This window comes from Tetrao urogallus, assembly GCF_951394365.1.
Source record: "Tetrao urogallus genome assembly, chromosome: 4".
Classification (NCBI taxonomy): Eukaryota; Metazoa; Chordata; class Aves; order Galliformes; family Phasianidae; genus Tetrao; species Tetrao urogallus.
Genome location: NC_136817.1, coordinates 19,622,463 through 19,766,641, shown reverse-complemented (window position 1 = coordinate 19,766,641; position 144,179 = coordinate 19,622,463). Strand labels below are relative to the sequence as shown.

At 41.0% G+C, this 144,179-nt stretch overlaps 4 protein-coding genes across 7 annotated transcripts in view; 1 reads left to right on the top strand and 3 right to left on the bottom strand.

The window, feature by feature from the left end:
- The window catches only part of CFAP97 (cilia and flagella associated protein 97), a gene marked incomplete at both ends in the record, with an annotated part of 15,139 nt that extends 105 nt beyond the window's left edge, over positions 1–15,034 (bottom strand). The window contains 5 exons of the mRNA XM_079534841.1: positions 1–23; positions 578–728; positions 6,669–7,054; positions 14,070–14,135; positions 14,362–15,034. The exon at positions 1–23 is cut by the window's left edge and continues 105 nt beyond it. Of these exons, the coding sequence (XP_079390967.1) occupies positions 1–23; positions 578–728; positions 6,669–7,054; positions 14,070–14,135; positions 14,362–15,034 (1,299 nt within the window). The remainder of the gene's footprint in view (positions 24–577; positions 729–6,668; positions 7,055–14,069; positions 14,136–14,361) is intronic.
- Positions 15,035–27,262: 12,228 nt separating this feature from the next.
- Positions 27,263–91,649, top strand: SNX25 (sorting nexin 25; the record flags this gene model as incomplete). Its single annotated transcript, XM_079534859.1, has 19 exons — positions 27,263–27,685; positions 35,953–36,037; positions 41,739–41,955; positions 47,938–48,110; positions 48,977–49,163; positions 54,833–54,903; positions 70,540–70,730; positions 74,158–74,289; positions 74,906–75,181; positions 78,967–79,122; positions 80,727–80,858; positions 82,257–82,397; positions 82,970–83,083; positions 85,218–85,382; positions 87,793–87,910; positions 89,031–89,097; positions 89,683–89,864; positions 90,999–91,099; positions 91,575–91,649. 19 exons carry the CDS (start codon positions 27,263–27,265, stop codon positions 91,647–91,649), a joined length of 3,006 nt encoding a protein of 1,001 aa, XP_079390985.1.
- A 1,956-nt stretch (positions 91,650–93,605) lies between these two features.
- Positions 93,606–100,272, bottom strand: LRP2BP (LRP2 binding protein; the record flags this gene model as incomplete). The annotated part of the gene is made up of 7 exons (XM_079534293.1): positions 100,249–100,272; positions 98,476–98,589; positions 97,319–97,461; positions 97,131–97,236; positions 96,399–96,622; positions 95,384–95,549; positions 93,606–93,671 (listed from the first exon to the last, which is right to left on the bottom strand). The coding sequence occupies exons 2-7, from the start codon at positions 98,509–98,511 to the stop codon at positions 93,606–93,608; spliced, it is 741 nt and encodes a 246-aa protein (XP_079390419.1). The 5' UTR covers positions 98,512–98,589; positions 100,249–100,272.
- A 2,035-nt stretch (positions 100,273–102,307) lies between these two features.
- On the bottom strand, positions 102,308–112,834 carry UFSP2 (UFM1 specific peptidase 2; the record flags this gene model as incomplete). 4 transcript variants are annotated; one of them, XM_079534369.1, is made up of 12 exons in its annotated part: positions 102,308–102,394; positions 103,011–103,135; positions 103,767–103,843; positions 105,732–105,856; positions 107,463–107,627; positions 108,107–108,253; positions 109,778–109,970; positions 110,468–110,625; positions 110,903–110,969; positions 111,055–111,235; positions 112,328–112,406; positions 112,757–112,834. In XM_079534369.1, 12 exons carry the CDS (start codon positions 112,832–112,834, stop codon positions 102,308–102,310), a joined length of 1,482 nt encoding a protein of 493 aa, XP_079390495.1. The 4 variants fall into 4 exon arrangements, with proteins under 4 accessions (XP_079390495.1, XP_079390496.1, XP_079390498.1 ...); XM_079534370.1 differs by having other exon boundaries at positions 112,793–112,834; XM_079534372.1 differs by having other exon boundaries at positions 110,468–110,619; positions 112,793–112,834.
- Between the last annotated feature and the right edge of the window lie 31,345 nt (positions 112,835–144,179).

The following is a 144,179-nucleotide window of genomic DNA, read 5'->3' as shown; positions in this document are numbered from 1 at the left end:
AGTGCATGTTCTTGAAGGGACTCCTGTTAACACATACACAAAGAGGTATTAATGCTAATGCTAGGTATGTCAGAAAGCTTAATGCTACATTACTATATTCATTATCATAATTTCCCAAACAAAACAAAAAAATCCACACAATCATTCTAAATTGAATACAGAACTAAAACATTGTGAGTCACTTATACACAGTCAGAACAAAAAATATTGAGTATATGCCACAGTGCAATGGTTCTCTGTACATGGATCACTGGAGATAAATGACCCACTTCCAAATATTACACATACTACTTCCAGAGAAACAAAGCTACCACTAGTAGATTAACACTTTCTAAAAAAAGAGCTAGAGCTTCCTCCCCCTGCTTAGTCCTTTCTATAGGAAGTACTGACAAATTGAAAAATATTTATGATTTATTTTTTTTTTTTAAAACCTTCTTGGCAAAGATTCTTAACAAAACCATTTATTAGAAATTTAGGAAGGTAAATAAACAATTCAGAGGTTGACCATACTTTCGGCATGCTTAACAAATTCAGTTTAGTGATCAAACGCAAGAACCTGCAGTTACAGAGTACTCACGAGACAGGCCATGCTGCCTGGAAAGAGAACTTTCTTCTCTTGCAGACGGTGAAGCACTTGCATAGCTCACATAGCGCTGATAGTCCCACAGTTGTTCGGAACGCTTCATTCCAGGTGTTGGCTTCACTGCTGTCAGTCTCTTCAGTAAAGCCTTGATATCAAAGAAAAATACCAAGAAAGAGAAAGAATGAACAAGAAACTATAAAACAAGTATTCAGAGACTTCTATCTATTTTAAATGGAAAAAAATAAACCCACCAATGTTTGGTATTTTCCAACATGAACAACTTTACTGCTGACTAGTACATACTATCCCAAACAGATGGCAGCAGAGGGACACTCTGACAGAATGGTCTGTTGACAGGGAAGCATGGATGAAGCAAAGGTGTATCATTGAATTCCTCCTCCATGCAGAAAAAAAATGGCACCTGGGGACATTCATCAATACTGGCTAAACATTGCTAGAGACCAAATAGTGGATGTAAGCACAGCGAGGACGTGGGTGGTGCATTTCAGCAACAGAGACAGTACCTTTGCTGGTTAAGATTGCTGTTTGTGCAGCATGCATCAGCAATGAACAAAAGCCTGCAAATACGGAGCTAGTGGTGGTGACTGTGGTGAAAACGTGTTCTGTAGCCGAGAACAGGCTCTATTAAATCATTTACTGTGCTCTTGGTATCTGCTGCTGTTCCCGAGGAAACAAGTAGGTGTTACTTTCAGAGCAGCCCTCATAGATGCAGCCCTAGACAATCCCTCGTCACTCAATGAGGCCCAGGGAAGCCACAAGGCCAGACACCTACACTCCAGTATTCCTAGAGAGAACTACTGACCTCAATTCTGTGAAACTAAAAAGGAAAGCACAATGCTGGATTTTTATTTTTTTCTTCACTTTGGCCTTCATGAATGTCTTGCCCATAACACTTTTAACGATAATTTCAACTATGATCTCTTATAGACATTATTTCCATTATTTCCTCTTACTGAGATCAACCCTGACAATTACATAGCAAGCATTACATCACAACAGCTACCTACATAATATTTCTAAAGATATATCCATTTTCCTCAAACTTCATTATCACTTTTGCTTGAAATTCTTAAACCAATGCATCCCACTTTCCACCATCTTTCTAAGAAAAGAACCTTACAGTATGACAAATTTGGAAGGACTCTGCTACATACAACTTCCAATTAACAAGTTCACATTTTTAATATATTTAGCTTCCAATGCCTGCTTTTAAAAGATTATTTAAAAGATCATTTGCATTCTCTGCTAACTAATTTAATTTGTGACAACACCATTGGTCAGAGTTATAACACATCCTATCAATGAGAAACAACGCAAACTGCAATTGCACAAATCTCCAAAGGACAAATGATACCACCATTAATAAAGGATGTATTATCTAAATGCTTACTGACACAGGAGACATCAAGAACCCACATAGCTATTAAACTGCACTCTATATGAAGTGATTGTCTCCTCCCACTGCTCCCCTCTTTTCTCCCACCATCTACTCATAGGTTCTGTTTAGGGCTTGGTTACTGTTGGTGTTTTTTTTTTTTTGTTTGCTTATTTCTGTTTTGTTAAAATGGTATTTTCATTGCTTTAGAAGAAAAAAGTCACAGAAAGCAATTTGGGAAACTGCATGATATTCATGTGATGTTAGCTGCCACTGACCAGCTGTAATGGGAATGTACAAACTACCAAGAGTTTATACACAGGACTGGAAACCTGCACAGTGTGCAGGAGAGAAAGGACAAGCCATTTTGGCTCAGGCATAATATGTCACAAGTTCCTGCATCAAGTGCCAGCCAGTTCACTCTCAAGTGGAAATACCTAAGTAAGCAGAAGTCAAAGAAAGGACTCCAGCTAGAAATAGCCCTTCACTAAAGCCCATTACAGAAACAAAATGGTAGACTTCTCTAAATGTTACATCCAACATTTTACATGCAAGTTCACCATCTTTTAACACAACTACATGCATATGGGTTTGCAAAGAACACTTATCTTCTATATTATAAATGGATGCTCTCATTATAAATAGGTAAATAGTAAAAGCAACTTTCTCTTCCCTGTGAAAGTCATTTCAAGTCTGCACTCTACCCCTTACAGCCTCAGAATCTGCATATATTAACACTGCAATAATTTCAAGCTTGATTCTGAACACATGAATTTGAATACACCCGCTTAATCACAGTTTAAATACAATTCTGCTTTTACTATTAGGTCTGTATTTTAAAAAGCATCTAAGCCCACATTACTAAAAGCAAAGACAGACTACTCCCAGTATGAAAAGATTGTTTTTTGAAGAGGTTAAGACTGGACATCATATAATCCTTACCTACAGAAAGAGCAGATTGTGTAGTGCTTGAGTGACTCCATCTCTGTTTTAAGAAAAGCTTCCGTAGAGCTAGAAAATAGCTCTCGTGGTATCCCTACCCTCTGGTGAGCACTGTACCAAGGACACGTAACTTACATGCTACTTGTGGTCTTGAATCCTGCAGTTTGACACAGCCTTCTTCATACAGATGTGCACTCATCAACACACTAAACTGTCAGACTTGATCTGGTTATGTATGTCATATATCTAATCCAATTCTTATGTTTTTCTACTAACAAGCCTATTGTCTTGTGTACCAGGGAACTACCTTCTACAAATAATGTTCTTTTTCAATTACCCATTTAAACCTGCTAATTCTTCCCCTACATTCTCCTTAAAAGAACATTTTCAGAAATGGATTAAAGAACATTGGCACTTTCCTTGTTCTGAAGTGCTAAATCTCTGTAGTCTTAATCCTGAACTACTGAAGTAATAGAAATTGTCACTGACCTTAAGAAGCAAAGAATCAAATCACACTAAGTAAAATCCAGGTGCTTAGAGATAGACATGTTCCTGATGGGATTTACAGAGAAAACTGAATAACAAACATAAATGCAGCAATCTATCAGTTGCTCTTAATAGTAGCTGCTCAGAGCATCTGATTCAAGCTCAGTAAGATTGCACAACCATTCAGAAAGTCAACTATTTTCACTACTGTTTTCTCCTCTGTCATGAAAAGGGATCTAACAACGTCACTGACAACTTCCTAGCTTGGAGAAAAGCCTTCCAAGGTAAAAGATGCTACTTTTTCCTGTTTTACTTAGCTTTTTAAACATATGAAGGCTTCAGTTTTCACCACCTTTGAATTGTAGCCAGCTGACTAGTGTGCCTTGACAGCTGTTCAGATTTATTTATATTATGCCTCCTCTAATGTCACTCACTAGCAAACATACTGTCCCTATGCAGAGCCCAGGTGGGGGAGGGCGAAGCAGATATAACAGTGCATTCAGGGACAGCTTCTTGTTCTTGACAAAAGGATTTGTAAGTTCCTGCAACTGCCAGGTACATTTCCTAGCTCTAACTTCACTAACTTTTAACATCAGAAACCTCTTAAAGTTCTTCAGTCTACAGAAGAGTACTTTTAACTGAAATGCCATGTTGATCTGGAGCTGGCATCCACAGAAAGCAAGCTAGGAGAATACAAAAGATGGGAAAAAACCACCAAACTGAGCAGTGTGCTAAATAACCAAACCAACCCGGTAATTAGGGAGTCTTTATCTTACCCAGACCTGAGATAGAGGCCTGGGTAAGGAATCAGCACGAAGAGCCTACAGCCTCAGAACACAGAGTTGCACTACATGTACACTCTACAGCAGTCTATTTTAGCCAGGTGCATCTGCATACCAATCTCACATCTGAATAGCTTCTGTATTCCAGTATTTCTGACCTCTTAAGAGGATGGCTTCCTACAGCTCTTCCAGAAAGAGACCAGTAATGCAAAGGCAAAGCAACCTCAAAATTCTTCCTACAATCACATTAAGTATGTGACATCTGAGGTGTGGTGCTCTCAGATATGAAAATGGTCCCTGGGGAAGGGATGGAAAGAAGGCACAAGCAGCACAGAATTCATGAGGAAGGCATGAAGTGCCTGGGCACAACCAGTGTGTGCTCATGTCCTCCTAGTCTCGTTTCCACACCAAGAAGTGGTATCCTCTGCAGCATGATGTGGACATCACAGGAACTGCAGTGCAGCACCAGACTAAAGGCTGTGGCCCAAACTAAACTTATTCTGTGTTCTTTGCATGTGGTGACAGCCAGAGACACTCACTCCCCTGCCCATTCTCCCCCTCTGAATATCTCAACCCATCAGCACTCTTGAATCAACTGGAGATAAATGCACATATTACGGCCACTGCAAAGCGTTTTTTTCCTCTTCCAGGGAAGCTCAGATTAGCCAGCAAGACAAAAGCAGCTCTAGGTGCAGGAGAAAAGAAGCAGTTTGGCTGGAGGATTTGTGCACTGGTAGAGGCCATGATGCCCAGACAAAATAGGAGGTAAAAACTCTAGTGACACCTGCAGCATCGGGGTCTGCGGAGCCAAGCATATGGAAAAGGAAGCCAGCCCCTACAGGGAAACATGGTAAGCTAGTTTTCTGTGTGGGAGGCTGACTATACTAGAGCTGGATCAGTTATACTAGATCAGCTGTATCCGGTGGGACACAGAGTACATTTCAGGAGAGTACAACATAAGCAAATGAATGACACTGACTGTTACGTGCAGTGAGGTGTAACAGCATGGGTCAGAAGAATTCACAGGGATGCACAGAAAGGCCAAATGCCACAGCAAAAGAGAACATCCTCACTGCCCTTGATCTAGGGCTGGGAATTGCCATCCCAGACCTGCTAAGATTTTCCACTCAGTTTCCACTGAAACCCCATAGGTCACCTGCCTACAAGGAACTTGGATGAACAAAGATGACCTAAGTGAGCTAACCTGCTAGCACGCTTAAATCCTAGTCTGAGAAACAAACCAACTATTCAACAACAACAAAAAAAAAAGCAGATACAAATTACTCACATCTAAGTTTAGATAAAGCAATGGAGGAATTATGTATGGGAACTGTTGAACAGCCCGAACCTCTGATTGATCACCTGAGACAAGAAATGAGTCAGCCATGGGATCAAAGGTGAAGACAATTCACCTGTGTGACTGGAAGGGGTGGAGCCTGGCTGCACCTCTCCTAAACCCCATTTAAAAGGTGACTGCCATTAGAAAGGATCTCTCCCTGGAGATTGCTCCTCTTGGGAGTCTTTTTCTGCGAGCCCAGGACACAAGTAAGCTTTTCCATTCATTTCCAATTAGCCCTCTCTAACATCATGTTTCCAGCTATATGCTCTCTAAAGACCTGCCTAACTTCTCTGTATACCTGTCAATTATACACCTGTATACTCACTGATTATACAGGTGTAGTGGCTGAAAATCTGACCTTAAAAGGCCTATAAATATTTACATTGATATACTATACAGATTGCATACCACACAGACCACTAAAAGTCAAAACAGGACATGTAGTTTTCAGCCTGTGAAGCTCAGTTTTACACTTTTACTGGCAGAAATTGAGATAAGCATATAACAGTGGAGAGACCAAGCAGACATGGGAAAAGAGTAACCCATCAGTCACACTTCAATCCATTTCCATTCGAGTGAAGCACTGACCATACCTTCGGAAAAGACAACAGTTTGCTTAATCAACAGCGTCATCTACTGGTGAAAGCCAGTACGAGCTGCCCTCCTGTACATACACACAGAGAAAAGCAGAGAGCTACAAATATGGAAAGCAATGGATGGATAGTTATGATTCAGAAAAGAGTGGCTGTATCCTGTTTCAAATGTAAAGGGTTTGATGCTGTCATACCCATTGCTTTATATTTTGCAAGCTTGTTCCTGAAAAAAAAAAAAAATCAGTAATTGTAATGCATAAAGTAGGACAAACATTTTGACTGCTATGCAAAATTGTGACTATGGAAAAGAAAATTACCCTTAAATTGAATAGCATTAAAAAGTAGGGCACACTAAGTAAAATGTATTTTCATCTGAAAATAAAGCATAATTTACAATTATACAAACAGCATAGTTGTGGAAATTCATTGCAGACTTAGTGCAGTGAAATCTGAAGTGCTGCCTAATCAGTTTTTAAGTATTTAGCAGTGATTCGTTAATAATAAACAGTCCTTAATTTACCGATCCAAAGCAGTCCTCAAAACTCACCAGGTTTTCTTTTTCAATCCTCTGCTGCTCTTTTTGCCTGTTGATGGCACTGTGGTACACTTGAAGAGACGGAGAAGCCGACTTCTTCAGCACATTGGTTCTGCTTCCCGGTGTCGCACACAGCCGGGCCAGTTCATGGAGCAGCCTCTGGTTTTCCTGATCAATTCGTCTAACTTCTTCATTTGTGAAAGAATAATTTTTCCTTGTTCCTCTAGATGGACGAATGATGCCCAGTTTTTGTTGCCGTTTATCCCTCAACTCCAGAGTGGTTTTTAAATCAGAGCAATACTTAACTTCTTCATTGGCGGAAAGCTTCTCCCTTGTTCTTCCAGATGTATGACCTACAGTTAGTTTTTGCCGCTCTTCATTCTTCAACCGCAGAGCAGCTTTAAAATGGCAGAAATAAAAGTAGATTTTTTTTAAAAAAAGGATGAATGCAAATGTTACATTCTGTTAGGGTTTGTTTTTTTTTTTTTTATACAGGCATGAAACACTAAAGTACCTTTTTCCTCCCCCATCTGAATTTCAGATCCATGTATTTTGCAATTTTTCTGGACTGAATGCTTTCTTCTGTACATTAATATTAGACAAGATTCACTGCAAAAATCAAGTCCAAGGTTGGCTCGATACATCCTTCTCACTAGGCACCTCCTCCTCATTTACAGGAGCTGGATGGATACAACGAGCAACCAAACACACTGCAATAGGATCAGCAACATTCACATGTTGTACAGTGACTGAGTCAGACATAGTTGCCATTTAGGAATAAAGATGTCAATCAGCTTACTGTGCATGAGCATTTCTTCTAAATGGCCAGTACTCCTGATACCCCTTTCAATGTGATCACCTCAATCTCTACCTTCACCATCATGCATTGATGCAACGCACACAAAATTCTATCCTCAGATATTTACTGAGTTCAACAGGACCAGCCATCAGCAGAGGCATTTATCTATACATGCTAATGGGCTACTGGTACAAAGCACTGAAGTAACAATGCATGCAATCATAATCACCATAGAGGTTATCATTTATCTTATGCTGGTATTGGTAGCACAAGACAAAAAAAACATTGAAATATTTCAACTGATTATATTCCAGAACTGATGCAAGCAAGTACTGCCACTTTTAAAGAAAGAGTTAGAATTCTAAATTGAAGTAGTTCATGAATTCTGGAATCTGGAAATCAGCGACTTTGCTCCATCAGCATGCAGGCTAATGTATGCAAAAACTGCCCTTAGGCAACTGTAACCACAAGGCCATTTGCAATAGCAAATGTTGCTTTATTAGTTTGTCAAGGAAGATGCAAATCACTTCAAAGCCAAAAGAATGCAAAACAGTGCAGATCACGTGTGCCAACCAACAGGTTAATAAAGCATGTCTCTTGATAAGCACTTGTACAATTTAGCAAGTTATTCTCAAGAGCAAACTAGTGCTCCTATCAAAGCCATTTAGGAGACAAACCTGGGATAAGAATCACATCTGGATTAGCCTACAAAGGATAGAAAGAAATGCATGGAAAATAACTAGTAGCACACTGTTCACAGGGTAACATCAAGCCATCATATACTTAAGGATGTATTTCATTCCTTTTTTCCTATGAGAACACAAAACTAGCACTGCAGAACATAGCTGGAAAAAGTAACTTGTAATAAATAACTCTGGACAGTTGTACATTTCACATGGATCCACATGGAGAGTATAATTTTATCATGAAGCTGTGAGACATAGTATCACCTTTTGCCTTATAGCCATTGCATCTCATGAGTTGATGAAGACCACACACCATAAGCGAGTGGAAGGCAGGCTGTGGCAAAGAAGAGTTCTCTCAACTGTTTAGCTCAAGTCCTGACCTGGTTTTGTGCCCCTAATGCTACTGAATCATATAATGGTCTGGGTTGAAAAACATCACAAGGATCACTTAGTTTCAACCCCCCTGCTCTATGTGCAGGGTCACCAACCACCAGACCAGGCTGCCCAGAGCCACATCCAGCCTGGCCTTGAATGCCTCCAGGGATGGGGCATCCCCATTGCTTGGGCAACCTGTTCCAGTGCATCACCACCCTGTGTTGAAGAACTTCCTCCTAACATCTAACCTAAGCCCCCCCTGTCTCAGTTTGAAATCATTCCCTCTTGTCCTGTCACTACCCACCGTTATAAGCAGGAAGGCTGTTTATATGCTCCCTTCAAGTACTGGAAGGCTGCAATGAGGTTTCCCCAGAGCCTTCTCTTCTCCAAGCTAAACAATCCCTGTCTATCTATTGGTTATGCAGTCTTTTGCATTTATGCCTCTAAATAACATCCAGTGAAAATCACAAAGAGTGACCATATCATATGCCACAACTCAAAAGAAACAAATGAAAATGAACTACTACAACCACCACCAAAGCTCTGCTGTGAAATTGCTTGATGACATCTGAGCAGATGGCTGCCAAAACCCAATAAACTCTTGGTAAGTCATTGGGTTACAGAAGACTCACATATTTCCTACCTGAATTTCAGACACATACAACAGCAAGTTTTCCTCAAGAGGACATGGCACAGAGATTAATCTCAAAGTCTCAAAGAGCTCCTCTCTACTTCCTTCAGTTCCTCAACAGATTTTTGTATTACTAACCTTCCGAGGAAGAGAAGCAACAGAATGCATAACTTCCTGAGAGAGAATCACAAGTATTACAGGGCAAATGCTTGTTCCTATCAAAACAAGGAAAATACCGAGGACATCCATAAAGCCACTGCTTCTTGAACCACAGTCAAATAAGTCATAGCAGCAATCTAAGAAAGTAGCAGGAAAAAAAAAAGCACATAAGACTCGCCAAAATAGTAGGTGACACAGCTTCTGTGGTCAGTCACTATCACCACTTCTAGCAGCAGTACTCAAGCTATGACAGCAATGAGGCTTCCAACCCTGTACCTTCTAATCCACAGCAATGGCTTATTCCCAAAGCTACCCAGCTGAAAACCTGTTCAAGCTGCACTACTATAAAATACTATTTACACTGCCAAATGTCCTTTTTCCCTCCAGTTACTGTGACACAAAATTATACAACAGCAGGTATGCATACCCAAATGTATTAAACATGCTCCCAATTTCATGGCAATGAACTTTCACACTTTCACAGTAAAGGTGGCAGGTGCCCAAGCAAAGTCTACACAAACCAACAGAAGCACAGACAATTCATCATCAATAAAAAAAAGTGTCATGATTCCACAAAAGTAGTAAACGTGTTTACTCTAAATGCTCTGAAGTACTTCAGGTACAGTTACTGTTATTTGAGTTTCAAAGTTATTTGAACAATTTAGAATCAAGCACTCCAAGTTAGAAGGGATCTTAATTACGCATGGAGTCATAGAATCATAGTTTGGGTTGGAAGGGACCAAGGATGAAGTTCCAATCCCCTGCCATGGGAGAGTCCAACCATTTTGTTGATAATTAATCCCAACACCTAAGTATTTTTGTAATCTGACTGTTTCTGCAGTGGCCAGTGACAACATGAGGCAAGTGAAGTTTCAAGCTATTTGAAGTTGTGAAGAGTTTGTGATTCGTCCTTTCCCTTAAATCTTGGAACTGTTCATCTGTGCCTTCATGCTCTACCAATGAATAATGTAATTTAAACAGATCCCTACTCAGTACTTCACTGCTTCTGAACCATAAATCAATTATTTGGGAGAGAGAAAAAAAACAAACAGTAGCATTTTGCATAAAGCATGGAGTTCTACTTCTCAATTACAGGTAAACAGTAAAAAAGAAACTTCCCTGTGGTATTCATGGGATTTCTAGAAAAGCTGGTTTCCATGGAGACACCTGACTCCCTTTCAAGCAATAAACAAGCTGTTTACTGCTTTCAATTTGTGAGCATTTAAATGACCTTGAAGATTAAAACCAGCCAAACCTTACATAAAATTCAAATGATAATTAGCAAGTCAAATGCATTAGGACAGGATGATACAGCTGCCAGAGTGGCACTGAGGCTGAACTTAAACCATGCACATTTCACTCCTGCAGATCCAGAGGGAAAAGTGCAGTAAGTTGCTTCAGTGCTTAAATCACCAGGCAAACTCAGGAGTGTTTTATGCTGCTCTGCCATCACAAATGGCAAATCTGAAAAACACAAAAGGATTAAATCAATTCCTCAGAAGTGTCTGTTCATCCAAATCTTGTAGCACTCCTATACTATACTTCCTTGAATATCCACTATTTTATGCTAGATTTTTTTTAAAGGATTTTACAGAATGCCTCGTTTGTTATTTGAAGAAAAGGAAAAAGTGATTTTTTTGAGTATAAATTTTCCTCTTTAAAGCTGTATGCTTTAAACTAAAGAGGTATTTTTTAATGTCATAAGGAAGATAAAAGATACTGTGCAGGAACAATTTTAATTTTTTCCAAAATTACACATTTGTGATGTTAGCATAGACTGGACTGCTTCACAATCATTAACATCTTCAGCAGGTTTTGAAGCTCTAAATATAAGAAGCCAATATTTGCTTTTCTCAATACAAGTAGGTAGATGTGTGTATACATGCATACTATTTTATATTCACAGTTCAAATTAAGAACATACAAAAACTTAGTGAGAAAGCTATTTATGTTTAGCCCAGCCATAAACTTCAGGGGTTGATGTATAATTTAAGTACTTCAGACATTGTTCAACACATTGTACAAATGCATAAGCTCAGCACGAATGAGCAAATGGGAACGACATCCCTGAGAAAATTTCAGTTATTAACAAAATATTTGCCTAATTGACAAATTATAGCTAAAAAGTTAAAGCAGTTCAGTTGAAACTTCTGTTTAATTTTCTACAATAACTTTATTCAGAAACACAGGGCTTTTATTTTCATAGTAATGATACTGACATGACAGTGGTTTTCACCAAGTGATTTGCTATGCTTTTATATGACAAAATCTGAGGCAGAGAAAAGGCCAAAAAGGTTCACCACAGAGCATACAAGTCAGAGAGAGCATCAAGCAGTTCAAGTCCTCAGTCTGCAGCTCAATGTCCTACTTAAACCAACACACCACTCCCTCAGGTTAATAATAGCTAATACCATGGATTTACAGACTAATTCACACAGACACTTCTGTGAAATAAGCAGGTATCAACCTCATTTTACAGAGAAGGAAATACAAACTACTAAATTCTTTAGTGCTCTGAATACCCTGGGCAATCCCAATCCCACTATTATCAGATTCACAGTCAACCTAAATTCAGATAAGGTGATACATAACATTTTTGGCACACCATTGAATTCTGAACCATGGAAACCAAAGGTTTGTCTAAAACCAGGGATTAAGTCCTCAGCATAATGGAATAAAAGTGGAAGGATATTTAGGGTTTTTTTTTTTTGCCTAACCCAGCTCATCAACTGCATAACCTCAAGTCCTTAGAATAACACAGGACATTGGATCAAGAAACAGAACCTAATAAAACAATAGCAGGAAAATCTTCAAATTTCTATTCCTATCTTTTTAACATGTAGCTTCCAGTAAGCATTTCCAGCAACAAGTTTTTGCTAATTTTTGCATTGTCATATTTCATTCCCTCCTTCCATGTTCAGGTTGCACAGAAGCCCAAAGAGACAAATAGAATTGTTATCAGTTCTGAAAGAAAAAGCCCCAAAAAACTATTCCAGCACATTTTTAATTAAATTACTTTTCTAAAATACCTCAAATGAATTATATTTCACATTTTATGAACTACCTCCCTGCTTACTAACCTGACTGCTGTTCTAAAGCAAGACTTGCCATTAGGACATGGTGCACCTTTAACAGATTACTACCCTTTCTTTGTTCTTACAAGTCTTCTCTAGAAGAGGAGATTCAGATCTTCCAAGTGCTCATGTTACCAATGCGTAGAGTTCTATGAAATAAATTGCTGCATACTCCTAGACACAATGCAGTAACAGATTACATTGAAGTCCTGCAAATTTCAGGGACCTTGAGAAATGAGACTCATGATGCTACAAATGCTTAGGCCCAGCTGTAATTCGACAAAAAATGAACTAAATTGTTTTATCAGTGTACACCACTGAATTTTATACTTTAAAAACAAGAAATCCTGATGATCATTGAAATACTGATTCAGGGACACAGAATTGGCTGACACAGTTGTCACTTGAAACAATGCCCATGTCTTTTCAGTTCTGATGAACATCTCATGAAGACAGTCGGAAGAGGGGGAAGTGATTCCTATTTGTCAAGAAAATACCTGGAAATAATAGTGAAGAATAAGATCAGCTCCTAACTTCCCAGACTAGTTACTTTCCACCATCAATAAACTTGCCCCATTTAAAGTCCAAACTACCTAAGCTAATTAACCTACAGCATGCTCACCAAGGTAGCAAGGCACAGCACTTGGGAGCAATACGCATCTTAATCAAGAAATTAACTGCCAGATTATATAAATCATTTATAAATTGCAGGGGTTGGAAGGGACTTCCAGAGATAACCCATCTGCTAATGCAGATGGCCACGCAGGTAGGCATCCAGATAGGTCTTGAATATCTCCAAGGAAGATACCATAACCCTGTGAGCAGCCTGTTCCAGTACTCCATGACCCTCACCGTAAAGAAGATCTTCCACACATTAGCACGTAACTTCCCATGTTTTTGTTTTTGGTCACCGCTCCTTATCCTGTCACTACACACTACAGACAACAGTCTGGCTTCATTCAGCTGCCTCATGCACTTTAGATATTTATAAACATCATCAGATCCCCTCTCGGTCTTCTCTGTAGAATCACAGAACTCTACTACTCATTACTCAATCTTTACTGTTGTTATTTACAACTTGTTTATGTTCTGGAAAAACTCTCCCCTCCTCCAAAAAGCAATTCATCTCTGAAAATACTTTAAGCCAATAACAACCATTTATTTCAGGCATGTGATGAATCCTTCCATAATCATCAGTTGTTAAGCAGTTTCTTCATATCAGGGAATAAATAAAGATGCAGGACATTGTAACTTTAATTGCCTAGCAACGTGATGTTTCAGCAAGTTGGAGCTTTTCCTACCAGGAAGGAGTTCTTGTAACACAAGGACTGTCAAATGTTAAGAAATCTCTACCACAGTTTTCATGGCTAGCTTTGTTTTTCTTACAATCAGAAGAATTTTCATGGAAGTGAAAACTTCACTCCTATTCACAGGAAAGTTAAATGATGCATATAACATATTTTGAAATCTTCCTTACTATAGGCTCAGCGTAGCAAGGCATAAAGTAAGGAAACAATATACAGCTGTAATCACACCAGCTCTACCCCACTATAGCAAACCAGGGTTGAAATTATCTGGCTCAAAAAAAACCCCCTAATCTTCTCTTCCATTAAATGCATTTCTATATTGTTCTCAACAACATACAAACACTATACATTTTTTAAACAGGTAAGTACATTTAAAAGTCACCTTTCAAATGCTGATTCAGATCCATACCATCATGTAAGCCACTGCTGCTGAAATCAGACTTGGATTCTAAATGAAAAAAAAATACATTAAAATAATTTATTTGCAAAACCGTATTTTGAAGCCTTAGAGAATTCAAGCATTTCAAGTACTGAAATTCTTCAAAATATACATATAATTCTTGTCTCACATTGTCTTTTCTTTTTTCCTCTTATTTTCTTAAGATTTGAAGCTGCAAATTCAAAAGACTGAGTGGAATTTCTGCCTGGAATTGACAGGGATGTTATATTAGTACCTGCATCTTCAGATTCCTCTGCATGGTCTCCAAGCTTTGGTTTTCCTTCTGGTAATTTTATTGCTGATGCAAATTTTTCTTTGGGAGATGGAAGAGCCACACTACAAGCATTTCTCTTGGAGGAAGAATGCAATGAATCTGATACAGAGCTATCAGAATCTGTACCTGAGCTTGAGGATGAGGAAGAGGAGCTGGTAGTACTGTATGTTCTTCTAGCCCCTCCTACATTGTAGGACTGCTTAGCTGACTCTGGTCTAATCTGTTTTCTGCTATCATCACTACTATCTTCTTCATCTGTGTAATAATTTATTTCAGGGATTCCAGCAGGAACATTTTCCTGCATTCCCCTGCTTGCTGCAGATGTCGCTCCAGATGTGCCTGCATTCTCATGAACTGGAGGAAGTAAAAAAGATGAAGCATCCCCAGGATTGTCCTTGCTATCTTCTAGGAACCGACTCTTCTGCAAATCTTCCTGCTTCTCTTCATTTTCCTCCTCACAACAGTTTGCATCCTTTGAATTAGCAATCAAGTCAGGGTCAGAATGAGCTACCTTTGTACTTCCTTTCTCTATATATTCACCATTTGCTTCAGTTTTCTTCTCCTCCTCTCCAAAATCACTCTCATAGAAAGTGTGATCCACTTCACCATCTGATGAATCTTCAAATCGGTCCATACTGAAGTGCTTCCTGCAACCACCAGAAAAGGTTTCCAGAAGTCAGCATAACATCAAATGCAAGTATACTTTTAACGTAATAGTTTTATTCCTCATTCTTTTAGCTCTAGTAATTTGTAATTCTTTAGTTAATTATGTTACACAGCAAGGGAAAACTCCATAGTTTAATTTTATAGTGAGTAGAAGTATGTAGTGCCATACTTCTTGCAGAAACAAGGTGTTAGCTCCTATGTCAATCACACATGGTAGAAGAGAGATGAGTTTCCACTCCTTACTGGAAGATATATAAAAAACTACGCAAGGTAGGAGAACCAGAATATCTTAGGACATGGATGGTCTCTTAAAAAAAAAATAGACAATTGTATAATCAAAGAATATTAGGATGTTATAATCACAAAATAAACACGAGAGTTAGGCAAAGCAGACTATGATAACGAAAGGAGAATAGATAGAAAGCTTACCTCTATCCTGGGCTCACTCACAAAACACCAGCAAAGCAGATCTCCAGAAGAGATCCTTCCCCACTGGTAGCCAGCTCTTAAATGGGTCTAGGAGGGGTGCAGCCAGGCTCCACCCCTTCCTGCAGCACAGGTGAATTGCCTTCAGCTGTGCTCCTCTGGCTGACTCATGGCTTGTTGTATGGGAACTGCTGAGTCACAGCCTGAACCTCTGATCACCTGAGGTGAGCAGAGGTTAACTTAGATGTCATAAGAGAAACTTCTTAAAGCACCTAATAAAACATTTTGGTACTCTCAGCTAGAAGAAATATTACATGGACTTCAGCAATATTTCATATATACAACTTCCCGTGATCCCTGTCTTCAAAAAACCTCAAGTAGCCTTCAATGTCCAACTGTCATATGAATTCCTGGATGCCTTCTTACAATCATTTCCTAAGAGGATAATGTACTTTAATATAACCAAAAGTACACAAAATAAATCAGAGTAACACTACAGTATTTATTATGACAGATAGCTATGTGTGGCATACTTCATTTGTCTCAAGCACATATATTTGATCTGTTGTTAACACTGTTGAACATATAGGAATGAGAAGGAATAAAGCAAAAACAGGTTTGCAGGTGGAAGTATAACTGAAATACAACTTCCTGTTGAGAAACCTATTTTTTGTCTCTCTACTGCTGTCCAATTCAGCAACAGAAGTTAAACAAAGAGTACCTCACTGATTATAAAGCCATTAAGTGTCTGTACCAAGACTTATTAGATGTTTCTTTGCTGAACACAAATCCCTTCCTCATTTAAGAGATTAAGTCACAACAGTGGCTAGAGGGCAGAGGGCCCCCACACACTCCTCACCATCAGCACCAACCAAGGAACGCTCATCTTCCCATTCCACATGACTACAAGTAGATGAATCACCGGTTTTCCACTGAGACTGAGCCAGCTGATTAACAGCCAGCATCCACTACTACCAGAATAAATGCAATTTAGAAGTTGTAATGTGCCTACAGAGCAGCAGCCATAACATCAACCAGTTCACTATCAAATGCTCCTTCCACCTTCCTGGCACAACCCACAACTATTTCAGCCTCCTTCTTAATAGAAAACAGATGTGCTACACTGGTCCATTCCTTTCACTCAAATTTTAATTTTACAGTTTCCATCAAAAAACAAATAAGAGAAAACAGATGAAGAGATGGTATGTTTTGTTTCTATGCCTGTCACACAGCTTGGAGGTCTCTAAGGGACTTTTTTTTTTTTTGCTATTTAGAGCAACACAGCAAATGAAAGCACATGACCACAAGAGAGATTAGATGACTGCAGGGCAAAAGCCTCTAAGTTAACGTACAAGCAGTAAAATAAAAGACCAAAAGATAGCAATCTCCTGTACAACAGAAAGCCAAAATACAAAACTAGTAAACAGAAAAAAACAGCTTACATAGGTTTACACTGATACATGCCTATTCCTTACCTCAGAACATGCGTAGAGGTCAAATCAGGTAAAATCCCTAAAAATTGTGACTTGAACATCAGCTGAGATTATAGGATGGCAAATGCCTCCACCAAGAAAGGCAGGACTTGTTTTAGACTGCTACCATCTTGGCTAAACATAAGACCAAGAAAGAAAAACTTTCAAAGGCAGCTCTGGTGGAAATACTGTCATACATCTGTTATCATAGTCTTCCTATCACCCATAAATTTGAGAAGATAGCTAGGTCCATTTAGAAGCTGGTTCATTTTGAGACTCTGTGTTCCAGGTATGTTACACTGCCATACAGCTCCTGATCAAATAGTCCTGTAGATGTTCCAGTCATCTGTGCCACCAAAGGCTGTATGCCATCCAACCTGCAACTGACTGAAAGCATCCCTGAAGAAGACACCAGTACATATTGCTGGGTCAAGCCTCAAAAGGGACCAGCCAACTTCCCTTCCAAAACCTCAATGTGCAGTTCTGATAGCTCTCTAAACGCACAGAAATCTTATGCAGAAGCAAAGAACCTCCAAGCAACCTTTTAAGCACAGGCAAACAAAACCAAACTGAAGTAAAAACCCCAGTAGGTTAATAAGAGGTCCCTAAAAATAATAATAATAATGTCCCTGAATACCTCACTGTCTACTTTCCCCTACTCTTCATTTCACACCATTGCAAGAAGCATCTAGGCTAAGAAATTATAAAGACACAACATATACATGACAAAACAACTGGTGGGAGATGTTTGAAGCATTCCAAACCCGACTCTGAAGTTTCAGAGCCTGATTATTTTACCAAGCGTTTCTTAAGCTAGCAAATTTATTAACTTTCCAGCAATGACAACATCACTTAAGCCCTCAGATTCTATGAAGCATTACGCTATTTCTTCTTAACTGCCATGATAAGTACCAAGCAGCTTCCTAACCAGGAGAAAGAAGCTTTGCAAACACCGCAAGTCTCAAATACATCACTAACAAACATCCAAGCATACAAAAGCAAACACTAAACATGCCTTGCACGGTTCATGGCAGGAAGGAACAAACACACACATTCGCACACCATAACAAAAACAACTTCTGAAGAAGCGCGTTCCACAGGTCCCCGAGGGACCACCTTCAGCAAGGCTTCATTCCCACCCACCACGAGAGGAGCGCGGCGGCTCAGCCCCAGCAGAAGCCCTCCGCTCACCCGTACGTGTCACTCAGGCAGCGAAACCCCGACTAATGACACTAACGAACGCGTTTCCCGCCTCAGTGAAGCTGGTACTGGCAGGCAGATGGAAGAGCCGGTTACCACCCCCCCCACCGTTTCCAATCAGGCCACAGCCCCTTCCCAACTACCTTCCACGGCGGACTCACCACCGCCAGGCCGGCAGCCCAGCTGCGTTCTGGGAACGGCGCAGCGGCCACGGTAACGGCTCAGCCACGTCACAGCCGCATCCCACCAGCAGGCGGAGCCTCTTATCCCTCCCTCGCCGGGCGGGGACTGATGGCGGCGTGGGCGGGCGGGAAGACATAAGAGAGCCGAGCGGGACTCTGCTCGCTCCAAGCATCCTGTTAGGCTTCTTATCTGCGGTTGTCAGTTCCGCATGAGGGAGCTGTGAGAGCGGCTGTGGAGTTTGTTTCTTCGTACTGAGGTGACGGTATCCTGCACTGAAATGGGGGTAATCAGGCTGAAGCAATGGAGGTGAGGTGATGGGGCTCTTATGAGTCTCAGCTTCAGGTGGTGGAGGGGTCCTAGCTGAGGTGCTGGTACTCCAGGTTGGAGTGATGAGGTCTAATGCAATGGTACCCTGTGTTGAAAAAGGCATGATTCATGGACTCATTAAGGTTAGAAAAGGCCTCTTAAAGTCACCTAGTCCAGCTATCTACTACCAATATTGCCCACTAATCCACATCCCTCCAGTGCTGTGTCTATAAATTTCTTAGATGCATCCAGGTGTGTGACTCTACTGCTTTCCTGGGCAGCCTGTTCCCATGTCTTACCATTCTTTTGGAGGATAAACCAACCTGAACCTCTCCTGCCACAACTTGATGTTATGCCTACTGCTGTTACCTGGGAGAAGAGGCTAACCCCTGCATCACTACAGCCTTCTTTGAGGTAGCTGTAGAGAGCAATAAGGTCTCTCCTGAGCCTCCACCAGACTAAACAATCCTAGCTCTCTCAGCCCTTCCCCATAAGGCTTGTGCTCCAGACCCTGGACACACTCCGGGGACTCAGAGTCTTGAGAAGAGATACAGTACCTGTTTCTATTAGAAGTTTCTATTAGAATGCTCTCCTTCCTCAAGACTGAGCCTGACCTCTGTATCCTTAAGTCTCAGGATAATTATTGCGGAAACATACATGAAAACTTCAGGCAGAGTTTCATTACTTCCAGCACTGATTATGGCAGCTGTGATAATAATCTTCCAGTGTAAGAAGTAGCGTACTATGTAGAGTGGGAAAGATTGCAGTCACCATCCCTGAACATGTTTAAGAACCATTTGGATGTGGTCCTCGGGGACATGATTTATTGGAGGGTTGTTAGGATAGTTTGGTTAGGTCAAGTTTGGACTTGATGATCTTTAAGGTCTTCTCCAACCTGAGTGATTCTATGATTTGAAGTAGCAATAGTGGGCCTTGGCATTTCTCTAGTAGTAGTAATGGGGCTTTTTAATAAGAAGGAAATAACTCCATGAATAGGAAGATGACTGGTTTATAGATTCAGTAATTCAAAACCAGAAAATTAAACTGTTCTTTGGCCTATTATTCATTACAACAAATGTGTAATGACATGATCTTTTTTTTTGAGCGTGCTGAACTATGAACTGAAACAGGTGAAGACAACTGTTGTGTATATGGTCCTATTTCATTTGGCACAAAGACACGTAGAGGCACGTATGAGTGCATATATATATATATATATATACACATATATTTTTAAATGCATACAGTGAACGTGGCGGAATACTACAAGAGAAGGAAATAAAGTACAAACGAACAGCCTTATGTTAACCAGATTCTAATTCTACTTAAGCAACAGAGCATTTAATGGAGATTCTTCAACTTATCTAAGCTAACTTTTTGTATTTGATGTGGCACTTATGGCATTTGAGGTCCCTTTCAACCCAAATCATTCTATTGTTCTATTTCATTCTAGTTTCTCTTGAATTTTACTATTGAAATGTTGAATAATCACAACTGCAATTGAAATCAGTGGAAGCTGCATTTGGAAAACGGTGCTACAAAACACTAAGCATTCAAGAGACTATCTCAGGTACCTCACATTGTATTAAATAGGTACTTTTGTTTTTCAGATGCATCAGGTTTCCATCTGCAAATTGGCAAAATGTCATTGCCTCAAAAAGGGAGAGAATAAATCGATTCATTTTGTAAAGTACTGAGCCTAACTGACTTATTCTGCAGAAATACAAGCAAGAAAAATAATGGTTTGTGGGAGAGTAGTTCAATTCATTTTCAGTAAAGGATGAATGGAGTCTCAAGGAAAGATAGTACACAGTAATAATAAATTGTGCACCTTTATAGCAACATGATCTAAGCCAGAAGGGCTCACAAAGCAAAAAGTAAATTTGAAAAAAGGCTTCATGAAAGTAATATGCAGCTGGTATAAATATACTGAAGGTGCAAATCATGCAGTACTTTGAAAGTGAAAGATGCAAGATCATCACTTAAGGACAGATAGAAGATTACATTCGTAATGCTGAGGCTCAGTTTAGGGTATGTCAGATAAAAGTTATTGCATTCCTTGCTCAGAGTTTAAAGTGAAGATGCTGAGTCTTCCCCAAAATCAGGCATCATTTCTATTTGAAAATGATCTTGAAAAAGCCTTTTATTTGTAGGAAAGATATTTATCATAGAATCATAGAATCATAGAATCACTAAGGTTGGAAAAGACCTAAAAGATCACCCAGTCCAACCGTTCACCTATTCCCAATAGCTCCTACTAAACCATGTCCCTCAACGCAACATCCAGTCTTTCCTTGAACACCCCCAGGGTCGGTGATTCCACCACCTCCCTGGGCAGTCCATTCCAGTGCCTGACCACCCTTTCTGAAAAGTAATACTTCCTCATGTCCAGCCTGAATTTCCCCTGGCGTAGCTTGAAACCATTCCCCCTGGTCCTATCACTAATGACACGAGAGAAGAGGCCGACCCCCAGCTCACTACAACCTCCCTTCAGGAAGTTATAGAGAGCAATAAGGTCTCCCCTGAGCCTCCTCTTCTCCAGGCTGAACATTCCCAGCTCCTTCAGCCTCTCCTCATATGGCCTGTGCTCCAGACCCCTCACCAGCTTCGTTGCCCTTCTTTGAACACGTTCCAGGGCCTCAATATCTTTCTTGCAGTGAGGGGCCCAAAACTGGACACAGTACTCGAGGTGCGGCCTCACTAGTGCTGAATATAGGGGAACAATCACCTCTCTGCTCCTGCTTGCAACACTGTTTCTGATGCAAGCCAGGATGCCATTGGCCTTCTTGGCCACCTGGGCACACTGTCGGCTCATGTTCAGCCGAGCATCAATCAATACCCCCAGGTCCATTTCCTCTACGCAGTCCTCCAGCCACACCGCCCCAAGCCTGTAGCGTCGCCTGGGGTTGTTGTGGCCGAAGTGCAGGACCCGGCATTTGGCCTTGTTGAAACTCATCCCATTGGCTCCAGCCCAGCTCTCCAGCCTGTCCAGATCCCTCTGTAGGGCGTCGCTACCCCCAGGCAGATCCACGCTTCCAGCCAATTTGGTGTCATCTGCGAATTTACTGAGGGTGCACTCGATGCCCTCATCGAGGTCATCTATAAAGATATTGAAGAGGACAGGCCCCAGCACCGACCCCTGCGGAACACCACTCACGACCGGTCGCCAGCTGGATTTGACTCCATTCACCACCACTCTCTGCGCCCGGCCCTCCAGCCAGCTCCTTACCCAGCCAAGAGTGTACCCATCCAAGCCTCTGACTGCCAGCTTCTGCAGGAGAATGCTGTGGGAGACAGTGTCAAAGGCTTTGCTGAAGTCTAGGTAGACCACATCAACAGCCTTTCCTTCATCCACCAGATGGGTCACTAGATCATAGAAGGAGATCAGGTTGGTCAAACAGGACCTGCCCTTCACGAACCCATGCTGGCTAGGCCTGATCCCCCGGTCACCCTGCACATGCCGCATGATCTCCCTCAAGACGATCTGCTCCATAACCTTCCCTGGCACCGAGGTCAGGCTGACAGGCCTGTAGTTCCCCGGATCCTCCTTACGACCTTTCTTATAAATGGGAGTCACATTGGCAAGCCTCCAGTCATCTGGGACCTCACCAGTCAACAAGGAGCGCTGACAGATGATGGAAAGCGGCTCGGCTATCACCTCCGCCAGTTCCCTCAGCACTCTCGGGTGGATCTCATCTGGCCCCATCGACTTGTGACAGTCCAGCTGGAGCAGTAGGTCTCTGACTGTTTCTTTCAGAATCGCAGGGGGGTTAGTGTGCTCCCCGGCCGAGATTACCAGGTCAGAGAGAGGGGTATCCTGAGGATAACTGGTCTGACTTTTAAAGACAGACGTAAAGAAGGCATTCAGAACCTCCGCCTTTTCCTTATCCTCAGTGGTCACATTCCCAGCCTCATCCAGCAAAGAGTGGATATTCTCCTTTGTCCTCCTCTTACTGTTAATGTATTTATAAAAGAGTTTCTTATTCCTTTTCACACCAGCAGCTAGGTTAAATTCAAGCTGGGCTTTTGCCTTTCTGATTTCACCTCTACACATCCTAACAACTTCCCTGTATTCATTTTGAGTGGCCTGTCCCTCTTTCCACAGGCGGTAGATTCTCTTTTTCTCCCGGAGCCTCAGGAATAGCTCCCTATTCATCCACGCCGGTCTTCTTCCCCGCCGGCTCATTTTGCAGCTCAGGGGGACTGCCTGCTCCTGCGCCCTTAAGACTTCCTTTTTGAAGAGCAACCAGCTCTCTTGGACCCCTTTGCTTGCTAGGACTGAATGCCAGGGGACTCCCCCTATTAGTCCCCTGAACAATTCAAAGTCCGCCCTCCTGAAGTCCAAGGTAGCAGTATTACTATTCCCCCTCCAGGCTCCACCGTGAATCACGAAGTCTATCATTTCATGATCACTCTGTCCAAGACAGCCTCCAACCTCCACATCTCCCACCAAACCTTCCCTGTTTGTGAACAGCAGGTCTAGTGGGGCAGTTCCTCTCGTGGGCTCTCCGACCAGCTGTATCAGGAAGTTGTCCTCTACGCATTCCAGAAACCTCCTAGACTGCTTCCTCTGTGCTGTGCTGTACTCCCAGCATACGTCAGGGAAGTTAAAGTCCCCCATGAGGACAAGGGCAGGCGACTGTGCAGCTCGTGCCAGCTGCTTATAGAATACCTCGTCTGTTTCTTCATCTTGATTTGGGGGTCTATAACAGACGCCCACCAGGGTGCCTGTCTTGTCAGCCCTTCCTCTGATCTTTACCCATAGGGATTCAACATTATCATCCCCAGTCATAATCTCAGTAGCGTAAAAGCATTCCCTAACATAGAGAGCTACACCTCCACCCCGCCTTCCTTGCCTATCTTTCCTGAAGAGTTTATAGCCATCCATTGCAGCACTCCAATCGTGGGAGCAATCCCACCACGTTTCCGTTATGGCTACTAGGTCATAGTTTGCCTGCTGCACAATGGCTTCCAACTCTTCTTGTTTGTTGCCCATGCTGCGTGCATTAGTGTAGACGCACCTCAGCTGAGCCCCTCGCCTCTCACCTAATCCCACTACCACTTCCCCAGGCTGCTCTCTAGTAGGCCTGGCTTTATCCCCCTCCCCCTTCCTATCTAGTTTAAAGCCCTCTCTACAAGTCCCGCCAGCTCCTGGGCAAGTATCCGTCTCCCTTTTGGAGACAAGCAATTCCCATCAGTAGACCTCAGGCCAGATGCCGAGTAGACCACCCCATGATCAAAGAATCCAAAATTTTTACGCTTGCACCAGCCTCTCAGCCATGCATTTATAAGATGGCTTTTCCTGGTCATCTCAGCGTTCATCCCTGTCACCAAGGGAATGCTGGCAAACACTGCTTGTATGCCCGCTCCATCAACTAACTTCCCCAGTCTCCTAAAATCATTTTTTATAATCCTCAGGCTTCTAACAGGGATCTCATCACTGCCGGCCTGAACTATCAATAGAGGATAATAATCAGAGGGGCGGATAAGGCTGGGGAGTTTTCTAGAAATATCCCTGACCCGGGCTGCAGGAAGGCAGCACACCTCCCTACGGGTAGGGTCAGGACGACATATTGGACCCTCTGTTCCTCTCAGAAGAGAGTCACCTACAACTACCACTCTCCTTTCTTTCTTGGAGGAGGCAGTCTTTAAACGCGGAGCTGACCGCCTCACCTTAGGCAAGCTTGGCGGCAGTGCTCCCACATTATCATCAGTCACCTCTCCCTCTGGCTTCAGGGTTTCATACCTATTACAGAGAGGGATCAGGGGAACCGAGGTAGGTCGAGAACTTGGGGGTTGCCTGCGACGCCGGGATGAGACCAGCTGCCATTCCTCATCTTCACTCAAGCTGTCCCTCCCTGTTTGACTACAATGAGAGAGAGGGTCCATTGTTCTCTCCGTCTGGGTAGTGCAATCTCTGCGCCTTTCTCGCAGAGAGTCACTCCACCAGTCAATCTCTCGCTCGCACTCTCTGATGGTCCGCAGTCTACCCACCTCCTCCCTAAGCTCCACCACCAGGCTGAGCAGCTCATCCAGCTGCTCACACCGCACACAAGTGGCATCCTTCCCATCCTCCCCCGGCAGCAGCAGGCCGAGGCACTCCCGGCAGCCAGAGACCTGAACCGCCACATTATTAAGCAGACCCTCTGTCTGGGTTGCCACAGTCTTCGCATGGGAAGCACGTTTCCTGGTGAGGACCATGACTGAAGGGGGGGTGTCAGTGTAAACAGGAGAGCCAGTCACCTGAGAAAAAGACAAGAGCACCCACCCTTGCTGACACAAGACACAGCCTCTGCTCCTCACTGCTGCCTTAATGAATGGGCAATGAAGTGCTAGTGGCCCTCACACACTTTATTATTTATTACATTATTTGCTGTAATGCTTCAATAAGATAGAGTTCTAATAGCTGAACTCAAAATAATTCCACGATGGAGGAAATAATTACAGAAAGATAATGGTCCTGATCCAAAAACTTCACTTCTGAAGTTGTTTTGTATTGTGCAGGAAAGTTGTTGGTTTTTTTTCAAGTGCAAAAGGGGAAATTCAAATAACAGTGAGATAAACTTGAAAATTGCTATTGACTTTAGTGAAGGTAGGATGTCATCTGAAATACTACGAATTGTATCCTGGGTTGGAAAGGCAAAGAATCTTGTTAAAAGCTAAAAGAAAAGCAATCAAAGCTCCCCCTAGCTGCATGGATATATACACCTGAGTTAATTTAGGTATATCTGATTCAGGGTATGATGTGTGAAGCTTAACTAAAATTGGTGGGATTACTCATTCAGACAAAAATTGTTTTTGTGCGTAAGCACTGTAGGACTAAACCTCCATCGTAGGTAGGTTTATTTTTTATCTTCCTCTCCAATTCTGAGAGTTAACACTTCAATGAGAAAATAATTTCTCTTTACGCACAACTAACAATGTTACATGCTCTGCTTCAGGTTAATTTAAAAATTCAGTTCCCTTCAGTAGTTCTGACAGAGGCCTGGACTGTTTCCTGAGCACATTCGTGGCAGAAGGCCTCTGCATGCTCTGTCTTCTTGCTTGTGTGGCTCATTCTGAAGATAGCAGAAGACGTGCTGATCTCTGCCCAGAGCCTTGTATTTTCTGAACTCTGAAGAATTAAATGTGTGCTGGGAGTTGGATCTCTGCTGTTTTCTGCCTGATGAGAATAAAATAACGTTACAGAAAAATTCCTTGTACTTTGGGCTTTCTTTAAAAGCTCTTGGATTCTGCAAGAATCTCTCTGTTGGTCTTAATGATTGGGTGCACTGTAAGAGCTGTGTACCCCAAGCCCTTGGATGTAGCATTGGGGTGTTTGGGCACAGGATGGTTTGCACAGGAAAGAACTGTCAACACATCCGCATTCTCACTTTGTGTGTGTGATGATTTTTACCATTAATCATGTTAGGCACATTACTTAAATAATCAATTCTGGCTGCTGTGGATGGCCTGAGCCAGTGATTAAAAGGTCTTCGTGCAATTTAATATCCACTAAATAGAATGAACTGTGTAGTAAAACTATTTAAGCCACTGTAAAGGACTTTGGATCATGTTAAGGAGCACAGGCTCTTTTGGCTGATGACTAAAGGGGAAGCTGAAATCTCTTCAACGCTACTTTAGTATTTTGAGAGGAAATAGTTCTGTGCTGTGAACTTGCCCCCAAAGCATCTCCAGGGTGCACTACTGGAGCTGTAGCTATAGCGTTTTCACACCCATTCTATCCATGCTTATGGCCTTGGCTTGCTTAACATCTCAGATGCTCTGGGAAGTTCAGGCTTTGGTTTTTATGCACTCTTGAAATTTTACAGAAATCTGTGAAACCGCAGCCTTGGTGTTCATCTCTTTTCTTCACACAAACGGTATAATTAATCTTACAGCAACAACTACTGAATTTGAATAAATGAAGATGTCCCCGAGCTCAGCAGTGATAGCAGTTGTTTAAAAAGTAGATGTAGAGCTCTTTGACGCATTGAGCCTGTCCACAGTGCCAATCTGAACCAGAACGTGTTTTCCAGCAGCCTCAGTGCTCCAGCATACAATTTTCTCAATGGGATGTCGCCCCGCAAGCGAAGCCCGAGAGTAAAGGAAGTCCCTCTGGCCGAGCCCGGCTTCCTGAGGGAGGAAATACAGCAAAGCTCGTGCCGTGCTGCGAAGCGTTTTCCGTTCCGGCCGCAGCGCCTCGAGGAGCTACGGAACGGCAGGGCACAGGGAGGGAAGCGGCGCCAGGGCAGCCCTTCCACAGCGGAGGCGCTGCCGGCCGCTTTCCGCGGGCCCCGCCTCCGCAGCGGGACCGGCCGCGGCCGAGCAGCTCTTCCCCGCCTCCCGCTTGGCGCCGCCTCCGCTCCTCCCCTGCCGGACCCGCCAGGCGCGGCGGGGCCTCCCCACCCGCTGCCGCCGCGGCGCCGGCCTCCCGGCGCCCACCTGCGGGCAGCGCCGCCGCCTGGAAGCGGCCGGGCCGCCGGGCATGAGAGCCGGCTCCCCCGGCGGCTGCAGCGGTGCCAGTGGCGGCAGCGGCGAGAGGCGGAGGGAGACCTCGGCGACGGCGACCTTCGCGGGGGGCTGCCGCGGAGGGAGATGCGCTGGCTGCCCGCGGCGCCGCCAGCAGCATGCTCCCCGCGGCCGACAGCGCTAGCGGCAAAGCCGGGCAGCCCGAGGCGGCGGGGGGCGGCGCCGCGGGCTCGCACGGCCCCGGCGGCGAAACCGGCGGTCGCGGCGCCCCGGCGGCCGCCGGCGAGGAGGGGGCGGCGGAAGACGAGGAGGACGACGACCCCCGCGCGTCCCGCTTCGCTCTGGCGGCGGGGCTGGGGCTGCTGGCCGCCTCCGTCGCCCTGCTGGGACGGGAGCTCTCCGGGCCGGGGAGCGGCGGTTGGCCCGGCTGGGCCCTGCTGCCGCCGCTCCGCCTTGCCCTGTACGCGGGCTGTGCCGCCGCCGCCGCCTCGCTGGGCGCGCTGCTCGGCCTGCTGTGGCGCGGCCGCCGCCTGCCGCCACCGAGCTTCCCCGCCGCCGCCGCTGACGTGCCGCTGCCGCCGGTAAGTGCCTCCGCGCCCGGCCGCGCTCTGCCCCGCGCGTTCGGGCTGGGGGGAGGGAGGAGCGGGGCTTTGCTCCGCGGGGAGGCTGCGATCGTGAGGGGGACGTGTGAGAGCCGGCGCTGCGCTGCGTACGGCCGCGCTGTGAAGCGGGGCAGCGCGAGCGGAGCACCCGTAGCGGGCGTTTTTGTGCCTCTTCTGACGCGCACCGATCCGTTCTTACGAGCTCCTTGTAGCTTTCTTTAGGAGCGTTTTCCAGTTCCTTTTGAGCGGTTCAGGGGAAGGTCGGAGTTGAAGGAAAACAAAACCCGACGCATCGCTCTTTCTCTTTCTTTTCTTGCCCCCCCCCCTGCTTTGTGGAAACCGTAATGCGTAAGCCCCCCGAATAGGGTTGGAAGTGCCGACGTCAAGAAGGGGGGCGATCGTTTCGGTCGCTGTGCCCGATGTGCTTTCTGTGCCTGTTTCTCTACATGGTCCCGCATCTGTACCCATCCAGTAGTGTTTTACACGCTCGCTGTTACACGGTGCTGTTAACACGGTGCTGTAGTCCTACGCTATGTGCTGTTACTCCGGAACCGGACTAAAGGCTGGGTTTTTAAAGTCGCTTCTAAAGCAGCAGTGCCTGCCTACTACAGCCCTCTTTCTGGAATTGATTTCTTTTTTTTTTTAACCTTCTCTGTGATTTAATTGAGATTTTGTTTGTCTCCCCTCCCCGCGCTACTCTCAGAATGTGACCTGGTTGGAAGGAGGGGCTGTCCCTAAAGGAGAGCTGTGTTTTGCCCTGGCATTGATTCCAGGTGTCACTTGCTTGGTTTTCTCATATTTTCGATGTACTGTTTTGCTGATGTGTGTGCAGATCATGTATATTTGATGCAAAAATGGCTCATGATCCCTGAGCTGCTTGAAGTACTCCCCCTGAAGATGATTTTGTGTATGTTGTGCAGTTTTCCTGACTGCTGGTTCAGCACAGTGTGGGCAGATGAAGCAATAATGCCTGTCTTAGCAGCATATAGGCATGTTGGCCATCTGTAGAGATTTTTATTCCCAAGTGTCTTTTGTATGTTTAGCTTGGGTAAAAATGTGAAGTTACTTTTCTTATTGTATGTTCCAACCATGCCTGTGCTCCTTCTACCATTTGGTTGTTACCTTCCTGTGTTTGTGGAGTCTTATGGTGCTGTGTTGCCTCTTTTGGGAACCAGTGGCAGGAAGACAGTAAAGCCAGAATGCTTTCAGTGTTTTCACGTCTTTTGTCCTTCAAGAGTAGGAAGAATAGGAAAGAACCGTCTCTTGGCCTAATATATCATATTTGTGGAGGAAATGGGTCCTACAGATCTAATTTTCTTTTCCATTTCTTAAGTCTATGAACATGCAGGATAATGTTTATTTTTCTTTCTTTGATTTTTCACACTGGGGTTAGCATAAGAGGAAACAGAAAGCATATGGCAATAAATATTTATTCTAGTGGGAGTCAGACTTAGCTCTTGGGAAGTGAGTGGGAGTACTCAGTCAACTTCAAAGGGGCTTGGATTGAGCTCTTCATGCTGTGCTGGAAAAACTGAACTTTTTGTGAGTTCTCCAATTCTGCAAGCACTTACAGCAGGAGTTTAGTGCTGCTGATTTTCATGAATCTGTTTGTGCAAGTGAATAACTCAGTTGAGAAAGTGCAGTACTCTACGCTCGTATTTCAGAAATGCCAAGTGTATGCCTTTTTCTTTTTGCCTGGGATGGATCCTGGAGAAGTTGTCCTCCCAGATGTGAAGCTTTGCTTTTGTCCTAAATGCTGCTTGTACCCTCTGGAACTTGGGCTTCTGTTAGGTATCTCAGTAAGAGCGTTTGAAGCTCACTGAGAAAGTCTGTGTTGCCATGAAGAAGCGCCTTTCTCTGTCTGCATGTGAGAGCTCTGACCACAAGCTTCAGTTTCTTCTCTCTGTTCTTTTATAATTCTTAAAAAGAGAAGGAGAGATGTATAGACAAATGATAATATCTTGCAGGAATTAGTAGTAAATAGTTTCCATTCATATTTGAATAGTGGGAATTGAATGACACTGAAAGCATGTGACATCATTATCAGATATTTTTCAGCTGTTTCCAGGAGCAGGTTTAGGACCAGATTGTTTGTGGCAGAGGAGGGCAGCAACATGCAAGACAGCAAAAAGGCACCAGCTGAACTCCAGTTAAAATGTGTAAGTCCCAGAGGACTTCTTGCTTCGGTGTGGGCAGCCTTGCTAATGCCAGCAATAGCCCTGGGAAGGACTTGTTAGATGTGTCACCTTTTAAAATTCTGACTTGTTCCCTGTGTCACTGCTAGCTTGCATAGTAGTAGGAGGGATGGCTTTGACTCATGTGAAGGATCATGTTAACCAGGGAGGTGGGAAGGAGAACACCTTTTTTTCCCACATTTCCAGTGTGAGTTGTACTTTTGCCAAAACAAAACTGGCAGGACAGTTTTCTTTGCAGAGTAGTATTTTGACTCTGATTCAAAGCAACAACTCTGAATAAGGTGGTTGGTTTATCTGCATTTAAGCGATGCAAAACCCGAAGATTTGTTTATGAAATTCAAGTGCTGCTACAAATGCAGATAAAATGAATGATGCTCTGTATTAAGAACAACCTACCTGGTCTGCCTCGCAGCAGTAACAAAAGCGATAAATGTGAGCTTGGTTTTTCTTCAGCCAGGACATGCTGATTTTGCTGTCCTGCTTTTCAGTTTCCTGTGATTTCCAGGGCTCCCAGTGTTTCTTTAAAACTTGGCTCCTGACTGCTCGATTGCTCTTGTTTGCTTCTGCTTAACAGCTCTCCATTCCTAGAAATATTTCTCTCTCAATTTAGAGAAACTTTTGTGACAGTGTCATACATTCCTAAAGTGCTGGTCTTGAACGTGAGGTTTTTGTGGAATTTGTCACTAAAGTGAAGGTAAAGCTTTTCTCCTTGGATTGGGTAGTGACTGAAACCTCTGCATTCTGGAAGATGGCACTCATATATATATATCTGCCATGAGTTCACAGACATAGCAATATATTTAAATATATTTTGGAAGATAGGACACTTTTGTATCATAGAGGGATGAATAATGAAATTATTGGAAGTTATTTGCATGTAATCTGTGCTTTTCAAGGCAGATAAGGAAGGCAAAGGACATGCAGTTTCAGCCTGCTTCACTGTTGGATGCTTGCCATCAGACAGGGCTTCTGAAGGTGAGCTAGCAGGAGCCCCAGAAGCTGCAGGAAGCAGATTTGCCATCTGTGGGCCTTGATTTTCAGGCTTTTTGCAGGGCAGCACTTGAGGTAATGAGAAGTTTTGAGCAGCTGTGAGGGAGAGGGAAAACTGCCTTCTTCCTTCCTGACTTCTTCTTTACACCTTAATAAGTCTTCAGATGTATTTATGGTTTGTTGTTGCTTATTTATTTGTTTAACATCTGCCTTAAACCAAGCGTGTCTTCCAGTCTGTCTCATTTTCTGCCCCATAAGGGAATACCATGAAAGCTTTGCTGCTGCAGCATTTTGCTGGTCTTTCTCTTAGTCCTTGCAGCTTCTGCTCATCACTGCTCTGTTACACTGGTTTTAGTTCCTCTTGACTTACAGCCAAATATGCTGGTTAGTGATTGTGCTTCTAGTTTATGAATCCTTTTTGCTCTGAAAGGAGAGTATATGTTACACTTCTATTTATTTTCAACAAAACAGAGGGTACGATACTTTTGTTCTTTGTGATATCTCTTACATAGGCAGGTTAGCAGTTTGTTTTTGATGACGCAGGTAAATCTTCTACCGTGCAAGTCCTGAAATTAAAATAATGAAAAGATAGCATAGCATTGCCTATCAATTTCAGGAATATTTTAAAATGTTGAGTATAAGTTGCATAAGCCTCAAGTAGTGAGCTGCGGTTCTATGAATTGCACTTTGGGGCCTGCAGCTTGAATGGTTTTGCTCCAGAAATGCCCCTTGTCCATAGGAATTTGTAAGCTGGTTGAGAATGGAATTCCTGCCAGGATGACAACTACCTGCATATGTAACTATGAAGCAAAAATTTTATTCTTACAGGAGACCAATCTCAGGAAATGAAATGCTTTTCAGACTCTAATTTACTTGTCCCATAACCACTTAGCATCTTTGTTCATTTTTGTTCATTTGTGCATATTTTGGGATGGCACTGTGTCATGCTTAACATTTACTTATCTCAACATTGCGTTAGATTGGAATTTCATATTTTGCTGCAAATCTGGCAGGTTGTACCTTTGTGAGGGCTGCTTCTTACTTGAAAAGTACTTTGAGCAACGGAAAACAACATCGGAAGAGAGCTGGGTAGTTTCTTCTGCTACTTGAGTTGTGCTGAGTGGGTCAGTAAGAGCAGCACTGGGCTCAGTGCCCAAATCTCTGGCACTGGAGTCCCAAAGGTAGAACCAGAAACTCTGTCATAAGGTCAGAAGTGCAAGTGTCTTGCATGCGAGGTATGCTTTGGGATTGAAAATGCCATACCCTGTAACAAACTCCAAAAATGAAATCTGATTGACCTCCTGCTTTTGCCAGGTCTTAATTTCTTGTGTTCTGCAGAGGAGAGCAGCAAAACTTCCATAAGGAAAAGGCAGTTATGTAAGAAGGTGGTGGCCTGGGAAAGGACATCATATTCTACATGATGAAAAACGATTAGTTGAACAGCCCTAAGAGAAACGAATTGATGTTATGTCCGTGCAGGGTTTGTGTAGTCACTCTGTCCCATGATTTCTTTTTTCTGCAGTTGAGCTTGCATCATGGAATAGAACAACGTTAATAAAATGAATGGGTCAGTTTCTTCTGCAGTGTTCTGATTCTGTATTAAAAAGTCAGAACACAGCTCTTTCATGGGATGAAAAACCGTGGGAGGGAGGGGTAGGAATGGGCACATGGGGTTGTCAGGCAGGGGCTGCCATGGAGGTTTCTTTGGCTCCCTGGCATGATTTCCATAGCACACGGCTGTTCTGGCCTCAATGTCAAGGCTGTGGCTTCTCACCATCTTAATCAAGGACAGACTGTGATGTTGCTCCATAGACTGGGACTGTATACATTTCCCAAGAATTCACGGAAGCCTTCTGTGATATTAGATCAAGCTAGCCTGGATGTCTGGCTCATTGCCGGCCAGCTTTGGGTTGGTTTTTGCTGGTTTTTTTTCTTTCCTGGGCTTTTCAGACTGTTGTTGTCTGCATCGGAAATCATTCTCAAAACTGTTGAACAATGAATGTTGTTCAGAAGTCTCTGGGAAAAGTTTGCGTCCTTTATTTTTTCATCCAGGCTGTAAACAAAGACAAGTTCAAGGAAAACGTAAGCAGTTCCAGGAAGCAGCCGTCTCCATTTGTTAGCAACCTCATTCTTTGCACAAGTTATGCTTCCCACAACTTGTAAGTCATTTTGTCAAATCTTACTTAAGTTTCAGTCCGGTTTCTCTCATTCCTCTTTGGCAGTAAATTCTGTTGGAGTGGAGCCCATTGTGGGGCTGCAAGTCAGGACCGACTGGAACATTCTGAGTATGAGAGCATCTAAGTGAGAGCTTTGAGCTAAGCTAAGCCATTTGCAGGCATCTTTGTCTCAGGGTGATGCCAACAGTTTCATGAAACGTAGCATAGTTTTCTTGTAGATGAGCAGCATAAACTGTGGAAACACTCAAGTAATGGTTTTCTAGTTGAACCTGTTCTCTGTGAGGTAAGACATCTGCATACATCCATCTGACTTGAGATAGGTGGGAAGATGATCTGCCGGATCTGCTGGATTTCGCATTCTCTCAGTTGATAACTCTGAGTTTGGAGTGTGAATTTTTGGAAGATCTTCTGTTATCACAGGTGCTGTGAGCCTGTGTTAGCAAGTTGTCACTGTTGTTTTGAAGGTGGCTGTTGCCACATGTCATCCAGCTTGGGGGTGCCTATTTATTCAGTTGATTCATCATTATTGTCACAGAAACAGATTTATTATTTTTTTTAAATAAAAAGCAAGGGAATAGATTTTGCTAAATGCAAGTTCGTAAGACTGAAAGGAAAAAGGAGTTTGTTCAGCTGTTTCATTGCTCAATTTAAGATCTGGTCCATTTTCAGCTGCTAAATAAAGTATGCAGATCTCTGAAAGATCATCAGGAATGATAGAACAGTTCAGGTTGGAAGGCATGTCAGGAAGTTGTCTACTCCAACCACCTGCTCAGAGTGGGCATGGCTTGGTCAGGTCATTTAGTACCAGGGATGGAGGTTCGGCAGTCTCTCAGGCCTGCTGTTCTGCTATTTGACCAGCCTCATTATTAAAGTAATTTTGCTTTATATCTGATCAGAATTCCTTGTGTTTCAGTCTGTGTCCTCTGCCCCTCATGCTACACAGCCGCAAGAAATAATGGCACCTTCTCTTTACTCTCTCATTAGGTAGCTGAAGACAATAGTTATCTCTCCCCTGTGTTCTAACCCTCCAATGCATCAAATGTTTGTGTTTATTCACATATTAGATTCTCATTAGTCCTTGAAAATCACTTTTTAAACAAAGTGGAAGGTAGGTTTCTTGCTTGGTCTGTGCCTTTCTCTCAGGCTGTTTGTCACTGTATGTATGCCTGTTTTGATACGGAAGATTCCTCAGAAAATCCAACATGCCACGCATCTTATTTTTTCCTTCAATAATTACACATGTGCAGGTACAAAATCACCATTGCTAATGTTAATAATCATTTCTCCCTGTTTAAAGTTCTCTTTGATCGCTTGTCCCGAACTTTCTAATTGTAAACATTGCTGTTACCAGGTTCTCATTACAAAAATAAATTGGTGCATTTTAGAAGTCAGATGTTATCAGCCTTAGAAAACTTAGTTCTTGCAAACTAAAACGTGAGGTTACATCTCAGTGAAGTTCCTTGAATGTTTGTAGTGGAAATGCTAAGTCATGGCTTGAACTGGTGATTGAGCACCTGGTGGAAGGCAGGGCCAACTGTGGGGAGCTCAGGTGCATGAAATGTACCTGAGTGACCAGATGGGGTGGGGCTGGGATCTACCCCTTCCCAGACCTCATTTAAGGGTTGGCATTAGAAGCAAAAGTCAGGAGGTCCTTGTACAACTGAGGCTTTCTGAAGGTAAGCAGCTTCTTTCCTTTATTTCTGTGCCCATGGCTGTTGCATTTGAGCAGATCCTCATTTGCTGCAGCTTGGGATCTTTATTGCTCTGCTGTCATTACTGCATTTTTCATCACGTTACAATGTTCAAGGTTGAAATGTGGAAGTATCCAATGGTGTAAGGAGCCAGTTTACATCCTGAAAATATGTGCATTGCATCATGCAGTTACAGTGTGGAGCCATGTTGCGATTGTGAGTTCTCCCTTACGGCATTTGTTTTGTGTTCTTTCCTCTACTGTAGAAAGGTCCTGAATTAAGAGGCAGGCAAGAAGACACAAGGAGAGCTCAGTATTTATAATTTTCTTATGTCAGCTGGAGTTAAGCTAATTTTGAAGTGAGCAATTTGGTTAGTGCCAGTATGAGTCTGTGTGCACGTATCTGTAGTAGGTGGATAACGTTACACCGAAATACACCAGGCATTAGCCTGCAGATTGCCTGAAAAGATGGTATAATACTTTTTAAAACCCTGAAGGGTGTTTCTACTGAAATTCTCCTTGAAGTTTATACTGCTTTCGTGTTCTTTGTTGGTGTATGGTTCAGTCACTGGGGGCATGTGTGGGAAGTGCTGTCTTCTCAAATGCAGCTGTGCTCTTTTTTTAGTGGATAGGTGCCGCTGCTTCTCCCCTTGTAAGTCATCTGCCATCACTTTAGTTACTTCATTTTTATTTGCATCTATATGAGCATCTATATGAGTTACTTGCATCTATATGAGTCTGAATTCCCAAGAAGAGAACTGAAGTAAGCAAAGTGGCAATGGGGACAGTTTCTATTTCTGATTTTAATTATACTCGTGTCTATATGGGGATGGTGTGAATCACAGAATGCTCTCTGCCAACTGAAAAATTTTTCTTCATCCACCCACCTGTTTGCACAGTAATGCTTCAAAATAGACCAATGTTGGTATTGTCCAGCAGCTTAAAATGCAATGGCCAGAAATCTTTTCTGAAGGAAGAAACCTGAAAGAATGTGAACTGAAATTACCGTAAGAGAGCTAATGGCTTCAGTTTTATTTTAGTTGTATTTTATGAGGCTAAATGAAGGCTGGTACACTGCAAAGGTTACACGTGCGCAGATACAGATGAGAGTATGATCACCTTGAACTCCAGTTCTAGTTGTCATTTAAAGAGAAAAAACTATTTCTTCTTATGAATGTTCTCTTTGAATTTCAGAGTAATTGGACTGGGAGCTCCCACGATGCAGTTCAGATAAGGAGGGTGGTCATTTCTCACAATATGGATAAGGCACTGAAAGAAGGTGAGTCTTAATTTGGATAAGGAGCATCAGATCCTTTATGTATCTCTTGTCCTGTTGTCAAACTGTAACTGTACAATATGTCTAGATTTTGAAATGGCCCTGGTTTCTTCCTCCTTGATAGAAAAGATAAAGTCTTGGTCTTCCCAAGAGATCAGCTGCAGTGAGTAATGTGAAGTTGTGTTTGCAGTTGAACTGTCATCTTGTTATTTTAACTACTGTTTTGTATGTAAATATCTGGAAAATATGTGAAAATTGAGTCCTTTGTAACTGAAGGTTTAAAAAAAAAAAAAAAAAAAAAAAAGCCTAACATTTCAAAGACTCATTTGGACTTATCTGATAAAATCTAGGCTCTTGCAGTAGGTCTTTCCATTTGGTCAAATTTTTGCAATGAAGACTGAATCTGAAGTGGTGATTTGTACTTTTGACTGCTGCAATATATGAAGTCTGTGGGTCACCAGTGCAGTCTGTGGTTTGTGTGAAGACTGTGAACTGTTTCCCATTATCAGCATGGAATTGGAGGTAGAGGGGCTATTTGAAGAGAGAAGAGCTGTTGTGGATTACTGGGTGGAAAATGTTTTTTTGCTCTTCCATCCTGCTGTATGCATATGGGAGAAGCTTGTGTCTTTAAAAACATGGCAGTATCTTTGTTTGAAGTAATTTTTCTGCAGATTGGATTGATAAGTCCATCCTTACCCAGTCAGGCTGAAAGTTAGTTAAGAATATTCTTAAGTGATTCATTTCTCAGAGTTGAGGACTTAGTGCCATGACAACTTTCTTTATTGCCATTTCTTTTCAGAACAATTTTTACTTTCCATTCACACTCTTGAATTTTGGAGAGCAAACTTGTCAGATGGGTTGTACTTCTTCCAGGCCTAGCTAAGTGACTAACAAAGCCAGCTTGTCCTCTGTTATGCAGTTAACAAGGATGAGACTTCTCACACTACCGCATGTAAATTAAAGCAAGTCTTTTTATCTCCCAAAGGTGTTGGAGACAGTTTGAATTTGAGATGCTGAATGAGTTGCAAAATGAGACATTTTACTTTTTTATTAGAGTAAAACAGTCAGACTCTGAAAATGGACATGGTATACTCCTTGCCCCTGTAGATACACTTTCACAGGTTCATATTCTGGTTTCTTCAGCTTTTCTTCATTATCCATGTAATTAAATTTGCCCAAGTTTTACAGTACGTTGCTAACTATCTTGCGTCCATCCAGAATTACCTGTCAACTTTTGCTTTTACGCTGCATTTTTCCTGGTGTTACTGCCAGTCTGCGTGAACTTTTCTCTTTACTTAGAACAGCTCCCCATTACCGCATGGTTTGCTGAGGTTTTGTGGTGTCTCTCTCTCATGATAAGCTGTCACGTGCTTTATTGCATTTTGTTTTTGTTCTCATGACCTGTTAAGGTAGTGGGGAGAATAGTCATCATTGATTATCCTTACTTTTAATTAAAGGAGTTACTGATGTTTCCATTTCAGCTATCAGTGTTACTTTATTAAACTAATAAATACTGTGGTTTTCCCGTCAACCAGCTGACAACAGGTGCCCTCCTGTGGAACAGCTTCTCTTTCTGAAGTTAGTACAACAGAAGTATAGGGAATTGACATTCAACAATGTCAGTCACTTTCTGCACCAGGAAGGTTTACGTCTGTATACAGCTCGGTTAGCAACTTCTATCTCCCACTGACAAGCAAGTAGTGCTAAAGGACGAAGCTTCACAATGTTTCTTTCCCTTTAATTGTAGCATCTTTGCATAAGCTGCAGGTGCAAGGTGAGAGAAAGCTTTGAATTAACCCTGCTACCCTGTGATGTGTTGCATTAAAGTGTGCAAAATCAGAACAAATATAATATTATGTGAAGATTTTTAAGTTTCTGAATACAGCAGAAAGAAAACCTTTTCATTTTAAACCCGAGTCCTTTTTTCAGCCAGCTAGGTGATTAACACTGAAATGTTTTTCCAGAAAATTTCATGCTTTGTTTCGCTAGATTGATATGATTCTTGTTGGCACTTCATTTTTTGTGCAAAGAAAAGATGACCCAGTTTTACAAACACTTTTGGCCTTTCCTTCTTTGTGTTCTGGGCTATTTCTTGCTTGGGAGCCTCATGCTTTCATCCCGTATCATTGGGCAGCTCACGGATGCCTCTTAGGAAAGGCCGTGCTCAGGCAGACCCAGCTACTGTTGCACAGTGTGCTGTCGCGGCTAAAGGCTGCAGCTGTCACTAGGCTGCTCTGCCACCAGGGTAGCTGATCTCCTGGGAACTCAATTTCATCTTCTAAATGCCTGATATCTTTTATCATTTTTCATGGCCAGTCTTCGTCTCCATGTTACTTACCCACTTTTCTGGATCATTTATGAATAAGTGAAACAGCATGGATCAAAGTACAAATCGGAACTCCGCTTGTGAAATTATTCTGCTGTGGACATTGGCTATTTGGTGATGCCCTCTGTTTCTTGGCCCTGAAAATGTTTCATGCCAGGGAATGCCACCTCTTCCTCCATAGCTGCTTAGTTTCCTTGGGTCCTGTGCTGAGTCTGACTTGATGAAAAGATTTTGGGTGTTTGATAAGATTTTACTTGTAGACCAGATCTTGCCTATCTGCATTCTTGTTGACCCTGTAGAAGGACTCTGCTAGGTTTGTGCATCAGGACTTCCCTTTAAAAATGAAATATTTTCACAGTCCATCTAATTTCCCAATTGAGGATCCGCATGTTGACTTTTAGGGAAAAAAATGCAATGCCTTCTGCCACTCTGTTTGAACAGCTGTATTTTTTTTTTTTTTTTTTCCCCCCACAGCTCTCAAAAAGCTGTTTGGGTCCAGAATTTGAGCAAGGCCTGATTTGAATTCATGTTCTCTCTGCCATTGGGATTCAAACACTTGGATCTGAAAAACTCTCTTGGCAGAGAGTACATGGGTAAAGTCATTTGTACAGAAACTTCTCTGATACTTTACAAATGCCCAGGAGACACATTAAAAATGTTTTTTTTCTTCTATTGTTTATATATTTGGTGTTTCCTGTGTCGTCTTTTCTATGCGTCTATTGTAATTATTCAGCAAATGTGAAAAAAAAATTAAAGAAGTTAATAACACAAACAGTATGAAATGGGAAATTGTATGGGCATGATCTTTTTTTTTTTTTTTTTTTGCATAGGAGCAGTGATAACATCTAACCTATAAAAGGAATATGTCAGTTTCATCAAGGCTGAATGGTGTAAAATGCAGTTGAACTATGAAGTGCTGGTACTTTTCCCAGTACAAACTTGAAGAACAGAACTTGGATCTTAACATCACTGTTACTGATGTCTGGGGCTGGTTCCCAGTCCTGAAGTCTGGTAGTTCAGACAGCTTTTTACCAGCCTGTAGCATCGTGGCCTAAATACAGGTTTAATGAGCATGAGGAACTTAAGGAAATTAAGATAATGTTAAGTATAAGGCTTCATCATCTTGATCTGTATTGTGTACCTAAAACCTAATAAAGTCTGAAAGACGTTAGGTAAGTAATGACCCTTTAACTCTTTACCCCTTTAATCTCTTTAGCTTTGAAAATAGATGTTTTGGAAATGATCAATTCAGATCATTAGTTATCAGTTTTTAGGAACTCTAAGAGAGAAGCTTTAGTATTTTAGCTTGTTCTTTGAAGATGAAGATAAGAGTATTTTGTTTAACTGAACTGGCTTTGGGCACTGGGCAAAGCCAGTTCACCTGGTGTTAGCTAGCGACTAACAAGTACCAAAGCATTCAACTTTTATTTCTGTGGGTCAGTTCTTTGCCAGGTACTTATATGGTATAGTCTTTTATAGTCATCTTTTGCTAGATTTTTTATTTAATGCTTTTTTTTTTTTTTCCTACAGAAGCAGCTTATGATAACTGTGTCATGTATGTTAAATCTAGCTTTGTAGTAACACAGTATGCAACAGCCTAACAGAATTAATCTTCATATTGCACTTAGATTTCACTGATTGTGATTCTTCCTGTTCTGGAATAGCACAAGCAAGTGTTGTAGCTGTACGTTCTTTTCTGTTGCTGATACAGTCACAGAAGAGTTTTGAAGTTGCTTGTAATGAGACTGTTCTGGTCTCTCCTTTCAGGAAAGAATATTCACTTTTTCTTTGGTACTCGAAGGCAATGCCTGCATTTTCGTAAAGACAGTATTTCAGATCTGTGTTGTGAGAAGACTAAGGCTTGGTTGGAATAGAGGTATTCTAGAAGAGAAGATAGCCTAAGAGATTGAGATGCAAGTTGTACTCCTGTTTTGTAGAGATCTGGCCAGCGCAGATAAGGAGCCACTGCATAACTTTGCTTTTCAGGCAAGGGGCATTTAGGAATTCTACTAGTGTAGAATCTTTGAAACTTCTATTTACTTATTTTGTTTTTCTTTGTTTTTCCTGGATAAGTCATTTGGAAGCCTTGAAATGTCTTAGTAAATGCCATCTAACTTCAGCTCAGTAAAGTGACTTGGTTTCTTTATAAACCCAGGAATTAGATTTCTAAAACATTTGACTGCAAACTTCTATCAATTTTCAGTATTTTCTTTTGAAATGACTTTGGTACAGTGAGTTAGGATGTAGCCTGCTAGTGTTTCAGGGAGGCAAAATTAGTCAGTGTAAGTTGTTATGCTATTAGTACATTATTAATTTCACTGTCATGGTGCCAGGGAGCTTTTTATAGTTTATTAAGCTGGCAAAAAAACCCAGCAATTTCTATCGAAGTGGAAACTAAGGAATAGTGGAGTGGCATGATTGCATTAAACAATGGGCTTACAATGACAAGTGGGGTATATTTTTTGTTTAAAACAACAGTGACAAAAAAAAAAAAAAAAAAAGCAAACAAAAAACCAAACAACAGCACAATTCTGAAATCAGGATGTCTGATAGAGAGCCTGCTCAGACTCACAGGCATGTGACGTTTTTGCTCCCCTTTCTTTTCCAGTTACCCCTTTGGTTGTTCTAAACTGTTTTCATCCCATTCACAACCCCTCCACTGCCAACTTTTCTCCCACCTTGTTGGCAGCACTGGATGTAGCTTGAACACCTCCTACAACTGCGGAGGCACCTGATAGTTATGCATCAGTGAAGCTGGAGAGGCACAAAGCTCAAAAAAATCAAGAAAGTAGATGGAACTTGATTTACAGTAATCCTTTTACTTTTAGGTACGGTTGGGACTGTTACCTTATCTTTCAAGTTCATGCTGTCTTGCTAATCTGCTTGTTCACTTATCCCTGTATCTTCTGATCCTTTGGTACCTTCTATAACATTGTATATGCCTTTTCAAATACAAAAGTCTTAGCGCCTCCTCTTTTAACTGTAACTTTGGAGTGGACACAATGTTAAGTTTGTATCTGAAGAAGGTTGGTTTCAGTCTGCAGTCAAGCCAGTACACAGCCAGCTTATAAGGTAGATCGTATGATCAAATCCACTGTTGAGGCACAGATATTAGCTTGAGGTTAGTGTTTAGCTAGTAGCCTGACTGTCTGAGCAAATCCACTTATGGACTTTGCTCTGCAAAATGACCTCCAGTAACCTACTAGGTGCAAATTTCTGTAACTTTGCCAACATCATGCTCTGGTGAGAAATTAAAACCCGGTGGAGAAGTTGTGAAACCTGTTACCCATTTAATGGTGTGGAGGACTAAGTTTCTGCTATCCTAGTGTGCCTTCACTTTGCAGATTTTGCTATTTATTGTTGTACTTTTCCTTTCAGTGTTTGACTACATCTACAGAGATTACATCCTGTCCTGGTATGGGCAGCTCAGCAGAGATGAAGGGCAGCTGTACCAGCTGCTGTCAGAAGACTTCTGGGAGATTGCCAAGCAGCTGCGACTGAGGCTGAGTCACATTGATGTAGTTAAAGTCGTCTGCAATGATGTAGTGAAAGCTTTACTCACGCACTTCTGTGACCTTAAAGGAGCCAGTGCTAGGTAAAACTCAAACTGTATTTAATTGGAGTTTTGCTTGTCTCTCTACTTTTAGATTTGCTATATCAAAGTAATGAATAATGTAATATTTCCTTGTGTATTTGATAAAACCTTTCAGGTTTCTTACCAGATACAGGGACCTAACAGGCATCTGTGCCAGGCATCGTGGCATCTGTGACACCCAGGGGAGACAACATTTATCCTTTTCCTCAGAGTTCAGATTCACTGAGATTTTCATTTGATCTTTGAATCCTTTGCTCACAGTAGGAGATGAACTGCACAAGTAGTGCAAACCTGCAAGGAAAAGGAGAGAGAGACTGTCAGAGCAGCCAGTGAAGAAGAAACGTAGTTAGTTGCACTTTTTCTGCAATAGCACAAGGGGTAATTCCATTCAGTTTTTCATTTGTGCCAGCCCCAGGAGGGGAAGGCCCTGTAGTTTCTGTAAGTGATCCGTTCTGCAGTAACTAGGTTTTTCTGCTGAAAGATTATTGGCTGGATTTTCTTTCTCTTTTTAGGTTATCTTGTGGATTTCTTTTTGGCAGTGTTCTCTTTGTCCACTTAAAAGGGCGACTGTCTCCTAAATACTGTAGGTGCAGCCAAATGGTAATTGCATGTGTGAACTCACACACCTGTGCAGTTTGCTAACCTGAGTGAACGATTTGTGTAATTGAGAATGGAATTGGGGCTTATGTATGCACTTACCTGCGGTTACCCTAACTGCAGTATGCTTTGGTCATTCAGATTTGTGCCACACATTTTATACTGTGAAATTGTTTTGCCTATTCATGTACTTCTTAGCCCCCTTCTAGAGGAAAAACACTGCACTGTTTTTGGTCAGAGACCAGTCTCTGTGTTGCCATTTGCACTACTTTCTGTTCCACAGCAGATGATGAGGTTAATGTATTTTAATGTATTTATGGTACGTCCCAGCTATATGCGATCTAATATGTAGGATGTAAAGTGAAAGGAAACTAAAGAGTGATTACATTTCTACCCCCTCCCCCCCCCCCCCCCCCCCCCCCCCCACCCAACTAGAGTGGGTGCTGCCTAGACAACTGCTTTCTCAGTTTTCTTCTCATAAGACAACAGATAACTCCACTAAAGTGTGTGAAAGAAACCATCTGTCCCTAGAGGGACAGAGGTGTCAATTTCTTCAGTGCAAAACTCATATTTTGTCACTTGGTTCGCTTCAGCCATAGAAATTCCTTTGCTTTTCTACTTCCTCTGACTGTCTGAGTGAAGCCTATGATGCCTGATAAATCAGGATGAAATACGCTGCAGTCCTTCAGACTAAGACAGGTGGAAAGAGGCTACATTCTTCTCTGTGCTCCTGCTTTCCCTCTGGCTTACTTTAATCATTGCAATGCTCCACTTGATAACAAAAAGCTCAAGGTAAATGACCACTAGAGGCAAACAGATAAGAAAAAAATGCACTTGAATGAAGGAGAGTATGAGAAGAAGAGGCCACTTCCATGCTGGCTGGTGGGAGACAGGAAATGGGGAGGAAGGTCTGTTTCCTTTTTCTTTCCTGTCTTTGGTTACTTTAAAGGAGAATGTCTTTCCTGCTAGAAACAAAGTAAAAGAAGGGTGGTGATGCTCCTCTAGCTGTAGATAAGACTGTCTGGCATGACAACCATTAGAATGGTAGACAAGGCAACTCATACGTTTTTCATCTTGCATAAATCGTTGGGGATTACCCTGATGTCCAGCTGCTTTTCTTTTTAGGAAGGTAACTGTGATGTGTATAAATAATATAGGTACTAAGACAGGAAATGTTGGATAATTCTTTTATTAATCTTTCTGATCTTGATAAAAATGATTTTGGAAATGAAAGGTTGGCTTTGTCCTTGTTTGCAGTGCTTTTGTTGGCTTGCTTTTGGAGTTTTTCTTTTAGCAAGTACTTTTTTCAGGTGTGCTTACGATTCTGGCTTTTGAAAGTCAAAGGTAAAAAGCAGTAAATGGAACCAGAACATTAACTCTTTAACTCCCACTGGTCCACATGATGTTCTGATGTGGAATATTGACAGAAAAATTACAGCCACAACAATCTCTGAGTGTGCTGTGCAAAGCTTGAGTTCTGTCTGCTGCTGTAGAATCGCTGAAATCACTTGGATCTCTGTTCTCCTATGTATGTCTCTATTCTTTATTGTTTGGGAGGACACAAATGAATAAAGCTGCTACTTTCATTGCCTGTTGCCTAACACAGATGAAACGAGCCTGGGCCTAGTCTATGGGCTTCTGGAACTCTTAACTGCAGTGCTGTATTTATATCAGTTGACTGCATACAGCTACGCTAGGAACTTACGGATAATTGACCAGACTTTCAGATCTTTATCTGTAAATATCTACACGCATTTTAGGATAAGGATTTTTATAAGGATTATTAAATATCTGCTTGTTTGGAAACTCCAAACAGTTGTAATAGCACGTTTAAAACTGGATAGGGGGAGAAGTAATGCTTCTATTTCTATTTGAGATACCGTTAAAACTATTAAGTTATATTAAGTGTTGGGGAGATGGAGTAGCTTTGCTTTTTGTTAGTTTCTGCTCTACCTGCTGGTCACTGCAAAATGAATATTGTCTTTCTTTACTCTTGGTAAGATTCCTCCCAGAGGTAAGATCCTGAACATTAAGATTATGTCATCAAGCCATCCTAGCTACTGCTCCAGGACAGATGACAGCAGTGGCGCTTGTTTTTCCTTCTGTGATCTCTTATTGCTCAGATATTTCACTGGTAGGTGTGAAAGAGAAGCCTGAGTCAGAAGGGATGCTGCTTTCTGGGCAGATATTTAATCGATGAATAGTATATTTTCCTTACAAGCTGATGTTTATATTAAAGCAAATAGAAGGAAAGTAACTGAAAGAACCTCCTTTGCAGAGAGTCATATCCTCATAGGTAATGGAGAATTTGCCAGAAAACAAAGGAAACTTTAAATGGCCTGTCAGCTGCAGTGCATGCAGCTCCCTTTCCCCCTCATAGTCCCTCAGGCAAAAATGCGTTAGTTGAGTTAAAGAAACAAGAACCAGAGATTTGCCATTCTGCTTGTTTATTCTGTGTAGTTTTCTGTTTGTTCTGTTCACTGTAGCAGAGAAGTCCTGGCAGGGGTCTAACTCAGCCTATCTGCATGTACTGGCTGTTGGCAGGGAATAAATGTGTACAACAGGAAGGCAAAGATGATGAGAAATGACTTCTGCATGCATGATGGTATAGGTGCAGTAAATACTCCAGGGTGTTGGCAGTCCCAAACAGACCTGACATTCCTTGGGATATTGATGCTGCATGTGGATGTGTTTAGAAAGATACTGATGGCGAAAGGGACTTTAATCTCGATTTGGTGAAATACTATGTGCATAACAGCTGGCCTTCATGCTTTGCACATGCTTGATCTAGTAACTGTGCGCTGTGTCCCACAAATTAGGTAAGTTTGTCCGGGAAGGTAGGGCTGTGTGTTAGTGTGTGCTCCCAGCTGGCGGAACAGTTGCCGCTTGTTTTTAGTTCAGGTTCTCTATCATTGTTCTAAATACCAGGAACTGCTTGTTAGGAATGGGTCTGCTGCCAGCTAGCAGACGCTGAGTGGATGTCACCTGTTCCCTGGCATTTAGCTCCTGCTTCTGGCGGTGTTTTGAAGTGGCTGATGGGGTGGCTCAACCTGTCCAGAGGAGGAAGACCTGGCTTCCCTGAGAGGTGGCTGCACAGAAATGGCCCAGACTTTCTGTCTGCCTGGGATGTATCCGATTTTGGATAAATAATGAATGCCTTTAGGGACAGCATGTGATGTGGTGGCTGATGTGTTGTTAAGGAGGCAGTAGGTTGTATCTGGAGGATGCAAGAGCAATGGAAATGTGCTGAGGAAAATAGCCAGGTATTCAGTTGCCGGAGAGAAGAGATCCTACCAGAACGAGATTAACAGCTTTTGGAGCTACATCAGCTGCACCACCTGTGCTAGTTAGTAATGAAATCTGCACATCTCATACACTGCTTCTCTGAAGAGCAAACAGTATTCACATCCAAGCTGTTCCAAGGGACTTGTTCTGAAATTAGTCTTACTTGTAGAATTGAAACCCTCTCCATTATCCATATTTGAATACAAAACATTTGATTTGGGACTGAATAAATAAGCTTCAGTCAAATTGAAAGCAAGTGACATTTTCACATTCTCCTTCTTCTGAATATGAATTTAAGAACCTGATTTGGCCACCTTGAAACAAATGACTTGTGCTATTACAGCAGTGTTACTGTTGCAGCAGATTTGCTCCTTTGTGGACTCGCTAGCGAAGACCAGTTGTGCAGTGCTGTCTGTCACTGGTAGCCATGCACTGATGCACAAGCAGAAATTTCTGGTTTGGCAGCATACAGTTCTTTTTCACTTTTCCCACACTAAGGCTATAGGCTTGGAGCAGCTCTGTGAGCCTCAGTTGGTTGATGCTAAGCAGGGCAGCAGCCTCCAGCTCTGAGAGGGAAGCGGACATATGGAGGATGGGACATGTAGCACCTGAGGGCCTTCTGCTGAGGCTCTGGGCCTCTGGGATGATGCTGTGTCTGTCTCCTTGTAATCACTGATTTGATCACCATGCTGTTTAACTATATATGTGTGGTTGGGCTGCCCCAGGCATGTGGATGTGAGAGGACTGCTAGAGCGCCTTGTCTGTGCTTCTAGAATCATTTTGATACAAAAGGAAATGTACCATCATGACCTCCATTATGAAGTTAGCATGGCACATCCAGTCAGAGGAATACTGAAAAGCCCAGGAAGCCATTGGCATCTGCAAGGAGGTGGACTGGTCATTGCTGGCTGTGCAGTCAAGGTGTGTGAGGTTTGCACCCTTACAGTGTTATGCTTCCCATTTTCACACTGGATATACTGCACTGACTGTTAACCATGTGCTCAGTTCTGATTTGCAGAACTGCTGATGTCACTTGTTTGGTGTTTGTTTCCCAGCTCTGTGGGAGTCACTTCTTCTATTTGCCATCCTTACTGAATACTTCTAAATTTATTTTATTTTTTGCTGTTGTTAATCCTCCTCTAAATCTGTTGCTTGTTTACAGTGTACATGAGTGATAATACCAGGTCTGTTACTATAGGTGTCTTGCTCAGAGCAGTGTGATGTAGTCTGGAGGTGACAGGCTGAAAACTGATGTTTTAGGAAAGCTAGGTCAAACATATGATATTGTCTGTTTGCCAGTTATGAAGGAAAGAACATACCTTCATTATTTAGCAGTTAGACCTGTTTCTCAAACCAGAAATGATCCCAAGTACTCTGCTTATGCAGTGGCTTCACACTGGCGGGCAGCTAAACTCTGTGGCTGCTTTCTCGCTGACCCTCCTCAAAGGAGGAGAGGGATAAAATACGATGGAAAAGAGCTCGAGGGTTGAGGTAAAGACGGGGAGTTCAGTCACCGGTTACCATGTGAGTAAAACAGACTCACTATAGGGTCATGAATGTAACTTATTGCCATCTATTAACAAGACTGGAGACTGAGAACCAAAAGCAAACTAAAAATACCTTTCCCCCATCCACCTTCTTCTACCTCCTGCCCCTGAGAAGTGTAGAGAAATGGGGGCTCCTTTATGGTTATTCTGTGCTCTTGGTCTTTTTTCCTTCCAGGTGTTGGACTGTTCTACTGTTTCTATTTGATGCAGCATTTCTGTTTTGGTGGGTGAAAACACCAGCAGAGCAAAGGAATTCGAAAATGTGTCATAGTAGGCTATAAATAAATAATAAAAAACAAACAAAAAACAAAAACAAAACAAAAAAGCAAAACAAGAAAACAAAAAAAACATAAAACAAAAACCCATTTAAAAATACACGAGAGTCAAAGTGTTTATTTACTGAAGTTTTTCTTTAACCTGATAATGAATTTTTCATGTTTTTAATATTTTAAAAAATTGTGAATAATCATAATAGAAGTGGTATGCAAGTTATGTCTCTCTCCTTCTTTCTCTTCCTTTTTTTTTTGTTTCTTTTTCACCTTTCTTTTCTTAGGCAGGAAGATCCACCAAGACCTTTTTTGTTGCACCCATGCTTGAGGAATTCTGATGAAGAAGTAAGGTTCCTGCAAAAATGTTCTCAAATTCTGGTGTGTTGTCTTCTACCCTCAAAGGATGTCCAGTCTGTCAGCTTGCGCATAGTCCTTGCAGAAATACTTGCAACAAAAGGTAGATGAAAGATCAGAGTTAATTAAACATGTACACATGTACGGTATTAATAATTACAGACATCTTTATGTATGTCTTGATGCTATGCTTTTAAGTACTGATATTTTATTTTCGGTGATGGCCAATTAGGCACTTTATGTTTTTCAAATTAAGCATGTACTTACTTGACTGTCCGGACTTGTTGCCAAGTTTCCTTACACCTTTCAGGATAAAATTCATTTTGTCTATTCCTTCTATCTTTTTTTTCCATAGGGGAACCCTTTTGCAGTCTTCAGTGGCACTAATTTTAGTGACTGCATGAGTAATTTTGACGTGTTGAGCTTCATTCAGATGCACAGAATCCATAGATGTGATTATGATTGAATTATGATACCAGACTTGATTTGTTTTAGACTTTCAATTATCCAGTTTTTTAATGAAGGTTTTCTATTATGCTTTTCATTTTATCAGATACGCTTTAATTAGATTATGAATATGCTTGCCGTTTTTTAATATCATTGAATTCAAACTCTGAAGTTATGAAGCTGTGAGAGCATTATGCAATTCAGTTCACTATACAGCCATTACAAATGAAAATTTAATGTTATAGTTTCCAAGACGCACAACAAAAGGAAAAATATGCTTGAAATTTCCCAAACGAGACTCAGCTTCATCAGTGTACATTAGTTTGGGTAATGGCACAAACAGTTTTATTATGAAGAGATATGCATGAGGTCTCAAATGTACTTTATAGTCCTGGAGACTGGTTTGAAATTCTTATTGATTTTTTTGCATCTATTCTTGCCTTTTGTCTGTAGTATTCTCGTGAAGTACAACAGTTACTCCTCAACATAAGGATTTTGTTTTAAAATATTTTTCCTCTCCAGTACTGAAACCAGTGGTGGAACTGCTGGGTGATCCAGATTATATCAACCAAATGCTACTCAGCCAGCTGGAGTACAGAGAACAGATGAATGAGCATCAGAAGAAAGACTACACATATGCTCCTTCGTATGAGGAGTTCATCAAGCTGATTAGCAGCAACACCGATGTTGAATTCCTGAAACAATTGAGGTACTTGATACTTCACTATAGCTTATTTGAAACTAAATATGCTGCTTTTGCTAGCCAGTTACTGAGATTTGAATGAAGTGTATTTTCAATTCAATTTTTTTTCTTTTGGTGAAGCAGAGACAGTAAAGATGACAAGCTACGGTATTCATTAATCTGTAATATAGTCAGCTTCTCAGTTTCATGGTAGAAAATGTTAAAAAATTCCACTTAGCTGGAACTCAGCACAGTTTGCAGTGTGTGATTTTCTGACATAGAAAGGTTTGAGTTCCAGCACACTTTACCAGTGACATAGAGGTGTTTCTGGACTGTTGCAGGGAGTTGTTTCCCAGTTGCATCCTTAAACATTTTGATGAACTGTGAAAAGTACCTTAAAGACGTTAAGAAAACCCTGTTTCCTACATATTCAATGTGCTGCTTGTTGCTGTTTCCCAGTAAAATAATATGTACACCCTTTTGTACTTATTTTCCATTCCTTTCAAAAAATCTCAGTTGCCACCTAATTTTCCTTCCAACTTCCATCATAACATACCCACATGCATCTTGAACCTGTTTGCTCAAGCGTGAGATGATCTTTATACTGGCTTTATATTTACAGCTGTGCTGTTTCTCCTGTGATTTCTGATGCAAGAGAAAGGATAAAGAGCAAGTGAAGCCTGGGGAGCAGGCCAGAGGGGTAATATCCAGATAGAATTTTTGTATTATTTTGGTTTTGTTGAGCATACTAAAGCTTTAGAAAGCTGTTGAACCCGTTTTCAGAGTACGGGTCCTAATCTGTCACCACTAGCCAGAACTGTTATTTTTCCTTTTCCCTTGCTCACTTTAATTACTGCCACAAGTCAGCTTTCTTCCTAAATGGCTGCAGCAACATCTGAAAGACACAAGCACATCGATTCCATTTGGAGCACTCTGGGGCATGTGTTGTGACCCAAACCTTTTGTTAGACTCAGCTTGATCAGGCCAAGTGATGGGTGTACCAAGATGGAATATTGTGGGCAGCATAAATACTTTCTGTTGTTCTTTTCCCTGGTTCTGAAACCACTTGCATTTCTGAGACAGGAAAATGCATTTAGGTGATGGTGAAATGATCTTGTTGCTTGGCTACTTACTGCTCATCTGCTGTAAAATTTGCTCTTTACTCTGGGCCAGTGTGCCTTTACTGAGAGCAGAAATTAGTCTCTATTAGACTCCATCTAAAACCTAATTGACGTCATATTTAGAAGCATAATCACACTAATGGATCTGCTTGTTTCAAAAGAAACCCAACTCTTCTGTTGTTTTTCTTCTGGCATATTAATGCACTCATTGTGCTCTCTTTTTAGCAGATAGGTCATCCTAAACTGTGTTCTCTAATATTGGGTAGTGAATTTGCTTCATGGAATTATATGGTTTTGGCTGCAATGAGGTTTTTTCTTTTCTGCCCTGTGGAGTCTGACAACCATCATTTTATGATATGTTCTGCACCCCATGTAATATTGATCAGTATTTAAATGGAAAATATTCAAGAAAATCTAATTTAATTTTAAAGAGAAAAATAGTGTTTGATTTTGAGGACTGTGCTCTTTCTTCTGCTGTGCAGAGCCTGTCCCTAATGGAAACATCCATGGAAAGCATTCCTCTGTGGGAAAAGAGATTCCTCTTCTTTTTGGTCTCCAGCACTTAAAGAGAAATGGGCCTACCTGTAGTCCTCTCCAAGTTAGATAGTATATTTTGTAAAGCTTTCACGATATGCCAAAGAGAATTTGCAGATTTATGTCAAGGAAACCAAACAGCGGTCTCTATATGGATGAGCAAAACAAATGATACTTGAGATGAACACACTAAGTAGTATTTCAGGTTGTATTTCCCATCCGCAAACCACGGGAGAAACTTATAAAGAAGAAATTAAAGAGTATTAGTGAATCACTGAATATCCTGAGTTGGAAGGGACCCACAAGTATTATTATCAACTCCAACTCCTGACTCTACACAGGACAACTTAAAAGTTAAACCATCTAAGAGCAAAATAAGCCCTTGGAACTCAAGAGAGCATAGTTAGGTTCCCTTAGAGTGATGGGAGTGGGGTGAGTGCTTCCAGTTGTCATCCTACTGGAAATAAATTACTGGTATGGTGTACTTAGCATCTAACTGGGAAACCTGTCTTTTCTGAAAAATAAAACTCATTTATCACAAGTTTTGTTTCCTGGTTTTACTTGGAAATCTTTTTTCACCAGCTATTCTGAGCTGGTGTATGGCATTTATGAATGTTCAGCCTCCTCCTATTGCTACTGATGTTGCCACGTAACATCTTGGAGAAGAATGAATTTAAGTAGTTACAATTTTTTGTGTAGGCTTAGCTTTCAGGAAATTATCCCGAGGCACTGTAGTTGCTGGGAAACTCAATATTTCTTTGAAACATCCCTGCTGTGCTTTATCTTGGCAGATGAATTTAATTACCGTCTATTTACTAAAATAAACATAAAATGTTTTGTTGAATAAAACAGTCTGTGAAGCACTGATAAAAATTCCTTAGACTCTTGACTGGCTGTGGCCAAGAAAGCTCAAGTTCCTGAATGCTCTAATATGTATGCATGTGACATTACAGCACAGTTACATCCCTAAAGACATCATTTAACCTGATCCTCCTGGGCCCAAACCGCCACCCCAGAGTATCTTTTCAGGCTGATCTCATTAGCACGGCCTTGTTAAGCTTTCTTGTGACAAGAATCAGATATATGTTATTGGTAAGTAGGGAAGAATTCTCAGCTAGATCATCAAATACCTGTGGGTAAAGGATTTTGTTGCTTTTGGTGAGGAGATCAGGAAGGAGAAGCTGTGTGTGCTGCATCTCCTTCTAAGGAAGTGTACCTGCTTTCTGCCTTGCAAAAAGGCTTTCCCTTAAAGGCTAGTAATGGTGCTAAGATTTTCTTAATCTTTTTGTTCCTCTCCGTGGTTAGAAGCATTGCCTTAAAGAAAAAAAAAAACAAAACAAACTATTGATTTTTGTGTTGGTTGTATGGTTTCTCTTTGTGGAACTTAAGTGCTGCAAGAACTATTTATCATTACTTCTGTAAAAGTTTTGAATTCACAGTTCATTAATATCTGTACAGGGCCTCTCACTTTGGTTCACTTTATCTCTTAACAGAATTTCTCTGCTTCTTGGAAACATCTTTCTGTTTTTGTAGAGGACATTTGTGGAACTGATGTTTATTTTTGTAAAAAGTAATTGAGAGTTTTCTGAGGATGTATTTTGTAATTTTTCTTTTTTCCCATTCATAGCTTTGTGTTCTTAAAATTAGGATTTGTTTGGGGGGAAAAAAAAAAAAGCTTCCAGGGAAGGGAATGTTGTGTTATCTACAAACTTCTCTCAAAGTCACCCTTCTAATGTTTACCTTTGTTGTTATGATGAAGTGAGGCAAAGTTTAATTTCTATTGTATCAAGTCTCCACAAAGTGTGTTGTCCTTATTTCTTTCAAGAAGAGAGTTATACAGGGAAATTTCACCCTCGTTTCTCCTCAGATTTAAGTTAGCATAGATAAAAATTGGAAGGCTGCTACGAATGAGGAAGGAAAGATGATTTCTGCATGAGATGTGAAATGAATTTACTTCTGTCAGAAGAATACTGGAGATAAGACATGATGAATTAACGTAGTATGGAGTAAACAGTGATAAGGAAATAAGCCAGCCATGGTGCTGGCTGCTTCTTACTTCTGCTTTAAAAGTGTTTTATTTATTCTGTTATTAATAGAGCAGCAGAAGGTCAATAAGCAATTCATGGTAAGAAGGGCTGTTATCTCATGTTCTGTGCTGTCTTCTACTTAAGATGTGAGGGAAAGGGATGAACGTGACGAAGAGCTGAGGAAGAGATAAGAGTGGGAAGGTACATGTGAGACTGTGATTGGTCCTGTTTGTTGTGTACAGTTCACTTCTTGAAAATCAAATGAGCATGTCACTTCTTCTAGAAGTTTCAGAGATGTTTACTCACCTGTCACCACAGGGTGTGCAGCTAGAATGTTCAGACCAAACTTGTAGAGAAAATGGGCTGCAGCCTGGCAGGTCAGTGTGACTGGGGTGGTGGTTTGGGCCCAGGAGGGTCAGGTTAAATGATGTCTTTGGTGATGTAGCTTGGAGCATCTCCCTTAAAGTAAAGAACAGAAGAAAAGGCTTACTATTGTATTGATAACGGTAAGGTATAAAACCAGGAACGTGAACAAATGGGTGTAAATTTTGGAAGAAGGGAAGCTGTAGAAGTGGGGACCACCTTCCATATGGTAGTATTTATTTGGTTGTCTGTTCTGTGGTATTTGGTAATTTCATCATGTCCAGTGTTTTTAACCTTAGAATGCTGGAGTGAGGTGAGTGGCCCATTTTACAGATGAAAGAACCAAGGCACCAAAAGCCTAAGTGAGCTGCTCAGAATTGTTAGGGAAGCCTGTGTCTGAGCAGAGAGTTAAACGCAGGCTCCTTGTGGGGCTTTTCCTACTCCAAAGTATTGAACAAGAACTATGGTGATGGCTGGAAACGAGGGAAAAATAATGGCAAAAGGAAATAGGGTTAAAAAATGAAATATTTGCAAACATGTTATCATAGAATTACTGCTTAGGTAAATCAGCTTCTTGAGTTTCTGTTTGGTGTTGAAGGAGTTGTGTAGAATCAGGATCACTGCAGAAAAAAGCACCTGGAAAGTGTAGTTGTAAGTGAATGTAGGCGGTACGCTTATGAAAAGGCAAAGATTGTCCAAACAAACACTAAAAAATTTACAGGAGGAAGGAAGGATGGGGAGAAATGGATAACATTGGTGAACCATAGATGAAGGACCATATATTGTATGGGTCACAGGTCTTCTCTTAAACAGAGGATTAAGTAGTCGTGGAAGACTTCCCATGGGGCACTAGGCTTTATCAGAGAGTTGATTGATCGAGGTTAGGGAACTCCTACAGAGATGAGTTAAATTTACTGGAAGACTTCTTTATTACTGGTATTACTAGTTTCCAAAGTAAATGTTCTGAGAGAAATGTGAAAGGTTGCCGTGACCCGGATTTTGATGTTTGTAGAAGATTTAATTGGAAACTGTTTCCTTTGCTGTTACAAAACTGATGTTAAAATTCAGTTTACTAACTGTGGTAGCTGTTTTGCATTGTGTATAGTATAGATCTGAGTGATAAGCTGCTTATAATTATTCCTCGGGTGGAGTACTTTAGAACTTTTTCCTACCCCTAGAAGTGCAAAAGCTCCATATATGTACGCTAGCTAGAAGAACCTTAATATACAGCTGTCTGATCTTGAACTGAATTCCCATCCTAGTTTCCTACAGCAAATTTGTATTTACTCTTCATGTTAAAGGCATGACTTACTGTGTTTACTAAGTGTCTGTGCCATGGAAACATTAGAGAGAAAGGAATACTATTGCAAGTTGGGAGTTTTCCATTTGTTTCAAGACTGTCTTTTTCCCTGCTCTCTTCCCTGTGTGCACATTGCTTAGGTTGTAAACGTACTGAGCAACAGCTCAGTTTTAAGGGAAGGGAGAGGTGTTTTTTATTCATTCTTAATTATGCTGTATAAGGAATGTACTGTAAAAAAAAAAAACAAAAAACATATATATATATATATTATAGATAGGTAACAATTAACACTGTCGTTTCTTTGTTTTCTTTCTCTCCTCCCTCTTTATCTGCTGCTGTTTTTAAAACTAGGTATCAGATTGTAGTGGAAATAGTTCAGGCAACCACAATCAGCAATTTTCCCCAAGTGAAGAGGCAGAAAGGTAAGAATCCTGTTTGTTACCAGTCATATCTGTTGTTTTCATTTTGCAAAGCTATCTGAATTCCAGAAATAGATCAGTTTATGGGGGATTTTTAGACGGATTTTAGGAATGCTGTGCAATTAGTATCTCAGTTCTATTTTATTTGCCTGATTGTTCTAAAATCTCCATGGTGTATTTCCACCCCCCTGCCATACTGTTCCCATCTAAGCTGATGGGTCAAGAAAAAGATTGCAGCTATATTTTTTTTAATCTTCAGAACTTGCTGCATCTTGGATTTCTGGCACTGCAAATTCTTATGCTGAGAATGTTGCTTGCTCTTATTTATTCCTGCAATCCATTCTTTAAAGTATCTGTTCTTTCAAAGCACAGAATTAGGAATTACAGTGTAATTATTAGTCAGACTTTATTTTGACTCATCATATTGCATTTTTATGTTGCAGTACAGAGTGCTCTTAAATCTCTCTGCATTGATTTGGCAACGTCTACCTTTTGAAATGCATGTGAACTTGCATCTTACATTTGTGCTTATATTGAAGATGTATATACTTTTTTATGGGTGTTCTCAAAATGTACCAGAGCTGTGGGATATCTTCAAGAAATTTTATTGATGGAAAAATTATCAAACAAAATTTTTGCTTGAACAGATACGTTTGAGATCCACCTAACCATAATAGAAAACAATGGACAGTATGAGTTAAAGGAGTTTACAAGCAGGAGGGGATCAACATATTTTATGGTCTGATAATGACAGGACAAGGGGAGATGGCTTTAAACTAAAAGAAGAGCAGATTTAAGTTATCAGGCATGTCCTGATATCAGTGCAGCCCATCACCCACAGTTTTTATGAAGACTGTTCCAAAAGTAATGCCTCTTATTTTATGATGTTGGCCTACAATACCCGCGGCAGATGTTGGTGGTAGAGCAGTAGAGGTTGAACCTTCCCACCAATATTCATTACATTTTGTTGCTGTGTGACAGATGGCAGCAGAGAGGCAGTCTGACAGAATGATTTCTGGTATGGAAGTATGTGCGAAGCAGAGCTAATGCTGGTGACTTTGTTGAAAAAGTGTGTTGTGTAGCTGAGAATTTGCTCTATGAAACAGTGTTATTGTGCTCTTTGTATTTATTCTTGTTACTATGAAAATAATTAGAAGGCATTTCTTGTGCTGCAACCTTCATAGGTGCAGCCATAGACAATTTTTCATTCAGCGTAGCTCAGGCAAGCCAGGGGATTGAACATTCATGGATTAGGTGTTAGGAAGAGGGTGTTGAGGCTGCACAGAGTGCTGGGGGTGCTTCTTCCCTGGAGGTGTCCAAGGCCAGATTGGGTGGGACCTGGGCAGCCTTGAGCTGGTGGGGGGCACCCAGCCCCCAGCAGAGGTTGGAGCTGGGGGGCATTATGGTCCCTTCCAACTCAAGGCATTCTATGATTCTGTTATAAGAATGGATTTGTTTGTAAACTAAACCAAAGAGATCTTGGGTTTAGTTCCTTGTGTCACATAGGAAAGCTTTTAAAGGTGATATGGGTGTAATGGAAGAAAAAATAATTTAGAAACATAGAGAAGAAGCACCCCAGGAGGCACGGGGTTGGCTGGGAGACAATTTGATTATTAGTCTGAAGAGTTTGGAGTCCGTCCTTGAATTTCTGAAAATACAACACTGATGTACATTTCTTTTACATCCTAAAATAGAGTTAGATATCCATCCCTGTGGGGTATATTGATTGTACCAAAAGGAGGCAAAGTTAGCATTAATTTTTGTGCAAGCATGCATCACAGAGAAATATTAACATTTCTTAGATGAGAATTGAATAGAAAATGTGTTTCATAAAGTAATAAAATGAAATGGGGAAGTTAACTCTGAGTGCATTATGAAAAAAATCAATCTTGCTAAGCTTGTATTTCCATTTGTGCAGCACTGTTGCGTGAAGAATTGATTTGGGGAATATATTTTTGCAGTTTAGGCTCCTGCAATTAATTACTGATGATCATTTTTTGGTCTCACTGGAGTTTATCCAGTTAACTATACACTGAGCACTGAAGAGAAGAGGCTTTTCTGAAGCTGCAAGTGCCTTGCTCTGCAAAATAGATGTAAAAATCCTGGTGCTGTTTGTTCTGACAAAGGAGATAAGTTAAGTTCCACTTATTCTGTGGTTAAGCTGATTCTGCATTTTTTTTTTTTTTATGGCCTCTTGTGGAACAGGCTTCCTAGTGGAGTGGTCGATGCCCCACACTGTCAGTGTTCAAACAGTGTTTGGACAGTGCTCTCATTTATGTACTTCAGGTTTCTGTGCGGCGGTCAGGCAGTTTGAAGATCCTTCCAACTGAGCTTTTATATTTAAATAACTGTTCCTCAAAGAAAATGATGTCTTTTGATTTGTGTGGAACAAAGCTGTAGTTCAGCTCTAGCCTACAGTACAATCCTATTGTAGTTCAGCACATTAAAGGCAGATTTTTTTACCTTTTATTTTCTCTACTAAGGCTTTCATCTCCATAAGTTTCCAGTCTCAGTCGGTTCACAGCAAAACTTTAAGAACAACCCCCAGACTGTAGAGGGTTAAGTACATATTTGTAAAGGGTTTTGTGTTTTGGTTTTCTTGTTTCCTTTTGAAGGAGTAAAAACATGTTTTTTTTTAATCTGATGACGGGTCTGAAGGAGAGTTCAAAGAAAAAGGATCCGTCGTACCTGCTTTAAGCATTGGAATGAACACACATACACAGAGCACAGCTTTGCGCCGCGTGGAAGAAAACAACCAAACAGGAAAATCAATGCTCATAGAACAGACCACCACTTTAGTAGTGTTACCATTTCATAGTTTCCTTTCTTCATGCCAGAGCATATCACTACCTTGCGCTGCTAGATTTCATGGTGAGTAGCTATAAACATGAGCTTTTTGCAAAATGGGAGTGTTTACACAGTCCCATTTTTCTTTTTTTTTTTTTTTAATCTCTTTCCCCAGTACCTGTTTGCCTATCTGTAATCGTCTGATTGGTTAGTGTGTGATATTGCCCTTTCTCTACTAGTAAATGAGCCGCTCTCTTTTGTGTAGTGGGTATCTCTTCAGTTTGATTCCAGCCTGGGGTTGGTCTTGTAGCTATTTCCATTTTCTGATGGCAGGGTTGCGTTGTGAACGCGCCTTCATTGTTAGTGCCTGGGTATTGACTTAGGGCACATAATAAAAATAACAAACAGCTTGAGGCATGGGATTTTCCTGACATGGTGTTTTCAGTAAGAAAAGGTACAGCAGCAACTGTGAGAAGCAGTTGATGCGGCATGAGTGGACAGCAGTGAGTGGCTAGCTGCTATGTAATGAAGTAAACTGTGCAAGTACAGGACCAGCAATAAGTAGGACTGAACAGGTATGTGTACCTTTGCAGTTGATTGATGAGACCAAAAATGTTTTGGTTTACGATAAGTATTAGGTGTTTATTATTTAAGAATAAGTTGCTTGAGATCATGATGACTTCTAATATGAGCTATGGTCCCCTGACTTTGTATGGCTTGATTCAGTAACAACAAAGTGTGCATTTAATGCTAGTGCACAGAGGTGTTTGAGAGGAATGTTTGTCCCTCAGCAAGGACAAAGCTCTTAATTTAATTCGTGTTGGTGCCACCTATTGGCAAAATGTCTAGCTGTTAAAGCTTTTTAAGAAAAGCAGAAAGTACTTTTGAACATCATTGTATTAAACCATCTCTAGTGGAAAAAATGGCATGTTATAGGGCCTTTTTTCAGATTTCATTATTTGAATCTTCTGGCATATGAGCCTAGAAGAGCAAAAGAAAGTGTACAAAAGCATCCAATCCATTTTAAGCAATAGGTTTTGCATTTGACTCCCTGAGAGAGTCAAATATCTTAAAAAGCTGAGCAGAATAATTTCAGAGGTTTACAGTGCTGTTGTAGATGGGTGATGTAACTTCTGTGTCCAGGATTGTGTTCAGTCATTGCTAAAGGTGAACAGTAAGAAACCTAGTGTAGCATTAATGTTTGCAGAGGTGCTGACAATTTATTTTTGGGGTTGTGCAGGCCGTTGTAAGTAGAAGCTGTTATCTTGCTTGCTGACACTACATTCCCCATTCATGCATGCACAAGATTGCTGAAGCCTTCAGCATTTGCTTTTTCTCCTAACTGTCCTTCTATATACCCTCTTCCGAAACTGTCAGCATCATTGCAGCAATGACTGTACAAGGAGATTTGCTTTTTAGTCATCCTTATTTCATCTTGTTGATATTTTTGGGCTGTGTTCTTTTCTTGAACCACACGTGCTCTGGTTGGAAAAATAATATCTTTGTACATCTTCCTGAAAAATGAAAACCAATATACAACTTTATCTTACCTTTTGGTAAGAATTGATCTCTTGGAAATACTGAATCAAATTTGAGCCTCCATTTTAGGAATTCCATTTTTCTGTACAAAACGTGTATCCTTTGCGTTTTGAAAGACTACAAATGCTTACCTGAAAGTTTGCTGTATGTAGTTGTCTTCAGGTAACACCGAGCAAATCTCTTTGAGGACAGTTTCCAATATTCTGAATGGATTTATTTTATTTACCTTCTGTTTTTCTTCACCCTCCATCATCGGTGTGACAGCATGATGTCAACGGTTTATGGGCTGGTCCGGCCCAGTTCCGTGACCAGCAGGGCGGAGGGATCTGCGGATCCGCGCCTCTGGGAAAGGGGAAGCAGGGGACCCCAAAATACTTGAAAACAACAGCACTAATCTGAGGTGGAACAAATGATTTTACTAAATATAGTATTAGTAAAATACAATGAGAGAGAGAGAGAGAATCTGTTTGAATTGTATAGACCTCACCACAATGCTGGGGTGAGAAGTGCAGTCCAGTTGAGTGACTGAAGTACAGACGGCAAAGTGCAGATGGCGAAGCGCAGGCAGCGAAGCGCAGATAGCGAAGCGCAGACAGCGAAGCGCAGGCGAAGAAGAAGGATCAGGTGACCTTGCATGGAGTTATATCCCCTTGCTGACCGCAAAGCCTCCTGGGGAAATGCAGTTCTTCTCCGTCGGACGAACATTCGGCAGATATCAAACCCCACCCCCAGTGCATTACATGATGTTATGGTGTGGAATACTGATGACCAAAAATCATAAAACCATGACATTCCACCCCTTATTCTACATCACTACATCATGCTTAACACATGGGATTACAGACTGCACTCCCCCAACATCAAATTCCCTTGTGGTACACACTGAACATCCCCGTTTTTCTGCATCACCCACCAGGTGGACCCAGGTCCCTGGGCAAAGACAGTTCCGCGAAGAGGTTTGCCCTTCCCAGAAGCAGGAAAAACCCAAACTGCTTTTCCTAACATGTTCTTTACATGTACTACAGGGACCTTATCTCCCTCTACAATATGTAGGGAGCTGGATTGGGTAGGACCATCTCGACTGATTGATCCTCTGGTGTTAACCAGCCAGGTGGCTTCTGCCAAATGCTTCTCCCAGTGTTTAAATGTTCCGCCACCCATTGCTTTCAACATGGTTTTTAACAACCCGTTGTAGCGTTCGATCTTACCAGAGGCTGGTGCATGATAGGGGATATGATAAATCCACTCGATGCCATGTTCTCTGGCCCAAGTATCCACAAGTGAATTTTTAAAATGAGTCCCATTATCTGACTCAATTCTTTCCGGGGTGCCATGTCGCCACAGGATTTGCCTCTCCAGACCTAATATGGTGTTTCGGGCGGTAGCATGGGGTACTGCATATGTTTCGAGCCACCCGGTTGTTGCCTCCACCATGGTGAGCACATAATGCTTACCATTGCGAGATCGTGGCAAAGTGATATAATCAACCTGCCATGCCTCCCCATATTTGTACTTTTGCCATCGCCCTTCCTCCCAGAGAGGTTTCATCCTCTTAGCTTGTTTAATTGTGGCGCATGTATCACAGTCATGAATGATTTGTACAATGGCATCCATAGTTAAGTCCACCCCTCGGTCTCTGGCCCATTTGTATGTTGCGTCTCTCCCTTGATGACCTGAGGTCTCATGGGCCCACCGAGCTAAAAATAACTCACCCTTGTTCTGCCAGTCCAGGTCTATTTGAGCCACCTCAATTCTGGCAGCTTGGTCTACCTGATGGTTATTTCGCTGATCTTCTGTAGCTCTACTCTTGGGCACATGAGCATCTACATGACGCACCTTTATAACCATATTTTTTGTTCGGGTAGCAATATCTTTCCATAGGTCAGCAGCCCAAATAGGCTTGCCCTTTCTTTGCCAATTATTTTGCTCCCACTGCTGTAACCACCCCCATAAGGCATTTGCTACCATCCATGAATCAGTGTAGAGATAGAGCATTGGCCACCTCTCCCGTTCAGCGACATCTAAGGCCAGTTGGACAGCCTTTACCTCTGCAAATTGGCTTGATTCTCCTTTCCCTTCGGTGGCCTCTGCAACTTGTCGTGTGGGGCTCCACACAGCAGATTTCCATCTGCGATGCTTTCCCACAATACGACACGATCCATCTGTGAACAGGGCATATTTCTTTTCATTCTCTGGTAATTCATTGTATGGTGGGGCTTCTTTAGCACGAGATACATCTTCTGCTGGTGGTGTTCCAAACTTTTTACCTTCAGGCCAGTCCATGATGACTTCTAGGATTCCTGGACGGCTGAGGTTCCCCATCCGTGCTCGTTGTGTAATCAGTGCAACCCACTTACTCCAAGTGGCATCAGTAGCATGATGGGTGGAAGGAACCTTTCCCTTGAACATCCAGTTCAGCACTGGCAGTCGAGGTGCCAGAAGGAGCTGTGTTTCAGTACCGACTACTTCGGAAGCAGCCCGAACCCCTTCATACGCAGCTAAGATCTCCTTTTCAGTTGGAGTGTAGCCCTCCTCCGACCCCCTGTAGGCTCGACTCCAGAATCCCAAGGGTCGGCCTCGGGTCTCTCCTAAGGCTCTTTGCCACAAACTCCAAGTGGGGCCTTTCTCTCCAGCAGCAGTGTAGAGGATGTTCTTCACATCCTGTTCCATCCGTACTGGCCCCAGGGCCACAGCACGGGCTATCTCTTGTTTAATCTGCTCAAAAGCCTGCTGCTGCTCAGGACCCCACACAAAATCATTCTTCTTCCGTGTCACCTGATAAAGTGGGCTTACAATGAGGCTGTAGTTTGGAACATGCATTCTCCAAAAACCCACTACACCCAGAAACGATTGTGTCTCTTTCTTATTAGTGGGGGGAGACATGGCAGTGATTTTGTTGATCACATCTGTCGGGATGTGACGACGGCCATCTTGCCACTTTATGCCTAGGAACTGAATCTCCTGGGCAGGTCCTTTCACTTTGCTTCGCTTAATAGCAAAACCAGCACGGAGAAGGATCTGGATTATTTGCTCTCCTTTCTCAAAAACTTCCTTTGCTGTGTTGCCCCACACAATGATGTCATCAATGTACTGTAAGTGCTCAGGAGCACCTCCCTGTTCCAGTGCAGCTTGGATCAACCCATGGCAAATGGTTGGACTATGTTTCCACCCCTGGGGCAAACGGTTCCAGGTATACTGAATGCCCCTCCATGTGAAAGCAAACTGTGGCCTACATTCTTTGGCCAAAGGAATGGAGAAAAAGGCGTTAGCAATGTCAATGGTGGCATACCACTTAGCTGCTTTTGACTCCAGTTCGTATTGGAGTTCTAACATATCTGGCACAGCAGCACTCAATGAGGGTGTAACTTCATTCAGGCCACGGTAGTCCACCGTCAGCCTCCATTCTCCACTGGCTTTACGCACTGGCCATATGGGGCTGTTAAAAGGCGAGTGAGTTTTGCTGATCACTCCCTGATTCTCTAATTGATGAATTAACTTCTGAATGGGGAGCAAGGAATCCCTGTTGGTGCGATACTGCCGTCTGTGCACCGTTTTTGTAGCTATCGGTACCTGTTGCTCTTCCACTTGTAGCAACCCCACAACAGATGGATCTTCTGATAGGCCAGGCAAAACAGATAACTGCTTAACACCTGTGTCTACAGCAGCTATTCCAAAGGCCCATTGATACCCTTTGGGATCCTTAAAATATCCCCTTCTGAGGTAATCAATACCAAGTATACATGGAGCCTCTGGGCCAGTCACAATAGGGTGCTTTTGCCAGTCTCTACCAGTGAGGCTGATTTCGGCCTCCAACATAGTCAGTTCTTGGGAACCTCCTGTCACCCCATGAATATAAATTGATTCTGTCCCTTGGTGACTCGAGGGCATTAGAGTGCACTGTGCACCAGTATCCACCAGGGCCCTATATTTTAGTGATTCTGATGTGCCAGGCCATCTAATCCACACAGTCCAATAAACTCTATTATCCCTTTCCCCCCCCTGGCTGGGGGCAGGGCCCCTCTATTTGTTACCTCCGTTGTCTGCAGCAACTGGAGCAATCACCTTTCTGGAGAAGTTCACCTTGGTGGTTGATTTGTCTTGTAATTCTTTTACCCGTGCTTGAAGTGCTGGAGTAGGTTGCTTATGCCACTTCTTCATATCTTCTCCATGGTTGCGTAGGTAATGCCACAAGGCAAAACGTGACGTGGTCTTACTGTTGTCACTTGTTCGAGCAGGAGGACGTCTTCTTTTGATAGCTGAGACGTTGGATGACACTGACTGGGAGGAAATCAAGTTGATTAGCCCCTCAAGTAGGCTGTTTTGGGAATTCTGTTCCTCATTGGATGTATCTGTTACCACCATGTATTCATCGGCATCAGGCACGATTGATAGTTTACCTATTATATCTTCTTGTTTGTTCTCCATTCTGTCCAGCTTTTCAGCTACTTTTTCAATGGCTGAAACACAAGCTCGTAGAGGGCTTAAATGTAACTCAAAGTCTTGAAGTTTATTAAGCAACTCATTTATAAGGGGTCTTCTTTCCCCTCTGCCATACATAGCTGCAAATGTACTGGCGTACCTTTCTGGTGCAGTCTTTGTGAATGTACGCCACATGTTTGGTGTACACCTGGCTCTCTCGGGATCATGCTCTTGGTCTGGCTCATCAGGAATGAAATCGGGGCTATGTAGTGTTTCCACCACAGCACATTCTCTCAAATAACGGATGCCTTCTTCCATATCAGCCCATTTCTTCTTCTCAGGCATCAGATCGTCTTTGAAGGGGTATCTTTCTTTTACAGCTAACAACATCCGCTTCCAGAGGGTGAAGGCCTGGTTCTGGCATGTACTAATACCTCTGTCAATGGCTGAGTCCCTAGCAATGCCACCCAGTTGGCGAGCTTCTCTACTATCTAGCCACACACTGTTGGCCCCATTGTCCCAGCATCGAAGTAACCAAGTAGCAATAGGCTCATTTGGGTGGCGTGAGAAGTCTTTTCTCAGACTTCGAATTTCATTCATTTTCAGAGATCGATCAACAAAGGTAACAATATCTTGCTCACCTCTTGCTCTTCCAGGACTTCTTGCCCTTGTAGGTGTTGGTGACCGTGGTCTTACTGAGGGCCCCTCCCCTGGACTCAGAGGTGCTTCTCTTGGCCCTCGGAGCCACTCCTCTGGACCTCTTTCCTCCTCTTTTTTCTCTTCTAACTGAGTCGAGATTCGCTTTGTTTTCCGTCCTCTTACAGGGGCAACTGACATCGATTGTGGTGCCTCCTGTGGTTGATCAGGTTGGTCAGTTCCAATGCTCTCATCCTCCAGTTCAGCTTGGAGCTTGTTTCGTTCGATTATGACAGTATCTAGCTCAGATTGGAGGATGTGTTGTTGAGATTGAAGATTGTCGAGCTTGGATTGCAGGGAGTCTCTCTCAATTCGGAGGGCATCTCTCTCAGATCGGAGGTTTTTCCTCTGGAGCAGGAGACTCTCTCGCTCATTTTGAACTTTTTCCCTGAGACTCTCCCTTTCAATTTCAGAAGCTCTCTCTCTCTCCAGGATAGTATTGAATAAGGCCCGATAAGCATTAGCCAGGCCCCAAATCATATGTGCCTCCTCAGAACTGCCCAAGCCGCAACATTCCTGCCTTAAATAGCTGTTTAGACTCTCGGGGTCTTTCAGGTGTTCTGGAGTAAAGTTCCATGAGACTGAAGATTTCCATCTGTCTAAAGTCTTTCCCAGACCTCTCCACACTCCCTGCCACTCAGTATTCTCTGGTTTTGGGGAGGACATGCTCAAAATATAATAAATACTAATACTGAGCGAAATGATGAGCAATACATTCAGGGAGATTAGTAATGCGACTAGGTGTTCATTCAAAAACTGCATTACAGGCTGAAAGGTGAGACTGGAAACCTTAAAAAATCCCAGTCCTGTAAAATTGACAGCTGTCTCCGGAATTGTAAGCCACATTGTACGAACGTGCCAGGTCCATATTTCCACCCATGTTTTCAATTGATTGTATATGCCGATTGCTCCATAGAGTAAGGTGGCCAGCTTAATTAATGCCCAGTATGTTTTGAGCATTAGGAAAGAAGAGGCAGCAGCGTGCAGCCCTTTAAGAGTCAGTTTCACTACAGAAAGCATTTTTTTTTTTTTTTTTTTTTCTTTTTTTTTACAGAGGCAAGATAGTAAAGCTCAGAGTTTACAAATATCCTACGATACTGGCAGTCCGCCTGGAGTTCTCAAGGTCACGTTTTCAGAGAGTAGTGGTAAAACAGATAAGCTTTCCCAACGGAACTCTCCGAGAGCAGAGAGTCTAAACAGCTAGAAAGCAACTGTTGCCCGCATTCTCCACCAAAAATGTCAACGGTTTATGGGCTGGTCCGGCCCAGTTCCGTGACCAGCAGGGCGGAGGGATCTGCGGATCCGCGCCTCTGGGAAAGGGGAAGCAGGGGACCCCAAAATACTTGAAAACAACAGCACTAATCTGAGGTGGAACAAATGATTTTACTAAATATAGTATTAGTAAAATACAATGAGAGAGAGAGAGAGAATCTGTTTGAATTGTATAGACCTCACCACAATGCTGGGGTGAGAAGTGCAGTCCAGTTGAGTGACTGAAGTACAGACGGCAAAGTGCAGATGGCGAAGCGCAGGCAGCGAAGCGCAGATAGCGAAGCGCAGACAGCGAAGCGCAGGCGAAGAAGAAGGATCAGGTGACCTTGCATGGAGTTATATCCCCTTGCTGACCGCAAAGCCTCCTGGGGAAATGCAGTTCTTCTCCGTCGGACGAACATTCGGCAGATATCAAACCCCACCCCCAGTGCATTACATGATGTTATGGTGTGGAATACTGATGACCAAAAATCATAAAACCATGACACATGACCAGGAACCATGGCAATTTAGAACTGATTTTTGGATGCCGCGCTGTAACTGACCGCATCTTTGTTGAGGAAAATTGTTCCTTTTCAAGCAGGTGTTGTGAGACAGACTGAAAAAGCAGCCATTTATTTCTGAATGAAAAAATGTGATAGTAGGCTTCTACTGCTGAGCATTTCCACTGTGCATCTAGATACTTGGTTTTGAAGTGGAGCTGAAGGCTTATGCATACGCAGAAACAGAGCTGTCTGTGGGTAGGCTTTGTTATGTACTGTAGTTCTGAAAGGTGCTTGAACATTCAGCTTTAGAAAGGGGCTTTTCTTTTGGAAACTCAGACTCCAAACTGACTTGGAAGAGTGGGTTGTGATGCGTGAGTTTTGTCAAGAAGATAATTTCGGGTGGAGTAAGATGGATGCTTATCTGTTCCAGTGCATTACAGATGCCATCTAACTTAATTATGACAAAACTAGATTATGCCTTCCCACCACACCATCTCCCTCAAAGGGATGCACAACTATTTTTGCATAGCTTGTTGGTGGTGTTTAAAGAGCTGCATACAGCTGTACTTGCATGAATATATGGAAGGAATCCTCCACTGAGTTCTGGTGAGGCCGTGCCTGTGTGATTCTTGTGGATGGAAATGAAATGACTGATCGTGGCAGACTGATTCTTTTCATTTGTTATTTTCAAATGAGCTCCCCAGAGGAGCTGCTGCTTCCTTTCCTGAGATCCTTTGTGTGAGCTAGCGATGGCCAAAAGAGGGTGGGAGGAAGGCTGACTGGTCAGACAGAAGTGACCAAGAGGAACATAGAGGCTATATGTGGTCAGGGTTATGTAGCTGTAAAGAAAATACTTTCTCCCCCACTCAAGTTTACCATATAGTCACTGTGATGTTGAAGGGTGTGTTGTGCTATGTGTTTCTAAGAATCAGCACCTGAATTCTCTGTAATGTCCCTTCAAGTGACTGGACATGAGGAAGCATTTGAGGTGAGGGGGTCTAACACTGGAACAGGCTTCCTAGTGAGGTGGTTGATGCCCCACATCTGTCAGTGTTTGAGAGGCGTCTGGAGAATGCCCTCCTTTATATACAATTTTGATTAGCCCTGCAGTGGTCAGGTAGATGTACAATTCTATTATCTTTCTGTAAACTTGTGGTTCTTGTTAAATGTCAGAGTAGTGGCCTAAATGCTCAGTAGAACTTCAGCTTAGTGTAGCATTAAGTAGGCTGTGCATGTGCTAAGCTCAGCTTTTGCAAAAAGGTCCTACAGAAATGCATACGAAGTGAAGTGCAATTCCTCCAGGGACTGGAGACAGTCAGTGCTGCTGTGCTTGTTGCCAGGTGACTTGCAACTGTGTTTCTCCAAGCTCTAAAAGAACAAGACTTGTTTCCATTTCAGTTACATTTTTGCAGCGTAACTATTAAAATGAGAAGCCTATGGAGAAAGGGACAGTGAAGAAGTTCCTGATTAACTGCTGCTGGAAAAGTCATGTGCAGCTTGTGGAGGAAGCATGTGTCTTGTTTTGCTGATGAGAAGCAGGTTGTTTGTTTGTTTGTTTTCAAGGGGGGGGGGGAACATCCGAAAATTGTAAAGTTTTGCTAGTAAGTAATTGTCCAAATCTTGCATTTTCTTTCTTTGCATGGTGGTGGAACAGCATTAGTAGCATGTCTGCTTCTCTTCCCTTTATTGGTGCTTACTGTAGGATATGTGAATAAATGCAAGCTGCTGCTTCTGTAACGTTCTGGTTTTAACTGGCTTTTGCCAGGATGTCTGAATGTAGCGAACATACTGATTCTCAGAAATGGTGAAAAGGCTTGTATTTGTATTTCAGTGCTGTGGTAACAGGAGAGGATGGATTGAAAAGAGCACGTTGCTCGCTGCAGTGCTCTGCATGGGCCTCCTGTTTGTTGGCAGGGGGACCTGACGGCCAGGCTCTCCTGCTGACAGGAGTGGGTTGGCAGTGGGATCTTCAGCTCTCCACCCCAAGTGGCTTTGACATGGAGTGGCTCGTTATGGGTGTGAAGGTTTTTTCAAATTAATTCATCCCAGGAAGCGGGTGTGGTGTAGGGTTTGTTTTTCTTTCCTGGAGGCCTTCTACGATCACAGGATGTAAGACAACGTAATAAGCATGTTTTCCTCTAAAACCCTCTGAGAACGTGTTGTTCTTTGCTAAGGAAGTTTTAAGAAGGTCATTATATGGCACTGGTCATTGACTTTGAAAGTGTTGGTTTTTGAGCAGTGAGAGTCAGTCAGCTCAGAGGAGTAAGGGAGAAAGATGCAGTCAGAAGAGGAGGCTGAGGAGTTGTACCAGGGGAGGTTCACAGTAGATATTAGGAAACATTCCTTCTCCAAGAGTGGCAGTGCATTGGCACGCACCAAGGGAGGTGGTGGAGTCACTATCCATGGAGATGTCTAAAGAACTTGTAGATGTGGTATTGAGGAATGTAGATTAGTGGGCAATATTGGTGGAAGGTGGACAGTTGCACTAGATTATCTTAGAGGTCTTTTCCAACCTTAATGATTCTAAGATGCATGGCAGTTGCTAGCACAGGGGATGAGGATGTGTGGGTCTATCTGTGGGCACTATAGCTGAAAGGAGAGGTGAGGAGGATTTGGGCAGTGGTTCTGTCAGGCCTATGCTTGTCAGTATGCATGCATTTTGAGCCCAAAGTGTTTAAGCTTTTGAGAGAACTGTGAACTTCCAGAAACCATCTTGAAGTCGGGTGGAGCAGGGGAAATGGTGGGTTTATCTTTCAAATTCAATCTACTGTCAATGTATTTGTATTGTCAGTATATTTAATGTGAGGGAGAGCTATTTTGCGCTTCAGGTTTCTTCCTCCTTTTCCTTTTGTTGTTCTCTCCTTTTCCCTCAGTAATACTGGTACCTCCGGTCAGGGAATTGAAACACTAAATTAAATGCTCTGTTGACTTCCCTGTGGAGATAACATGCCAGGAAAACAGATGGCTTATTTCTTTCATGGTAAACTCATTTTATCTTTTGCTTCAGTGAATATTATCTATGTAGTTCACTATTATGTGGCAGCTCAGATGTAAATGATACTTAGCAAATAAGACACACTAACAGTCCTTGAATCAGGAAGCTTCCATACTAACATGTATAAATACGTGCAGCAAAAGAAGTAAGAATAAGAATATAGTAAAGTATTTTGGGAGTATATCAGTGTTCATGTTATATGTAGGGATTTAGGGATCTCTACACGCTTTGAGTAGCCCCTCAGTATATGAAGGGCAAAACTCATGAAGATATTTACATGTTGCTTTTAAGGGTAAATAAATGGGAAAAAAAAAATCTAAAAGGAAAGATAGTTCAGTGTATTAGAAATGTATTTCGGGTACCTATTTGAAGTCATTTCCAAAGAGGTTTCCTTTTTCTTTGTATGTGTTCACAGAGTCTAGCTGTATGGTTGTTTCTTTCTTGTAGCTGTTCTGCAAATGGAATGCTGTTTTTATCCACAACATTTTATTACATTTGATATTTCAAAAAAATAGCACAATACATCTCTGTAGTTTATCCCTGAGCAGTGAATTAATCCTGAGCTGAATAGAAGCCCAAGTACTTTGCTACAGAGCTCTAGTTGCAGCCTGAAAAAGCAGGAATGTTTTCTGGAGCAGGAGGATATTAAAACCAATGTAGAAATGTGAATCAGTTGCACCCTGCAGCTATACAAAACAGGCATGATTTCAGCTCAGGTTTTTTTATATGCTTTATCTGCTAAGTTTTGTTTTGCTTTGTTTCTTAGGTTTTCTTAATAACTAAATAGAATACACAAACATCATACCTTCTGTTACCAAGCCCTGTTCAGCTGACTGTCTTTCTCATTACTTCACTACTCAACAGAATTGTACAGTCTTGCTGGGGCATTATTAGGTTTTTTTTAGTCATCTCAATTTTTCATATGGTCTGGGGATGAGACCATATGTTGTGCTGTTTGCATCAAGCTCAAGAAATTTGGATTTACAAGTGATATGCATGGGAATATGGAATGCAGAGCTGGGAAGGATTGAGTCTGGTCCTCGTTGTATTCAGTCATGGTTATGTTCAGTGAGGTACATAAACTATCCACTCAGTGACTTATTGTACACCATGGCTGCAGGTAGCACCTAATGCTGTCTGAGAAATGTACAACCTGTAGTAAAAATTTAGAATCTGTGTCTTACAGCAAATGATGGTGAGAGGGTTGAATAAATCAGCATTCAATGGACATTTTTTTCCCCCCCGAACTGTTTAATATAAACACGAGGTATCACTGGAGAACATTTCAAAATAATCCAAATTTATATACAAACTTCACAGCAGCTGTACTCATGGGCACAGTTGATTCCCAAATGACAAATGCTGTGATCACACAGGGCACAGAGGCACTGCGGAGATAACGTTTTTGTGTTGTAAAAAATGATCTCTGATTTGCTTTCTTCTCAGATTCAAAAGGGAAAGAAACTGCAGCAATGAAAGCTGACCTGCTGAGAGCTCGCAACATGAAGAGGTATATTAATCAGTTGACAGTAGCAAAGAAGCAATGTGAGAAGAGAATAAGGATCCTGGGGGGGCCTGCTTATGATCAACAGGAAGACGGCTTTTCTGATGAAGGAGATGGCTCTCAGAGTCAGAAGGTATGAACTGAATAGTTCTTACATAGCCTGAAGGTCATTCTAAATGTGCTAGCCCTGGTTCATATTAACTCTGCTGTCATTAATCCTCCCCTCAGGAATGAAGTGTAAATTAATTGCTGTACATTTTTTGTTGGGAAATAACTGCTGTAGTATCTGGAAAGACTCATTGATCATCCAGGTTGGAACGTTGCTGACTGTGGAAAATCAGGATTAGCTGGCATACTGTGTGCAGGGAATTCGTGAGATCGTGGCAGCAACTTTATTTCAAAAGAGTTCAACATATGCGTAATGTTTCATTGCCTCTTGTTATATTTACTGTAGGAAATACCTGTGGGTTTTGTAAATACTGAGTTACTCAAAAGCAAACACTTACTTGTAGAAAGCAACTAGTAAAACTAAGAGCAGTCCCTGCAGGAGAAACTCTTAAGACTGTTGACTGCTTATTTTCTACGTCACTCTACTCTAGGAATGGAAAAAAAAACAATAAAACAACAGGCGTAATTGCTGTTGCATTAGTCAGCAGCTACAAAAATAAAATAATAGCTAATTAGTCTGGCTAAATTTTGTTTAGTTGCTTCCTTGTGTACTTTACTCTGCCCCTCTGGGCAAAGCGAGCAATTTCTGTATTCTGATTAGAAGATTTTTATCTTTTCATGTAGGTAGAACAAAGAAGTTAACCCTTCTTGCAGGATTTCCAAATTTTGTTGCATCCTTATAATAATTGTAGCTGAGTGTACTGTTTCTCTGTCATGCAACTCTTTCTTACCTGTTACGCATCGCTCATTGTGAATGTGGTTTAAAGAGGGCAGCTCTCCACCCTCCACTTGTCCTTCAAGAGCCATTTCAGATAGTTTATCAGAGATTGTGCTGAGGCAGCCCAGAGCTGTTTCCTGAAGTTGAATGGAGCAAGTGGTGCCAGTGGGAAAAAGGCAGAGAGAAGCATGTGACAGAACCTTGAAGGTCACTGATGCCTCTGAGCAGACTGTTCAGGGCCTGCTGAGAGGGTCTGTGCTTCCTGGATACATTTGTTAGAGAAACAGGGTCAGGTAGTGAAGGTGCACTGGGTAGGAGTGCTGGTGGTTGCATTGGCAGTACAAGTGATAGGATCTAGTGCTGTTCTGCTTCTGCACGTTTTGATATGTTTCTACAAAGAAACCAAAAACCTCCCCCTCATCCACGTCAGAGCAGTAAACAGGAAAACTGCTTTTTTGTTCTGTTGTTCCCAGTGCAGTGCGACCAGAAAAGAGGCTCAGGGAGGCTGAACACAAGGCAGCGGCCATGCTGCTCTTCACTGAGCACAGTGAAATGCCCGGGACTTGGCTTTGTGTGGGGGATTGCCTTCACTGTCATTCCTTCTCATCCACTGCCTGTATTGCAGTAGCTGCAGTCTGAGCTCTTAAAGGCCCCCAGCCCCTTCTGTACAGGCAATTTTGGTTTTTCACAGCAACAGGACAAAATGTTCCTTTAAAATTTAGCATCAACTGATGTTGAAGTTACTGCTGCTGTCCCTTAACTTCTTGTTGAAGCCTGTTGTGAAAGCTTTTCTGTTAAGCTAGTGCTTAACCTGCAGAATAGCTAGCTCCTGTAGAAAAAAAACCTGGGATTTTGCCTTTAATGTGTATGAAATAGGTTAGAAACAGATGTTTACTGATAGTGTTCTGAATTATTGTTTTATGCAAGTGTAGTACAGGAGTTTGAATACATCATTAACTCTGGGAAATGTTTGGTGCTAGCTGAATAAAGAATAAATCGACCAGTGGCCTAAATGCATATTTTGGTTTCATTTCTGCTTCCTACTTTGCCTTTCTAGGGCAGTAATAGAGGTGCTGGTAAGGCTTTATGTTCTGATTATGGTCTTAAATGTGAGGATGGATTATCTGGAGTTGTCAGTTTTCCTGTTACAGATTTAAGAAACAAAAATGATGTGCTTGGAAATACTTTTTTTATAGCAGAAGATAATTACAAAAGTGTCACTTTTTTCTTTCATAAATATGTATGAGTCACAAGGTTGTACTGATTTTGCGCATTTCACTTAGCCCATTATTTCAAATGCGTAAATTATAATCAAATGTTTAAAAGTAATGAACAAAGGCACTCAGCTACCACCTGAATCTGAATTGTCAGTAGCTCTGATTCTGATTTACAGTGTGCCCTGGTTGTTAGATTTACTTTCAGAGAAAATAGAGTTTTAATTAGTGTAATATATAACACATCTCTTCTTATTTTCTCCTGGACCTTTTTCTTAGAAATTTTACTTGCGGCACTGCAGTAAGTTAATTGAGTTCTTCTTGCCTGTGTTCATTTAGCAAATAACTTGTTCATGGCTTTTGTACAGAGCACAAATAATCATGGCCGCGTCTGTGACATAGTCCATGGAGCTGCAGCATCTCCTTAGTGTAGCTATGGTCTGTGAATGGTAAGAGTTGCTGTGAGGTACCAAAGAGAATTCTATCCAGAAGCTATCTGAGAGGTTTTAAGTTGCAGGGAGTCTGTGCTCGTAATGATACTGGAAGAGCTTGCTTCCATGGTCCTTGGATAGATTCTGATTTAATTGGTGATTGGTAAGATTTTCACTGTGATTTCTGAGCTTCAGAATGTAAAATCATGTAATGTCAGGGTAAGTGGTGGTATGGCATGTGGGGATATAAAGGAGAGCTGAAATTACTGTTTTGCTGAAGATGGTGGTGTCTTCCGGCAGGAGTGGGCTTCCACATCAAGTAGCAAACTAAGAAAAGCCAAGTGAGCTCAAAATGAAGTGCTGAATATCAGAATTAATTTGAGATGCAGTGTCTGTGAATAAATGAATTATTACAGTGCACCATGAACAATGACATGAGGAAATTTGGGGATTATTCAAGGCATTCTGAAAAAAACAGACTTACCTAAGAATGCCATTTTGAAACTTTCAAGGCTGAATTTTTTCCCACAAGCTACCTCCTGTTGGATTGAGATGGATGTTGCTTATGTGGAGAAAAATTGGCGAGGTGATTCTAAGAATGCTTATTGATCTTCCTTAAAATTAAAGGGTATTTACTAACATTTGCCTTTCTCCAAATTCACAGAGTTGTCATTGTAATTCATGAGTAGCAAAGAAAGAATGTAAACTTTTTTCAAAGCAGAAGATGAGCAAACTACAACCAGTTGTCTTTGTTTTTGTTGTTTCCCATGTGTGTACAGCTGTCTCTTTTGGATAACAAGAGGACATAAGAGCTGAAGACATTATATTTAAATTCTGTTCACAAAATGTGGCTGAACTACTTGAAAACCTCTGGGCAGCAAGTGAAAGAATTCAGGTTGTTAGGAACTTCACCTTGGAAGCATAGTTTGATTACCTTAGTTACCCTACTCTAGATCAATGATGAAGATTTACTGTTTGGTGCCAGGTAGGTATTTTGAGAGGTTTTACACTTGTTTTTCTTTTCTTCAGATTCTTCAGTTTGAAGAAATTTTGGCCAACCCTTCATACCGAGAGCATTTTCGAATATATATGGACAGAATGGATAAGGTGGCTTTGATTGATCTGTGGGAGTCTGTGGAGAACCTGAGGAGTGCTAATAAGGTGGGAAAAACTGCAAGTCCATGTGGCTTGTATATGAACCAGGATATCTGCTCACTTTTAAAATACCAATGCTATAGGATGGGTGCTGAGCAATTTTGGACTTTTTTTTTTTACCTTCTTAATGTCTGGGGATAGTGTGGCAACTAAAAATTGTGGACTTCTTTGATAGTGACAGTAGTTTTCTGGTTTTTTTTTATGTGGCATCGTGACCTATAAAAAATGATACCTCATAGGCAGAAGTACTAATTTCCCTCTCCACCAGAGAGAAAGTGTGCAATAGGAGATTGGTTTTGCATTTTGAAAATACCCAGTTTCCTGTCCTGGTGCACATGTCTCCGGTGTGCTTTTAAAAGCAATGGGTGAGGAGCTTTGATAATCTTAGAACACAGCTGTTTCTTCACTTAACAAATATCAGTGCTTACCTTGTGAAATGGACTGTTTTGCACAGGTGCGCAGGCAGAGTGCCTGATCTCAGTAAGAGGTTTGCAAATATGCTCATTCATCTGGGCATAAAATCAGCTTGATCACCCTCCAAGTCATGCACCTGGATCCAGAGCCATCCTGGTATTGTGAATGTTATTTATTATTCTCTTCATCTCCCATCCTTGCTTTGCAGGCTGAAATACCTCAGCTGGTGAGTGACATTTACCAGAATTTTTTTGTGGAAAGCAGAGAAATACCTGTGGAAAAATCACTTTATAAAGAAGTAGAGCAAAGTCTTGTGGGTAATAAAGGCATTGAAGTATTCTACAGAATTCAGGCAGATGTTTATGAAACTCTGAAGGACAGATATTACCCCTCATTTATCGTCAGTGATTTATATGAGAGATCAGTCAAGAAGGAAGAAGAAAGAAGTTCTGTCCAAGTAACTCCTGAGGACAAAGACGAAGCTGTGAGTCACCTTGACAATTTCTTTCACCATTGCTTAGTTACAGTGAGCTGGAGATGATCCTGTTTAAAGTGTGTGGAAGCATCTTCTGTCCTGGAGCTTTGGATTTCTTTTTTTTTTTTTCTAATGTTTATAAATATTATAACTTCTGTAGTTTCAGTGGATAAACTCAGTGTTTGCAATCTCTTTGAAACAAAATGGTACAAAATGGCTGACAACTTTAAATTAGTTAAAAGTACCTATTTTGGATTTCTAAGCCTTTTGTATTCCTTATCTTTCATTTTGCTTTTTAGTATCTCAGAATGCAAGATACCTCATACAAACTCAGCTGTTTCATTTGTCAGTTAAGGAAGTGTCAGTGATTTTGTACATTTCTCTTGACACTCTCCATTCCTTCCCTCCCTGCACGTACTAGGTACTAAGCGGGTCTTAAAGTTGCAAGAAAGGAAGAGAAAGGTAAAAAGGAAAAAATAGAATCTTAGTGTTTTTTATTAATTTATGGAACAAAACAATAGACTGTGTTGGAAGAATAAACTGATTACAATAGCAGTGCAACTCGAGATACTGAAACAGAACATTTCAAATGCCAAGCAGTAACCCAACAGCTGCTGCCTTGGGGCAGGGATTTCCAGTGGGTTCTCTAAATCAGTCATGCTGGGGCAACTGGTTATTTTGATCTAAGAACACTTTGACAAGGGCATCTCTCAGGCTTGTGAGCGTCTTTCACTCAGGCTGCCACTTCAGGGCAGCAGTAATATCTTGGTTTTGCTCAGAACAGAGTGGCATGTACTGGTTTGTCAAAAACAGAATCCAAGTGAGAAAAATGAGAGCAGAATCCAGAGGTGCTGATGCCAACCTGAGCATTTAGAAGCAGTTATTCCAAAGCCTAAGGCTTTCCTGCTTGCTGTTTAAATATTACTTTAACTAATTCAGATGAGCTGCTGTAAAGAAATTACTTCCCATACAAATCTTGAGAGCTTGCTCAGTTTTTTATTGGTCGTTTCTCTCAGAGTCCCTTTTCTTGACCAAGTATTCAAGACCTGCTTTCTTTTTTTCATGGCTGACCCAGCTGTGTGTTGAGAGTGGTAGGTATGTCAGGAATGTCCTGCCCTTTTCTTGGCACTGGTTGGACTTGGGGGAAATGCTGTTACTCTTTTTGCACTGTGCTTTCTGTTCTGAGCTCTGCCCTTTTTATTCTTTTCATGTATTTTATTCAGAGTCTCACCATTCCCACCAGTGGTGATAATCATTTCTCAAGGAAAACTGACACCATGCTTTAGGACTGAGCTAACTGTCAGATAATGTTCACTGCTGAAACAATCAGATCTTGGACATAGGCATCATCGGTTTTTCCTCTCTGTGCGTGCTTAAATGCATGCCTTGTTTGAAAGCTGTGTTTGCTGTGAAATCTTAAAGACTAAAATATGGCCAAATTTTTCTATAGGGTTGAAGTTTTTCTGCATCTTTTTAAATTACAAGCTAAGTGCGAAGTTGCATGTGCTGTTAGAGCATCATCTAATAGTGTGATCCTAATGGCTCTGCACCAGGCTTCAGAGTATTTGGGGTGGGAATAAATTATAGCAAGTTATTCCTCTAGAAGTTTTCAATAGCCTTCCAACTGTGGGTGGAAATACCAGCTACTAGCTAGCAAACAGCTTTTTCCCCCACATATAAGAAGCTGCAGTTGAGACTTCGGTATGCCTGGAGGTTTCCACGTAGACAGTGAATACTGGTTGTTTTGGGGCTGGTTTGGATTTTGGTAGTCTATATTCACACTTTCTGGGGCACTGTGGGAGTTGTGTGTGTGTGTTCAGTTTCCATTCACTTTTCTGTTGAGATAAAAGCCATGTAGTGCCCTTCTGGGGGGAGGGCACAAATGTGAGCCTTGATGGAATGTGAGAAGACCAAACCAGGTGAGGGCACGCTCTGCTGGTCCTGCTGCTAGTGGAACAAGCTCTTCCTTCTCATCTGTCATCACTGTTTGTATCATGGACAAAGCTCCATTTAAGGGTCACAAGTAAAGACACAAAAGCAAACAGAACAAGCCTGGAGGCCGTGCTGGAGCTCTGTGGCAGATCACTGCAGAGTCCCAGGTCTGTGTTCTGGAGATCTAGTGGAAATAGAAGTTGTGCAGTGGAGATAAGGTGAAAGCAGCACAATCCATTATGGTCTCAGCTTTGAGTATGTTGATTGATTATTTGATAAATCTGATAATTTTATTGGAGGTAACTTGCTATCTCGTAATTTGTCATTATATGACAAACTTGCATTCAGCACTGTTTTCTTGCTGAAAGGCTCAGAATCATTTAATGACGGATCTTACAGCCTTCCTCTGGGAGCAGAGCCTCACTGCTTTGTAATTAAATGCAGGCTTTTGGTGAGTGGAGCCAGGCTTGGTGGGAGCAGCTGCCAGCTCTTCCCTGCTGAAACTAATATTCCTGATTCTGTATGACGTCTGTGTTTCCCTGCAGGTTCAAATGTTTGGCTTATGATCTGTGGAGTTTGGAATAAAGTCCAGTGTTGCTAGTATTTATTATTTATATTATTGTAGTTAAGAAGCTGTAAGCTAATCTCTGCACGCATGCTTTGAAGCAGTCTCTGACTCACAAAGTTTACAGATCATGCAAAGCAGATGGAAGGACAGGGCATGCAGCTAGTATTTGCTCAGCCACATAGGAGACAAAGGCAGAGATGGAAAAGGGCATGGATTTCTTTGCCTAGAACTCCTGATTCCTACCTTATGTTACCATCCTTTAGAAGGACCAAACTGAGGAGGTTAATTATTGCTGCCACTGTGACCTTCTCAAACCTATTTCACTAAGATGTGAACTCAGAGATTTCCTTCTGTTAGCTTTATGTTAAAATGAGATGAAACTTATTTAGTGGAAATACCATTAAATAACACAGAAGTCTGTCCCTTGTTTGTGGATTAGATTCATCCCACTGATAAAACCAAGATCCATTCAGCCACAGGCAAACCTCAGAGATTTCTGAGGATGACATTGCTGATGGTGGGTGCATCACAGTGCTGTTTGCTGGATCTCAGCCTCTTCATTCCTATTTGAGGAGCTACCGTAAGAACAGGGAAGTTAAGGCAAATGTCAGAAGTTGTTAAAGAGGAAGTTGCTGAAAGGTGTGAAGTTCTGCATTTTTTTCCACGTGCTTGCTGTGCAGCAGATGGGAAAATCAGTTGGTTTGTTTCAATGACTATGAGAAAATGATTACTGAATTTAGGTAACGCATATGTGCTTCTGACACATTTTTTATTAGCATTTCTAAAAACAGCAATAAAATCTGTTTACAGAGAGATAGGTTGTAGTTAGCTGGTTCTACAGGCTGCTAAATCTGTTTTGTGAAGGTTTGTTGGAGGCAGGACTGTGTATAAGAGCTCTTTTTTTTTTTCCCCTTGTCTTAGTACCTTCCAGCTCAGTGCTGAGTATTTGCTGTCCTGTCTGGTTCTGAATATCGAGTTACTAAGCTGTTGTTGCTTTTAAAAGAAGCGTTGATTCTTCCTGTCACACCATAGACTTAGCTCAAATGTCATTTTTGTTTGGAAGAGTTTCATGCAGATGTAGTAGAAATGATGATTTGACATTCTTTTCTTATGTCTCATATTGGATCTGCTGGTTGAAGTATATATGAGAATTTGTTAGACTAATATGCCAATAGACCTACATGTTTATCTAGATGAAGAATAAATGTTTTTATACATGAAATGCATTTAGAGCAAACAAAATTTTTCCTTTTTTCACCTTAATGATGCAGTCATCCCCATCCTCTGTTTCTAGAGCCAAGGTTGTGGAGAAGCTACTGAAGAATGCAGCACAGGAATTAATGAACAGGCCAGTTATGCTGTAAATAAGCTTCGCCAACTAAACGACAAGCTTAAATATAAGAAACAGGCTCTAAATTCCATATGTAATTCACCAAAACCCAACAAAAAGGTGAGTATCTTGGTTGTCTTCAGTCCTTTTTTCGTATGATGTGTTTATGTAATATCCAGTCATATCAGGCCCTTTCTGGACAAATCTGATGCCTTTTTTGTTCACCCTGTTTTTAAAAGTGCAATCAGAGCTTGGTGATAACTGTTTTTTTTCCCATTTTTTAAAGCTACTGTCAATACAACTGCAGCTGTGATTTAAATTTTGACTTAAATAATGACCTTTCCTCCTATAGTCTTGTTGCTCTGTCCACAGCAAATCAGATTTCTTCCTTGCATCTCTGCCCACTTAGACCTGTATAATTAATTGTTTGTGACAGCTGGCTCAGTCCTCGCTGCATCTGCAGCGCTGCAGTGTAGGGCTGCGCTTATTAACTGCTGCTCCCTCTGCTGTCTTGCAAGTAGCACAGCAGTGTCATGGTGTCCCAATATGCAATGGGCTTGCTTAAATAAAGGAACAAAAGACCCATGAAAGTGACTTATTTCCTTTATAAGGAGTCAGGAGAAAGCTGCAGAGAGGATACTTTCATCATCCTAAGGGGACGGTTGAAATGGCCTGGGCCTACACCATGCTCAGGACTATGGGCTCTTCCTTCCTTCTTTTGTTACTTTGCACATGGGGTGAGCGCAGCAACACTAGTCTGAACAGAAGTTGACAGCCCACTCATTCTTATTGCTCCAGGGGCATATGCCTCTAAAGCAGGGTGTGAGCAGTAGCTTTGGAGGCTACAATGGCCAGCTTTGCTCCCTCTGTCCCTTCCACACTATCCACCTGCCATAGCCTGTCTCTGCAGCCTGTACCAGGGTCTCACCACTCCAAATAAATGTGGAAGCAGCTGTCTATTTTTTAATAATACAATATACCACCTCATCACATTTATGAGCCTTCGCTGTAAAACTTGTAGCACGGGAGCACATCCTGGCAGCAGATTGTACACAGATACCACATTTTATGTATACTTTTACCCTTTCTAGATACTGTCCCCTGGGATTTAGGTATAGATAGTTATTTTTGCTGATATTGTAAGATATGCTATTTCTCCTTTGTGAGATTGGCTGTGAGCTATGTGCTGATGAGAACATCTTTTTTTTTTTTTTTTTTTTTTTCTCCAATGTGTGGTTTCCACAAGAGTAAGTCCTCCACTTTTCCAAAACTGAAGTGAGTTGAGTGGTAGCTACTTGGGTAAATGTTACTATAGCATTGTTCCTGGAAATGTAATCTATTCCCAAGCTCTTCCATCTCATTGTGTGTATCTGAAATGGAAAAATGGTAGGGAGAATGCCTTCAGTAAGTGGTGTTGCAGTAATTGCAATTTCAATTTAGAATAAAACTTACAATATATGAACTGTGTAATAAATAATTCTATCTAATGTGCCTCTTTTATCCTGAGAGTGTGACAGTATCATGCCTTTTGTTTTTCATTTTAGTATTGGAGCTGATCTTTGAGGCTAACGTTATTGTACAAGTGTACTGTCATCATTTTCTTTTGCACATAAATTGGTCTTTTGCATATTTTTGCCTTTCTGAGTAGTGGCCTCAGAAATGTGACTAGATGTGCCACCCAAGCTTTTTCTTCCCAATGGTGATTGGTAAATCTTCCTCTGCAGATTGTTTCTAAGCTGAAGGATGAGATCACTCTGATGGAGAGAGAGCATAACGACCTTCAGTTGCACATTGCGAGAACAGACTGGTGGTGTGAGAATCTTGGCATGTGGAAAGCCTTCATCATCTCAGGCGAGGTATGGTTTTTATGGGTCTTCATCCTCTGCAGCAGCTCAAACTTGCAGAAAGAGAAGGGTAAAAAAATTGCATATGCTTTCCTTTTGCCTTTGTGTACTTTGCCTTTGTTACTTTGCCTTTGTGTTTGAGCTGTGAACTGTGTGTGTTCTTTGTATTTGCTTGGCGAGAAAAAACAGTCTCTTCTGAACTCCTTTCTTTCCCAAGTGTTTACTGTATTTTATATAGAAACATTTCCAGTGCCCAGATTCTGTTGTAATGGAGTTATTAAAACACCTGTGTATATATGAGCAGGTTTTGGCATTGGGTAAACTAGTTTGTTATCTTAAGAGCACAGTTTTTCATTAGAGCTGCCTCATGCTATAAATACCGTGCTTCTGCACTTGAGCATGATTGTCTCTCCAGTATGCTTCAAAGATATGCACACTTTTTGCACTTTGTATTACAATATGTAATGGTATTGCAGTTTCAAGGGACTAGGATAGGACACCCAGAAAGAAAGTGCTTTATATCTGAGAGTAAGTTGCTCAGATCAGCATTTCCATTTTTCAGAAATAGCTGTTGTGAGATATTTGCAGGAGACTTGCAAACACAAACCCAAAGGGTGGGGACCTTCCTGGTAGACACTGTTCCCTCTGAGCCACGTGCTGGAAGCTGCTATTCAAGCAGTTCTTTTTGCAGTGTTCTGGCTGAGAAAGCAGGAAGGTAATTCCCGAAATAACTGTGCTTGGAACCAGGCATGTTTTTGGAAGTTGAAGCTGGTGCTGTGTGTTCTGTCAGGATGCTGCTGCACTTTTTCTCTAGACAGATGTGAAACCCAGAAGTCAGATAGGGTTTCCCAGTTTCCACGGTCAGATACAGGAAGAGCGCATTGCAGAGAATGTTCTCCTGGTGCAGCTGAGCAGCTGTACAAGACGCAGATATATTTTAACTGTGTACCTTCTGCACTGGCATTGCAGCAGCTCTTCAAATCTCCTCTCATAAGCATTAAGCATTGTCAGACTTCCATGGGCTTCTTAGAAAATGTGTCATAATTATATGAATTTTGAAGTCTATTCTTCTATCTGGATTAATTAAGCTGTCTTAAAAATAAATAAAAGTCTGGAAAGCTTAAATATATTGTTACTTCCCCAAACAGGTGGGGTGAGAATGGTGTTCTGTAGTCACCTTTCTGCTACTTGCCTATATATTAAGACAAGCACGTGACCTTTTGGTATAGTTTTCAGTTTGAGTTTTCTATAGATTTTCTGATGTATTGCCTTCACAAAGAGGCTTAAATTTTGTGCAGTGATGGTGGGTGAATTTGCATGCCACTCTGGCAGCACAAATTGTTCCACTGTTTACTTTCACAGTTGTACCTTATCTGTATTTTTGTTTGCTTTTTTGTTTTTCCCCATAAGGTTTCAGAAGAGAATGGAGAACAAGTGCCCTGTTACTCTGTCCTAGTGAGTTTACAAGAAGTCGGTGGAGCTGAAACTAAGAACTGGACTGTTCCCAGGAAGCTCAGTGAGTTTCAGAACCTACACCGGAAGCTCAGTGAGGTATGAATCTCAAGGGAGAGAGAGGATGTAGATTGCTAAAAGTTGTCAGGGTCATATATGGAGAAGGGAAAAAAGCCAACACTGAATAACACACAAAAATATGACCAGTTCTCCAGTCTTTCGGCTTTCACCCTTTCTAGGTTCATTATCCATATATACGTTGCCTCTGCCAAATGTACATGGAATTATTTGCTTTTTTTTCTTAATAATGAGTGTTTTACTGAAGTGACCCAACATCTAAATAATCCACTTGCACCTGTCAATATTTTGAAAAGTAAATTTTTTCTCTGGCTCCTGGAGAGGTATTGAAACTGACACCCTTCGAACAGAGGAGATTTCCCATTAATTTGCTCTACCTTTTCTGTCTTGTAGAAGATTGATAATGGTGGTGTTGGGAGTTGCAGAAAGGTTTAGATGTGTCAGCCCACAATGGGTAAGGGAAAGGTGTTTTCAGCATGCTGAGCAGGATATGGAAGGCAGATGAGACTACAGAATCTCATTTCCATTTAGAACTGGCACCACTGTTGTTTTTCTGCACATGCACATTAAGTGAGTTGCCCTTTCTCCTACAGTGCTTTCCATCATTAAAGAAAGTTCAGTTGCCTTCACTCAGCAAGCTGCCCTTCAAATCCATAGACCAGAAGTTCATGGAGAAGTCTAAGAACCAGCTTAATAACTTTCTGCAGGTAAGAAAGCAGACCACAGAGTGATGAAAGTACCAGAAGTTAAGACAGCTGTATGTTCATCTCTTCTGTCCTACGTGGATTTGATGACCACAGTTATTTTCCTCTTACCACACTTTTACAGCCACTATTTGGAAAATCCTAGTTCTCCATTGTGCTTTGGTGAATGTATCCATCTCCAACACTTTCTGCTAGTTTCTGAGTAATGTCTCTGTCCTTTCTGTCTTTGTGGGGTCTTAGTGTGCCATTTAGGTCTTTATCTTCTATCTTCCCCTCTCTGTTCTTTCCAAATAAGACTTCAGATGGTCCATTTTAGAGACTGCACACTCCTGCCCCATCTTGACTGCAGCGCAAAGGGTCAGTGGTGGCAGAGCATTTTCCTTCTTAGTCCCAAGTTTGGTGTGTGGCCAGTTAGCTTGAGGGTCTGTCAGCAAGGGGGGGAGTTGTGCCTCTTGCAGAGTGGAAGAAGTGGCTTGGCTTCTGTGGGAGTTGGGTGTCCGTGAACTAGACTAATACTGCTGAGATTGCATTAATTTAATTGAATGCAGTGTGTGATTACTGTTTTTAGGTCACCTAGAGCCTCAGGTGGAGAGCCTTGTAATTTAATTTGTTTAAAATAGAAAGGTATTCTTGGAGAGGGAGTTCAGTTTTGCTTCTGTGGACAAATTTGGTCTCAGGTAACACCACAAATTACATTTACAGCATTTGCTTTTTATTTTACAGCACTCTCTATATGTATGGCTGCTTTTTAAGATAGATTACTCGAATTCTCAAGCATTCTGTGTTAGCTGGAAGATATCAATATGAAAAGTGTGTAAACTTCAGAGTTACCTTCCTATTTGCCAGTGACTTGAGGGACAACCAAATGTTGCTGTTTGCCATGAACACTTCTCTTGGGAGTAATGTTATCAATCATCTGGATTCTTACAGTTAAGATAGAGGCTGAACTGGAATTGAGTTCTCAGTATGAACGTTACTTACTCTTAAACTGATAGGATTTCAAACTTGGACAGGTTGCCAACTTGTTGTGTCCAAAAACATTGAAAAGAAATGTGCGAAAATTATAAACTAGGTGACTGTGAATCTTCATGTTTTTTTCCTTAGGTGCTGTCATGATCCTTTACCAAAACGTAGGTGGCAAGCTTTATGTCCTTCTCTCTTGTCTTCCTTCCTACTCCTGATAGAGCTGTGATATCCCTTGCTCCCTGATGGTTGCACAGTGGTTGCCCATGTTCTGAGTAGTGCTGCTAGTGCCAGCAGCAACAGACAGTGTAAGAACAGCTTCTGCTAACTTGACCAGTGCCATTTTGGCACGCAGAAGTCTGGTGGCTACAAAAAGGGAATTTCTTTTTCCTCTGGCTCATCCACTGCCACCAGAAACATTCTAAAGAGTGGGTTCTCCTGTCCTGTGAGCAAGAAGAGGTTGGCAGTAACCCTGCTGGAATTACAGCCTGGTTTGAGGGCTTGAGGCAGTCCCTGTGTTCATGTTCATTCTTTGCAGGGATGTGTAGCCTTAAAAGAACTTCTGTGAGATACTTGAGAAATTCAATTCATGGCATACAGGGGTGGAATTCCTCAAAAGCTTCTGTGCCTGCACACAGACAGGTGGGCACTCCCAGGTGTGTTTGACTGAAGTCAGGTGTCTAAAGAAAAGAACTGAATAATGCCTTCGGAGTTGATGCTCTCTCTATTTACTAAAAGGAGAGCATAGAGCAAAACAGCTCAACTGGGAGGACTGGCATTGCTAAGTGTGAGAGTCATCTAAAATGCATGAAGTTGAGATGAGTTTGGCTGATAGGAGCCAGTCCTCTAGAGGTAAGTTAATTTGATTGTTGACTAGCTAAGAAGTAATTAATAGCGAGTCCTAGAATTGTTATTTTTAACTACAACACCTAAAAACTAATTTCTTACAAATTAGAACTTCATGTTTTTAAAAATGAAGTTGTCGGATTAAAGGCTTGCCAAGCTTCTTAAAATAAGATCATCATAGCCAAGCATCTGTCAGACATAGATTATTTTTTCTCATTCTACTTTTGAGCTATCTTAATCATTAAGTTTCATTAGCTGGCCTGATGCATTTTGTTCCTTACAAAGAAATAGTTAATGTGTTGTTTCTGTCTCTGTATTCCTTTCACAGAAATTGCTCTCTGATGAAAGGCTCTGTCAAAGTGAAGCACTTTATGCCTTCTTGAGCCCTTCTCCAGAACACCTCAAAGTGATTGATGTGCAAGGGAAAAAGTCATCTTTTTCACTCTCATCATTTTTAGAGCGACTTCCTTGTGACTGGTTTTCTCATCAGGAGGTGAGTTATCTTCCCAGATTTAATTACTTAGCCAGAGTAAGCAGACAGAGCCATTATTGTAATACATTTGAATGGCAGGTAGTATTGGAAGGCGTTTTTGAAAGGTCATTTTTAATTTACCTTTAGCGAACAAAGATTCAGAGAGAAGAGCTGCCTATGAATTTGTAAGGTATTTTTAATAAATTTCCTGTCCTCTGACACACAGATACACATATATATAGGTAACTGTGGAACCTATCACGAATGAATGAAATGCAGTCTATGTGGGATTGTTTATTTTTTATTAGTATTCCTGCCTTCTATGCTTTAGATGTGCATGTTTTAGGGAGTTTTTCTCTTAAGAGACTTCTCTTGGCAGCAATAATTTATGGAGCAAAGCTGGTTTTGATGAAGAATGTCTGCAAATGGTAGTACAGGCTCACAGAGGGAATTTGTGTATGTGGATGGTAGTCCATGTGGCCAAACAGGTTGGCATATTTGATTCTAAGGCATAAATACCTCTCGTCTTTGAAAACACAACAGAGAAAAGATGAATGACTAAAATAGCTCACTGACTAAAACTAAAATTCCGTGGCGCTCTGTCATGTGTTGTTGGGGTTATAGATACACGAGCTCCAGGGAACTGCTTCCATCACCAGTTGTATGTTATGTGAAACAATTATTTTGCTAAATGCTGTAGTTTTCTGCAGTGAATGGGCCTCTTCAAGGCTAAGTGGAGTTAGGGAAACTTGTATGGAGCTGGCCTGTGAATAGACAAAAAGGTGGTCTTGCTACTGTCACGAATAAGAAAATCCTGAATGTTTCCAAAATTGCACTGCATTCACACCTGGGCAATGAATACATTGTATTATTTCAGAGGAATTAATATAAAGAAAGTTTGAAATGCTCGTTTTACATTTTGACAGAAGTACTTCTGTTCTTCTAAAGATGGAAAATAGTTCATACGCACCTATACTCATGACTAATAGGTGGAAGTAGCAAAAAAAGGAAGCTGTTAGTAGTGCACTAATTAATAGAAAAACATTCCCCCAAAAATAGCCAGATCACGTGTGTATTACATTATTTGATCGTGTCGTGTCTTATTCCATATTTTGAACTCTGTTGAAGAGCATGCTCTCTTATAACTTTACATCTTGTCTCATGTTATTCAGATATGTGCAGGAGCAACAATATTAACCTCTTGAGTGCTGCTTTCAGGATTATATATTGCAACAATTTCAGATCTCAGATACCTGGGGTTCCTTAAATGGGGCTAAATTTGGAATGGAATTAAATAAGAGGAAAAGTACAACTGATAGTACCTAGAGAGAGGTTTGGGGGTTTGTGAACTATTAATGGAGATAGAAAACGCATCCTTACAGTATAAGAGTTACTTACTGCATTTTCTAAATGGGGGAGGATTCACTTGAGAAAAATAGAACGGGGACCACAGAGGGGTCATTGGATTTGCCCTTCTGCTCTGAGTAGGCTCAGCTATACCAGCAAAATTACTGTCAGGTCTTTATCTGTGGTGTATTTAAACCTCCGGTGACCAATGGATGCTCTGCAGTCACGCAGGGCAGTGTGTCACTCCTTGGTTATAAGCCTGTTCTTACCATCTAACCCAAATCTCACTGTATTCAACCAGCTCTTGTCCTGTCTGCAGCAAACAGAGAGCAGCCAGTCCCTTTCTTTAGAGAAAACCTCCATGTTTGGGTGAGGATCATCCTCTTTATCAGGAGTTACTACTTTCCTTGGGTCTCTTATTTCTTAGAGTGAGCAGCCCCAGCATTCCCTACCACATTCTGTGTAGTTGTCACAGTTCTGCTCTGCACTTTCCTGATCATCCACATTTTTCTTGGAAATACGACTGATTTTGAAACACATCGCACCCACTGAGTTCTCATATTCCTATGTATAAAAATCTCCTTTACATATGCTCACAACTGTCTGATGGACAGCATTCCTGCCTGTGTATCATGCTGTTACGCTTGCCTTTTGCACAGCAGTGTGGCCCTGGGATCTTTCTCCTGTACTATTATCAGTATCAATATTTTTGTTTCCTGCATTTACACAGTGAGTTATTGCTGCTTTGCAATGCTGAGCATTGCAAAGGTGAGGTTTGGAGGATGGGAAGAAGGTGTAAGATGTTCTGGTGTACAGCTGAAACACTGTAGGATAGGACTTTAAAATCACAGAACAAGAGGGTTGGAAGGGACCTTGAAGATCATCCAGTTCCAGCCCCATGTGCAGGTAGGGTTTGGGTGATAGGCAATTGAAAGCCCATCACTGTTAGGCAAAGAACAAAAACAAATTAAGAGAAGTTAAGTCATGAAGGAGGTTTTCTGGACCAGAAGATGAGAAGGGGAAAAAAAAAAAAGCAGTATTGAAGAAATGTCACTCCATGCCTACACTGTCCCTCTGTTCTTAGGAAGAAATTGAAGAGGACAGTGACCTGTCGGACTATGGGGAAGAGGTGGATGGAAAAAGGGACTCTATTGCTGAGCCGTGTTTCATGCTGATTGGGGAGATTTTTGAGCTGCGAGGAAGTAAGCTGCAAACCTGCTTATTTGCTAGTGGAACCTGTTGGCCAAGAAATCTGGGGTGCTTTGTGATTCACATTATTCTATTTCAAGAAGTTGAAATATTCTTGAAACCTCTGTAGCCAGCTAATCTGGCAAGGAGCTGTTCTGCAATAGTCCTAACTTTAAAACTTCAGAATAAAAGTGCTATTGCAGTATAACACTGCAGTAAAAATGTCACTGGCAAGGGAGGGAATATGCTTTTTCATTAAAGAAAATGAATTTGGAGAAAATAGGGAAGTACAACAGCACATTATCTGTATATGGGCTGTAGATTCCAACATACAATTTATGAGGAAGGAAAGACAACTGCATCGCAGGATGTGCCACCAGTGAAGCAGTGTGGTTTTAATGTCCGTTTCAAGTGCATTATGGATGCATTTCAGTTCTACGCTTTGTATAATGGCAAAGATGCTGTAACTGTGGCACCTTTCCCTACCAGATTTTTTCCTTCTTTATGTAACTGAGTGATAAAAACTATTTTTGGTTCTATTTGAATGTAGAGCCACACTTGACACTTTATAAAATTAGGTACAGGGTAATTATTACAAAATGCAGCCCCTTCCACAAATAACAGATGTACATTCCAAATATAGGCTTTTCTTCTAATGATGGTGAACAGCATGAAAGAAGTATTAGACTCTAATTACTAGGAAGCACTTGCATTTGTTCCTTTAATTGGCAATGGAAAGTTAACTGTAGGAGTGAGAATGCTTTTGGAATTGCAGTGCTGCTGCTGCTTATACAGCACTGTAGTTGTAGGGTACAGAAAGTCTTCTTTTTCTTCTAGCACAAAAACTGGTTGGGCAGTTTCATGGTTCAGTGCACTTCAGATATTCTTGAACATTAAAGCTTATGGTATCAATGGCAAAAGCATAATGCAGATGTGTTTCTGTCATCTGCAGGACTTAAAAACTGTATCGCAAACTGTACAGGGAAAACAAGAAAAAGAGACTCACATACCATTCATTAACATTTAATGCAGGGGTGGGTTTTTGGTTTGTGGTTTTTAGGGGGATGTGATTATGGATTCTGTAATGTTAGTAATTCCATGACCTTCATTTCCTGTCCTTTTTCATCATTCCAGTGTTTAAGTGGGTGAGAAAAACATTAATTGCACTAGTACAAGTCACTTTTGGAAGAACCATCAACAAGTAAGTGCCTGTTACTTGAACTGAACCTGCAACACTGTTCTACAGGGAAAAGACTGAGAATTGTTGAGAGTAACAATAATAATCATCTGGGCGCTTTGTTGTATGTGATAATCCCCATTTGTTTTCCATAGCTCAGTTTACAGATAGGTTGAGTAGAGAAGCCACAGATGTGGCTTATCTTTCAGCTCATTTACCCAGGACTTTTTCCCCTACACAGGGCTTTACTTTTGAAAGAAATCGGGAGACTGGAACCCTAACAGACTTCTCAATGAAGCAGCCTTGCATTTGAGATAAGCTGCTGCTCTGTTTTTCTGAATGACCTGGCTCTGTGAAGCACTTTGTGGAATATGTATTTGCAGGCTACACTGAAGTGCAGCCTTCTGTATATCTCAGTCAGATTATCTTCAGTGATCTCCATTTTAGAGCACAGCTGCTCAGTACAGCGTGCTGTAATGCTGGTGGAAATGGCATCGGTAAATTGAGATAGTTACATGAAGATAAGCATTGCTTCCATTGTTTTTTAGTAGGGGGAAAAAAAAAGATTTGAATAAGATGTGATGTGCTCACTTCCATGCTTTTTTACAGGCAAATCCGTGACACTGTACACTGGATGTTCAGTGAAGCAATGCTTGTTTACTATATTGGTGTGTTTCGAGATGCTTTTTGGCCAAATGGAAGACTAGCACCACCACCAACTGCCAAGAGTGAAGAACAAAAGCAAGAGACCAAACAGCGAGCACAGCAAAAACTACTTGAAAACATTCCAGGTGAGAACACCTCCATTCTGCTTAATCCCATATCTAGTAACTAGTAAGGAAACCAGTTAATCAGGTCCTGTTCTGCTGCATTTTAGATTTTTCCTTTGGAGCTGTAAGTCATGCTTATTTGCATAAATAAGTGTAATTTTGGCCTTATTCTTTGCTTCTCCCATCTTTGTCTGGTAAATGGCACAGGCGTGGGTAGTACCAGAGGATAGAAGGTCCAGTATTGCTGGAGTTTGTACATAATACTCATTAAGAAAGCTAAGTGAAGTCTGGGTACTCTCTGCTATATCCCAGTGAGCAAACAGGAGGTGGTTCTGCTGCCTGGAACTACTTGACGTACAGGAAGAGTGGCACCACAGCCATTGCCATTTGCTTTATCTACCCATGTTGTCATTGTTGTGTGATGCTGTGCATTTCTGAGAAGAGGTTTCAGGGCATTGAATATGGAGGGACCTGCAGCCTGGACAGAAGCACCCCAGGCAGAATGGGGTTTGCAACGCTTTCATTTAATGCCCTTTAATCACCAACAAGTGAGGCAGCTTCCCCTTGAGTGTGTATGCTTCTGGGGCGCTGTCCTAGAACAGCCTTCCCTAGTAGTTTTCTTATTTGTTTTTCAATTAGAAGTGATGCTTCAGGATATATCTGAATTTACCTGAAATTAAAGACGAAGCACTGGATTTATTCTCCACTGTAATTTAATCCAAAATGTAGATGATAGACATAGACTTCCCTCATCTGCTTGCTTCTGAGAAGTATTTCTGGGAAGGTGGAAAGTAAATCTTAACTGTTGAAGGAATACTTTGTGTCTGAAAGTATATTTCAGTGAATGGATTAATAATATTGGCCATTAGACATGACTGTGTGATGACTACATATTGCATTAAAACACTTAAAGAATATTGTCACCAAGATGCATAAACTATTATTTGACTCAGCTGACTTGAGAGTGAAGGGTTACTTTCCAACCAGTGACCTGAGTTACCTACGTGTTTTTAAAAGGCTGGCAGGTGGCATCTATACATCTAATTATCTTCTATGAAGGGCAGCATTCCAGCCTTATGTATTTTTGGGTGGTAGTGTTGGTTGCACACTGCCTAGCAGGAGTGAAGCTGTATGCTGAAGTCATGTTTGTTGCAGATACTCTGCAGAGCCTCGTTGGACAGCAAAATGCCCGCCATGGTGTAGTGAAAGTGTTCAATGCACTGCAAGAAAGAAAGGCCAACAAGCATCTACTCTATGTGAGTAACCAGAAAAGTGGGCTTTTAGTTTTAGAATCTTCTTAATTGCTGAGTTCCACTCAGAATTAAAGCCCAGAGTGTGTGGTTTTGCACACATAATGGTAGTATGGTACTAATCTCTGCAAGTAACTTTTTTTGTTCTTGAGCAAAGTCAGAAAAAACATATTCACTTCATCATCCGAATCATTCTGAGTAACAAAAAGCTGTTTAAAATACAGTACTGCTTTTGTCTATGAGAATCTCCACACATCCAGCCGCCCATAAGTTACGCACTGATTTATTATAGCTGAGAAGAAGCAGACACTCACTGCATTGCTTGGAGAATCCGAGGCTTTCAGAAGAGCAGTTGCATGGAAGATGAGCAGAAGGACCTTGTATGCTGCTGTTACCTGTGATGTTCTGAATATATCAGAAAGGTTAAAAGAAACGCTAATTTGGCATCTGTATTCAACCTCATATCTTCTCTGTTTTTCAGGTTTTGCTGGAACTGCTGCTAACTGAACTGTGTCCTGAGCTACGAGCTCATTTAGAGCAGCTTAATGCCACTTAGGTTTGAATCTGCACAAGTGGACCACTAGAGAAATGTCTATATCCAATAATAGACATTAAACTTATTTTCCTCTTTTCCATAGAGGGCTGAGGACTATGATTATTTTTAGGGTTTTTCTTTTTCCTCTCGAGATTTTTTTTTTTTTGTGAAGTAAACATACTTGAAAAGATCTGATGCTGTAGTAGGGTAGACAAAACAATGTTGTATAGTTGCCAATTTTTATTTAAATTGTTCTATTTGACTACTCTTCTGTTTCAAATATAGATTGAAAAATAAATGTTCATATAAGCTCAAAGAAACCAGAAACTATTTTAAACATTTATGAAAAGAAGTTTTGCTTATAGTGGTAAACTAATGAATGTTGTACAGTTCTAATCTCCTCGCTGAGGATTTGAGCATTCCTTTTTTCTTGTGCATTGAAAAAGCCTTGTTGTGCAATATTACATGTAAAGCTATTGTGAAAATTTTATCAATTTTGTTTTTACCAAAGATTTCCTGTAGTTTGAAGCACTTGTAAGCAATAAATAACAAAATTCAATTTCAGTATTTGATGATTAGGCTGTACTAACAACTACTGAATGAGTTTGACAGTGCTAGTTTCATACGGAGTATTTACGTTTTACAGACTTACTGGAGTCTGTGTACAAAATACACATTTTAAACTGGTATCTCCAACCAGAATGCCTGTGCTAAACACAGGGTCAGAGATTAGTGCTTCTGTGAATGAGTAAGTAGACATTTAATTACACTATTCCAATAGCTTCCCTGATATTACTCAGGGCTCTTTTACTCAGTTTCAGACAACCTTCAGAACTTTCCCTTATTTTATACAAAGGAAAGAAAAATGAAACATCTTCAGTGGTTTTTTTTAATTTGTGTAAAAAATGTGTAAATATGGTCTTAAAGCTCATCTAAACAATTAAACATCAAAAAGCTCCAGCTGCCATTCATTACTTTATTTCAAATTCAGTGTAACCATGCTCTTTGAAAAACAAGACTGACCACTAAAACCCATCTGCTGTAGTGAAATCAGTGTTTTTACTAACATCTCACCTCCTTTTGCCACAGAGCTGAACAGTTCTCAAGTGACAGCACAGCCCTAAGAAGCAAGCTTTCCTGCACATGCCAAGCTTTACAAGTAAACAGGTATTTAGAAATGTGCAGGCTTACCACAGCCATCTGTAAAACTTCCCAGAGGTACCATGTGATAAAAGGTTCAGTATAATGCTATTCAGACATACAACACTCTTAACCAAAAGGTCTTCCAGCTGTTTCTAATACAGAGGTAGCATAATCACATTATGAAGAAGGATAGAAAAAATGGGCCTAGTGTGGCCTAGAGACATGCTTCCAGACTGATGCCTTTTCTTCTGTGTTTCTGTAAGTAGAATTCACTAGTAGTAAAAATTGGCATGTAAACTGACAAAAAGTTTACATAGAGACCACCTTCTGAATTGGAATCTCTCTGGTCCACAGGTAAAACATGTTAGGATGGTTCAGTAGATGTAGATGAGTTAAAAAAGCACAAAAAAGAAAGTATACATGTCACTAGCAAAGCTAAGATTCAAAAATGGAATTCAGCACAAAGTCATGAGCTGTGGATGGGCTGTATGTGAAAACTAGGCAAGTTTGGGTTCAAGGTTTTCAAGTATTTCTCTGAAATACTAAAAATGCAAAAAGCATACCATTCTTTTAATTTGGTTCAGTTTGACTTATATGCTGTATAGCAGTACTGTGTCCTTATCAGAACTTGTCTTCAGTACCATTTTAAAAGTCTGCCTTTGCCATGTATCTCAGTTACTGTGAGCCTTTTGCTTTTTTTAAGTATCTCAGTAAATTTCTTATAAGTTATATGAATTAGAAATTCAAGCACTAAGTGAACAGTCTGTAATTGAATATTAAAAATGACTTATTGTAGGAAGTTTGTCTAATACCTGCCAGAACTGAAGGAAACACTTAAATTCTTCCAAGATTAGCTTTCAGTTCAAGCTCAGAAGCAACATCAGGATCCAGAAGGCAAGCCTTTGAAAACAAAGAACATGAAGTACTAGCTTGTAGCCAAAAAAAAATTGTACACTGCCAATACAACACTAGTAAGGCTGTAAATTTTTGTATTTCACATCAGAAAAATTCAATACTTGAAAATGAGCATGCTCAACTCCAATTGTTAGCCTTAGTTTCATTTTTTTTAATACCATTGGTTCGGCTGGCACCACCACCAGCACCCTAAATCTGCTTACAGACTGGTCATTTTCGTTCAGTTCCATCATATACGTCTGTTTCAAAGCTGGGTAAAAAAAAACAGTAGGCCAAAAACTGCAGCTGTGCAGTTATTAAAAACAAAAGAAACCTCACTATTTTCAGTTTAGTTGAATAACACAATGACTAACAACAATGATTTTTCAGGTACAAAAGAAACTGAACGTACCCACAACTCCAGTCTTCAGGTTTTACAACTGCCCTTTAACTTTTACTTTGACTCCTTTATGTGGCCTGTCCCTTCTCTAGGACTGTAGATGTAGAGATGCATGGCACCAATCAACAGATATAATTTATTTTTATACTGAGCAGTTAGTGATGCTTACTTATCAGTAGCATATACGTTGCTAGTGAATGGTGAGTGAAAGCTGTAATCTTCTGCCTGTAATGCTAGACTAGGCAGAAGACAAGGGGGAAGGACCATACCCGCATTACACCATGCAGTAATGGAATGCTGGTGTACTTTTTCCACACCTTCTTATCTAGGACTACTGGGGAAAGTGTTCACAGCGGCCAACCTTGTGTTTCTTTCCTGATCTCAACCTATCCTCTGAAAGGCTTTTCACAGCAAAAAAACCCAAAATGTTTTAAATTATGAATTCAGCTGAATGCTTGCCTACTCTGCTAAGCCTTTTCTATCAGTGGCTGCCGTGAGTAAGGAGCCACAGAAGTTGCCAGCTGCTAGCTTAACATTTGCATAAATAACTCTTCATTTATTTAGACTGCACTCAGTTGGGCCCTGAAGTATTTTACTTGCAGAAACAAATGATCTCTGTATGCAGAAATCACAGAGCATCTTAGCAGGACTGCTTCTACGCTCCCTCCAGTTAGCATCATCATCTTGCCTTTACTTTTAGGCATCACTAATGTAATTTAGTTTTCAGAAGGCATTATTAGTCTTCTTTCTCAGGTAGTAAATCTTCCTTCAACATCAGCGCTTATTTAGGAAATGTGATCTGTTTTTTCCCCTATGTATCACTGTTAGTAGCTCCTCGATCAATAAAAATGTAATAAAAATGATAAAATTACTTGAATAATTTAGGGAGTTCCATCTTCCAACTTACTAAGCTTTGTGCTGACTTCCACGGAATTTTTTATTTGACAGTATGACTTGTTTGTTGAAGCAAGTGGGCAGACAGTATCCTTCAAAGCTATGAAGTGGTTTTCAATATAATTTTATTACTCTTCATTTTCTTGCAGAGTATTTAAAAATATTATTTAAGCTAGAGCCTTTCATAAAACAAAACAGCAAGTTTAAAGACTCACATCCAAGGCATCACTCAATCTCAGGAGATATAAGTTAGGCTGCAAGGCTTTAGAGTCATAGAACCATCAAGGTTGGAAAAGACCTCTCTGATCATCCAGTCCAAGCGTTCACCTATTGCCAGTATTGCCAAAATGTTCCTTGAACACCTCTAGGGATGGTAACTCCACCACCTTCCTGGGCAGTCCATTCCAGCACCTGACCAGCTTACCTTAGAATAGTATTTTTTAGCAGCAGCTTCATCTTTCTCTGTGCCTCGGCCAAGATGGAGGCACCTAGCCAGGTAGAAGGCAGCTATAGCAACCCCTTTGGCTGCATATGCAGGGAGACAACCAGTCATTGTTGCTAGCATCTCGATGTTGTCATTTTCTGTAGTCCTGTTGTAGGATTTAAGCGTTAGATAATGCTATTGTGAGCCACAATTGAAGTCAACTGCCTGGAAGGCGCACGTTCCAAAAGACCAGCTAGCCCAGACTGAACAGCCATCAGCACATTTGCAGCACAAGCAGAAAACAAAGCGGCTTTCTCTGAGAAGACCATTCAGCAATGAGCAGAGCAAACAGCACTCGCTGCTGAACTACTGCTGAATTACCAGAGCTGCTGCTATGCAGTGGCATATACAGGGGTCAAGTAATTACAGAAACCACTTGCATGCAGATGATGACTATTGTGTGGTTCAGGCTCAAAAAGTGCATATGCAGTATGCATCCCAATAAGCAGCAAGCGATGCAAAGCTAAAGTGCGGTGGCTTGGCACCACTTGCAGCAGCCACCTCTAGGTCCCAGGCTATGCTGCTCAGAGGGATTACTGTGGGTTCCCAACCAGTGACAAGGCAAGAGATAGCGGGCAGAAATGTCATGGAAATGGAGGCTATGGAGAACAGAACACTTCTAGGGGTTTAAAATAGGCGCCCGGCCCAGACTGTGGACAAGGAGACAGGAAGACAGGGCTCTACCTGAGACTAATTCAAGACTGGTTTGCTTCACAGCATCAGGAAGAAAAGTTCATCTGTTCTGAATAACTGAGAACCCTACTGACTTAATTTTGGCAGTGGTCTGCTATTCCCCCTTAAAAATGAGGTCTTGCAATTCATTATCTCAAATGTCTCCTGATCTTAATACAAGTTTATGAACTTAATAACCCCTTTCATTTAAGTAGTAAAGGTAAGTAGTAAAGTAAGGTCCATCATCTTATATGAAAATAATGAGAAATAAATCAAAGTTAACCTTTTGGCTATGGCAGCAGCTGTTGAGAAGAATCTTCTACTGTAATAATACTCCACAAGGTGGCCCTGAGCATAGATGTTTCCTCTTTCTGCTGCTGCTTTCAAGCACTTCAGAGCAGCCTTACTGTTCCGGCGTATACCTTGTCCATAGAGATACATAACACCAAGTGCACCCTGTGATTCCAGGCTTCCGTTGCCACATGCTTCTGAGTGCCAGAAAAAGGCCTAAGCAAGAGGCACAAAGTTGTTTCCTGTTTATCTCAACAAATGCTTTGCATTATCTAATTAACTTCTGATGTGATGATGTATTCACTTCAACTGGTTGTCTTGCATACCGTTTCATTAAAACCCTTTATATCAACCAGTCAGTAAGAAGTGCTTATATGTAAAAGAAAGCAGTCTCCAGAAGGCTTTTAAACCTGCATCAATTACTGAGAGCTGTCAACCAGAAACACCTCTTTCATTTTTGAAGGGCATCAAGGCTGCCAAAATTTTAATCCACTCTATCCTTCTCTCTGATATTCCTACTAAACAGAAATCTCAGCAAGCAGTGTCAAGCCAGTCCAAAGGGAGGGGTACTGACCATCTCCTTGTATGGGCTTAAATGAATGACAATGTCTAGGATTGCTTAGAATACAGTTTTAAAGAGTCAAATATACTGCCACGATCTTTCTGTGAAATCCAAAATTAGTTGGGACTCATGAAATTTGTAAAGGGTGCAAGTGGGCTTTACCTTCTTCAGATCCCTTAGATCTGGCATGGAATAAAGCATTCCTAAAGTACTCTGGGCCTTCACGCTTGCTTTTGGATTCCCATGGTCTGCAGCAATAAGCCACAACCTAAGAAAACAGAGACAAAGAAAGTTCAGTAGCAGTATCTCAGCATCTCCAACTCATCAGAAAAATTACTGTCTGCAATCACCTTTCAGCCTCTTCAGTTGAATGCTTAACACCATATCCTTCATAATGTGCTCTGCCAAGATTGTACGCAGCTGCAAACCTTAAGTGTCTTGCCTCTGGGGAATCAGAGTAGAGTATTTTCTTCATGTATTCCACTCCCTTTTCCTACAATTGAGGTGTTAAAATCATTACATTTCGACTGTAAAGCCTCTCTTAAATGTGTGTGGACAGTGTGGCTATCAGTGAGATTCTGACATCTCATTTACCTAAATACCTTCCACATTTGCAATTTTTTGAAAACAATTATATTTTTGTCTAAATTGAATTGTCTTATAAGTATTCTAACAAATGCTGCTTTTAAATGGCTATTATTCTATAATATACATAAAGCTTTATTTTCTAGTGCACCCTCAAAGATTACTGGAGGTGATCAAAGCCAGGTTGGATGGGGCCCTGGGCAGCCTGGTCTGGGACCAGATCTGGAGGTTGGCGGCCCTGCCTGTGGCAGGTGGGTTGCAGCTTGGTCCTTGGGATCCCTCCCAACTCAAGCCATTTTATGATTCCACTTGGACACTGTAACTTCATCTCTCTTCTTGCCTTACTTCCAGAACACCAGAAATGCTGCACCACTTAGCAAAGATGCTGGCTATTTGCAAGTCAAACAAACAGATGTGCTTCTACACGAAATCTAACATTTTCACAGAGCATGACTTTCTCTGTGCCTAACATGGTAACAACAGAAGTCTTTAAAGTGCTTTGATGGTTTAAGGAGCTAATTCTGGGATATAGCGATGCTTTACACTTGGAAATACAGTTGTCTGATTTCTATTTTTACAGATTCCATTTTTATCTACACTGCTTGTTAAATATTAACAAATTAATAACAATTTTTAAACAAGCGACATTGCTTCCATACAGAGTACAAAGTCTTAGAAGTGGTACTTTAAAACAAAAATTACCACGTGTATTTTTCAAATAAGCCTGTTTCATTGTACCTGGTTTTGAAAATTTCTACAGCCCAGATGCCTCCTTTGATGATGATTGTGAGCATCTGTACCTTATGAAACTATTTCTAAGTCAATGACTTATTTATCTTAAACTATCAAGTTTATAAAGAACCTTTTAGTAATTAAAAATTGCTATTAGAAGAAAAGTAAAAAGTAAAACTAGATTACTCACAGGGTCCTTATTAGTGCCTAGTCCATCGTAATGCATTACACCAAGCTGATACAGTGCCTGAAAATCTGTGTCCTTGTTTTTTTCGAATTGTACGAATGCTTCTTCATACCTCCCCTGGGAAAGAAGGATGAAGATACAGTACACCAAATGAGGAGTACAGCTTACCTCTTCAGTCGATCTCCTCATGCCGATTTTCAGACTGGAGCATTTCACTCACAAAAAAGAACAAAACAAAATGCAACCACTGAAGTGGCAGAAAATGGAGTGAGTTAGCAACTACAAGAACACTGGGAAATGATGGAAGCACTTCCATCTAAGGTTTTATTGTTTTCAGGTATATGTACAAAAAAAACAAACACCGAAATATAAGTAGTGATATGCAAATGCACGAGAAACAGGTGCTGAGAATAAACATGCACCAGACTCAAGAGAGCTCCACTTGATGGTAAACTTCAGTGGACCACAATGTCTTGACACGGAACTCATCCAGGAGAGGGGAAGGGCATACAGTTCAAACAACTGCTTCCGCCCTTCAAATTTAGTCTTTTGCCTTTACTACTTTATGGGTTTGTTTTTTGTCTTCAGTATTGTTTTTTTCCCCAACATACGTACTAAAAACAAGGCATGTGCAGGACAACATAAGCCCAAGGATTCTGCAGTCTGTCTTATCACCTCACCCACAACTCGCTCACCCCATTCTGCCTTCCACAATGACCTCACATGTTCTGCCGTTGTGACAGGGTAAGAATATAATAGGATTCACTAGGTTTATTGAATAAACTTGGTTTCCTGATGAAATATGGTTTCTCCACCTGCTTGCACTTGTTAGAAAAAATCTCAAAGAGCATTTGCTCCTGCAATGGATTGAAGAAGAAAATGTATTTAGAAGTACACAATAAAACAATTGCAATGTAAGAGCTAACTGACAAACTGGTGCTCTTACTAAAACATTGGTATGTAGGCATAGAAAAATACTAAATAAAACCAAGTATATCTTGTATGGTTTGGTAAAACAACACCAGACTGCCAAAGCTTAGAAGTGAGCAGCTGCAGGACAGCAAGACACTTCACAATGAAGAAATGCCCGATGTTCATACAGTCCACTCCTCTGAAAGGGGAAAACAGTGCCTACTTACAGCCAGATGATGTGTCAGATAATGAAGTGTGGCAGCACTTGTACTCTCACTTTTCCTCTGAACTCAGTGCTGTGAGTGAGGCGTATCAGGGCTCTGATCGGGTGCTGTTTTCTTCTAACATCTGCAGTGCTATGAGAGCATGCATTTTTAGGCAATACAGATGTATGCTCTAAAATACAGAAATGGAAACTGCTCGAGCAGAAAATTGAAGGGTGGACAACAGTTTGTAACATGGACATCTGTGCCAGCTGAAGAAACAGACAAGCCTGCCCTCCTTGGTGCCACTTTTACTCTTGTCAAAGGCAATAATGAAAGCATGGAGCACCTGCATGGAACACGAGGAAGATGCCCACCTGCTCCCGCTGCCAACCCCAAACCTGGCTAACCGATGCCCCTTCCTGCACTGCTGGCAGAACCGAGTCCACTGCCCCACAACACAAAGCACAGCGGGTGCTGTTCGGACACTCAGCTGGCCAAGACTCAGCTCGGGAGGCAGCTGTGCAAGAGTGGGAACATCTGGTGATTGCCATGGGAAAAAACAGGCACAGGCATCTCCTGTTGTTTTTTATGGTGTCATTTACCCCTAAAACTGAATGTAGTCATTTAATGTCTGACTTTAAAAAAGGAAAACCCCAACCTCTTCATAGTACCGCTGTCCTCTTAGAAAGCACGTCCAGGGATCTCCATCTTCTGCTCTCCTTGCCAGCGAGGCAGCATGGCTGTCGTCCCCTGCTCAGAAATAAGCAGACGTTTTAGGTTTTGTTTTTTTTCCCAGAAGAAGGGGACAGTAAGCAAACTAAAACAAAAGGAAGACGAAACAGAGTGCTATGCATGACGCGGGTGCCTGCACGATGGCGCACTGACAGAGGCGGAAACACCACCACACGGCGAAGGAAGGGCACAGGGACAGACGCAGCCGTCCCAGGCCTTCCGCGAAGGAACCTGCCCGAGTCCGTACCCGACGGCAGGCATGCAGCCTCGCTGCGCACTTCCATGGCGGCCCGCCCCGCCCCGGGCGCCGTTATTGCCCGCCCCGGGCGCCCTACGGGGGAAGGCGGGGCGGTGCTGCTCGCGGGCCCGACGTTGGAAGGGAGTGGGGCTGGCTGGTGTGTTTAGCTTTGCCTGGAAGAATCCCGACTCATACGGCAACAAAATCTGGCACCTTACAATGCTTCGCTCTCCTTGAGCTTGGCGGTGCCGAAGTTGGGTAGTTCAGCTCTATTTAGCCATGTCAGTGTTAACCTGCTGAGAATGTGTGATTTACAGAGCATTTTTTCCACTTCAGTGTGGCTGCTAAGGCTGTAAATACACAGCACATACTCATGGTACAAACTGCTGTACGCCTGCATGCTGGAGTTACACACACCACATGCTGTGTGTTCAAGTCATAGAATCACAGAATCATAGAATGGCCTGGGTTGAAAAGGACCACAATGATTATCTAGCTTCAACCCCCTGCTATATGCAGGGTCGCCAACCACCAGACCAGGCTGCCCAGAGCCACATCCAGCCTGGCCTTGAATGCCTCCAGAGATGGGGCATCCACAACCTCCTCGGGCAACCTGTTTCAGTGTGTCACCACCCTCTTCTGAGTGAAAAAACTCCTCTGTAGTAACTTAAAAACAACAACAAAAAAAAACCCAACACCATTTTAGCAGTTACATAAATAAATTTGGTGTTGCATAAGCTGTTAGCAGATACATACATATTGAAGATTATGCTGCTGCCAAAAATGAGTATTGTGTAGAATGGCACTCAGAAGGCTCCCCACAATTTTTTTTTCCATGTTATTCTCAGAGATTGTCAGATGGAGAAGCTAACAAAGATGGCAGTTTTACTTGTATCATGAAAGTATCCTACTGCACTGATGACAGTAGAACATTTGTTTGTTCATACCACAGGTCTTGGTCTCCTGGCTGACAAAAGAAATGCCTTGTAATCCCAAAGTCAAATTAATGGGAATCCAAGGGCCGACAGAATTTGACTGGACAATGAATGGAATGGCTTGATGTGTGCTGCTGTCACATTGTCTCCTTCTGAGGAGAAGGAAAACTCATTTATTTTCACTTCTAACAGAAGACCGCTGTTTTGCTTTTTCCTACAATGTTTGTATTCATACAGCTATAAACAAATAAGCATATAATAATTAAGTCTCTCATACTTTTCCTGTGAAAATGAGAGCAAAAGTTCATAAAATTCAGTTCATATAGAATTATTTTTTTTCCTTAATCCTCATCTAAAATACCATTATCAACAGTGAGCGCAATGAATGGCTTTGAATAGACTCATGCTGTGAAATCCACCTGGCTCTACAGAAAATGAAAGGTAAGAGTACAATTTTTTTCAGCAGGAAAGAGTTTCATAAAATAACAGGATCAGACATTTAACTTCTAAAGCTTTTAAGCGTAATAAAATTGTTATATAAACAAAGTTATCTTAGCCAAAAGGAAGGAAAGAGTAGTAGTTACTTAATAATTTGTAAAAAAAAAAATGCATTCACAGCAGAAAACTCTCTTATTCTTTGAGGTTTCATAAAAAAAAAAAACCACAAATGTCTTGATTTAAATTATATATGTAACATTTCTATTTCAGCTGGGTTTTGATCAATTTAAAATATTAGTCTGCTAACTAAAAAGACAGTTACTTCTAGGCCTGCTAGTACTCTGGCTAAGCATGTTCTTGCATAAGACCGGGATTTAAATAGTTTTTGGTCGTTGAGGTAGGCACAGGTTGTAATAGGCATCCTTGCTCCAGAAGTCCGGGCCCTTCCAACCACACCAGCCCTGGCCAAGAAAAAGAAAAGACACAATTTAAATCTGCTATGAGTTCTGTCTTTCGTATCCATTGTTAAATTAAGATCTATCTTAATAAAAGCAGCATCTCTTCTTTCTATATCCCACTGCCTTCTGCTGCTGCAGAGAGTAATGCTGTTCTGAAACACTGTCATTCTCACAGTTCTAATTTCTCTTCTCTTGAGGAACTTCTGCCTTCCTTAGAAATTGATCAGAGCCAAACTGAGCTCTTAATTTAAGGTGTGCTGTTGATCATGATTTACTAAATCAGTCCAGCTAAACTTTTAAGTTTACAGAATAGGAGGTCATTAAATGAGGCGTTTCCAATGCAAAGGAGGGACAGACATACTCTGACAGAGAACATTTGTTTGTGCTGCAATAATTCTACACAGTTAGTGACCCAGTACATTGTCTCCAGGACCACTACATTTCAGAAACTAACAATAGCTAACATGTATGCAGATTAACTGGGATCTGCACTTCCCATGGGAACCCACTTCTCTATGGAGAACTTACAGAATGGCCAATTTCTAATTGACCATGCATTATATAACAACATATATACATTCATAGATGTGTGTGTGTACACACGTACATGAAGTCTCACCTTTTCCAAAATAACATGCAGGTCTTCTCCTCCAGTGTAATGTGGGTCTAGAATCAAATATTTTATATGCCCTGTTATTTCATTCCACGCCACTCCTAGTATTGTGTGAGCCAAAACACCTCCACCTAACACAGGAGGAAAACAAATTGTTCATTTTTTTTCACTGAGATTCCAACACAAGTTGGAAATAAAAGTAGTAGTAATAAATAAAACTATTTTTCATTTTTTTTTACTACTGGTTTTCTTGAAATACTCTCATTAAAATTAAGATGTTCTTATGAATGATATTTGCAATGACACCAACATTTTAGATTATTTAAATACGCATACTGGTCCTATGATGAATTTGGATAAAGAATGATATTTCTCTCCTTAAAGCCAGGTAAACACTACTCTTCTGAGGAGGGAAATTCTGGGGAACTGCATGATCAATTGCCCATCTACCGAGATGGAACTTCTAAAGAAGTCAGCTTCTCTCACGTTCTGACTTTAAAAGCAGCCTTTGAGGACACCATTCAGATTGATTTTTGTTGAAGGAAATATTGAATGACAAAGATACCAGGCAGACTAAATTGCATGGTTTTCTAGGCTCCTTGGAGAAGAGCGTTATTTTAATTCACTGGGGGTTTTGACTAGCTCTTGTAAACTACTAGTACCAACTGAGTACTTTTAGTACTCTGAGTACTGATTGAAATGAAGTTCAACAGAGGAAGGCCTTGAACACTGACTGGCATTCTGTGATACTCCAGTACTCACCAATCATAACTGGTGTTCCTTCAGTCTTGAAATGATTAGCAAGTTCTCTTCCCTGCAAAGCGAGTTCAGAACCCTGGCTAGGTAAGAAATAGAACGTTAGATCTGTCATCAACAAGGCTTAGTTTTTTAAATTATTCATCACGTTCATTAACTGCACAGGTAACTGATTAGGAAGAGGCTGTTGTGGTTTAGAAATTTTCTGCGTAAATCTCTTGGGACAAGGTGGAAAAAAGCATTCTTTAAACAACTTCAGAGATTCTGGCTGGGCTACTGAATTCACTATAAGCCTCACTGCCACTGAAGCACCTGGAGTACCCTTGTTCTGTCATGTTTCTGCTATTTGTCTCACACTGGGGATAGCTAGTAAACCCCAAGGGCTCCCTTCAAGAGATAAAAAAAAGCACCAGACTAGCAACATGTGTCAGCAAGGGGAAGTAACACAACTTCATCAGAGCCCAATAAAAATAAGGCACCAATAAAGGTGTTTATATTGATGTGTCTTAAGATAGCTTTCCACTTCAATTACACAAGCAATTGCAATACTCATATCCAAGCTGCCTTTAAAAAATCGTATCTGAAATATCGTTAGTAATCCAGTCAAAGCAACACTGAACTTTGCCTGCTTAATTTCCCTACTTTCCTGTTCAACTCTGCTACAAAGAATAAATCTACATGGAAGAGTAAGCTGTACACATACTGTGTGTACACATTCCATGATTCAGAGCTCACATGCTTCTGAAGGAGACTCATAATGTCCTCAGAAGGCTGTACTTCCGAAAGAGGCGACAGAAGCTAGGCAAGGAAATACATACAGATGTTAATATCTTGTCTTTATATTTCTTCATATTGTCACTAGCGTTTTTAAAACACAAACTAGGAGTCTGCTTCACCAGTTCCTGGAGAGATGGACTAAACACAGAGTGTAAAGCTGGAACTCTGGGAAATGGTATGGTGCATTTATTATAATGGATTTGGCAGTGCTGTTGCTGATGGAGCTGTGGAGCCCTATTTGCATAAAGAAAGAGTTACAGGTGCCAGCTGAAAGTAAGTCCAAGAGAAAAATGCAGCCTTTTTGAGCTGGTCATTGGCACAGGATAGCATGACATCTCTCCTCAGCATGCTAGTGAGGCTGGCATTTCACAGTCCTGACAAACATTGCTGCTCCCTTGCAGCAGAACGGTGAGCAACTCCAAGCAGTTCACAAGGGCACATGCTCTGTATTCTTATGCACAGGAAGAAAAAACTTCCCACTAGCACAGCTGTTATAAATAACAGGTGGATATCTATTTGCAAATACAAGCTGACGAACAAAAAGATTAAAATTGGCTGTATAAAGCATTAGGAAACATTGAAGAAACAAACTTTTTTCCTACCATTAAAAATATATGTCACCAAGGTTACATGTTCTTTTTGAATATCCACAGTGGCATTTAGTCTAAATAAATATAACTAATGACTAATACTTTGAATCAAATTTTCATACAGGCTAGGTTAGCATACATTCTCTATTTCATTATTTTTATTTATCACAGAGTGCTCAGAGATTTGTTATTCCGCTTACTGCTGTCCAAGTGGTAGAAATCCAGTAATTTTATTTCCAGTAGATACTGAACACTATCCTTTTTCTGCTAAATGTATTCATAGGGTTCTTTATTGCACATAAAAGTGTCAGATTGTCAGAGGGGAAATAAATCCCTTGTTTTAATGTCATACAAATCTAGGGTGGAGGGCACTACTTCCAGGCTGCCCAGCAATTTGCCTCAATTCTCCACTGGATAGGGTAATAATTTACTGTCAGTGTGTGCCTCATGATTGATGGACTGTGTTCCTGTTGTTCCAAAAATTGTGTTTGCAGATGGAAGGGAAATAGGCTGAATTGTTGCACATCAGTTTGTAGATAGTTAAGCAGTTTACAGAAAATATCTTTAATAATTACCTAACTACTGAAAATACATGGGTTCTTACCTGACAAATAGTATTTTTGACGTTATTCCGAAGAGTTGATTCAAAACAAGCTGCACCTCAATTGAACCAATCCATTGCCGTGACCCAACAAATGCTGCAGGTTTGTCTCCAGCATCAACCAGCGCCTTCGCAACATTGATACAAAGAAGCAATGCAAAACTCATATAGCTGACTATTCGACCAGTTTTTTGTGTGAAAGAAATAGGCATATAAATACAAATGTTATGACCTTGCCAGTCAAAAGCAAACAGATGGTTACTGAATTCATTCACTGTGGTTTAGTTTTGGCAATGTCACTTGGATGCCAATACAGAACAATATCAGTAAGAAGAGAAAATGGAGTTGGGCTCATAGGCAGACTTCGGTCTGAGATGCTGAGCTGTGTAATATTTGAGCATACCGTTTGCAGTGGAGAAGCCACTTCACAGACTGAAGTGCCTGGATTCAAGGCATCTCAGAAAAGAATCCAAAAAACAGTAGCCTGAGGAAGAGGCCCTCCACATAACACTGAGACTTGGCATTTAAAATAAACTCTGTTCAGTTTGGAAGTTTATGTGTTGCATGCAATACTTGAGATGCCTTTTCCACTTGGGATATGTAGCCCACAAAGTCTCCCTCAAGGCTTCTGCCCTCTTCTAGAAGTCTGACATGCTACATGAACATACAGATATAAGCTGATTTTACGTTTGGGGATGGACTGAGAAATGCTAGGGAAATCCAGTGTTTCTTTTATTGCTTACATCCCTGTTAGGTATGATGGAAGCCATTTCATTCAGTGAACCAAACTTTGTTAAGATATTAAGTAAATAAATGTAATACAAAATGCTGTTTGTAGAAGGCTGAAAATAACTGTGGTATTTTTTGCTAGGCATACAACTTTTCGTCACCAAGCCTACACTTTTTCTTCAGTGCTGTGAACAGAAATGAACATACTCAAATTCAAAAAAGAAAATGAAGGAAAGGAAGGTTCAAGTAACAGAAGAAGCCTGCTACTTTCAAAGGCGAAACTGCAAAAGAAAGCAGTAAATCAATGCATAACATCTGGGAACTGCTGTCACTGCAGACAGAAGTCTCTTTTAAAACTGATTTTAATATGACAGATTGCATCCTTTGTTCTCTTTCATTTGGCAAAAATACTAAAAACGTTATAAACAGAACTGCTAGCAGAACACTAATCCAAGGAAATACTTAGAAAACTATTTTAATAAAACTTATTTGTACACAAACATTCGGAGATAGCTCTCCTACTATCAATTTTGTTAAAACTAATGGTGTACTATAGTTCAATTTAAGAGGTTAATTTAAAATATCAAACAGAAAATACATTAATCTGTGTATGGGAATTGCTGAGTCCTGGCCTGAACCAGTGATTGAGCACCAGGTGAGGAGGTCACAGGTAACCCAGGCAGCACCAGAGCAACCTGAGGCAGACCCTGGGCCCACCCCTCCTCACAGTCATTTAAGGGTTAGCAGCCATAGGTACAGCATCTCTATTTTGCTGACCGTTCTCGAGATTCTGCTAGCCTTTAGAAGGAGGTAAGCTACTTTTTCCCATACTGCTTTCTCAACTAAATCCTGACCAATACCTTTGCAAGCATGCTCCCATCCTTGTAGAAGGCACTACTGCACCTTCTGTTGCTGCACAATTTGCCATTTAAAGAGAATTTTCACAAACTTTCCTAGATTAAGTCAATAGGTATAAAAGAATTGATCTGCCCAAGCGTTCTGTACCTGCTGAATTTCCTTGTGTGTTGGTATAGGTGCATCAACGTAACCTTGCTGCTTGAACCAAGAACAGATGGTCTGCAAAGACCGATAAGCGCAGCCCCAGCCGCTGTCATCAATCCGATCTTGCATATAGTGATGGTAACTGTATGTGCCATGCACCAAATAAACCTGCACACACACAGATAATACAAATGAATCTGATCGCTGTAGGATCAGTTTTCAGAGGAAGCTGTACTGCTGTCACCTGGGCTGTACTTTCAGTTAGGGAGTTATGAGTCTTTAGAAGAACTGAAGGTTTCTTATTTGCCCGTGATCATTCTTCTTTTGCCTATTAAACATCTCTATTCATAGCTTTATTTTCTTGTTTTGGTTCTGAGAACCTTCTAAAATATGTACTACACATGTGAAGTACCCTCTGAAAAGGTGTACATTATTTTATAAGACAGTGCAATTTGGACAGGTGGGAGAATGGAGGAATGTGACATGCTAAAACAACTCCATTTTGTGCAGAGAAACTATTTTGCTTAGGAGACCCAGTCAGATAATATCATACAGTTGAGAAAGAAAAGGTATAGAAACAAGTTACTTCTTTTGATGACAAATTTCTAAGGAAATAAAACATTTTTAAGAAGTTGATTTAAACTTACCACACCAGACTCAGGAGCAGGTGAATTAAGATGTGAATGTGGATTTCTGAGATAGCCATCTTTATATGGTTCATCTGGAAAATGGTAAGCGTTTGCTCTCTTGAAATATGGTCTGTCACACGGCAGGTTGAACAACTCATGCAATTCCTGCATGCCAGTTAGAACAAAAAGTAAAGAGCACAACTGAAATTTGGGATTAAAAGAAACATCACATTGGTTTTGTCTCTATTATTAATTGCAATCTTAACAAAATAGCTTAGCAAATGTAATTAGGTTGATATTCAGCTGTAGTTAACAAAATACGCAAGTTAGAGATGTAGTCAACGAAATACGTAAAGCGGGGGCTGTCAAGGTCATCAGGCGTAACCAGGCGTAATCTGTGTGGGCCCCCTTGCATGGTTAGCGAATACGTGAAAGGGGGGCTGTGGAAGTCATCAGGCTCTGCGGGGGCTCCTTGACTCATGAGAAACCATGATGAGACATGGCAAGACAAGACAAGCGTGTGACAAGACAAGTCACACATCTATTGGGCACAGATAACCGTAGCAAGCGTGTGATTTGGCCGTGGCTGTCTGAGCACTTCACGACGGGACATTAATCACAGGTTGCCGAAGCAAAGGCAACATTCAGCACGTATGTTTAGTGCTAGACCTTGCCTCTAAGGAAGCTGAGGGAGGCTCACCTTCCATGTGAAGAGCCTGTCATTTCACATGGTCTTGCTACACAATGCTTGCCTCTGCAGACCCATTCAAGACGTCCCAAGTAACAAATAACTTATTCAAGTGTGATAAAATACACCCTGACATGAACAAATTATGTATTTTTCTCTGTAGCAGTAAGATGTGCACAGTGAATTATAAGTCTTATGGTTCAAACTGATTCAATCTATTTTTATGTTGCAAGAAGAGCTCAAGATTTAACTACATCTAAAGAGATATACTGCCTTTTTTCCACAGGAGTTAAGAACGAAAGGAATTATAAAATCATAAGCTGTCTGTATTACAGGTAAAGGATTTTATGCAGATGACCAAACACTGAGTCCAACTACACTAGTTAGAGCAACATTCAGCAATCAGTGGATGAAACTGTACAGGAGAGAGAGAGAAGGAAAGATGTATCACCCATATCTGAGGCCTCTGCAAATGCAAGGAACATTAGCATTAGGTTCAGTAATACTTTACCTAAAAGAGAATGAAAAATCCCCACAGCTTCTACACATCTGAACAGGGAGATGAGAGGATTGTTTTCAAATTCTAGCTAGGGTTGCTCAACTGTAAGCAACAACACCCCTTGAACAAAAAAAAACAACCAGGAAAAAAACACTCTAATTCTTTCAGGCAACTTGCTACATCTTGGAAGTAGTAACCACGATCAAAGTAATCTGGAAGTAGGGAACTCAGAGAATCAGAAATATGATACAGATTGGTTTAATCTAAAATAAATCCTATATAGTTATGTTTCATCACAAAAATGGGATTTGATACATTTTATGAAATTTTTAATAGATCAATTTTACACTACATGTATAATTAAAAAATCAGGATGTGTTAGTATTACTTCTACACTGGCTAAATGAAAAGCTTTACCCTTGCTTCAGTGATAATAACAATAAAAATAAAAATTAGGTTATCTTTGTATTTGTTGTATACTGACTACATGAAAACACTTTACCTTTCTATAATTTTCCAGTTGATCATCTGAAATACCTGTAGGGTAGGAAATTGTTACAAGGTGATTTTTTCCTGGTAACATGAAATGAAACTGCTCTGGTACCACAATTGATGTTCCCTTCATGTATTTCATGATGCATCTTTCCATATCAGTTAATTGCTTGTGAATTGCTTTCACCAGGAGATTCTGTACCCTGTGAATTGTAAGGGACAACACTTAACTAGCAGAACAATGATAGTGTCGAACAGAAACAAATCCTGTGGGAAAAACAGAAAGAAAGAATACAAAGACTTTGCATCTCCCACCTTCAGCTACCCCTTAGCATAATTCTGAGAATACAGTCATCAGATGTACTCATTTTTATACACAGTGACTTGTAAGAATGACAAGAATCTTTACAGTATTTTTTCAGTTCCTTGCTCAGCAATGGCTCTGTGTTATCCCATCTATCAGACAGTGATGAACTGATTTTCTTTTTTTTTTTTTTTTGTAGGTAGCAAAAGGATTGTGGCTCATGAGGATCAAGACTAAGAAGTGTCTACAGGAGTTACTATTGCTTACAGTCAAATTTCAGCATATGAATACTACATATTCTTTTATTAAATTGATACATGATGATAGCTATCCTTTATAAGAAAAACAAAGTGGAAAATAAATAGAAAAAAATTACAAGTTCAGGATAATACTTACTTTCCCCACGTTTCTTCTGGAGAAACAGAAACAACAACATCAACTGGCAATGTCATATTAATGTAGTGGTGCTCCTTCTTTTCTCTTTCGATGACTGGAGCCAAAGCATCTAATGAAGATGTCATCTCTAACATGAGGTCAATATTGATTACCTGCTGCTGCACAGAAGAAAGACACCAGCAGTGTATCTCCAGCAATACATTCTCCAAGAGGGCAAAAGGAAAACTGTACAAAGTTTGAGATGAAGTTCAGTAATGAAATAACTGGGTTAAAGACTGAAACTTCTGTGTATAGATCTGCACTCATGCTGAGCCTTAATGACTTTAAAGGGTTTTTTCTAAGTCCTTTTCCACAGATAAGGCTAGGGAGGGCAGATTAACAACTTTTTAGTGATGGGTCTTCAGATAGAAATTATGAGTGTGGTGAGACACGTACCATGTCTTGTAGCTTTTTATCCTTTTTCTTGCCAAGCTTTCGTCGGGTCTCATCATCTTGATCAAAGCTGAAGTATCAACAGAAAATTGCATATTCTAGAAATTGCTCTAATCCTTTACAACTTTTTTTTTTTTTTTTTTTAATATACTTACTGTATAAATCGTTTTATCTCCTTGCAAGCAGAATCATCAGTCAGCTCTGGAATAGTGTTGATACCATTGTTGGGCCACACATAGACTGAACTGTGGCAAACTCTTAATACAAGAACATCTGAGGACAGCTTATTTGCAAGATCACTGAAAACATATTTCAATGCACTTTTTGCTGATGCTTCTGAAACACAGTAAGTATAAAATTAAATTCTCTCATTTCTGTCATGGCTGCTGGACTAACATTTCTTTAATTGATGTTTTCATAATGAAAATAAGTGCAAGTGCTATTATAATCAGAAAAATGACTGTGAGAACAAAAAGTAAGATAAGATTTCACTTGGCAGGTGTGCCTCAACAAAGGCATACTGTTTTCCTCAGCTTCCAAGTAACAACCTACACTGTCATTTATTCTCCCATCAAGCCTGCAAGCTTCTGTGGATAGAAAAGCTGCTGTATATTCATGTATCTGATCTTTTCAGTAAATCCTGGAAAGATCGAATCAGAGCTGCATATCACTGACTTCAGATCATTTTCCAAACAACTGCCCTAAAACATACTAAGTTTTTGGAAAAAGAGAGAGTACAGTTCATCTGCAGACCAAATTTTGGAAAAGATAGATGCGTAACCAAATCAGCCACACTTAGGCAAGCCTAAATCTTAATTACTGGTACAGACTTCTGTCTTTTAGATCTTAATTTGACTTACTAACAGTTTCACATATTCTTCACAACCCGAACCAATGCTGCATATGACAAAGCAATTTCTGCATATTAGCAGTATTGTCTTCCTTACTTACATGATCAGCATGTGCCTAGAATGTAGTAAGGAATTAAAAAAGTATCTCACAGAATCATTAAGGCTGGAAAAGACCACTGCAATTATTTAGTCTAGCCATCAAATGAGAGACTAGCTGAGGATGGCTTTGATCCATTGACCTTTGGGTTATGGGCCCAGCAAGCTTTTACTGGATGCAATGCCCGGTTGTATTTCTTCAACTCATTAACTTAGATTTGGCCACTATTGACTTCTACACTCAGAGCCCTTAAAAGCTAAATTATTAGGAAAAAACCAAACAAAACTTGTCCCTAGAGATAGCCAAGGTCAGGCAGGAGGGGCTGTGAGCACCTGACGGAGCTGTAGGTGTACTTGTTCAGTGCAGGGAGTGGGACCACGTGGCCTTCAGGGGTCCCTTCAACTCAAATGATTCTATGACCTAGTAAAATGCCAAGAAAACAATTTTGTAAAAGAATCAACGATAGCCTTACAGACGCACCATCAGTAGTTGCTAGCTGAAACGCCAAATCCAAGCCACCTCTTATTCTGAAGAGTATGTCCATGGCTTCCAGAGTTACCTAGGGACAAAAAAGAAGTCATTAAGTTATTTCAACATGCTTTCTCTCAGGCTAAACTTGACTTCCAACGCCACGGTGTGGAGGCAAGGCCAGTGAATAAGCAGGGAGCCGAAAGGCACGCTGGCACGTACCTCCCAGAGCCATCCTCCGTTGCACGAGTGCTGTTACAAGCCGCCCACGAGAGCCGCGGGGTGGCGGGCCCTTCCTCGCAGCCACGCCGGCTGCGCGCGTAAGAAAAACGGCAAAGGGGCTCGGCGGGCTACCCTCGCCATGCCGCTAACCGGGCAGATAGGGAGCCCTCCAGCCCGGCCCTCTCTCCCCCCGCCGTGAGGTGGCGCTGTGGCAGTTGCCCACCCGCGGGGACCCCCTGGGGTAGGCGGGCTTACCACGTCCGTCAGCGCCGCAGCGGGGGCCGAGCCCGGCCGCATCGTCTCTGCGCAGGCGCATTCCGCCCCGCAGGGAGGAGGCGTGCAGGGCGGTCGCGGTTGCGGGCCGTACCAATGCAGGGCGCGGGGCGGAGGTGGAGGTGGGCTGCTGCGCGCCTGTGGGCGTCAGGAGCCGCGCGCCGAGCCCGCCTTTTCCCGAGGGCGCGAGGCACGAGGCTGTGGTAGCGGGCTTGCGCGCCGTGCGGCAAAGAGGGCTTAAAGCCTTATTGAGTTAAAATTTGATCGCAGTCCGTTCTGCACGTCCGGCGTAAGCAAAGCGCGCCCAGTGCTGCCACCACGTTTCAGCACGGAGTCTGTATAAAGCGCTCTGCTATTGCACGTGCTTCCAGTGCTGCCTGGTGGCTGTGGTGCTCCGGTGCAGGTGGTGCTCCGGTGCAGGTGCAGCTCCGGCGCGGTGTTATTCATCTCGTGCTTTCTGCTGCGCGAGTTGCTGCCGAGCCCATCTCTCGGACCCTCCTGTGCCCACACAGTTATTTACAAAGGGACTCGTCTGACCTCCTCGCCCTCCTTCCAGCTCTGCTCAGGTACTTCAGCTGTTTGTTTAACACCAACTACGTATCCTCGTTTTTTTCCAGCAGTTGGTACATTTCATGACGTTGGTAGGCAGCTTTCCTAACCGACGAAGCAGTTTCTTCAGTGTCAGCTGTGCTGGCTCCCTCTCCGAGGCAGCTCTGCGCCCAGCTAATTCTGACCGCACGCCTGCTGCTTTTGGCTCAGGCTATCCGCCCTGTTCACATCCCTTCGTTCCTTGGACTTTTCGCCCAGGCATTGCCCTGCCTTCTGTCGAGCTTCAGTCAGGGTGATGTTGAGGAAAAACAAACATCTGCTATAAACAGTTTGTGCCGGAATCAAGAAGAAATGGCAAATATGCACTATGAGCAGGTCTTGGGTTGTGGTTGGAGGGCTTCTTAAATTCACAGAATGACAGTCATAGGGGTTAGAAGGGACATAGGGAAGTCACTGAGTGCAGCCCCCTGCTAAGGCAGGCTCCCTGCAATAGGTGTATTGCACAGGTAGGCATCGGATGGGTCTTGAATATCTCCAGAGAACGAGACTCCACAGCCCCTCTGGGCAGCCTGATCCAGTGCTCCATCACCCTTATCGTAAAGTAGTTCTTCAATTCCATTTCTGCATTTTATCCCAAATTTGTCCACTCAGCGTCCTATACTGTTAACTGAAAGTGACTAAAATCATTGGTGGAAGTAATCCCCAAGATGAAGGAGGTTTGCTTTTTAGTGAGAATTGACCACTGTTATGCACTAGGGGGTGTAATGTTACAGAAAGAGCCAGTGATGTATTCAGTACAATCAAGCATATTGGTAACAATGTCCTAGCTTTGCTGTACATAACAAACTCCACACCTGCACTGGATGTAGAGGAGTACTGGTGAACTCATTGTGACAGAGAAATTCTACTTTTTTTTGAGCATAGAATAGGTCACTGTAGAGAGTTACTGAGTTACTTTTTCTGTCACGTTTTTAAGATCTGTTCCTCAAAATCCAGACTTAAAAAAAGATATTAAGCCATGAGTTCATTAATTACTTAACATTTTCCTTAAAGTTTCAAATGCAAGTTTAAGCAACAGTATTTTATTTAGTATTCTGCTATTCAGTGCTTTTATATACTTTCTCATGAAAAATATTTTAATGAAATCAATTATATTGTAGATTGGCACTTTTGTTTTTCCTTTCAGTTGAGAGCATGAAAGGAGACACATTTGGTCCTTATCTAAGCCATTCTGCTGACCATTATATAATTAAGAAAACTGTGGCTGTCCCATCCAGTAAAGAAGAAAATTCTCCATCCTCCTCCTGGACCAAAAAGCAGACTTGTTACAAGAGTAACGACTTTAAATGTCACAAGGTAAGGCGCTTTAATTTAAGTTCATATTTCATGTGTGCAGTCTACCAAAATTCATTAGGACAGCTGTTTACTTTCTAAATTAATTGAATAATTGAAGGAATTAATTATTGACAAAAAGATAAGAAACGTGTGAGGAGCCTTGCTTTCAACATTTATTTTTTATATAATAAGCTTTATATAATAAACTTTTGTAAGCGTGAGTCACTGAGAAAGTATTCTAGAGACCTTCAAATTAGGCAGTACAGTTACAATTGAAAAATATTTTAAAATATCTTTTCTGACTTAATAAATGTAAAAAAGAAAGAAGAAAAAAAAGAAGACTGAGAATACTCCTGTTAAAAAACAGAATTTAGTTTTTGTTTTCATTTATGTTAATGGAATAAAATTGGCTCCTTCTGCTGGCAAATGTAATACCAGTTATCTCAGCCTGTGAAGTTTTTGAAACAATGGCATTCACGTTAGATCATGACTAATGGTCATGTGGTTGTGTAATGTTAGAAGAGATTTATAATACAGTGGATTTATATAGGTATACAAGGACACTTTTTGCCTTTTAAAATCATACTAAGTCATAACCTTTATTTTAAAATATTTTTCTGTACTTGGCTTTATTGTAATTCATGCTGGTAGTCAGGACTGTGTTCTTCAGAATTATTTAAAGAAATCAAATTTAAATGGGATTTCTAAGACTGCATGTAGAACAGGTAAGCATAGATGTACAAATAGATGTGCATTTGTTTGTGTACTCCACAAGAAACATATATGACATATTTTAGAAATATTTGATTAAAAATTGGAAAACAGTCTTAGAAGAATGTCACAGAATTATCCCTATATCTGTGTCCACAACACAGAGGATATTTCACATTTGTGATTTGTCTTTTACCTATCTAGTGAGGTTTAAGAAATACACCTTTTATCCACCTGTGGCTGTGGCTGGATGTGGGCCCTTGGAGTGATGCATTTGTTGCACAGAGTTCTTCCCAGTATAAAAATGAGGACATTATACACATTCATTAATCTGAAGATATTCTATATAATAGCAACCTAGCTGGGTTTCATGTATATCTGTACAGGTGAAAACTATATTACAGCTGGACTAACACCAGACATATTAAAGCCACTTTTCCTTCTTGGAAGACCCAACAGAGTTGCATATTCAAAGCCTAGGGCTCATGAGAGCCAAATCCAGAAGACTCAGATTACCAGAAAAACAAACAGCAGTTTAATAACATGAAGTTTGTTTCCTTCCAAAGAGGATCTCACAGATATAAAAGTTTATTTGTAAATGTGAGTAAGAAAATAATTTTAATTCCAGACGTCTTGTACTGAAGTATATTGGGAAAGGCCATTCATTAATCAGTCTTAAATTTTGGCTTTTGTTGCAAATACAAAATCATCTGTAATATAATTATATGTAGTAGGACAGACAAATCCAGAGTCTTATACCTGGAGAGCAATAACCACATGTCAGCACAGGTTAGGGACTTAACCTGCTGGAGAGGAGCTCTTGAGAGAAGGACCTGGGTGTCTTGGCGGACAGCAGGTCATCCATGAGCCAGAAGTGTGCCCTGTTGGCCAGAAAGGCCAATGGTATCTTGGGGGGCATTAAAAAGAGAGTGCTCTACTCTGGTGAGGCTGCATCTAGAATATGTGTCCAGTTCTTGGCTCCTTAGTTCAAGGAATGAAGACATACTGCAGATGTCTGAACTGTACAATATACTGTACATCCCTGCCACTGATGAATGAGTTAAGACAGTTTTTTATAAATGCAGTTTATTTTGGATACATATGAGAAATAACCATAAGAAAAGATTATCAGTGGAGGCACTGCATCTTTCTGTGACTTTCCAAGAAAGTAAATGCCAGAAGTACCACTGAGGAATGTGACCAATTCTGAACAGCGGCAGCAAAATGTTTCCGCATCCTTTAACAGGCAGTGCCTTGAGAAGAATTAAAAAATCAATGCATGACTTTGCTGCGATTCAAAGAAGTAAAATAACGTCATAGAAATGCTACTTTTTCTGAGTTTCAACATGCAGGGATTTTACTGTCGACCTCCTGCTCGTTCCAAGGAATGTGTCCCAGTTGATCATTTTGCAGGTGTAGCTGCAGAACGTGCACATCAACCGCAGAGGGCGCTACAGCACTTGCGAATTGCTTCTCAATTAGTTCCTATTTGGTACCCTTAGTTCTTATTTGGAAGAAAATCTTGATTTCTTATTTAGGAATTCACTTCTATAAAATGTGTACAATTAAGTTGTCTTTACACATGTGATGTTCTGTGAAGCAGCTGCTCGAGAGAGGGCAAATGCTTAGTCTTTTCAATCTCCTTCAGCTAGGAAAGAGAAATAGGAGCACCTGTACTTTGCCACGATGCTGCTCTTTGCTTTTGACATTGTGTAGGCCATAAAATGGACTGCAGAATCAGCACAGCAAGTGCATCAGTGTGCTGTCACAGTCTGTTTGATACAGAGAAGTAGCAAGGGAATATATGCTGTTTTACTACATAATCTCACTCTAATGAACACAGTCATAGCATGTTAATTAGCTAAAGAGTAAGTAAAGTATTTCTGAATGTTTTTTTAAAACTGAAATCTTGTTGGCTGCTGATTTCCAGACACAGATCCAGAGATGATATAAAATATCAGACATAGAACTGAATAATATTTGCAGCATTTCTATGCAGTATCATTGTTGAATTTTGGACATGCTTGCACTGGCAAGGGAATTGGAACAGAACTTCCCATTTCACTTGAGAATCCTTCTAAGCTGTGTTAATTTCTAAGTAAGCATTCTTTAAATTGGAAAGCCTCACTACAGGTCCCACATGTGTGTCTTTTTCCCAGAAGAATACTTTCAGCTTCAGATTGCTAAGTAGCACCTGTAACTACTGAGGTAGTTGCTATGTAGTGAGCAAGGCAAGTTTAACTGAGTTCTACCGTGGACCTAGGAGTTGGTTGCTAATGCATTCTGTGCAGAACTTACTTGAGTAAGAAGCTGCTAGGTGTGCTGTCTGTCAGCTCGTTCAAGAGGCCCAATTAGTAAATGTTCAGGGAGCAAATCATAATTAGGACTGAAGTGTCCCTGAAGCGGTGAAGATAAACTCTAGCTTTTTGCTTGTCATGTGTTGAATAACAATGTGTTGAATTTATATTTATGAAATAAATACTGATTAGAAGTAATTGTAATTTTCTGTTAAATATCTAAGTAAGTGCTTCTATGTACAGAAGCAAACATTATTCTGCAAATTTTAGATGTACGTTGTGCAGAGAGGAATAGACGTTTGTCAAAACCTCCTTAAAACGTGGCATTGCCTTTGTTGTTGTTAGTTATGGGGTTATCATAGAGTCATTACTGTTGGTCTGGCCCTGGTTCTTCTTCCATAGGGCCCAGTTCTTTTCTCTGCATCAGGTTATATTCTAAAGTCAAACAGTATTCCTCAGGTGGTCGTAGAAGTTAAATTATTGCCAGTAGTCAGAGATGCTTTTCTATGAGGTGATATTATTAGGAAGCTGAGAGACCATCATTGTTCTGCAGGGGGCTGATGGGAAATGCATGTGGTGCTTTGTAGAGAATAATAATAAGTTTCAGAGATCCGATGCTGGTTTTTGTTCCTACTGAAGTCAGTGGGAGTTTTACTACTGGCTTCAGCAAAAGTAAGAATAGGTCCTCTGTCGCTTCATCAGCACTTGTCCACATAAGCCAGGTTATACACTGAGAGACAAACTGATTTGATTCCTGACTTGGAGTATTGCTGTGGTTAAGGCCAAGCACCTGCAGAAGTATGAATTCTGTATTTTGCATCCTCTGAGTTCAGAAGATCACTGTGAGTTACAGAAAAATGCCCAATAGGTGCATGTAACTTAACTGCTGTGACAAGAAGATTGGTATAGGCCAGTGAAATTTCAAGATGGGAGAAAATCTTTTATCATCAGGTAATTGGAGTGCTAAACCTATGTTGTAAGCAAAGCTCTTGTTCAAGTTATGTTATAGCAACCTAGTGTGGGTTTCTGTTATGAAAAATGCAGGGCATTGATGTTGATAGCTTGTCACGTAATGGGTTATAATGTCTTTGATTTCTGTTGCTGAAGATAGTGGCATTTCTCTGTTTTTTGGGATCTGTGTGATCAACTAAAAACTGCATTTTGCAGTGGACACCACTGTAAAAACACAATTAGTATTTTCTAGGTTCTGTTTCTATACTTTATTAGATTTTCCATTGGTGTTGAAAAGTTGTTTCTTATCTTTCAGCGCCATCAGAGAGCTGTGTTTTTTGCTGTTATGAAGGAAAGCAGAATTTTCTGGCAAATGGGGTGTTGGCACTTTCCATCTTTTAACTCCATTTTGTCAGCCTGTGTACTTTGTCCTGGTGCTCAGAGCTTGTCTTTTTCCTACAAGTCTATGAGGTCAAGCAGCTGTAGAACTCACAGGTTGTGTGGTGTGATAATTGCTAGGGTGAAATGAAAGGCAATGGTGAGCCTTGCTAGAATGTTACAGCCGTGATGCAAAGCTCAAGTGGTCGTGTTCAGCTTCTGCTCCTATGCTTTTGTTCGCTGTTAACGTGAAGAAATCCAAGTGTCTGGCTGGAATGATGTCTCGCCTTTAAGTCTAACTGCATAATCGTGTGTTTCTGAGCTGTTCTCATCAGCTGAACCTGTGGTTCATGTTGAAGATGACCAAACTGGTTGTGCTGAGCCACACGGATCCCGATGGCTGTACTGCTGAAACAGTGACAAAGAGGGCTGTTGGAGATACCTCTGCTCTGCCTTTTCCCAAGTTTGAAGAATCACTTGCTATCTTTCTCCTTCCTGTGCTCCTTATGTTCTCCTGGAGTGCTGATGGTTGGGGGAAGGAAGGATGGTTTTATTCAATGTTGGAAATCTTTGGTATTTTGTTTCTGTTAATGTTAGATTAAGAGACAGTTAAAATTGTAAACATGGAGCAACATTTTATTAGCGTAGTTCGCTTTGCAGATCTGTAACCTTTGCTACGTTTCTGCAAATTGATAAAAGCAAATGTTTTTTAATATTAGATTCTGCATTCAATTTATAATGATTGTATATAATGGTTTTGTTCAGCTTAATGTGAGAATAAATGCAATTGCTTTGAGGGGATTATATGTTTCATTCAGTTCCTATTTTGCTTTTCTCCAGCTGTGTGTGTTGAAGCCCTTCTCATCATGGAGAGAATGGATTTGATAATTTTTTTCCCTACTGTTGTAAACTCTGTAGTCTGCAGCAGGGGTGTAAAACAGGATATAATGTTTCAATGGTATTTTAGAAAACTGCACGGAATACAAAAAAAAATTAAGAACCAGGCCTGACGTTTTTTTCCTTCTGAGTGACTAGAAGAAGGACTACATGAACATATACTGTGCTATTTATCAAGCACTTAGAAAATAAACATTCTAATATCAAAAGCCTTCATAGAATCATATCATATCCACAGAATGGCTTAGGTTGGAGGGGACATTACAGACCACTCAGCCCCAACCCCTGCTGTGGTCTGGGTGCCACCCCACCAGCTCAGGCTGCCCAGGGCCCATCCAACCTTGGGCACCTCCAGGGATGGGGCACCCACAGCTCTGGGCAGCAGTGCAAGAGCCTCACCAGCCTTATAGTGAAGGAGTTCCTTCTAACATCTAACCTAAACCTCCCCTCTTCTAGTTTACAACCATTCCTCCTTATTCTGTTGCTATCAGATCATGTAAAAAGTCAGTCTCTGGCTTGTTTATCAGCTCACATTGAATTTCTCAACAACCAGCTCTCCAGGTCCTTCCTTCTATTGTGTCAACTGCACCACTCAGCTAAGTGTGATCATCAAGCTTGCTGTTCCCACTGTCAACATCACTGATAAAGAAGTACAGATGGCATTGTTCTCATTCTGGACTCCAGAAATGACTAGGTTTTGAGGACCATAAGGATATACAGAAGAAGTTTCAGTATTTCACCAAGATTGCTCATGTGTACATGTATATTCACACCTAAATGTTTTGCAGGAGGAGCTTGCAATGTTAGGCTCAATAATTAATATGAAATTCTACTAAAAAATCCATATTTTTAGTAGTATTGTTGTGAATTCATTAGCACCGATTTTGTAAGCTTTCAATCAAACACATAATTCAAACTGTTTCAAAAAATATGCTAATTTTGTTTCAAAAATATAACTTTTGAGTCCATGATTTTTCAATATTTGAGCAAATTGCCCTGAAGTTTGCTGTTCTGACTGTGTGATGTGTAATAATTGTCCTGCTTAAGAATAGCAAGAAGCTCTGAGAGTGCTTTTAATTTGTGTCTACCGAGTTCATAATGCAATTGTGATCTGTATTTCAAATATAATTCAAAGTGTAACAAGGATGCAAATCTCTGAAGCTCATTTTGTGACGTTTTCAAGGCAGGAGAAATCTGACCATATCATTATTAGTTAATGAACTGCTGTTAGATCAGTTGTTTTCTTTGAAAGTAACATTTCGAAGTTCAAATATTATTTTGTTGCTGCTCGGTCTGCATTGTTGCAAATAACTGTCCAGTTTAACTTTTTCAGGAGATGTAGAATCACCTCTGAACTGTCTTATTCTAGCATTAAGCACGTTCACTTGAAAACTATTTTCTTTAGTTATTTTTTTTCCCTTTTTATTAATTTGGATATTGTTTCCATTTATTTGCACCTTACTTAGTCTCCATGTATTTTTTTTTTCCTATCTATGAAAAGCATGATAAAAATAAGGCAAGAATTTGCAGCAGCAATCAAAGGACAATTTAGGAGAAGGCAAAAGGAGTACGTATGAAATCTCTGATGTTTGTTTTGCTGTATTATAGATTAGTAATGTTGCTAATATCACTAGATTTCTGGTACATTGGTTTCTGTCTTATTTGCATACAAATAAGTTTTCCATAGAAAATATACCAGGAATTTGGATAATAGAATGGATTCTATTAATCTGCATTTCCTACAAAATATTTATACAGTCATTGTAAAAAGCATCTTGCTTGCCTGCACTTGAAATTTGCTTCTCTTTTTTATATTGCTGTTGAAAACTGGTTCTATAGCTGTCATTGTTAGGGTGTTAAAAGCATCCATATTAAATCATGTGTTTATTTGAATTTCTTTTTCAAAATATGAAACAAAAATTGTCCTTCTAGGAAACACTAAGAGCAATTTAAAAGGCACTCCTACGTATATAAAAGTTATGTACTAGAGCACTGTACTTTTAGCTGTCTGGAGTGAGGTTAAGGATGCTATCTGAAGGTTATAGTGAATATACATGGGAAGGATGAAATGTTTGGGAGTTAAAAAGATATGACAATCCACGCACTGAGCAAGGGATTATCAACTGAATGACACAGAAATTCTGTCATGGTGTGCCATAAATTGTGCATCTCTTCAGGCTTTTGTCGCCTTTCTCAGAACTGAAAGAGATCATGATTTTCTTTTTCACATTCCCAATTTATGTATCTTCTCCTGAAGTAGCAAACATCTTACCCTTTTTCCTTTGCTCTCCAGATAAATATGTAGGACTTATTTTCTAAAGAACAGCTGCTGTGGGAGTGTATACTTTTTGTACTAGCCTAGGTAGAGCTTGGGCAGGAGAAGGCCTGAACTGCCTGTAAGTGAATTCCCTGTTTCTTCATAAAGGGGATGGAACTGGATCAGGATGCTGATTAATGACAACATTCTGCTGCCAGTTAAGCAGACATGATTTTTCTTCCTCAAGTGACTGTCATTTTCTTCAGAGGGCCAAATTCTGTTGTGAAGTTCATTACTGAAATGCCCTCTATCTTACTGAGACGGTTATGGCTTGAATTCCTGTCTTTCATGAATCTACATTACGTATTTTCCATTAATTATATTCTACAGAAGGACATATTAAGTGACATGAAAAAACCCGAAACAGCTCATTTTTTGCCTTGATTGCAATTGTGAAGCAGTAAGAATCATACTTCATTTCTTAGAAGAAAAAGGGCCCATACTTCTTACTTTCTAAGTAGTGTATTTACAGATTGAAAATAAATTGGAACAGGAGAAATTTCAGCAGGCTCAGTACGCTTGCCTGTACTGTCTTTTCACTCTCTCTGACAGCTCACAATAATTACTGTTTTAGGTAGAGGTTTAATAAATACTGTTCGTTGCTGAATTAACTGCTGCCTTGAAACAAAGATCAAAACCTTGATTATTTTACTTAGTTCATACTATTGGTATTCAAAAGAATATTATGGCTGTGGAGTTCTGAGCTAATTAACAGGTTAAGGTACCACTTAACTTTGATTTTGCTTCCCTGAGACTTTAAATACATCTTGAGAGCATTCTTCTTTCCCTGGATGCTGTAATATTGTGCAGTGTGGATCATTGCTGTGCCTGTGGATGCCGTACTTGCTGGAATAGAGCCACTTTTTCAGCCTGAGATCTTAGAATAGCTCCGATTCACAACTTCCTTCAATCGACTGTTTGGGCTTTATAGAAATGGTGTATAAACCCTTTGTAGAATCATTAATTCAACAGTTCTTCCCATGCATTCTTCATCAACCTTTCGCTCTTCCTATTTATTCAATAATTTATTGACCAGAATGTTAAACATGAATAATTAAAGCCAGTAATATATCTACTGGATTGTTGTGAGATAGCTCTCACAAAATTTGGTTACAGTTGAACATGGAAAAGTTGACGTTGTCTTTCTCTCTTCATCAGCCTAATTCTGAAATTCTATTAAAAAAATTAAAAACTTGTATGTGGGGAAAGGTTTTTATAGAGAAGTCTTCCTTGATGAGTTTCCAGACTCTTGATATTTAAATTCTTATAGGATTTCAGACAGTAAATTAGAAGGCAGTAATAGGAAGCCTTGCAAATACGCAAGATATGTAGATCTTTGTTACTTCTGGGAACCATATAGTTTCCAAAATTCTGAATCTCTTCCAGAAATTTCTTCTCTAAGCCTTACCTTTTCCATTTATAGTGCGTTTTTTATTGCTTTTTTTTCTGAGCTATCTCTGTAGGTGTGGGTTTGTCTTGCATATGCAGCTGATACCATGGTGGCTTTTTTCCCCTGTAAGCATACGCTGTAACTTAATTTACCTCACACCTGTCTTCCTTTCTATTTCTTCCTCCTGATGGTGGACATCATCCTTCAGTGACTTTGAGAGCTCTTGCCTTAGTGTCTGTGAACTCTGAATGAGATGAGCACGCTCACCTGGGGAGGGAGGCAAGGAAAGGAATGAAAGATTATCACTGCACTTCCTAGCACTTCCTTCCTCAGTTCGTGGTGAGGTCTTTCCCCTGTTCCACACAGATGCAACAAGTGCAGTAATGTCACAAATGAGCTTTTGCTGTGGTTTGATACTTTTAATGTTTATTTCTAGAGTTAACAGAAAAGTCATTCTGATACCTGACCAGTTTTCATTCTAGTCATTGCTGCCAGAATTATGGGACAAGGAGAAAAACACATTTTAACAACAGAAAAAATATTCCTTACTGTGTCGTCATTTGAAAGTATTGCATTTAACTGAACCTCATTTGCAACTGTAAAGGCTTTTTATTTTTATTTTTAATTTTTTTACACAGATGAGAGGAAGTAAAATATTCATGCTACTTTCTAAATGGATACAATTGCAATTATGAGGCTATATTCAGCTATTTTTTTAATCAAACCAGTTCTATTGTAATCTGTAAAACTGCAGGCTTTTGCTGCTTGAAAATCTCCAGTTACATGTCTGGAGCTTTCAGTATTTCTTGATGCTGTCGTGCTGTCTTCTTTCCTTCTAATTTTCACTGTATATTCTAATTTTGAAAGTGACGAAAAAGTATTTTGAGATAAGCATTTAAGTTTAAGAAGTGGCAGCAGACTGTGGGACCACTTGCTGTCACACAAGTTCATTAACTGTCAAGGAAGGCAAACAGATTTGGTTGATAGTGTGCCAAAAGAAGCAAAATGCTGCATCTAAAATTCAGCAGTTAAAGGTAAAATTCATTTCACTTGCAGATGTTCTGTTCTTGAAAGAGGCTGGAATTGCAGATGTGTGTTCCTAAACCAAGTTTTCTGAATCAGAGCTTCCTGGCTAAGCTATAACTGCAGGAGAGAATGCAAAGATTTTCTTCACAGGCTTCTGAGATGCAGCCCAGAAAGATTTAAAGGCATTTAAAGACAAAACCGTGGTGTGTTTAACAGAGAGAAAGAACAGAGCTATCCTGACTATTTCTGATTTATGCTCTTTTCAGTTTCAGCTGGATAGATTTCTTCTGGCTCTGGGATTTAAAGAAAAGGCAATCTGTAGAGGAGAAAAAATGTGTAGAACTGATTTCTCTGGCTAGGTGGTGTGCAGGTGTGCACATTCCAAATAGTGAGTTTCTACTAGTAACATATTTATTTCTGTAAACAGGCAGTAAAGTCAAGTGATAGGATTTAGGAGTAGTTATTGCTCAATGATGGGAGAATGTAACGGATCTGTTGTAATTAATAGCAAAAGATCCAGTACCTGAATAATATAATTCACATGTGATGGAATCTGTTAAATCAGTAAGTACATGAAAGTAGAGAATGAGAGGGAAACATTAGTTTTCTTACAGTTATTTTATGTCTCACCTGAGATATATAAACATTGCTGTTCAAATCGTCCTCCAGCTTCTCTGTAAGCTCTGCGTCTGCTTATCTCCATTATTTTATTAAATCCTAATGTAAACATCAGTTAAAAGCCTCCCTCCTGACTCATTTAATTGTGTTTAACAATTAATTGATCTGAATTAACAGTGGGAGATCTCATGTCATTCCTATATTTTTAACAGAGCTGTGAATATAATTTAATCACTAGTATGGCAATGAAGGGAATCTGCTATTTGATATTCATCGGTCTGGGAGATGACTCAGGGCACACATATTAATGAAGCACTTTTACTTTAGATCTCTGACACTTGTGATGATGTTAAATAATTGTTCATTAGCTTCTGTTTATCAAATACTTGAGCTGATGGAAATTTTTCATCTTCATCTGTAAGAAGGGCTTTTAAAATTCTTTCTTAATAGATTTTTCTGCTGCTATCTTTGGGGGATAGAATGAAAAATACTTTAGCAAATGCATAGTAAACAAATCACACTGAAGGACTGCAGGTCTGCAGTATTCCATTTTTATTTAATGCACTCAACAATAAATACACAGTAATTAGTTACGAGAAAGACAGTTTGCTTGTCATGTATCGTATAGCAGCCTTTATTTTAGTGGTGGGTTTTTTTTTGTGTGTGTGTGTGAGTCGTTTTAAATCTGGATTTGTAGTGAATTAGAATATTTGCCCACACTGTCCATTCCGGACTTCACTGCATTCACTGTCTGCATATTTACCCAACATTGAGCACTGCCCATTTTCTGGATGTGAAAGAGCTGTATCGAGGGCAACTGCTCTATTTATATGAAAGACTTGAGTCTCCTAAAAGTGACTGAGCTCTATAGAAGATCCACGCTAATTCTAGATTTAAAAATGTGTGGTGATTCACCTATGAGTGAATGAGTTTTGTAATTTGAAAACAAATAAAAAACTAAATGGAAGTTGCAAGCTCTGTGCTTCATCCACTTGTAAATAATGTGCATCAGTAGGAGCATTTGCTTATTAGCTGATTGAATATCACAAATGTTGATGCTGTAGGAGCCTTATCAGAGGCCAGGTGTTCAATCAACCTCCTAGAAAGAGCAGATACGATTTCTTTAAATGACTTGAGTTGCACAATTATGATGTGTCATCTACATGCCTTTTGCTAAGAGACAAATGAGAGGCAGAATGGAGAGAGGTGAAAATCAGTTTTGGGGAGAGAGCTAGTTGAACTGCAGGGGAAGTAGTAACATTTCTGCAAACGTGTACTTCTGAACTTCATACAGAAAGCAGCTAGGAATGCTGTATCTATCAGGGAGCTAACTTTTTTTTATTAAGTGTTTCTCAGGTGGCCTTGTGTGCAAAATGAAGGAGCTCTTTCACTTCTGTCATGGGGTTATTGCAGCACTTGTGATTACAGGTTTTATTTTTGGTTGCCAGTATCCAAGCAAATGGCATCACCAACCTGTATCTTATAGTGTGCTGGAACTTCTTCAAGTTGCTGTTGTGACTGGCATCTTTGTGAGCATGTGGGGTGTTCTTGCAACACACTTGTTCTCTATGTTAGGAACAGTTTGGTGTGGTTTAGAAAGTGCATAAGCACTCTAACAAACTCAATTTCCTTCATAGAAGAGATTTTTCCATTGTGCGTGTCAGTGTGTTTCACCTACCTTCAAGTCTAACTTTTGAGAGGTACTGTAGCCTAATGTGAAGTAGTTTTACTCATTGTGGGCAAAAAAAAAATAATCCATTAATTGATACTCCGAACTTCTGAAATTATTTTTTTTTTCCTGAAAACTAGCTGCATGATAATGAACTGGATCAAAGATTACAAGAGAGTACAGCACTCAATGCAGTCGCACTGGTTCCAGTGATTGGTCTTTTAGCAGGTATTCAGGCCATCTGTAGAGGAGTACAATTCCATCTCGTTACCTCTTACACAGCAAGAAAGAACAGAGATCTCACGTGGGAGTTTCCCTGGTGATAGAAGTGTCTTTTGGTCATCAAATTCTGGATTGTTAGTTTTCCTGCTGAGGATTTAATAGCAACCTCCCCTGGTGACTGGCATCTCCCAGAGTAAGAATGAAATCCAAGAGATCATAAAATTTGATCACTGACTTCTAGCACTGGGAACTACTTTGGATCAGTGGAACTATTTTGTTTGGTATTTAAGCAGTTACTTGCACAGCTGTACTAATGCAAAGCTACTTAGGTGTACTGAGGCAGTGATGTGGCAATGCTATGTAGGGACATGGGGACTGTACACAGGTTAGCTCAACAGAGGCATTAATGGAGAAAAAAGAAGTGCCACAATATTCAGAGAATCTCAGATCTTTGTGTTAAGATGCCAGTGTTGTCATTGTCCATACGGAAGGAGAAACTGTATGTTTTGTTTTGTTTAGGTTTTTTTTTTCTTTTTTTTTTCCTGCTCCTTCTGTGCAGATTTGTTTAAATGAAAAACTAAAAAATAAAAAAATCAAACTGCGATTCATAAATACTGCTTCAGGCAGGTAAGCCAATCAGTAGCACAGTTCTACTGGTAAAAAGTATTTGTGGGAATAATTTCACCTCTACAGAGAAGCGTATGTAGATATCAGATTAAGAGCGGTGCTGATTTCCTGCAACAGTGCTGCTGCCCATGAAGAACAGCTGTTGTCTGAAGTTTGCCAGTTTCCTTGGTATCCTCATGTACAGTTTTCTGCTACAAGCCATTAAACACTGTTTCTGTTGGGAATATAAACTACTGGTGGCCACTGTTATGATTTTCGCTGTGATCTTTAGGCAAAAAGTCCCAAACTTGGAGTGAGCCAATTGGCACATGAAATGGGTAGATCCCCAGACATCAAGTGTTCAAGGCATATAGGATGGTGGTAATACAGGGTGGCTTTCACTGTATATTTTCAAAGGAGCTGGCAGAACAAACACACCTGGGAGGATGGAGTATCCAACAGACCTTGCTAAAGTCAAGGCATTTACATATCAGCTCCAAGGCTCCCAGATGCTCAGAGCTAATGGTAAATTAATTGTGTATGGAAACATTCTTTAAACAGGGATTAATCCACATGCTTTCTGTGAGTGTTTATTTATCAAACAGAACTGATTTTAAATAAATGATCCTGTGCAATTTGAGATGAATTTTTCTGTTGATATTTATATGATTATATTTGACATTGTTGTAATGAGTAATTCAGCTTAATTAGAAGATTATTCATTTTTTTTTTTTTTCCCACTAACTTGAAATCATAGAAAAAGAAGTGTTTTCAAAATCTCTGTTTAATAGAAGAGTTCTTTTTGATAATTCTGGGCCTGTTGTGCAGGCAGCGGTGACAGCAACAGTGGATCACCTCCACTGGCACAGATTGTTGTGAGTGCAGCATACAGGCTCCTGTTCATTGCTGGCAAAAATGCAGAGCTAATAGTGGTGACTGTTGAAACAGAGTGTTTTATAACTGAGAATTTGCTCTATTAAGCAGTGTTATTGTGCTCTGTATATCAGTTGTAGTTTCCATGGAGACACATAGGAGGCATTACTTTTGGAGCAACTATCATAGATAGTTGACAATTCCTCTTCACTCAGTGTGGCCCACACAAACCAAAAGGATTACTCTGAATTTAAAATTCTACTCTCAGAATATTCTATAGTATTGAAATATATAATTGAGTTCAATGTGGTTTTTTCCTGCTTATAGTATCTTGGTTTTTTCTTTTTAGAGGATTTATTTTCCATTTCCTTCTAATTTTTATTTCTTTAACTAGGCTTTCTTTGCAGTTATTTTCTTTTGGTAGCTGTATGTTTGGTCCTAATCCTTCCTCATAGGTTTGGCAGCCAAGACTTGCCATATTCATTGCACTGACTTTCTCAGCATCAACTGAATTTAATCACTCCCCTGAGCAGAGATGGAAATTGAACTTGCCTCCAGCTCACTTCAACTCAGTAAATACTGGTGTGATAGGAGTGAGAAAATGAAAAAGGCTGCAAATCCCACTGCATGTAATTCCTTAATCCAATATTAAGGATCCTAGTTTTTTCTGTACAGATATTCAATATGTCCAAGAACATAAAGGAAGCAGTTCAGCGTTAAAAGAAATGGAGCTCTTTTCTTTCTGTGAGGAGTATTTTGAAAGAAGATCTTTTTCTTCCTTAATATTTAGAGGTCTGAGTGGCTGGATGGGATTTACCTGAACCATTTTAATATGAGCGTTTATGACACCATCCTAGTCTTCCTTTCTTTGGTCCACAATTATCCTCTGGTTAGTCAACATCTTCCTTTTAACAAAACTGGTTTGAGTTTTGAGTTAGAATGATCTGATTATTTTTGGCTCTTACCGATCCAAATTGGTTATAGTCTCTGTGCACAGGAGCTGAGGCTGGTAAAGAACGAGGGGTGAGGAAGAAGATTTTCCTGAGGTTGAAAAATCAATTTGTAGGCAGTTATTTCACATTTTTATCCTAAAGCATACTCTATTTGTCTGTTCTGCTTATGTTAGAATGTATTTCAAAAAATGCAGAAAAGTTGTTAGGTGAAAGAATGAAATAAGAACAGAGTCCCTGAATAAATCTGGTAAGCCAGCCAAATACTTTGAGAATATTTAATCTTTATTTATATCAAAAAGCCTTCACAAAGGTTTACAAAACTGGCTACACTGGCAGCGATAATTCCCTCATGGTTGTTAGAAATCAGCATTTGTATTGAAGAAACAAACACTGACTTGGAGTTGTCTCCTCTTGTTCACTCAGTGTAAGTTCACGCAGTCAGGCATGTATGTAAACCTTGAGTGCGTACCTTTTGGTGCTGCGGATCCTGATGTACTTGACCAGCACACTGGATTCATTAGAATGCTGACTGCAGGAAGCAGATTCTTTTTAATTTTTTTCCTGAGATTTGCTAATGCAAACGTTCAGGTCCTAACCTTCTTGATTACTTCTTGTATTGATTTTCAAGCTTCTGATTGTTTAAACCTCTTGGGTTTTAACCCCAAAATCTTAATATTATGTTCATTTTGTTGTTTCCTTGTTGTCTGTACCGTTTGTTTATAGTGCTAGATTTTTTCATAGCCCAAATTCAGCCTAAACAACATGAGTGAGTGTTCAGTGGTGGCAGATCATGGTGGCTCTTCAGTGAAACAAAGCATAAACTTCTCTTTTCCTCCTGGCTGCTCTCTCTGAATATGAGAGGTTATTTCAATGCTCTTTACAGGGCCGTGCAGTGTGTAATTTCTAAAGGGCAGAGGAACACTGAATATTTCTCGATGGGCAACAATTAAAAAAAAAGGTGTAGTTTAAAGGGCAATGGTTAGTGATTCAGAATACCTGATGGAGGAGTGGCGGGTGGGTAACTCTTCAAGGCTTGTAGGGAAGGCTTTGTGGCTGTGAGATCTGCATGTATGTATATTTTAGGGGAGGAAGATGGATGAAAGCTGGAGTTCAGATTTGTGAAGTGCTAAATGCTCTGGTCTATATCTAATGCAATACTCTGTTACTAGCATAATTTACCTTGAATTAAGAAGCAATCTTACTCCACATTACTTCAAGCTATCAAAAACAATATACTTCAGTGAGTATGGCTCTAAGTTTAAGCCAATAACCTTCACTTAGGGGTGTGCTGCCTGAGCATCCTCAGGGAGTGAAATGCATCCTCAGCAAGTTTGTTGACGATACTAATCTGAGAGGTGCTGTTGACTCCCTGGCAAGAAGCCTTGCAGAGGGGTCTATGCAAAACAGAACACTGTCATGAAATTCAGCAAAGATACTGTGTTCTGCTCCTGGGATGGCGTAACGCCAGAGAGGCACAGGCAGGGAGACAAAAGGCTGGAAGGCAGCTCAGCAGAAAAGGAGCTGGGAGTGTTGGTTGACAGCAGGCTCAGCATGAGCCAGCAGCATGCCCTAGCAGTCAGGAATGCAAACTGCATTTTGGGGTGCATTTAACACAGCATAGCCAGCAGGTCAAAACAGGTGATTCTCTCAGTATATTTAGCACTAGTGTGGCCTTGCCTTGAGTACCATGAGAATGGGTCTCAAGAACTTTGGTCCAAGTCTGTAATAACAGAGCTATGAACGCCTCTTGCCATGGTCTGATTTGTTATAGCTTATTGCAATTAGTAAGTATTACTGTAAGTTATTAAGAGCAGGTGGGTGTCTAGCATTTTTTGAAAAACTAGTATGCTGATTTGTTTTTCTCTGCTCCCCTCAACACATTATGAGTATGTTGAACAAGCACTATCAACTTCAGGTTGAATTATTCTCTGAAGCATGAACAGCACCAGCTCTGCTTTCCGGGTTTGAGTGACTACCTAATATATCTTGATTCTTAGAAATGTGCAAAGACACTGAAGTGTTTGAAAGCTAGGGGTTAAGCTCTTCCCTCATGTTTCCAAGCTTTGATCTGCTGACAATCAGATTATGCCACTTTATTCAGGTGGAACTTTGCTCTGGTTGTTTCAGTGAATATGGTGTGTAAAGATATTATTAGAGGCTGTGATGTATCAATAGGCAGCTACGTAGCTAATAATGTTGGTGTGTTCTTTTGTATCTGTCCATAGGCAAAACAGTGTACAAGTTTTATGTTAGATCTTTGCCAGTGACTAATTATCAGTGTTGGCAAGGAAATATTTTTCAATTACAGTTTTTTTTGGTGTTGTGTTCAAAAGGGAATGTGTTGATTTATTACATTATTTATAAGAACAACAGAAGCACAAATTTAACAAATAAGAAAACTAACATGTATGCTTAATAAGAAGAAAGGCGTGTCTTCACAGGCACACATGGGTGTAGGTGGGTTGAAATATTATCATTGGCAGTCACTACATTTTCCTCTCCAAATGGCACAACCTCATATACTGTGCAGTGCATGCAGGCTTTGATTTGACTGTGTGTGTGGTGAACGCGTGAGGTGGGCTTAGCCCTGCCCTCCACAGCATCCTGTTGTTGTCTACGCAGTCCGCACTTGAGCTTCACACAATTGGCTCATAAAATAAAATCTGAAAGTCACATAATGTTAAAAGCTTGTGATCCTGTGTGGCTGCATTCATGACTGTCCGGGGCTGCATTCATGACTTTCCAGGGCTGCAGGGTAGACAGGCCAGGTTTAGTGGTACACCTGGCAGTGCTGTGTTAACGGGTGCACGTGATGACCCAAATGATATCACCAAGCTGTGACACCAGCAGGCAAGGGATTGTGTGTGTGTGCAGCTGTCACTGCTTGTGTTGAGGCACTGGCAGAACCTGGCTCAGTCCGGCTTGTTCCCGGACTCTGCTGAGCATTACTGTAAACTTGGAGGTTAAGCGAGACTTTGTGCTGTGCTGGGTTGTGCCTTTGACTGCTTGCAGCAGCTCTCAGTGCCCATCCACATAGCATCACTCGTGTTTCCCTGGCCCTGCCCCGTGCAGGCAGCTGGGACCCAGCAGGACATGCCTGCAGCAGAAGAGGTGAGTGGTGCAGGGACACATCCCTGGGGTGGCCATGGGGATTCTAGTGGTGGGAATCTGGTGTAGGGCCAGGAGGACTTCCTGCTGAGCGACTGGGGCATGTCTTCATTGTGCCTTGGGATTGCTGAGTGACTGTGACCTCTTCCTCTTGCAATGCATGACACTACCACTGCAGCACTGGTGAAGGAGAGCAGCTTGTCACCCTCTGCTCTCCCCACCTGCAGCAGCGAGAAGACCATGGCTGCAAGAGAGGAATGGATGTGTCTTATCTGCCGCGAGGTACGTCAAGACATTGCTACTACAATCCCATGTAACCATCTGTTCTGCCTTGGCTGCATCCAGGGATGGGCAAGGCTGAGAGCCAGCTGCCCATTCTGCAGGACTGCTATGAAGACCATCAAGGTTTCTGTGTGGGGAGACAAACAATACATAGAATGTGTTATCTCCCTGCCTGCAGTGCCAGTACCTGCCAGCTTTCACGATAGCACCAGCACTGTCCTTGCTGACACTGTGGCTCCATCCCCTCTGCTGCTGCCACCTGAGCAGAGCGGTGCAGCGCCAGAACTGAGGGAGAGACTGGGAGGCCTCTTGCCACAGGAGTGGGAAGTGCTGTTCAGGGAGCAACACAGCGTCCTCAACCGTGTGCTGCCCTCCCTGCACCAGAAGCTCTCTTTCATCCCTGGGATCAACGGCCCTTTTGATCCCTGGGATCAAAGGTCCAATCGATGAGAGCCTCTTCCTGTGTTGCTTATGTCAGCTGGGGCCAGATAGGGATGCCATGCTCCAGTGCATAGAGCCCAGCATGGGATCCATTGCCATGCCACTCATTGTCTGGCTCATAGACACCATTGTCAGCCGGTGCAGCCAGGAGGCCCAGAGGCTGCGAGGTCTTGAGGATGATGGAATTGCCCAGGAGCAGGAAGACAGCCCCATAGCTGCCTCTTCACAGAGGACTCTCACCTCCAGCTCCTCACCTTCCAGCACCTCTGCAGATCCAGTCATGCAGGAGCTCCCTGGCACATTCAGCAGGGTCCTCCATGGGGATGATCGTAAGCTCCCCTCCGTACCCAGCCCAGAGGAGCACGAGCACCCCTTCATGCAACCAGGGCAGGAGGCAGCAGGGCCCAGTGCCCAGGGCTGCAGTCGCAGGCACTCCACTCCCAGCTGGGACAGGAAGCGCTCCTCTAGCAGTACCCAGTGCCCCAAAAAAGAGGAGGGCCAACAACACCCAGGATGCTCCCAGCCCCACAAGAGGCTGCCTCCAGGCGCCTCTAGCAGATTGTTTATAAAGCAAAAATAATTAAAAAAAAAAAAGACTATTCCACAGACAGAGTATCATTCTTACCCTAAACAGAGCTACTGCTGCCATGTGCAAACTGCCGCTCCCTGGAGGTACTTAGGTATGTAGGTATGGCACTTGGGGACATGTCAACTGAACTTGGCAAGGGATATGAAAAATGACAAGAAGGGGTTCTACAGTTACATAGGCAGGATAACACAGATGAAGGAGAATATTCTCCTTCTGATAAATGAGGGTGGAGAACTGGCTTCCTCAGACATGGAAAAAGCTGAGGGGCTCAATAAGTCCTTCACCTCAGTCTTTACTGGTGGTCAGACTCCCCACGTCTGCCAGGGCCATGAAGCTGTAGGTGTGGGTAAGAGGAGTGGATTCCATCCCAGTGTGAAGTGGAAGAAGCCTGAGGCCTCCTCACGAAACTGAGTGTATATAAGTCTATGGGGCCAGCTGATATGCATCCCAGGGTTCTGAGAGAGATGGCTGATGAGATTGCCGAGCTGCTCTCCATCATATCTGAAAAATCATGGCTGTCTGGTGAAAGCCCTGGAGACTGCAAAAAGGGAAATGTTACTCCTATTTTCAAGAAAGGGTGAGAGGATGACCCCGGGAACTACAGGCTGGTGAGCCTGACCTCTGTGCCTGGGATGATTATGGAGCAGATCCTCCTGGTTACCATTTTAAGGCACATATGAGATAAAGAGGTGATTTGAGACAGTCAGCGTGGCTTCACTGAGGGCGGATTGTGCCTGATCAAACTGGTGGCCTTCTGTGATGGAGTGAAGGCATTGGTGGACAGGGAACGGGTGATGGATGTCATCTACATGGACTTCACAAAGCCTTTGACATGGTCCCTCACTACATCCTTCTCTCTAAATTGGAGAGGTATGGATTTGAAGGATGGACTGTTTGATGGATTAAGAACTGGTTGGCTGGTCACAACCAGAGGGTTGTGAATAATGGTTCTATGCCTGAGTGGAGCCTTGTCACAACTGGTATTCCCTAAGAGTCACTCTTGAACCGGTGCTCTTCAACATTATTATCAATGACACATAAACAGTGGCATTGAGCGCTCCCTCAGCAAGTTCACAGGTGACACCAAGCTGAGTGGTGCAGTTGATACATTGGAGGGAAGGGAAGCCATCCAGAGAGACCTGGACAGGCTAGAGAAGTGGGCTTGTGCAAGGTGCTTCTCTTGGGCCGGGGCAATCCCAGGTATTTATGCAGACTGGGGGAAGAACTTAAGAACAGCCCTGTGGAGAAGAACTGGGGGGTCCTGTAGGAACCTCTCCTACAAAGAAAGATTGAGAGAACTGAGCTTGTTTAGCTTGAAGAAGGTCACCTCATTGTGACCTTCCATTACTTGAAGGGAGCATATAAACAGGAGAGGGAACGACTTTTTACGTGGGTTGATAGGACAAGGGGAAATGGTTTTAAACTAAGACAGGGGAGATTTAGGTTAGATATTAGGAGGATGTCTTTCACACAGAGGGTGGTGATGCACTGGAGCAGGTTGCTCTGAGAGGTTGTGGATGTCCCATCCCTGGAGGCCTGCAAGGTCAGGCTGGATGTGACTCTGGGCATCCTGGTCTAGTGGTTGGCAAGCCTGCCTGTGGCAGGGGATTTGAAATAGAAAGCCAGCACTTGCACGGACTGAATTCTGTGCTGAAATACTAACTCCTCCTGTAATTTTGAGGAGGTATTATTTCTGTGATACTGCACTCATGTGATCCTGTTTATCAGTGATCTCCTTTCTAGTCTTATTTCCAAACTTGCCTTACCCATTTCTTTGCTACTGGCAACTGTTCTGTAGTTCTTAATCAAAGTGTGGTCCTGGCTATAGTGTAAACTTGGTATCTTTTTTTTATTGGTATACTCATATAGCTGTATAATCCTTTAGATGTCAGGTTTAGGATTAGGAGCTTAATTTTCTCTCTCATCTCTCCAATTGCTTCTCCAGTAGCATATTTAGAAGATTCCTGCAGAAATATCCCTTCTGAAAGGGAATTTTAGAAGTAGGAGCTACTTTTTTTTTTTTTGGTCAATATTAGTAGCTTAGCTTAAATTGAAGTCAAGTTCTGAATATGAATGACAAGTTATTTCTTGGTTGGGCTTTGACTCAATGAAGCAAAAGGCCAATGATCTATTTTCATAGTTAGGAGCTGAAAATACAAGTTATCTTCTATTTCAGTATCTCTCAACATCGCATAATGAAGCGTAATGATAACTGCCAAATTCTGCTAACTATAACCATAGAAACATAAACATAGAAACATAAAATTACAAATGTCATTACTTTAAGAATTGCAATCTAAGATGAAAAAAGCTACTAAATCCTAGTCAAGGAGGCACAATTTTGAGACTGAAGCACTAGATAGCTTGCCTAGCCCAAGCGTCCTGTGGTCCTGGTGAGCTGACACATCAGTAGTACATAGCAGATTGATTTATTTCAGATGCTACTTAGTTGAATTTCTGAGGGGAAATGGTAACAATTTGTGAATAATATGAGCATTTGTAGCAATTCAGTGTGTTCTTTGCATGTAATACCATCTCCTTAAACATCAGATTTCCGAGAAGTGTTCCCAGAGATGCATGAAATTGAAGACAGTACCTCAGAGAGAAATACTGCAGTATGCTTCTGTTTTCTTAACACTAGTGAGTTGGAAGTCCTCAATTGTATGGATACCATAACTGTCCCGAGGGAGTGCACTGACATCAATTTAGCCTTGTTATTTAAAACTACTTGCAAGACTGAATCAATCCGCTGATGCATCCTTAAGGCTTTTTTAACATGATTTTACTATTGATTTTTAGATGTCAACTTGTCTCAGCAATGACACTATAATATTAAGAAATAAAACAATGTAAGTAAGATTGCTTTTTTGGGTTGCAAAGGGAAAAAGCACAGTAACACAGTAGAATGTTATTTGCCTGTATGGTTAAGTTCTGTGGACTGCAAGTTTATTGTAAGAAGAACATGCACTTAATTTTATAGCAATCAATACACAGTAAATAGAATTATTTCAGCAATACATTAACTTAGATTGTACTGCTGACTGAGACTTGTTTGTTGAGTTTTGTATGATAAAATGAACTGAAGTCACTTTTGGGGGGGAGAGTTCAATGATGGGCACTGAGATGTAGTCATTTACTGGCTGTTGGAATCAACACATTGAGGAAGATGCTGTTCATGCAAGTTCAAACTTGAAATAAATATACCAGCTAGTAAAGGCTACTTGTATGATTTTTTTTCCAATTTAATTGTAATAATTCTTTGGGCTGAGGGATACAATATGTCATCAGTGGTCCTACTACAGAATTCTTATGGCTTTATGGTAATACATACAGCATAATTTTTAAGGAGTATATTTCAAAATTTGGCTTTTACAAGTCAACAGAAATGAAGTGTTTTTTTCATGGCTCAAGTCAATTATAATATATAGAAAGCCCTCTTCATTTGCTTGGGAGTTAATCTGCCATACGTGATTAAAGCAGAAACATACCTTGGTGTGTTTATTAAGCAAATGCTCAAAGGAACTTTCATGAAACAGGAAAAACCACTTTAATGCTGCAGTATCAAGTGCCCAGAAATGAAAGCAGAACCATATATTAAGAAATGTCTAGTGTAAGTCATTTTCTTTAATTTATGAAGGAAGAAATAGACAGTAATTGTCTCAGGTAGTGATACTTAAGGTAGAAGCAGTAGACAAAATACATATTTCTGCTTTACGTCTGAGTTTTATTCAGTTTGTATAAAAGTAGCCAGCTCTAAGTCTGATTCTCGAAGTTTAAAAACAAGCATCTACAAACCTGTATGTTTAATGGTGTCTTAGTTAAAGTGATGACAGTTCATTCAGAATGCCTGTAGCAAGAATCAATACTCTTTATTTACACCTAACAGCAACAAAAATTTCCATACAAGACACATAGGTATTAGAAGTGATAGTTTTATGTTGTGAAGAATAAAATTTTAACTGGTTTGAATACACTTCCTAACAAGCGAAGTTTACATCTTTCTTTGAATTTAGTAACTTTTTTTTTTTTTTTTCCAAACTATAATACTAACTTAGACTTTAGAGGTGCTGGCAGTTTTGCCTTCCTTGTGCTGTCCACATTTCATCCTTATAGATTAACTAAGAATGACCTACAAAAGTTTCAGCTATAGAGTTCATTTAATCAGGAGTGAGGCTTCAGTCACAGTCTTGTACCTATGTCATAAAGAGTGTAAGAAAAGATTTATCTAAAGCCAAACTGAGTGAAGATGTCTCTTATAAGGGCTCTTTCAAACTATTTAGCATCTGTTGTTTCCAAGAGATTGAACAGCTTCTGCCATTGCTAAATCATAGAATCAGTTAAGTTGGAAAAGACCTCTGAGATAAAGTCCAACCACCAATCCCTCCTGACCATCCTACTAAGCTGTGTCTCTCAATGCCTGGTCCACACAGTTCTTGAACATCTCCAGGAATTATGACTCCACCACCTCCCTGAGCAACCTATGCCAATGCTCTTTCTGAGGGGATGTATTTCCTAATACCTAATCTGAACCTCCCCTGGTGCAACTTAAGGCCATTCCCTTTGATCCTATCACTCCTTACACATTTCTTGTCTCTTCCTAGCCCTTTACAAATCTTTGACAAAATGATTCTGACAAATTTCTCCACACTTGCACACGTCTGCTGGTGAGACAGGGAAATACTAACACAGGAACACAGTAAGTAGTTTTCTCAAATTGTCCTTCAAGCTGAGAATTGAATAGAAATCCTTTTGTGTCCTCCATAGCCTCTGTCATTGTGCATTCAGTAGGACTCGGCTTGTCTTTCTTTGGAAGTTGGCGTATTTTTTTTTCCTTTAACATAGTTACAGAGCAGAACTCCTGTGAAACTGTGTTGTTACTGATGTTGTTATATTTATTGAGTCTGATTCTATCCATCTGCTTCACAGTCAGAGTTAGAGTAGCCAGGATATTGTCCTCACATCAGCTTTATACCTTTTCCCGCTGACGTAACTATACCTCAAATTCCTCGTAATCCAGGCAATCTGCTTACTGTTAATGGTATGTCACATTCAAGGTAGCTGATAGGGAAGATTTAAAAATGATGCATTCAGACAGTGACATAGAATTAATATTGAAGTAACTTTTTTAATGCAAGTCAGCCTGAATCAAGGGAATGGATACACCAAGAATAGTAAGTGGGAGACTTCACTAGAAACAAAAGGTGATAAGGTGGTATTTAAAAGTATTAGTAAAACTAGATCCTTTAGGAAAGGATTCCCTTCCAGAAGATTAAAATACAGTTTTGATCACTTTTAGTCTACAGATTTATTCTTCTGTCTGGAGTACTGTACATAATATTGCTGAATATGACAATATAATTCAGTGCTTTTCATAAGTATACTGAATTCTGAATGTTCTTTCTAGTTCCTGACAGCATTACAGGTTTTGCTGTTCATAGAAAAGCCTTCACCAGTTGCTAGGGTGGAATGGTGCTCTGTAGCCAACAGCTAAGCCAAAAGAAAAGAAAAAGAAAATACATGATGCTTAATGACGATCCTAAGACTAGTGCAGGGCATTGCATGGCATTACATGGGAATAACAGAATCTGATGCATAAGAGAAACATGAAAGAAAGTGTAAGATCCCTTTGGGGCTAGGGAGGAAAGGGAAAGCGTTTTTGCAACACGGATGAGCTCTGCTTTCATGATAAAAAGAAATACAATATGCTCTGCAATTGAGATAGCTAAGAGAGGAGCCAGTAGGTAGACATTTGATCAAAAATAATCTGAAATTATTAGAAATTGATCTTTGGAACAGTGATATGAAGGAATCTCTTAAAATATGGGAAAAAGAATAAAATTAACATAAGAGCTGGTACTTGAAATATGATAAATTGATCTTGGAAAAAAATAATCACTTGTGAATATGCTTTACATTAATTGTGCTAGCCAGCAGCTCTGTTTATTGTAGTTAGATGGTACCATATGGCTCAATCTAATATGATCAGAATAGTGAAAGAAATTGTGTATGTACATTTTTTTTCTTCACCCAAATCTCTCTGGCTAGCTGGATGCTTTAGCAGAAATACAGTGGAGATGGAATTGTCTTCTTGTGCTGGTTCATATCCTATATTAGATTTAAGCAGAAAACTTATAAAAGAATGGGAAAAAAATAAACAAAGTGGTGTTTTGTCTGTACATGGGCACTTCTAGTGTTCAAATTTTGTGGACAAAACAAGCTAGTGCTTTTTTGATGATAGTATGATGATTTCTTTTTTGCAACAAGAAGAATAGGCAAACAAAAAACGTTGCCATTTTTAAATTAATGATTTGACAGACATTCTTTGTTTGCTCTAATAGGTGAAAACTAGTTAAGAAACTCTTATTGGAGAGTAAATAGATTCTTGTTAGAAGCCTACTTGGAGGAAAGGTAATCTCATCTTGCAAACTGGACTATGTACTCATCCAGGCTAGGTAAAGACTGAAAAAATCCTCATATGAATCTTAAAACAAAACAGCAAACTGGGCTCATATGCCAGCTGCATTGTCTTCCTGGCAGTAACTAAAAATCTCATTAATATTTTTGTAGTAACTCTGGGACAAAGCAATGACCCTTCTATTAGGGAGAGGTAGTTGCTTGATGCAAGTGGATAACATTGATATCAGAACTTCTGGAGAAGGGGAAACAACTATAATAGGCAGAATAATCCACTACTACTGAATGATTCTGTAGTCCATGAGAAAGGCATCTCTCAGTTCATGCATACCTACATATAGGTATGGTCCCATGAATGTTAACATTTTCCTTTTATAAGTCTTGTTTCATCTTTCATTCCTGCTCCCAAACTGTTTCTGGTACTTTTTCTCAATATTAGAATACAGTATAGAAAAAGGCAGCTAGCTAATTTTTCTAAGAACACAAAAAACAAGTGGGTTTTCTTACAGTGCACATATTCACTGATTTTTATTTTATTCTTTTTTTTTTTTTTCATGTAGAAAGAGATCCCAACTGTATTTGTTGCCAGCTCTTAGCTGTGTGTGAAGCCTGAAGGCTGGCTATATAATTGTTAGTTTCATACAGGGGTACATAGCAGTATTTGGGAGGTGGAAGGTGTTTGAGGGAGGTGGTTGAGTCACCATCCCTGGATGTGTTTAAAAACCATCCAGATGTGGTGCTCAGGGGCACAATTGAGCGGTGTGTTGTTAGATTTAGGGCAGTATGGTTAGGTTGCGATTGGACTTGATGATATTGAAGGTCTTCTCCAACCTGAACAATTCTATGGATCTGTTTCTAGTTTTTGAGTAATATTGAGGTACGCATTGACACATGACTTGGCAGAGATCTTTGCCTCAACAAGGAAGAGGCACATCTTAGTTTGACTGCAGATGTAAATTTCCTCAGGAGGAAGTAACATTCTTTTTGTTGTGGGTTTAATGGAAACTGCTGGTTGGAAGCTACTTAATATGTAACTCAGGTACCACACAGGCGTTCTATCTGAGGTTTATTATTCTATGTATGTGTGAATGTGGGCAAGTCTTCAGCAGTGGAGATAGTCACTTTAAAGAAGTGATTAAATGTTCTCAATCAGTGGGAACCAGAGAATGCTATTATTTCCTGGGGCTTCTGAATAGCCTTTGGGCAGCAAATGGCTTACTGCCACTAGCCTGTAATGAAGAGTTGTGCAGCCTCTTCTTATCTATCAAGTCAAGGGAGGGGCACGATACTGGCTAGATGAAAAGCAAATAGTGCCGGTGAAAATGTGAAGACACAGTGATAGGAAGATACAGTTCAACATTCTCACTCAATGTGTCTGTGATAGATACTGAGGTAGTACAAAACTTTCTTGGAGGCAATCAGTGCCTTCTATTAAGTGGTATCATATAGTCACCAGTCTTTTGGAAGCACCCAAAGGAAAAATTAAGGAAATAGAAGCAGTGGCTCAAATAGTGCTCCAGTTAAAGCAGTAAAACTGAATTTTGCCTTGCTGTTTGTCAAAGCCAGATCGTGAAGGAAATATCTGAGTGCCTAATCAAGCATTTCATGTCTCTGGCCAAAACCATAAAGCATTGTTGTTGTTACCTCATGAGAAGGGAAGACTTCTTTACTTTCAGAATATGAATTATTTTGTCAGTCATCACCCAGACATCAAAATGTTTGTGACATGCATTCTTCCCCTGGCTATTATACTGTTACACAGCAGCCTCACTATTATGGATTGGATCTGGGACCATTGTTCCAATTTTCTTCTGTAATTCTTATGGTATTCTGTTTCACCTTACACTTTGCTTGATACAGTACTACCACTATATTGCACAGTGTGGGCCAACAGCAGTGTTGTGAAGTTTCACAACAGTGACAATCTTGGGCTCTGATATTTCAGTTATTTTTGAGAGCATGTCTTCACAGTAGCAAAGTTTTCAGTTGCTGCAAGTTATGTTGAACTGATGGTAAGTAAATACCTAAAAATAGAATTTTTCTGGAGGTGGTAATCACTGAACAGCAGGGCTTGCTTTGAAGTTCAGTGCCTGATGGGGATTTGTGAATGATGATGATAACAATCGTCAGTGACAGCTTGAAATCTATCACGTTAACAATTAAAGACATTTCAATAAGTAAACCACTGTCAAGTCTACTAATGTTTGGCACACCTGTTGAAAATAATGAGAACAGCTCCCTGATGTATCTAATGATATTTTAGATATTTAATTATAAAAAATGACTGAACACAGTTTATTTCTCTGCTTGAAATGTCATGGTTCTTGACTTCTAAGAAAATGGGCATTTTTTTTTTTTTTGAAGAATCAAAATTAAACCTTGTAATTTGCAGAGCGCAGAGGGTCGTTGCTGGTGGTGCAGAGTCCAGTTGGAGGCCTGTAACTAGCGGTGTTCCTCAGGGGTCTGTGCTGGGTCCGGTCTTGTTCAACATCTTCACCAATGACCTTGATGAGGGGATAATGGCCACCCTCAGCAAGTTTGCTGATGATACGAAGTTGGGAGGATTGGCTGACACGCCTGAAGGCTGTGCTGCCATTCAGCAAGACCTGGATAGGCTGGAGAGCTGGGCAGAAAAAAACCGGATGAGGTTTAACAAAAGCAAGTGTAGAGTCTTGCATCTGGGGAGGAATAATTCCATGCACCAGTACAGGCTGGGGGATGAGCTGCTGGAGGGGAGCTCTGCGGAGAGGGACCTGGGTGTCCTGGTGGACGACAGGTTGGCCATGAGCCAGCAGTGTGCCCTTGTGGCCAAGAGGGCCAATGGCATACTGGGGTGCATTAAAAAGAGCGTGGCCAGCAGGTCGAGGGAGGTGATCCTCCCCCTCTACTCTGCCCTGGTAAGGCCTCATCTGGAGTACTGCGTCCAGTTCTGGGCACCCCAATACAAAAAAGACAGGGATCTCTTGGAAACAGTCCAGTGGAGGGCCACAAAGATGGTGAAGGGCCTGGAGCATCTCTCCTATGAAGAAAGGCTGAGTGAACTGGGTGTGTTCAGCCTTGAGAAGAGAAGACTGAGAGGGGACCTGATCCAGGTCTATAAATATCTAAGGTGTGGGGGGCAGAATGGTGAAGACAGACTCTTTTTAGTAGTGAGTGGAGACAGGACAAGGGGAAACAGCCGGAAACTGCAGCATAGGAAGTTCCGCACAAATGTGTGCAAGAACTTCTTTACAGTGAGGTGACGGAGCACTGGAACAGGCTGCCCAGGGAGGTGGTGGAGTCTCCTTCTCTGGAGATGTTCAAGACCTGCCTGGATGCCTACCTGTGCGACCTGCTGTAGGGAACCTGCTTTGGCAGGGGGGTTGGACTCGATGATCTCTGGAGGTCCCTTCCAACCCCTACAATTCTGTGATTCTGTAATTCTGTGATTCTGTGATCTGCAGGGCTTCCTAAGGTTTGGTCAATTCTGCAATGTTCTGAACCATTTAAGAACCAACAGTTAGCTTCCATTCCCTCAGAAGAATCTGTTAAAAAAAGAGAAAAAAAAACAACAGAAAAAACAAGCTACCTTCTCATAAGACTTTAGACTGAAGATGCAGCAAAACTGGGGATACCACGAACTGTGGACAGTTAAGAATGGAGAGAGGACATTGGTGTCTGGCTCACTGTCCTGGGTTCACTAAATAGTGCAGTGTATTTTTCGCCCATTCCTGTCTGTTTCAGAGCGATCATGGTATGACCTT